General features: G+C 40.7%; 10 protein-coding genes across 17 annotated transcripts in view; 4 read left to right on the forward strand and 6 right to left on the reverse strand.

Annotated features, from left to right (window-relative positions):
* Positions 1-1,096: 1,096 nt before the first annotated feature.
* On the reverse strand, positions 1,097-30,237 carry mapk4 (mitogen-activated protein kinase 4). Of its 2 annotated transcripts, none has more exons than XM_088295385.1 (10): positions 29,801-30,237; positions 26,699-26,976; positions 25,210-25,591; positions 24,053-24,228; positions 14,741-14,885; positions 11,787-11,869; positions 11,601-11,679; positions 10,171-10,390; positions 9,927-10,080; positions 1,097-4,974 (listed from the first exon to the last, which is right to left on the reverse strand). In XM_088295385.1, the coding sequence occupies exons 3-10, from the start codon at positions 25,574-25,576 to the stop codon at positions 4,114-4,116; spliced, it is 2,085 nt and encodes a 694-aa protein (XP_088151511.1). In that variant the 5' UTR covers positions 25,577-25,591; positions 26,699-26,976; positions 29,801-30,237; the 3' UTR covers positions 1,097-4,113. The 2 variants fall into 2 exon arrangements, with proteins under 2 accessions (XP_088151511.1, XP_088151503.1); XM_088295377.1 differs by having other exon boundaries at positions 26,669-26,976.
* Positions 30,238-33,947: 3,710 nt separating this feature from the next.
* On the reverse strand, positions 33,948-46,187 carry tspan36 (tetraspanin 36). The gene is made up of 7 exons (XM_088295396.1): positions 45,989-46,187; positions 36,575-36,766; positions 36,414-36,488; positions 35,578-35,673; positions 35,240-35,389; positions 35,070-35,153; positions 33,948-34,498 (listed from the first exon to the last, which is right to left on the reverse strand). The coding sequence occupies exons 1-7, from the start codon at positions 46,046-46,048 to the stop codon at positions 34,418-34,420; spliced, it is 738 nt and encodes a 245-aa protein (XP_088151522.1). The 5' UTR covers positions 46,049-46,187; the 3' UTR covers positions 33,948-34,417.
* Positions 46,188-48,695: 2,508 nt separating this feature from the next.
* On the forward strand, positions 48,696-49,643 carry LOC148344254 (uncharacterized). Its single transcript, XM_088305043.1, has one exon. It carries the CDS (start codon positions 48,924-48,926, stop codon positions 49,641-49,643), a length of 720 nt encoding a protein of 239 aa, XP_088161169.1. The 5' UTR covers positions 48,696-48,923.
* Positions 49,644-52,492: 2,849 nt separating this feature from the next.
* Positions 52,493-57,050, forward strand: LOC148344255 (uncharacterized). Its single transcript, XM_088305166.1, has 4 exons — positions 52,493-53,088; positions 53,131-53,200; positions 53,395-53,517; positions 56,979-57,050. The coding sequence occupies exons 1-4, from the start codon at positions 52,493-52,495 to the stop codon at positions 57,048-57,050; spliced, it is 861 nt and encodes a 286-aa protein (XP_088161292.1).
* Positions 57,051-62,233: 5,183 nt separating this feature from the next.
* mpeg1.1 (macrophage expressed 1, tandem duplicate 1) lies at positions 62,234-66,094 on the forward strand. Its single transcript, XM_088295408.1, has 2 exons — positions 62,234-62,736; positions 63,794-66,094. Exons 1-2 carry the CDS (start codon positions 62,287-62,289, stop codon positions 65,483-65,485), a joined length of 2,142 nt encoding a protein of 713 aa, XP_088151534.1. The 5' UTR covers positions 62,234-62,286; the 3' UTR covers positions 65,486-66,094.
* Positions 66,095-66,245: 151 nt separating this feature from the next.
* prf1.5 (perforin 1.5) lies at positions 66,246-70,142 on the forward strand. Of its 2 annotated transcripts, XM_088295415.1 has the most exons (6): positions 66,246-66,731; positions 66,818-66,996; positions 67,171-67,440; positions 67,518-67,789; positions 68,216-68,357; positions 68,443-70,142. In XM_088295415.1, the coding sequence occupies exons 3-6, from the start codon at positions 67,177-67,179 to the stop codon at positions 69,328-69,330; spliced, it is 1,566 nt and encodes a 521-aa protein (XP_088151541.1). In that variant the 5' UTR covers positions 66,246-66,731; positions 66,818-66,996; positions 67,171-67,176; the 3' UTR covers positions 69,331-70,142. The 2 variants fall into 2 exon arrangements, with proteins under 2 accessions (XP_088151541.1, XP_088151552.1); XM_088295426.1 differs by lacking the exon at positions 66,246-66,731 and having other exon boundaries at positions 66,740-66,996.
* Positions 70,143-70,293: 151 nt separating this feature from the next.
* smarcad1a (SNF2 related chromatin remodeling ATPase with DExD box 1a) lies at positions 70,294-97,119 on the reverse strand. Its single transcript, XM_088295440.1, has 25 exons — positions 96,727-97,119; positions 94,592-94,706; positions 94,379-94,499; positions 92,726-92,792; positions 91,568-91,662; positions 91,337-91,403; positions 90,599-90,693; positions 89,284-89,409; positions 86,693-86,771; positions 85,966-86,597; positions 84,370-84,566; positions 84,201-84,291; positions 83,273-83,372; positions 82,969-83,028; positions 81,803-81,878; positions 81,590-81,725; positions 80,884-81,015; positions 80,335-80,430; positions 75,419-75,536; positions 75,165-75,280; positions 73,807-73,995; positions 73,093-73,211; positions 72,814-72,996; positions 72,054-72,163; positions 70,294-71,367 (listed from the first exon to the last, which is right to left on the reverse strand). The coding sequence occupies exons 1-25, from the start codon at positions 96,812-96,814 to the stop codon at positions 71,306-71,308; spliced, it is 3,270 nt and encodes a 1,089-aa protein (XP_088151566.1). The 5' UTR covers positions 96,815-97,119; the 3' UTR covers positions 70,294-71,305.
* Positions 97,120-104,150: 7,031 nt separating this feature from the next.
* LOC148344259 (uncharacterized) lies at positions 104,151-118,671 on the reverse strand. The gene is made up of 4 exons (XM_088305384.1): positions 118,602-118,671; positions 118,444-118,548; positions 104,586-104,800; positions 104,151-104,498 (listed from the first exon to the last, which is right to left on the reverse strand). The coding sequence occupies exons 1-4, from the start codon at positions 118,669-118,671 to the stop codon at positions 104,151-104,153; spliced, it is 738 nt and encodes a 245-aa protein (XP_088161510.1).
* A 9,166-nt stretch (positions 118,672-127,837) lies between these two features.
* atoh1a (atonal bHLH transcription factor 1a) lies at positions 127,838-136,975 on the reverse strand. The gene is made up of 3 exons (XM_088305499.1): positions 136,811-136,975; positions 134,370-134,436; positions 127,838-129,034 (listed from the first exon to the last, which is right to left on the reverse strand). Exons 1-3 carry the CDS (start codon positions 136,973-136,975, stop codon positions 128,340-128,342), a joined length of 927 nt encoding a protein of 308 aa, XP_088161625.1. The 3' UTR covers positions 127,838-128,339.
* grid2 (glutamate receptor, ionotropic, delta 2) overlaps positions 134,778-144,179 on the reverse strand; it is a 444,752-nt gene continuing 435,350 nt past the window's right edge. Inside the window, exons 16-17 of one of the 6 annotated variants that reach the window (XM_088295459.1) lie at positions 140,754-141,025; positions 137,642-137,892 (exon numbers count right to left, since the gene is read on the reverse strand). In XM_088295459.1, coding sequence (XP_088151585.1) covers positions 137,787-137,892; positions 140,754-141,025 — 378 coding nt within the window. In that variant the 3' untranslated portion in view covers positions 137,642-137,786. Of the gene's footprint in view, positions 137,893-140,042; positions 141,026-141,364; positions 141,454-144,179 lie in introns of those variants that run through there. The other 5 variants (XR_015843122.1, XR_015843125.1, XR_015843126.1 and 2 more) reach the window with 5 other exon arrangements.

Consider the following 144,179-nt stretch of genomic DNA (forward strand, 5'->3'; position numbering starts at 1 on the left):
TGGTTGCCAGCCAATCGCACGGCACACAGAGATGAACAACCAACTGCGCTCACACTCATACCTAGGGGCAATTTTGAGTGTCCAATCAACCTGCCATGCATGTTTTTGGAATGTGGGAGGAAATTGGAGTACCCGGAGGAAACCCATGCAGGCACGGGGAGAACATGCAAACTCCACACAGGATGGCCGGAGCCGGGATCGAACCCACGACCGATGCTGTCTCTCACTGTGAGGCCATCGTGCTAACCAGTCGTCCACCGCGCCGCCGGATTGGATTTATTGAATATTTAAAAATTGTAATGAACAAATGTAAGCATTAGACATGACAAGCATTTTCATTAAATAATTGGTATTACCACTCCAAATTATAATTAAATTAATAATTATATATACTATACATTTTATACACACTATATATATTTATATATATACACACATATACAGAGAGAGAGAGAGAGAGTGCTGTCAAGCAGTTAAATTTTTAACTAATTAATTGCAAAGAAAATCTATAATTAATTGTGATTAATCAAGTTTTTCACCTACTATTTTTGTGAAGCTTGTAACAGATGTTTACCTGAATAATATATTGGAATTAATGCAAAATCACCAAATATGAAGGATATTTTAATTCAAAGGCCATTCTAATAGTTTTATTTTATCCTTGAATACGATCTAAGCGCAATCTTTACAGGCATTTTTATTTTTTCGTTCTCAAAACTTATACAGTACAGTTAGTTCTGCCCACAAACACCACTCCAGCAGTATTAGTTTGCAAGGCTCAGTGGTAACCTGAGCAAGGTGTTTCGTTCTGAGATGATGCGCTAAAGATCTACAGCTAATATGGTACAGTATTTGAATTTAGATTTACATTTGTAAAGTATGATTCATAAATAATACAATTAGAAATGTGAATTGATTATTTTAAGGTCATTAAAAAATAAACTATATATATATAAATGGCACTTGGACAGGAAGGGGAAAAAAAGGCTATTCTTCCAGAGTGCGGAAGGCGTTCTGCATGTCTTCCAGCAGCGCATTCATTTGGTGTAAAACCAAATTCACCCTCACCTCAACACAGCTCAAATATTAGCGGAGCAACCATTTTGTATTTGTTTTATTATGTTGAACCTCTCATCTTTACCAAAATAAAGTAGAAAAGGCCAACAGGAAATACATGTGAAATTGAACATATTTGCATTACCCTGAAAGCATGCAGATTGCGAGTTGGAGGATGTGTTTACATTCAGTAAGCTGGGAAGCATTGAGGTGTACAGAGGCACGTACGTCCATTCAATAGAAAATTACTTCAGTAACTATATTCAATTTGCGTGAGAAACGGTATTGCTGGTTTCGTGGAAAATGTACTTTAAAAAAATGTGCTCATTGGACTGGAATCATCACTGAAATTAGTTGATGTCACGGTACCTGATTGTATAATAAACTACTACAGATAGAAAAAAAAACATTTGGTGAAAATTAAATGCTTTTAAAACTCACCAAAATGAAGAAAAAATACAATTTAGGTACAGCCCCCAGGTTGAGTTCTCACTCGTGGGATATATTGTACCGGTAATTCAAAATGTGGGCTGTTGCCATTAAAAACATACACACGCAAAAATATTTCTGAGTTGTTTTCCAAACCCAGTACCCAAGGCCTTCTCTGCTGGCCTAACATAATCAAGAAAAAATGATCATATTCTCCACATTGCTGTCATATTATATCCAAGCCTTGTATTTTTAGGTGACTTTTTATCCAATCAGAATTCCGCTAGCTCGTGTTGCCAGCCAGGTTTCACAATACCAGTAGCAGGCACTATTCTTTCCGAGGCCTTCAGATACAATTGCCCGGGCATCTCTTCTGTCAATGAGATTTCAGATTTGACAGGCAGTTGCGATAGCCAATCAGATCACGAGTTGGTCACAGTGAGCCTTATCGCTGGCCTTCCCCTGAAGGTGATGAATGCATTTTGTGATTGGACACTCACTCGAGAGGGGGCAGCGCTATGCAGAATCAACACACCCGAAAGTCGTAACTGGCGACCGTTTGAAAATCTAAACTATATGCTTGCTTTTTTAAACCACAATGGCCAAAGGAGGGAAAAGTGTGGATTAATCGAAGGCCATTTTCAAGACGGACCTTTCAAGAGAAGCGAGGTCGTCCAACACTTACTTAGTACTACTGGGTAAGTGAGTTTCTGTATATTATTTGTCCAGCCGTCAGGTACATTTATGAAACGTGTCATAAATGATGGTATTATGAGGTGGATTTATTCAAGTTGGACTTCACTGAAGGCTCAGATGTGAAATGCATGGCCCGCCACTGTCCAAACCCAATTGCTGAGTAGCAATTTTGTGAATTTTAAGGCAATTGGGTTAATTATTTAGACCCAGTACAATGGGTTGAAGACTGGATTTGGGTGGGCTGAAGAGACGAAGCTGGTCACCAGTATACTAAAGTTAAAGTCAATTGAATATGGTATTCTCAAAAACTGGAAAAACTGTGCCAAGCATATCGAGTGAGTGACTTCCTGTGGTAAAACACTAGCAGTAAAATTTGTATTATTTCTAACCAAATCTATACTGATAACCTGGTGCCCCATTTTTTGGCATTTTTAACTCATCAGGACGGGTACTTTCTACATCTCGTTGGAACAAAATCTTGTAAAAATATGATGGGACAAATCTTTAACCCACTGAGCTGGGTATAAAATAACTCAGTAAGGGCTCATTCCCAGTGCTGGGTTTGAGCTATTTCACCCAATTTGGGTTACTTTTAACCAGCAGTTTTAGACATATTTTTCTTATGACTTGTTGTTGTCTGAGAAAAAAAGCATTGTACAAAGCAGCAAGATTGTTTAGGAGAAGCTAGAACCAGTTGTAGCCTCTCAATACAGTGACCGCCCCGAGTATCACGGGGATATATTCCAGAACCACTCGCAATAGGTGAAAATCTGAAAAAAAAAAAATACAATTTCATCCCTCTCACATGTTTTAGTCGCATTAAAACATATCCAAACACAGTTAAAACTCCAAACTAATTCATAAAAAGATTGTAAATAGATTTGAGAACACACAAAACTAGCGCAAGCACAAAATCATAGAAAAAAGTTTAGGTACTGTAGTAGGTAGGTGGGGTGCTGTGTATTGTCAGTGAGTCAGTGTCTTGTTATTGTATAAAAACATAATAAAAATGAACGCAAAGAATTAAACTGGTTTTATAAAGTTTGATTAAAGTACATAATGCAGAATTCAATTGTTGACGCGTTCCTTTTAGGGTCGTGGCCTATAGTAAGCAATGTCAGGACCTCAAGTCGGGTTGGTTAAGCAGAAGCTCTTTGTGTGTGTTCTCACTTTAATTGTATGCATATGTGCTTGTCTCGTTCAATGATTGACTGAAAGTGCGTTGGTCAGTGTGGCTCTCCTGTATTTGCCACTTCACTTGAGAATCAGCATATTTAAAGCTTATTTGTAACTTGAATTTTGGTTTAAGATACAGTGCAAAAATGTTTTTTAAAATTAACCTACCAAGCAACTGCTCTCAACTCGAAAAGCTCGGAAATTGGGGTACTTGGTAATGAAGGTACCTCTGTAAATTTCTACCTTCCTCTCTATTCTACAGTACAGATGACTTGGAGCACAAATAGTAAAAATCCACGAAAAAGTAATGGCCATTATGAATGCAAAATATTTTTTATCCCCCTAAAATCCTGATTAAATTTGGTAATACCACTAATGAGTGTTTCTCATGAAAAACAGGGGTTGCCTCCCACCCCCAAAACAAGTAATAATTAAAAAAAAAAATGTAAACAAAATCTACAAATAAGTGAGTCCGCAAATAAGTGAGTGCGAGGCCCACTGTATTTCTATTTTCCTTGGTTCTAAAAATGGGGGGGCGAGAAAATAAAAACGATATTTCACGTCATATCAATTGGGACAGTGGGTTTGATATACAGCTTGATCGCAGAGCAAACTGGTAAGTCAAAGTACCACTATGTCGATTGCATAAAAAATACAGAATACATAAATGATTAAACCCAGGGGAACACTGTAGTACTAGGAAAGAGAATTAAAGTAAGTATGAAACCTTTTGTTGAGTAAAATCCTTCAGTGGTTTTAAGTCTGTGGGGGAGGCGGTGTCCTGTGCTCAGGAAGTCTGGGCAACCTGCAGTTTATATTGACTTGTTTGCTATCCTCCCGCCGCCCTTTCCCGTCACCTTTCTCCTTATTCTGTCGGCAGAGCTTCAACGCCCGGGAGATGAACACGTCCAAGTCGAAGAGTCGTTCTTTTTGTTTGACAGGAAGTGACTCGTCAGGATGGATGTCAGAGGATTTTGAGGTGGTGGTAGTGGAGAGAGCTGGGGGAGGAAGAAGAGGAGAGGTAGGAGTGGATGGAAGGAGGGAGCAAAGAGATGGAGGGGTGACGGGCGGAAAGGGGCTGAGTCTCTCCTCGTCAGTGAAGTGATGAGGCTCCATGTCCGGGTAGTGGAAGACGGGAGTCCGGAGGTCCGTAGGGGACGTCGGGAGAGGCGGGGAGGAGGTGTAGCAGGGGTACCGCTCCAGAGATGGACTCGGATTGGGCGAATGCAGACGGGACTGTGTGCTCTCCACCCAACGGGAGATCTCCTGGAATAAATCTCCCGTCCCAGTTCCCGTTTCAGCAACCATGACATCCATGTTTATCTCCCTCACGTCCTCCACGCTTCCAGCAAGTGGCTGGATGGGTACCAGAGGGGTGTTTGTGTTGCGCTTCCAGTGAGACAGATCCAGAATGAGGCGAGGTTCTGAGTAGTGCTGAGGTTTGCCATCCCGCCATGCAATCCGGTCCAGATAGGACGGCGAGCCCACCTTGTAGTCGCACGAGCGGCCGCAATCCAGGTCACCGAACCCGAAACCGCAAGCTCGGTCCAGAGAGGAGTGGGACTGCTCCAGGTAGCGTTCGGCGGAGCTGCTGTGGGAATACTTACGCGGGTCCACCTTGAGGGAATGAAAAGATGCCAAAGTGAGTGAGTCCTTTTTGTCTGACTTGCATTTCATTGTGTCATTTTGAAGATTCATTTTGGGAGCCAAATATGGTAGCTTTTATTAATAAAGTTATGGTTAAAAACAATACTAATGTTATTAACGTTTTCTAAGAAGAAGTAACTTTCTATGGCACACTCACATATGCTGGGAACAGTTTGTTTTTTAATATCAGACGGCCTCCCAGATCAACCCATCCATTTTCCCCAATCCCTGTGGCCAAAATCTGCTGTGTTACCCAAAAACCACCAATGTGTTCTCAGAATATTACCTTAAATTTACTTCACCTACAGCACACAACTACAAAATGTCGCTCATGGTAAATGGTATCACACTGTGGAGATGCGGTAACTGACGTAATGAGGAGATAAAAGCTAGTCATGTCACTTTACTACGGAGCCCCTTAGGGGACATGGAAGAGAAAAAAAAAATTGCGTTCCCTCGCAAAGGGAACCCAAAGTTGTTTTTTTTTCGAGTGAATGTTTATTTATTTATTTTTTTTAATGCGCGTTTATGTACTTCCGGGTCAGTTTGACTACCCTTGCCTCGAATGCGCTGCTGTTCAAGAGACGACAGTTGGACGTTGGAGGCGGCACTAATCATGGAGGAGGGCTTGGAACTGTCTTTCACTGCTTTGAAAACCGTGTTTAATATCCAGAACTGATTTTATTTCTTTGTATTTCAAGACAATTTCAAAGTAAAATTCAATTAAACTCGCCCACGGGTAAACACACTCCATCTTTGCTGCGTTTGTTTACACAGAAGATGACCCGGAAGTACATAAACGCGCATTAAAAAAAATAAACATTCACTCGAAAAAAAAAAAACAACAACTTTGCATTCCCTCGCAAAGTTTGCGAGGGAATGCAATCTTTGCAAGGGAACGCAAAGATTTTGCAAGGGAACGCAAAGTTTTTTTTTTCTCTTCCGTGTCCCCTAAGGGGCTCCGTAATATTGCTATTATTAAGGAATTATGTTAGAGTGAATTGTATGTACCTTGTCGCTTTTCATGCGCATAATGTCACCGTGAGGGACATCTCTTGACCGCAAGAAACGTTCCAAGCCCTCCTCCATTATTAGTGGCGCCTCCAACGTACTGTCCTCTCTTGAACAGCCGCGCATTCGAGGCAAGGGTAGTCAAACTGACCCGGAAGTACATAAACGCGCATTAAAAAAAAAAAACATTCACTCGAAGAAAAAACTAAACAACTTTGCGTTCCCTGGCAAAGTTTGCGTTCCCTCGCTAAGATTGCGAGGGAACGCAAAGATTTTGCGAGGGAACGCGAAGTTTTTTTTTTTCTCTTCCGTGTCCCCTAAGGGGCTCCGTAATAATGAACAGGAAGTGAGTCCTGAATTTTTGAAAGTCCAACTTTCGCCCTTTTTTGCATGTTTACAGGGGTCATTCTTTTGCACCCTAAATTTACAGGGTTCAGCCGATTGCCTTAAAATCCCGGCTGTACCATCTTAAGACCTGGGACAAACACTGGGACAAAACTTTTTAGTTTCCGAAATACTATATGACGGGGGCGGGGCTTCAAAGTTTCCGTTGAATATTTCCTTTGCCGCAATGGACAAAATGCTTAATAACTCCCGTGCAGAGGCTGCTAAAAATCCAAAACATCACATGTACATAAAGAGTCGGTAGCCGAAGACACCTGTATGTTAATATTCAGTTATACACCTTGCGCCACCTAGTGGCGACTAAAAATATAATTTTTCACATTTTAACGTAAGAGTCACTGATGGTGTAGTGGTACACTCTCCCGAGTTGTGTGCGGGCAGCGTGGGTTCAGTTCCCACTCAGTGACGGTGTCTATGTCTGCCCTGTGACTAGCTGGCAACCAGTTCTGGGTCTAGTGCACCTTTCGCCCGTAGTCAGCTGGGATAGGTTCCAGCACCCTCCCGCGACCCTGTACAGGATAAGCGGTGTGGATAATGACATGACATGACACATTTTAACGTACTGCAGGGAGCCCTTTAAACGAATCCGACTGAAAATTGGTCAGAAATGACTCAAGACATTAATCTTACTCCATACCGAATTTTGTGACTTTTCGTCAAAGGGCGTGGCTTTTACGGTGCCGCAAAGTTCGTAAGCAGGTTAACAAGGTCACCCTCATATTTGCTCGGATGAGTGTTTAGGCCTTCAGGATGTCATAATATGAATATCGTCGTTTTTTGTGATAAGCTGTGGGCGTGGCTTGGCACAGTTCACCAATAAAACAACGCTGATTTTGAGGTTCGAAATATGAACGAAAACTCGTGAAACTTTACACACACAACAGGCCTGACAAAATTATCAATTTTTTATTAGTTTCTCGTTCAGTTTTTTTTTTTAAATGGCACTCTATCGCCCTCTAGAAATTTTCAAAAAACCAGCCACGGTTGTGTGTTTCACCTAGCTTTTTGAAATTTCTATGGAGTATGTAAAAGGCCAAGACCTACAAAAAGGTCTCTTGCAGCCATGATCTAAATTGCACAAGAAGTCGGCCATTTTGAATTAACTTCAAAGGGGGTGTGTCACCACAATGGCCAAATGCTTAATAACTCCCTTGCTTATGCTCCAAAAATTCCAAAACTTCACCTATATGTAAAACGTCCCGACCTGAAGACATCTATATGTTATTATTCTGTTATACAAACTGCGCCAACTAGTGTAAAAAAAAACAAAAAAAACCCAAACATTTTTTTTTAGATTTTAACGCACTGCACGTTAACGAATCAGACTCAAAATTTGTTACATAAGCATCAAAACATTGATCTTACTCTCTGACGAATTTTGTGACTTTCCGGCAAAAGGCGTGGCTATTACGTTGCTGACAAATTTGATTGTACTCTGTGGCAACAAAAGCTCCGGCAACATGACTCAAATGATCCTATCTTCTCGAAGTTTTTCACATTTGAGGATACTCCAGCCCTGAACACATCTACTAACTTATTTTTCATCGTAGTGGTAGAGCCACCAACTGGTTAAAGCTAATACAAGTTATTTTCTTTGATGTTTTTCTCCGAGCAGGTCAACAAGGTTAACCTCATATATGCTCGGATGAGTGTTTAGGCCTTGAGGATGTCACAAGACGAAATTCGTAATTTTTCGTGAAAAGTTGTGGGCGTGGCATCGCACAGTTCGGCAATAAAACAATGCTGATTTTGAGTTTCTATATATGAACCAAAACTCGTAAAACTTTGCACACACATCAGGCCTGGCAACATCATCAATATTTTATGAGTTAGTTGTGCAGTTTTTTAAAAATAGCTCGCCATTGCCCTCTAGAAATGTTCTAAAAAGCAGCCTGGTTGAGTGTTTCATCTTGTGTTTTGAAAATTCTATGGAGTATGTATAAGGCCAAGACCTACAAAAAAGTCTCTTGGAGCAATGAGCTAAATTTGACAGGAAGTCGGCCATTTTGAATTTACTTAAAAGGGGGTGGGTCGCCACAATGGAATAAATGCTTAATAACTCCCCTGCACATGCTCTAAAAAATCCAAAACTTCACCTGTACATAAAACGTCCCGACCTGAAGACATCTATATTTTATTATATTGTTATACGCACAATGCCATCTCATGGTATCAAAAATACATGTTTTTTTTACTGTTTAATATCTGCACGAGGCCTTTTAACGAAGCCGACTGAAAAGTTGTCAGAATAGCCTCAAGACGTTGATCTTAGTCAAAGCCGAATTTTGTGCCTTTTCGGGAAAGGGCGTAGCCATTACGGTGCCGCAAAAATGTATTAATCTCAGTGGCAATAATAGCTACCGTAACATGAAGACGATGATCATAACTTCTAGAAATTTTGCAAATTTGAGGCTAGTCCAACCCTGAAGACATCTACCAACTTATATGTCATCGTAGTGGTAGCGCCACTTACTGGTTAAAGCAAATACTAGTTATTTTCGTTGATATTTTTCTCAGAGTAGGTTAACAATTTCGCTTATTTTGAGGTACTAAATTTGAATGAAAACGCATGAAGCTTTGCATCCAAATCAGGCCTGGCAAATGAATCAATATTTTATTAGTTTGTCGTTTAATTTTTTTAAAATGGCTCGCTATTGCCACCTCGAACATTTGAAAAAAACGGATCTGTGTTTCATCAAACTTTAGGAAAATTTGATGAAGCATGTCAAGGCCATGACATAATAGGAAGTGTCTGGGAGCCACATTCTAAATTGACATTGACACTTTGAATTTACTTCAAACATTGACGAAGCTTTGGCAACAAAAACTGCTCTAACTTTAACTCCACAAAAATTCCTCTTGAAGATTTCTCACGTTATTTCTCGTAAATATTTCACATTTCCAACGTGCCAGTACCCCAACGTTGCCAGGGTTGCGAGGGCCCTATATAGCTGCTCGCAGCTCTAGTTCATTTTGTTATTCAACTGTTTCTAGTATTGGTAATATTGTTATTGTTCATTCAATCGATAGTTCATACACCCATTTTCTATACCACTTATCCCCATTTGCGGTTGCGGGTGAGGTGGAGCCTTTCCCAGCTGACTTTGGGCTAGAGTTGGGGTATACCCTCAACTGGTTCCCAGCCAATCTCAGTGTGTGTGCATGAAAAACGAACATTTATATCAAAGCGCAATTTAAGAGTCTTGCATATTTTTAACATGTGGAGGGAAGATGGATTAGGTGGATTAAAGCCATGCAAGCACAGATTTCAACCCTTTATCTCAGAACTGTGAGTTGGTCGTCCCGACCATGTCCTGACCGTACTTGGTATTTCCAATGGTTCAATAGAATGTTAATGGGGTTTTTGTTTATTATTCATTTTGGGGTTAAATGAATAACCCAAATAAATTGCATTGGTCCTTTTTTGACCAAATTTAGTTTCTTTTTGATCCAACTGTTTCTAAAGTGTATATAAAACAAATAGAACTTTTTTAGGCGTATTCTACCTGGGCCTCCTCTAGAAGTGAGGTACAGCTAGCTCGCGGGTCCCTCTGTACCTCCTCTTCTTCTGTCGTGTCTTCAATATCTGAGGTCATGTGACCAGAAGGCATGCATCCACAGCTCCCGCCAAACTGTGGCCAGCACACATCTGTCGATACGCTGTACAGAACGGAATACGAAAACTTTTTTTTGTTTGTTTGTTTGTATTCAAGTTATGGGGTTATTATTTGGCAAATTAATTGGGTTAACCTGTCCCAGTGGTTGCTGGAGGCCTGGCTCAGACTGTTGCCGAGACTGTGTCCCGTGATGAGGTTGTCTTCCAGTTCATCCTCAATGCGGAAGGGGTGCGACGAGGTGGGCTCATCTTCAGGACACGAGTATTGGCGCAGGAAGGAGTGCGACAGCGCCGCCTCGGCCGTCAGACGGTCCATGGGATTGAATGTCAGGATTTGCTCCAGGAAGTCCACAGCTGAGAGGACAGTATAACAAATATCAAATCAGTTTTATGCCACGTCATGACATAAATTATTTTAAGACACTTTAATGCTTTAAAAATATATATTGAGGACAGAAGGCAGAGAGAGAGAGAAAATTACAGTGGGGTTGAACGACTGGGAGAACAATGGGCACAACAACAGCCATATAAACAACACTAATTGTCCCATGATAAATCAATGCTAGTAATATTCAACCTTTTCTCCGCACTATTTTGCTCTTAAATGACTCCAGTAAAACTCCATGGTTCAGTTTTCACATAACTGGTAGTTGACATTTTTTAAATTTAAGAAAAAAATATTATATCTTTATATTTACCATGTTAATATCGTGGAACGTAACTGTAGTGATCCAAGGGGATTACTGTACTCTAATCTTGCAACATAACATTTCTTTTATGATTTTATGAGTGTTTCTTTCCTCATGAATTTGGCCTGAATTTTCCCAATCAAAGCATCCAACATGTTTACTATTTCAGCTGCATGTCAGAATATTTTCACCTTTCGTTTTTTTTTTTTTTTTTTTTTGCATTTTACTTATTTCATATACAGTATTATACCATTAGATTGGTCAATACATTTTAAATTTTTAAAAAAATCAGAGATGGAAGAAACCTTTGTTTGGGCTGATTCTGAATCTTTTTTTCCCAGCACATCAGGTTTTGATGATAATAATAATGATAATGATTATTATTATTAGTAGTAGTAGTATAAGTAGTAGTAGTATAAGTAGTAGTAGTGGTGGTAGTAGTAGCAGTATTAGTATTATTATAGGGTGGCACGGTGGATGACTGGTTAGCACGATGGCCTCACAGTACAGAGGTTGCCTCGTGCCTGCATGTTTTTTTTCCGGTTACTCCAGTTTCCTCCCACATTCCCAAAACATGCATGGTAGGTTGATTGGACGATCTAAATTGTCCCTAGGTGTGATTATGAGTAGTTATTAGTCTTTGTGTGCCCTGCAATTGCCTGACAACCAATTCAGAATGTACCCCGCCTGGCTTGTAGACTGCTCCAGCTCGCCCGCGACCCTTGTGAGGAGAAGCGGCTTGGATAATGGATGGATGGATAATAATCATTATAATAATACCTGATTAAGAAACTAAAGAAAAAAAATGACCCCAGCTATGCTCACCTCCGCGACATTTACGTAAACGGTTCACTTCAATCAATGTGTCCACTCACCTTCTGCATTCACCTCAGGCATCAGCACAGAAAACGGCTTCTTGACTATCCAGCCACGATGAATACATGAAGGCATCACCTGGGAAGGCAAACGGGTCACACATTTACAGTTAGCTCATCATTGTATGATGCTTACACTAGTTATGTATGTACCGTATACTTATTTCTATTTATAAGAGCAAGCACCTGTAGCAGGTCCCGTCTGTCCTCGTCTCTGATTACGGGCACGGTGTCAAGAATCAGCTGCATCTGTTCCAACTCGTGAGCTCCTGCGAATGAAAGAGCCCTCAACAACCAGTGACAGTAGCATAGCAATGGACAGGCCAGTTAGGAGCACTTCTCTAAATAAACTGAACGACAGCCAATTAGTGTAATAAGAATGAGAATTGTATGACGAGTGATACATTTATTTGACGAGAAAAAATAATGAGGATGTTATATTGTCCGTAATATATATGTGTAATATATGACTGCTTATTTTCTAACTGCTCCACTTTATTCTTGCAAAATAAGTTTTTTTTTGTCAGTACACTCATGATATTATTGCGGAGCCTCTAAAGTAGCAAAAAACAAAAGAAAAATTGAAACATTTTTTTCATTAGGATGAGAAATTTTCTTATCTGCTGTATTTTTCTCCCACATATCTATCTGTAAATGTTACTGTAACTAACCATGTTCATATTTTTGTGAGCAGCAATAGTGATTTTATTTGTTGTATTTTATTTTCACTTGAAATTTGCATTGAAAGGTTTTACTTCTGGTTTAAGATATGTGCCTTTATTTTGAACGCAAACTTCCTGTTTACTACGGTTCACACTTAAGGTAAATTAACGAAGAGTACGCCAAAAGTTTCATATTGAGCCTCAGAAAAACGGACATTTATTTTTCTAGCACCTCCTCCGAAGAGGCAAAAGGTGTGTAAATGATGGATATAAGTATTTTGTGTTTGTAAATATTAAGTGTTGAATGTGAAATATGTCAGCTCATTGTTTGCGTGTGATTTGAAATGTGTTTCAGCTCTTACGGTGGTTTGAAGGTTACACGTTATGGATAAATCTTGCTAAAAAATAAACCACAAAATCATTGGTTCGGAGGGCATGCTACAGTTACAGTTAAAAAAAAATCATGATTTTTTTTTTGCAAGATCTCTTTTTCGCATTTTCTCAAGCGTAATACTTCATTTATGCAACATTCAAATGATTCAACATCACATTATATTAAGTTATTCTTATACCACTGCAAACGTCTAGGGTCAAAGCTTTCTTTTTCTTGTGGTATTCCATCTTTTGTTCTTGTCACAGTCAGCTTTTTTCTTGACATTCATTTTGTTTCAACTTTCTTTTAACAACATTCTTTTTGTTATTACTCTAATAATCCCGATTTTCGCACCACCACTCCGCTCCCCTCCTGCTAAATTAGATGTAGTTTTTAGACTGTGCCAGATAAAGTGTCTTCTTCGGTATTATTTGCAGCATGGCGCAATTAATGTATGACTTTCCAAAGTAATTTTATTGTAGTGACGTCACCAGGCCACCAGAGAGTGCTACACCAAAATATAAACCGCCAGGTTCTGTTTACTTTAATAAATCCCACAGTTGCTTCCAGCATTTGTGGATTCAATATTTTTGGGCTTTTGTTCCCACAAGCAGTATTGCCACCACTTTTGTAGGTAAACACCTTCAGTGTATTTGGAAGAACTTGCACTGGGTTCCCCGTGGTAAGTATGAGTGCCATAAAAGCAATAAAAGGTGATTGCTCAGCTGCTTTGTGGATTGCGGTGTTAGGTGAAAATGAAAGCTGGATGTGTGACAGTAGCAGCCTCCTGTCGTATGCACTCCCCCATGGTGTCGAGCAGGCCGGTAGAGGTCAAATAAGATGCTAGAGGAGGAGCAACATGCAGACTTACTCTGGAATCGTTGGTATTCTGCTCACACAATCCCCAAGACTATACACAAATACTATCGACCCTCTTCTGTTGAGGACGGACAATCACTCAACAGACGCCACCTTGTGCAATGTAGTGTTGAATTATGGAAGTGTGATTCATCATATAGGGGAAACAGCTTTTTAATATTCCACTTCCAATGTTTCTAATTGGAAAAGAACATTAGGGGCAGACTGAGAAGAAACAAAGTAGACAAAAATTGAAAGAAGTTGTCGTGGTAAGCACAGCTGCCTCATAATGTTAACATTATAACAAAAGGGGTCATAATTTCAACTTTTTTCCTCAGGGGAATGTGGCAATCTTACTACTTTATTCTCATAAAAGCCGAAATGTATCTTCACATTTAAAATGTGTTGTCTTGTTGTTACAACTTTCTTCTTGTGATATGACAACTTAATTCGTGAAGCAATATGAACTGTCCTCAGAATATTCAGTTCTTTTATTCGATGAAATCTGTATTATGGTTATATTACCGCACTCTCTCAATGAAATTTCATTGTACATTATAATAACCACTTAATTGATTCATTTTTAATCGAATTCTGTCTTTCTCTTGTAACATTTATTTTTTGTGAATAATAATGTGACCCAAAATCATATAATTTAAATTCTGCGACACGAGAATTGTTTTCTTGCTCAAATATTACATTATTCTTGAAAAATGGTGATGTTTTCCCACAAAATAATTGGCAATTCCACCCTTAATCTCAAAACACTGAGATGGGTTTTTTTTTTCCGTTTAATATTGCAAGTATATTTTTTAAACATTCCTACTTTTTTTCATCGGGCTACCCATAACATACTAGCAGCACTCTATGTAACATAATAACTTAAATCTTAAATATCATAACTTTTTTCTCTGACAATATCAAGGAGGGATTTCCACCATTCTGTTACAAGATTAGCTTCTTTTTTAGTGCGGCGCTACTACTCCTTCGTACTTCAAGAGCACTACATGAAACACACTGCAATTCACCATTGTACATGTCGAAAAATAAAGCTGTAGTAACAAAGTTTCTCGGATTTATAGGTACAGTTCAATTTAATTACAATTAAAAATAACTGACAACATGTCACCCATATCCCAAATACAATTGTCATTTACAGTATTAATTTGCAGAAAAAAAATATTCAAAATATCTAAACAGGTCTGTCCCTTTTTTTTCCACTGCTGTATTTGTTCAGTATATGTTACCTGCAAAGAGCATGCGTCCCGTGAGCATCTCAGCCAGAATGCAGCCTGCGGCCCACATGTCTATAGCCTTTGTGTAGTTGTTAGGGGACAGCAGCAGACGAGGAGAACAATACCACTTGGTGACCAGACCCTCGGACAGATAGCCCTGTGGAAAAAAGATAAGTAAGGTCTTACAATACCGCATATTGTAAAAAAATAAAATAAATACTACAACAAAGAAGCTTCAGTGGGGTCTTTTCTGACAATTTTATTTTTAACTTTAAAAAAAAAAGAACAACGCCACAACATTAGGGACACCTGTAAAGTGTTTCTGTCGTAGAGAAATGTGGTTTTATGAGGATAAGTATGATCAGCTTTGATGAAGTATTCAGTGAACATTTATTTTTGTGGATGTGAATTCCCTTTGTGCAGTGACTCTGATTTTCACTAACAGATACCTCGGGTTACACTACTAACTAGTCTAACTCCAATCCTCACAGGCAATATAATACTGCAACTTTATTTTTTAAACATTACAATAGTTCAGTTATAGGTTTGATTGTATTATTTTCATTTTATCGGCACAAAATTACAACTTGTTGCCCAAAAACATTACAGAGACAATTAAGCCAAAACTTTAAGGCCTCTATACTTGCATTCAGCACACGTCTGGCGCCAAGAACGGCCTAACAGTGCACAGCTTTGGGCTACACCAAGTGTTGGTATTTTCACTAATGCAAGAAACTTGGCATCGTGACAAACTGGTGGTTTGCATTGTTGTGGGTGTGAACACAGTTGACTTGATTCACAGCATATCAAAGCAACTCATTCCCTTTGAAATTACCAAGTGAAAGGCGCTCAGTCTTTGACATGGTGGAAGCAGTAACAGATTTTCTGAAGTCCGTGCAGGAGGTTAAAGTGCATAAACTACGTTTAGAAGGAACTGCCATCAGCAAATGATTGTATATGTAAAGTTGGCCAGGGAGATCACCTCCCCTCAGTGAAGTGGGCACTTCGAGACTGCCTGACAACCCCGCCTTTACCTGTTCACGGTGTGACCTCCAACCTCCCAACCCCATGTACTCCCCTAATATGTGCCCTGGACAAGGGGGTGGTTTCAAATATATAATACAGATTATAATAACGATGATAATCTGAGGGTTAGTGAAATGAGCCAACATTCAAATTTTACTAGCATATTGAACATCGCAGACTACACCTTTAATTGTAACTTCAGAAAAACTTTAAACGTGACAATCTAAGGATATTCGGAAACAAGAAATCTGTCTTTAAAACCATGAATCTTGCTTAGTTTTGATTATATCACAGTATGTTTATTATTGCGATTGAAGTGCGAGGAAACATGTAGTTTGCCTTTAAGTTAATTTGATTTTACAGAAGTGAATTTCTTTTCCACTATCCTATCTCAGTATCACAACTTCTTATTTTTCATTCATAGCCAGCTCTCTGATTTTGGTGTTGGTTACACTCTAGTATAGTGTACGACACAATCCTCTTTAAAGGCCAAAACCGAAGCTGAAATGAAGTATGGCGGTTCAGTAATAATTACTACAATTAAAGAATTATGTTTGTCAAATATTCAAAAAGTAACAAAAAAAACCCCAATGAACTTGAATATCATTTTCTGGAGCTACCTTGCATTTCGGTTGAAGAGTTAAAGTTGGTTGTTATACTTTGTAGCAACTTGATATACGGTATGTAAATGTTAAATTACTTGCCTCTTCTTCTTTATGCATGTTTTTTATGCGCATCTCTTAAATATTAAGAAGTTAAACAATGTACACAAATCATTTAATAATGCTTTCATGCACTAAATCAATACTGTCTGCACCAGTTATAGTAATAATTCAGTTTAAATTGGTAGGGCATGTGCATGGTTTTAAATGTGGGCTCTTGCTCTTATCCGCTGTTTCCTTCTAACTAATTATTGCTTTATCTTGTACTTGTCATGGCGTAATTGCTCAGTTTTGTCAGCCATATGAGACAGCGAGGGGCTTAAAGATGAGCTCAGGTAAAATGTCTTAATCCCATCGTGAGAAATTGCTTTTCACACCATGTAAAGGACTCGACCTCAGTCAGGTACATGGCAACGGCAAGCGTGGCATGAAAATAATGACGGAAGGCCACAATATTATACTATACACTTTGTTTAAAGGGGCAAAATATCAGAAACAGCTCTGTGTGCTGTAGACAGTTTTACACCACAGCAGATCACAAGCCACAATAATAACCACGTGTGAGGTACTTTGCCGGATATATTTGCATATTGTACTTATAAACACATTAATATCAGGATATAATTGTCATAACATTTTGGAAAAGTTACATAAGTTTAAAAAAAAGTTCCATAAAAATGTAACAACCGCAATTACTAACATATTGATTATTTACGATTGTTGTAAATAAAATGAGAAATTAAAAACATCATATTGATAGACACTAACATTATTATAAAACATAGTAATTAAAATAAACAAGCAAATTCTAGTGATTCAACTTTCTTAAATTGTCATCATTATATATCATTATTATTGATATAGTGAGAATTGTTTACATTTTTTAAAAAAGTTAAACAAGTACACTGTATGTGTAAATAATGTTGCGTAATTAACATTACAATCATTACATTATACTTTGTGTGGCATCACTATACCCAAAATAGGGTCATTCAAAATGAAAAGGAAAATGTTACAAAAAGTCCATCAAGACATGACGTGATTTTATAATGACCACTGCAGCTAATGTTACTCATGTTACTCTCCTAACAAATAAAATAACATGGTAAAAAAGTCATAAAATATACCAAAATATTAAAAAATATCAAATATTTTAAAATTGATTAAAATCTAAATTGAAAAGGTTCAGAAAAAATATTTTCTAACCAAGAACAAACTAAAATTAAATGAGATGAATAAAATAGCATAATAAATATATTAGTTGGGATTCATTCCAGTATAAATTCGTCTGACCAGCTTTATGATTAAAGAAAGCAAGAGACAGCCCTTCATCAAGTGTACCTGATAAAGTGAGCAATGACCGACTCTTTAAATATTCTCATTGCTCAGCCTTTCTTCCTTCCTCTTGAATAATTTGTGGCCTAGCTAATGCTGCAGACACACACAAATGTCTTTGAAAGTGTAAACATTAGGACACATTGCTGCTTCACATTCTCTCACCCTCCACTTCACTTCCTGCCTAAACATTTTTTGGCCCCTTACCCCTGTTTGTCCTCTGCCCCCCTTTATGCAAACACACCCGCTTATGTGGCACCCAGCTAATCCGCTGCCCCATGATCGGAGCTTGACGGAGATCTCCTTTCATCTCTCACACAGGCACACACACGCGCGGACACGCGCCCACACACACACACAAGCCTTGACTAATGTTACAGTATTCCTGTTGACACTGAGGGTAACATTAGTACTAAACCTAACACTGGACAGGTTGATGCTGGTACGCTGTAGTATATTGTGAACCACAGGACACTTCATTAAGTACCCCTGCCGAGTCTTATGAGGCCGAACCAGGGTCATTATAGTTTGGGAATTTTAATTATAGTTAGTTATTTTGTTTTGAGTTTTGTTATTTCAATTTAGTTTGAATTAGTTTTTAGGGCGGCTTTATTAGTTTTTATTAGTTTTATCAAAAACGCTTATATTTAGTAGTTTACGTTTTTTTTTAACTCGGTGATTAAGGGCAACACAAATAAATTTGACATGACTTGTGTGCAAGACTAGAAAAAGACCATGGTAAGTATTCTATAGTAAGTATGGACATACAACTTGCGGTGGTTTTACTGCTGTTGGGGGCTGTTTTTTGCGCAATCGTGTCCGGAGACGAAACTCGGAGCTACGGATCGATCGTGTACTCAAGAGATCAGCTGTTAGCACTCCGTGCTAACCCCGCGTCGGCTCCCGCAGCGAGACCCGATATCCCCCGCGAGCTGAGGAGGAAGAGACGGGGATGTCGTGCGGGGGCTAAACGCCAGGGAAGGAGGAGACGATACCACCCCGTCCTTCCGTCCGTTATTATGGGGAATGTTAGATCCCTCCACGATAAAATGGACGAGCTAACAGCGCTAACCCGACACGAGAGGATTGTCCGGGAGGCTAGCTTGCTGGTGTTCACGGAGTCGTGGCTAACAGAGCTAACGCCGGACGCCGTCGTGGAATTGGACGGCTTCCAAATACTACGCGCGGACAGTGCACTGGAGAGCGGTAAGAGGAGAGGGGGAGGGCTGGCTGTGTTTGTTAATGATAGATGGTGTAACCCTGGGCACATAACTGTTAAGGATCAACTTTGCAGTCGGGACATTGAGATGATAGCTGTTAGCATGCGTCCGGTCTATTTACCGCGAGAGTTCAGTCATGTGATCGCGGTGGCGGCGTACGTGCCACCCTCTGCAAATAGTGAGACAGCCTGTGACGTACTGACTGCAGCTGTGAGCAGGCTACAAACACAGCACCCAAATGCCCTGCTCCTTATCTCTGGTGACTTCAATCATGCTTCTCCTTCCTCCTCTCTGCCTTCATTCAACACAATATGTAACCTGCCACACAAGAGACAATAAAATATTGGACCTTTTCTATGCCAACACCAAGGAGGCGTACACATCACTGCCCCTCCCCCCGCTGGGCAAAGCTGACCACAACTTGGTTGCTCTCCTGCCTGTGTACAAACCTCTGGTCCACAGGCAGCCAGCTGTGACACGCACAGTTCAGCGATGGTCCGGACAAGCCGAGGAGGCCTTAAAGGACTGTTTCAACACAACTGTGTGGGAGGTATTCAGCAAAGCTCACGGTGAGGACATTAATGGTCTAACAGACACAATTACAGACTATATTAACTTCTGCATGGAGAACACCATTCCCACCAGGACTGTAAGATGTTTCTCCAACAACAAACCCTGGATCACACCGGACATTAAAGCTCTCCTGAAGGAGAAAAAGAGGGCTTTTGTGTCGGGCGACAAGGACGAGCTGAAGAGAGTACAGCGTCAGCTGAGAAGGAGGATCCAAGAGGGGAAAATGTCCTACAGGATGCGGATGGAGGAACAACTGCAGCGGAACAATGCCAGGGATGTCTGGAGGGGCCTGAAGACCATCTCAGGCCACGGACAACCAGGTAAGACCCAGGAGGGGGGGGGGCTTCAGTGGGCAAATGAGTTGAACCTATTTTTCAATAGGTTTGATCAAATGCCTGACCCCGCTCAGGCTCCCCTGCTGCAGCCCCCACCAACCCCTCCTGCCACTGCGAACGAGACCCTCTCTCCCCCTCTCTCTCTCCTCTCTCTCTCCACAGGCTCCAGTTCCCAGCCTCATCAGACAACCACCACTTCCTCCTGCTCAGCCTTGTTCCTCACAACATCTCAGGTGAAGAACCAGTTGAGGAAGATCATCATCATCATATCTTATCGCTCCATACTGATAGCCATTGACGAGCGGTGTTATTTGCTAGCTTAAGGTCATTGTCTGTGCACGGGCTGCTCAGGCGACAATCCTGGAGAATGTGGGCCATCGTTTGGTTGGGGTTTCCGCACGGGCAGTCAGCGCTGTTCTTGAGGCCCCACTTGACTAGGTTATCCCCAGTCTTGCCAACCTTGGCTCGTGCGCGGTTGAGCGTGGCCCAGTGACGTCTTGGGAGGTCTTTTCCCGCAGACAGGCTCTCGCAGATGTCGGGTAGAGCCTCGTTTGGGTTGTCGCTATCGGTACGTCTCCAGGTTCTGAGTCGGAAGCTTGGGGCTGTCGTCGCGCCGAGTCCGTCGATAGTTGAGGAAGATGAAGGCGAGGAAGGCAGCAGGCCCAGATGGGATTAGCTCCCAGCTCCTCAAATCCTGCGCAGACCAGCTGTGTGGAATCGTCCAGCACATGTTCAACCTGAGCCTGAAGCTGGGCAGAGTCCCCCAGCTGTGGAAAACATCCTGCCTGGTTCCGGTTCCAAAGACACCCCATCCGAAGGAGCTCAACAACTTCAGACCAGTGGCGCTGACGTCTCATCTGATGAAGACCCTGGAGATACTGGTCCTCGTCCATCTGCGCCCCCTGGTCAGCTCCTCAATGGACCCACTCCAGTTCGCATACCAGCCTGGCATCAGTGTGGATGATGCCATCATCTACCTGCTCCACACTTCACTCTCCCACCTGGAGAAGGCGGTTGCCAGCCCACCTTATTGGGAGACAAGCTGGAGCAGGCAGGAGTGGCCCACCACCTCATCACATGGATCCACGACTACCTCACAAACCGGCCACAGTACGTGAGGACACAGGACTGTGTGTCTGACGTGCTCCTCTGCAGCACGGGAGCGCCGCAGGGAACTGTTCTGGCTCCCTTCCTGTTCACCCTCTACACCTCGGACTACAAATACAATTCCACAACCTGTCACCTGCAGAAGTTCTCTGATGACTCTGCGATTGTCGGCCTCATCACTGACGGAGACGATCGGGAGTACAGAGGGGTTACTCAGGGTTTTGTGGACTGGTGTCAGCAGAACCGTCTCCAAATCAACGCTGGGAAATCCAAAGAGCTGGTGGTGGATTTCCGCAAGCGTCAGCACTCTCCACCTGCACCAGTGAATAATCAGGGAACAGACGTTGAGAGGGTCTCAACTTACAAGTACCTGGGTGTTCATCTGAACAATAAACTGGACTGGAGCGACAACACAGATGCTCTCTATAGGAAGGGTCAGAGCAGACTCTTCCTACTCAGGAGGCTGAGGTCCTTTGGCGTTCGGGGAACACTCCTCAGGAACTTCTATGACTCGGTGGTTTCATCAGTCATCTTCTATGGAGTGGTCTCCTGGGCAGGAGGCATCTCGGGCCAGGACAAAAAGAGACTGGAAAAACTAGTGAGGAGGGCCAGCTCTGTCCTGGGCTGCTCCCTGGACTCTGTGGACTCAGTGGGGGGCAGGAGGATGACGGCAAAACTGTCATCAATGCTGGACAACCCAGCCCACCCACTCAATGACACTCTTAGAACACTCCACAGCTCCTTCAGTGATAGACTGTTACACCCTCACTGTACCAAAGAGAGATTTCGCCGCTCCTTCCTGCCGACTGCTGTCAGACTTTTTAACAAGAACATTGGGTCAGGCCTACAAACGGGAGGGCATTAGTGCAATTGTGCAGTCCTAGGATGCAATATACACTACTACTGTACTTTCAGCCAATGGTGTACTTAAATATTGACCAATGATGTATTTTGTTTACCATTACAGTATTCTTATTACAGTACATCTATCGCTGCGGTATTTCTACCATTGCAGGACGTTCACTATTACAGTACTTTTATCATTACAGTACTTTTGTCATTGCAGTATTTCCTATCATTGCAGTACTTTTACTATTACAGTACTTTTATCGTTGCAGTATATTTTATCATTGCAGTACTTTTTACCATTACAGTACTTTTATCATTGCAATATTTTTATCATTGCAGTATTTTCAATCATTCAGTAGTTTTTATCATTACAGCGTTTCCCCCTCTGTATAATGGACAGGCATTAGGAGTGTTTCCTTACACTTATATACGTTTATACTGTGTATATTTGCATGCTTTTTATGAATGTCTGCTGCTAATGTTATACATTAACGGCTACATTACGCCGCCGACTCTGTGTGATCTATATCTTTGCTGCTGTAACACCTCAAATTTCCCCATTGTGGGACTAATAAAGGACATCTTTATCTTTAAATTTAACAGAAATATTATTTTAAAACATTTTGCTAATACAGGGTACAGTTTGACAGTCCACAGACTTTGAATTAAATATAAGTGCCATGCATGATACCGCTTCTATTGTGCATACATGCACTCTAATTAAATAAAGATAGGATAGGATGGGACCACAGTGTCAAACCCCCAACCTTAAAACTGTGAGGCACTTTCCTAAAATGCTGACCAGTATCAAATCCATTTGTCAGTAAAGGACGTTAAAGCCCACAAATGATCCATTTATGCCAGATGCTTCATTTGAAATACTATCCCTTATCACTGAGTCATTCTTGCACTGGAACAATGCTTCTTGTCCTGAAGAGCCCTTATCTCTTCCCTCATAGCGCACCGACAGTACCTCAGCATAAGGGGACAGAATAATACTTTTTACAATTTCATTACAACGTGAATATTCACCAATCTTCAGTGTGAGCGGCTCACACATCAGACTAAAAATAAGGAGAGAGAAACATTCTAGTCATCCAAGAGATGGAATTTGTATTAAAAATCAATGTTAATATAAGAATGTGGATTTATTAAAAAAAAACATGCTGTAAAAGACTACAGCTCTATGGCCTCAAAAGGGAATAAAAAGTGTTAAATTCACAACAGAAACTCATATAAAGCTGGCATGTTTAAACAAGTGCAGCTGATGTTGATTCATCTGAGTCTATGTGCAAAAGATTAATGAGCAAAAATGTGTCCTTGAAATAACAGCTTCAAAAGAACACTGGCTTGTTAAAAGCAGAATAGCATTATTGTTGCCATGGAAACCTCAGAGAGCTTCAATGTTGATGGACCAACTAGTACAAGTCTCAAGTTGAGTTTGCACTAGCAGCAGTTCCCAAGTTTTGAAAGTGTGCAGTGTTTTTACGACAAGCATTTGAATTTTATATGACATATCACATATTAGTCTAATTAGCAATTGGCATATTTGTTGTCACGGCTAACAAATTTACATTTACAACAGTGAAATTTAAATTATAGGGGAGCCGTGAAGCAAAACTAAAACAAAACAGCAACAAAATCTCAATTGTTTCCAACTATGGCAATAATTGTGATCTTCAAGTAACAGCTGTTTATGTTATACTTGCTTTTAATAGGGAGAATAGTGTCACAATTGTTGTATCGCCTACTTTAGAGCTCCACAATATAGTCTGACAAGACAGGACACCTCCCAAGTTGGCACTAGCATCAGCTACAAAATTAGCTTTGGGTGTCAAAAGCTATTTTTTATTCAAGAGATGCGAAGGTTTGCGTTAGTCATATTATTAAAAAAAAGACATAATGGTAAAAAACACAAGGTGTCTGTAATAGATACATCTATAATGAAAATATTCATTTTTCTTATATAGCCAAGTTAGCTGAGCAATTTAACACATCTAGCACGTATTGAGCAAAAATTCGAACGTCAATATTTTATATTTGCAACCGTGCCACTCTCATTATAGTCCTAATAAGATTCAATTCAAAAGTAACTTTTTTTTTCCATTAAATTGTAAATTACTTATTCAACAATATATATTTTTTAATATATGATACTTTTCGGTGCTTTGCAGTACAAACAAAGAACTACAATTGTCCCTGACTGTTTAAGCTTACCTTATGAGAATAGTGGGGGTCAACTATCCGGGCCAGACCAAAGTCTCCGATCTTGAGCAGCAGTTGGTCAGTGTTGATGAATATGTTGGCAGGCTTCAGGTCTCTGTGCAGCACGTTGGATGAATGGATGAATTTGAGGCCCCGCAACAGCTGGTAGAACAGCAGTGTGGCGTGACCTGTGGAGATTTCAACTTAAGACATTTTCACACCAAGAAGCACAGCGTGCTGCAGGATGTGAATGCTTGGTTGTTTCCATTGTCAAAATTTGGAAAGCATACTACGTTTGGCAGTTGGTACTCTGCTACTAGTGTACTCGCGGAGGTGGACAGGTCCATAAAGGGTGGCGCAGGAAACCATGCAGTTTGGAAATGTACCAGAATTTGTTTGGGCAAGTATCCAGTCAGATTGGTCTCGGTCCACTTGTTTAGTGCGCACCATGATTCGGATGAAAAAGTTTGAGCTTCATAAAACGAATTGGGAGGTAGCACACCATACATAAGGATGTGGATTCCGATTTGGATTACAGGATTCGCACTTGAACAAAGCAATCAAGAGTTTACGACATGAGAATTCTTTTTAACTGAAAGAAAAATGTTACCTAGTAACAAGAAAAAAAATTAAACTAATTTACCACATATATGGTCTATTCGTGACAGATTGCGCTATCAAATGTAAAACCAAACAAATCAAAAACAAAGACTATCAAGTGTAAATGCACACAAAACCTTCGCTTTTAATCACACTAAGTTTCTTTGTAATAGGTCAAATTTGGACTAATTCTCATCATTGCAGTGATAGGACCGTTTGTGAAATATTGTGCAACGCAATATCAAACCAAACAAATGGAGAGTTGTTGAACTGGTATTTTTCTTACGGGACCAAATCTGTCAAGAGTAAACACAATCAAAATCTCTGATTTGGATTGGCAAACACACTCAAAATCTGTGGTTTGGATTCTATAAACACATCCAAAATCTGTGTGGTTTTTTTGTTGTAAATATGCGCTTTTAACTGTACCAAAAGTGGCCTAGTAACAGACCAAATCTGGACTTTGTTGCTATCTGCTTAGACACAAACATAAAAGCAAACTAATAGAGTCATTGCACCACTCTGTTTTTTAACCAAGCCAAAGCTCTCAAGTGTGAACCAATCTGTACCTGTCGACAGCGCTCCTTGCTCCAGCAGCCGAGCCAGATCCGTCTCCATGCACTCCTGGATAACGTACAGGGCACCAAGCTGGGCTGGGTCCCTGGCAGGTGGTTGTCCGTGGGGCGCCAGTACCTCGTGTACCCGGACCACATTCTCATGATGCAACCGGCGGGTGATCTTCACCTCCCTAAGCGCATGCTTCACCGTGATGGGGTCACGCATGGCCAACTTCTTGATGGCCACGCGACGTCCCATGCGCTGGTCCACGGCCGACAAAACCAGCCCGGTACCGCCGGCGCCGAGGGGCCTGATGTCGACAAAGTGGGCGCTGAGGTCGAAGCCGTGGAGGAAGTGCGAGGTGTCTTGTCTGGCCATGATTGATGGCTGGCCCTGATTGGAGAGTTGGTGTTTTTATGCAATAAAATGTTTGTTTTTTGTTGTTGTTGTTGTTCATTAAATGTTTCGGGAGTTTATCTCTTCTCATTCCATTCTACAGTTCAGATTTCAGAGGTGAGGAATTTGAGCCACATGGCTTGATTCAAGTCAGACTTAGTCTACTCACAAAATGTTAGGGAATTAACTTTTACCTTTACATGTCCTTGACCTTCTCTAAACTTTCCAATGCATATGTTGACCTATTCCCGTTATAGTGATATCTCTTTGATCCAGGAAAAGTATTAGCCTCAAAATTTGGCATGAAAACTCTGCCAAACAAATCTTGGGAGTGACTCGCTGCAATGAAGTAAATATGTGTGGGCAAACTACGGCCTGGGGGCCACATGCGGCCCGTTAAACGTTTTAATCCGGCCCGCCGAACTTGAAAAAAATTAAATGAATAAACCTTGTTTGTGTCAAAGATATTTTGTTGTAATGCTTTTCTCCATTTTTATTTCACTCATTCACGACCAGCCCAGTAAAAAAAAATGGATTTTGACGTATTTATCCGTCAATGGTATTGAATGAGTTAAAATGAAATGTATTTTTTTTCTCCGATAAGGTGAGGTTGCCAAAACACTCCATCCATCTGCTCCTGGTCCGGCCCGTCTGTAAAATTTTAGAACCCATTGTGGCCCGCCAATCAAAATGTTTGCCCACCCCTGAAGTAAAATATCACATATACCTGTTGTGAATTTTGCAGTTCAAAAGTTCCAAGAAGGTCAGATCAAGTTCTCTTGTAAAGTTCAAAGTGCATTTCACGTTCATCTGAAATTTTATCCAAAAGCCCATACCCCAACTTTTTGTGAGACGTGTGAATCACCAATTTTAGTACTTGCTTGGCTAAAAAATATAACTCAACTTGTCTTGGAATTTATGAGAGTCAAAACTTGAATTAATTTTAGAAATCAATTTTTTTTAAGAGTGCCATTTATGTCTATGACTTGGAAGGGACTCAGCTTGACTTACTTGATTTTTGCCACTGTAACTTGGGATTAGTTTGAAACATGAAGGTTAAGTCTTGACACTTACTGATGTATGACTCGGACATATGTGACTTACTCCAACCTCTGCGGGACACTCATCAACTCAGCTCAGTTATCCATAGAAACAGCTGCATTTTGGACAGCTACAAGATTGTCTTGCTGGTCTTCCATGATGCCGTCAGTGGTTCAGTCACACGTTTGTCCCATGTAAGCACCAGAAGACAATCAGTGGTGGTCTCCCAGTTTTTGAATCACTTGCCAATCTGCTTCCTGTTGCCAATACTCTGGAGTGGTGGGAGGGGATTTCAGCACCCCACAATGAGGATCAGTCGGGCAGCGCATCTGTCACCGTGGCTGCGGGAGGGAGGAGATAAAGGAAGTTGTGGGAGTCACACAACAACAGTCTTCAGTTACAGCAATTATCTATCTATCCATCCATCCATCATATTCTTTGTCCAATTTTTTCATTTATATATTTACTTGTTTAAATTATGTGTTTTATTTATATAATAAACAAGTATATGTAAATATTTTTTTTAAAAGTTGGACAAAGAATATAATACAACAGTTAAAGTAAAACAAATGATTAAAAGTTGAAATTACAAAACATATGTTATTAGATATAATTAAATCTTTAAATAAAATAAAAATAATACGTTTGAAAAAGTTTGCAGTGGGGTAGAACTTGTACTGCCTATAGTTGTCTTATTTTGCTCCAGTGTATACTGACCAGGAAAATAAGGCAACCAAAATATTAGGAATTCCGCAGCTTGATGCAGCACAATTGGACAATACAGCAAACTACAAAAAACAACAGTAACACTGGAGTATTTTTTTACAACTCTCGGATTGAATCACATTCTATTGTGCAGATGCACGCTGTTCGAAAGCACGTACTTTGAAACAGTCAACAATCACTGCAAGGGGCCAAACAATCAAATGACCAAAGCTTGTTGACACATTTCTCTCGGGTCGCTCAACAAAAGGATCACCGAAGAAACGAGCAGGCCACCATGAAATAACGGCTTCATCACACTTCACATTTGTGCTCACCTCAAAATCTGCAAAGTGTGTGCGTGTGTTGATGGCAAGAGAGAAAGAGAGAAGGCTACATATATGGTGCTGGATGGGAGGTGCAGCTTCAGACTAACTTCATAAATAATAAATCACCACTGGAGATGACGCTTTATCTGTCTTTGTGTGTGTGTGTGGGTGTGTGCGTGTATGTGTGTGTATATGCATGTGCTAGCGTGTGACTTTTGCAGCTTATGCAACAACATTCTTCCTCATACAAATGAAATTATTTCCACCAAATTCCTTATAGAAGTGCATTTTGTCACTTTAAAAGTGAAAAGACAGGGTAGGGGTGGCAAGAATATGATAAGAAAGCGGGACACGCATCTTCTCCTGCCTGCTCACTATGGTGACCATCAATTAGCACGTACAGCGCAGTCATCTGTGGTTAGTGCAAATGTGAAGAGACTCGCTCGGCATTTACGTTTGGGACCACCACACCGGTCGTCAGAGTTTATGAGCATAAATAAAACCTTTGGTGATGTTTTTTTTTTTTTTTTATGTCACATTCACCTGAACATTGCATGGCAATGTTGCATGCATGCACATTTGAAATCTAATGTATTTATTCTCTTACCAAATGCAAAACAAAAAACATGCAAAGTAGTTCAATAGAAAATTTTATTTAACTTATTTATGCCGATTTGCGCACCAGTAAATGTACAAGACAAATTTTACCCAACAGCAAAAGGAAAAACCTTCTTTGCTGTCTGCATGGGCAATAGAGCTCCCTGCCACAAATTGGTTGGCATTACGGTTTTTTTTTAAATCTGTTTTTTTTAGCACAAGTACACCACTACCTCAGAAAATAGAGGCCTACCCCATAATTAGCATTACAATTTTAATTATAAATTTTTCAATCTGCCTTTTTGGTGCATAAGGAAAGAGAAGATTAATGCACAAATTCTATCTAGCAACAAGAGGCTCTGCAAACACGTGACAGTCTCTTAACTGTGACGTGGATGTGCTAATCTTTTTTTGTTGTTTTTGATTAATTGCAATAAGCAACCTGTATCTCACAAATACATGGCGGAAGAGGCTTTGCAAACATTTTGCTTGTCACGGAAGAATAATTACAAATACTGAATCTCAGTTTCCATAAACTGCTGAATTCAGGTTCTCGTTCTTGGTGATAGGAAATGTTGAGCAAGACGGTGTGGGTCTATTTTAGCTTTACAGGTTGTTGTTTTTTTTTTAAGGCACGGTAAAGCAGCTTTATATATATATATTTCATACGCAAGGCACCTCACTTCACACAAGCTAAGACAGTACCTAAAAGCATTTAAGAGCACAACAGGTAACAGCATTCAGAAGCCAAATCAGAGAAAACAGAAGAGTATCTGACCAAGATTACTAAAACAACATCAATTGGCCACATTTAAACAATTTAACAGAATAATTTGGGAATTTGAAAACATTTAAAAGTAAAGTGAAGGGGAAAAAAAGTACATTTGTAGCTGACTAATATTACTAATAATACTGATATAAAAACGTATAAGCAACCTTAATCAAATGTTTGGGGGAAAAGCAAAGTTTGTAACCTGGATTCTATTTGTGTGCAGCACAACTGCTAAATGACGCTTCCCCGTGTTTGTTTTGGACTGTGAGCTTCACTAATTCTCCCAAATCTGCAAACCACAGAGCCCTTATATAAATTGCAATTTACTTCTTTTAGACACTTGTGTGACAGCTAAACATGTTAAAATACCACTTAAAAATTGCCTTAGCGGTTAATACATTTTTAAGATGCCCCCGAAAGGACTGTTTATAATTCCCTAACTATGGGACATGTTTGCTCCATTCCACTGTATTTGCAGGTGTCAGCATTAAAGCTTCACTGCATCTTTTTCTTGTGTATGCAGCTGGCTTCATGCAGCAGCTGCGTGCGTGCGTGCGTGCGTGCGTGCAATGTACCGCCCTTTTGGCATTACATCAACTAAAACACCGTTTGAATTAGAGGTGAGTAAAGTACACCAATATCACTAAAGCCAATTATTTAAACCTTTTCTCAAACAATCAAGTGTTCTCCTCGCTTGATTGGCTGTATAATACAATCACAAAGGGACTGGGGGGAAAAGAGGAAAAACAACAACATCATACTCACTGGAGCATCATGCAGCTCGCCCGCCGTCTGCAGACAAAAGATCCGGAGAAGATAAGCAAAATTGATGTGAGTCCTCATTGGGGAGAAAAGTGAATTAAGTAAACGCATCTCTTTATCTCCATAGCTTTTTGTTACAAGGAAGTGATACCATGGGAGCAGGGGGCGCAAGCTGGTGGCAGCATGTCGGCGGCACCGGAGTGGGGATCCGCCGATAAGATAAGGCAGCGGCGGATCCGCAGCCGAGAGCCCCGCTGTGTGGCCGCCCAGAAGACCGCGGAGAATGGAGAGAAGAGAGCCGGGTGGGGAGCCAGAGAGCGAGGGCGAGAGGAGGGATCTATATCAAGACACGCACAAAAGCACACGTAAGCGCGCACTCACTGCAGTTGATGAAGTGCCCGTCTCTCGTTTCATCTTTTCCCACAATTCCATCTACTCAGTCTGGGAGTCCCAGCGGCAGCATCTTGTAGGCAAGATGACCTCACTTAAACCTTCTTCTTCTTTCCTGCACTCCGGTCTACGAAACCTACTAAGGTTCATTGAGTACACACACAATTATGTAAACGTCTCAATTTTAAATATGTGGTTTATCAAATAAGTGGTGGAATGACCCATCACATCCATTAGATGCATTTGTGGTTAAAAAAGATTGTTACTGCAGAATTAGCATGCATGTGCAAATAAACATCCTTTTAGTGTGCTTTTTAAGAGTGTGGGTGTGGTCAACCAGATGTAGGAGACGCCATAAGTGTTTTTTATTTTGTAAGATGGGTTTTATTTATAGAGTTCTAATGGCATAATTGTAAATTAAAGAATTTTAACTGTGCCCTTTGTTCCTTAACAGAGTCAATTTAGACAAGTACGTGTTACTCTGAAGACTAATGAGAATTTTACACTCTGAAATTTTACTCTGTTTACTGGGAACAAATATAGTCTTTTTAGAGTGAAATGTACACTACAATATTTAATGTGTATGTATATTGTATTTAATACAGCGCAGTGGTTAAAATACAAAGATGACATGTTAAATCACTTGACAAAGACTTTTTTTTGTTTTTTTAAAGTGAGTGGGAGTGCTCAACCAGATACAGAATTATTTGTTTTGTTTGTTATTGTCTATCCATGAGCGGTCACCTTATCATGATGGAGGAGCTTGTGTGTCCCAGTCCAGATGATTAACATTTGGACAATATATTCCCTTGCCCAGATGTGGGTCACCAGGGCCCCCCTCTGGATCCAGGCATGGAAGTGGGGCTCATTGGCTGGCCCGGCTGGACTCCTCCCAAAAGGACAACGTGGGTCTTCCTTCACATGGGCTCACCACCTGTAGGAGGGGTTGAGGTGTTGAGGTCACAGAGGTTGGGTTAAAAGCTCCTTGGTGGCAGGACCCCGGAGGTGGATGAGATCTGTCCTAAATTCCAAAAGGCTCTGTATGTTGTGGTTCTGTCTGGCTTGACACCCTCTGCAACATTACATGGACATCAGTGAAAGGGCGGTGCCAAGCGGCCCCTAAGTCTACCCTAATGGAAGCTCCGGAGGAGGAGGCATGGGCCTCTAGAGAGGCAGAGTCAGGTATGTTCCTCCCTGAGGAGGTCCCTTCAGGGGTGCTAGTCTAATCTCAGATTTAAGTGGAGCTGTATGTTTTTTGTCCTGGTACTGGAATACTGACCCCCCTCTACAAATTCAACGGTGTCCGTGACTGTCCATGGGAGTTTACCCAACAAAATCTACATGTATTTGGTGGCCTTGTAGATGGCCTTCAACTGTCTCCCTCAGGGTCTTGTGTGGGTCTTGCTTCGGGGGTTGGGACCGTTAGTCCCTGATACTGGCTGTTCAGTCCCAGTTCGACCGATGTCAAGAGTTTGTTCCACATTGTGGCATTGAACATCAAGCAAAGATGTTTGACATGCAGCATGTAATGGAAACTAATATGGATTTGACGAGAATAGCTCTGCTGATATTTCAATCTTTGTTTTGATCCTGTGTCATATTTGTGCCCAAAGAACATGAATGGCCTCTGACGAATGGTGCATCAGTGTGTCTTTACAGAAACACACACATGCATCTCGTCACCAGCACCTGCTCCATGTGGTCATTATTTATGTCTCTGGCTTAAAAAGAGGAGAGAAACAGAGATTTTTTTAAAATGTCACACAAATATAAACATGACTGCACACCAGAACAAGGTTAAACTACTTACCCGTTTGTTGACACCCGACGTAATTTTTCCAAGTTGCAAACATTTAGTCTACAATTGGCAGTAACGATTTACTTTGTACTTGAGTCCATTTTTATAGGTCTGAAAGTCCTTCAGGTGCCATTACTCCGTCTTTAACTGAGGATTCATCAGTCTGACCCCTTGGCCATCAAGGTCTAAGTGGTGGATTTATGCCAAGATGGTTTTCCTTTGAGAAGGTTCTTCTTTTTCCATAAGGCCATGCTGGTGGACCGACAAAGTAACCATTGGATTCTTGGTCACTTGCCTCACTAAGAACACCCCCAAAACCACCATCAACCGAATACCCCCACCCACACTCAATCCCGTGCAAGTGTTATGTTAATTTTCTGGCAATGTTTGCACGCGTAGTTGAGTTTGGGAAATTTTCCTTTCAAGTGTGTCTTCCCAAATGTCAATATTTGCATATGACACAAGTATGTCCTGTTTTGTTGATACTGGTGTCTCTACCAAGGTCTGCTGATTACAGTTTGAGTGACAACGACGCTCACTTGCGTCATTGTAACTTTTTAAGATTGCCTCTTTCTTTTGAAAAACTGTTGGGGAGCAATTTAAATTCACTCGCTACATTGGATTGTTCAACACTTGCCATGATTTGTTTTGTTAAAGAATATCAAATTTACCGAGCCAAGCTGTTACATAAAGCCAAAAACTAATGAAATAAATGAATAAAAAATAAAATAGACAATCTCCAGATTTGTGTCTCAAATCAAGATAATCCAGTCTGGGAGGTCTACATACAATCCTTTGACATCCAGAACTTTGAGATGCACTCTCTACTGTGGTCCTTTATATAGTACAGGCACAGCAAACATGAACCTTTCTAAACCATTTTCATCGAATTTACATGTGGACTCAAATAAACCTCTCTCTATAGATATATCTATCTGTATAGATAGATGAGACAGACAGAGAAACAGACAGATAGGAACGTTAAATGTGTGTGGGGCAAAGTATATCACCGGATTTTCCAGATGCAGTTACAAAAAAACAGGCAGATTAAATAAGAACAGAGACAGCAGCTGGGTGGACTATGTGAGCGAGACATACAAAGCACAACTCGGGTGGAAAACAGACAGGTGAATAAAAAAAGAAATCTGCCAGACAATGCACCAAAATAGACATGGGAGGTGGAATATGGGGTGGGGGAAGTCAGATGTGAAAACAGCCAGGAGGCAAACTAAGAAGTGTAGCAGAAATGTCAATTACATTTGAATCAAGACAAACCCAATGACAAAAAGGCATCACTTACATGGCAGAATTAAGACTTTGGTTAAATATTTATGACATTTTGTGGATGTATGTCACATAAAGGATAAGGTTAATCAAAATTAAACATTTCCATTATTATATTTATATTTTTAAAATGGGCCCTCAATCAACCCTAATTTCAACAGCTGTGATTGCACTCCCTCCACAGAGATTTACTTTACTGCAGATTAATGGAATTTTAATACAAACACAATTTGTCATTTATTTTCCATGGATTTTAGGACCCTTGCCCCTTTTTGGGCATTAGTCCCTTAAAAGAAAAAAAAATCATAACATTCCTATCATTCATAATCTGTAATTTAAAATTTATTACATTTCATTGCTGACAGAATTGTACCACTTGCAGAGATCTTTTGGTTTTTGCGGGCAATTTTCAACAAATTTAAAGTGATTACAAAACGCTGACTTCAATTGTATCCTAATGTTATTTAAACTTACAAACTCAAGTTAATGTTTGATAAACTCAGCATTTGTGTGCAAATTCAACATAATACAATAACGTGGAAATGTTATCGTATTGTGTTTGATTCAGCCCACCATCCAATTTTCAAAAATAATTAAATTCCTCAAGCAACTGTTATAAAAGAGCACCACTATACTAACCATGCTCCCATAATGCATTAAGAGTGTGATACAAACAACTTTGTCAATTACTCACTTTATTATTTTTAGAAAGACATAACCATGTAGAGCTGTGACTACATTTAATACAGATAACGAGCCTAAAAGAAAATGGCACTCTCATTAAAACAAAGCTAATGTGGATTAGTTGAATCAAGTTAGCTAGAACTACCGTAACCCGACATAAAGCATGAAATATAGTGCAGTGGTTTCCAGTGAATTTAGTCAACTAAAAAAATAAAAATAAAAAAATAAACAAATCGGAGTAACAGAAGAAAAAACAACTTCTATCCATGTGTAGCTATTTGAAAAATAATATGAGTGAGTTCAAAAAGTGGCACAGATGAAAAAGGAGGAAATATTCGTGGAAAATGCTATAAAAATGACATTCTGGATCTTCTCACTTTTGATCTATATGACAATAGTTTATGATATGCATTGCAAAACTGTAAAAATTAACAGATCCAAGGTGTTGAAATGAAAGTTTTTGGTCAGGCGTAAAGAGGCTGGTAGCCACTCCTCCGGCTGTTGCTTTTACAGGCAATCACGCACACGCTCAGCATCCCAAAGAACTGTAGACATGGGGAGGGAGGATAATTAAATCAAGTGCTCAGAACCTTTTTCAAATAATAAAAAAAAGAAAAAATACTTTGTGGCTTAGAGGTTATTGGTGAAGAGTTTATTGTAATGGCACTAAAATAAACAAAGCGGCTGACAAAATTCCTACTTTTTTGCTCTCAAGTGGCACAAATGAGATGCGTCATGACAGTGTGAAAAGAAAAAAATCTCTATCAGGGATTTTTCAGGGATGGGATTTTTGCCATTTCAAGTCTATCCTAAAAGAGCAGATTGGATACGGCCCATCAGTGCGATTCTGACTTGATGTTATTGAATAAACCGATTGGTGACAAAAACGTGTCTGCCCAAACAACAAAGAACATACACAATAAAAAAACTGCTGCATGATCAATAATTTCAGAAGGTGGCAAGCAGAATGTGAAAGTTACTCTCATAGTTTTACTTAACAGTTTAAAAATTTGGATTTAAGCATCAAATCGGAATTGGCCAATTGGACCTGTAGCATAAATCCAGCTCGACTATATTTTACTGTCCATGTCATTCTCAGTGTTGCATTTTGGTTACCTTGATGACAGCGAAACCCAGAATGACCAGCATGGCGTATTTCAGCACATCCTGCAGCAGGTGCTCCAGCTTGGCCTCACAACCCTTAAGGCACACAAGCCCCACACACCATGTCATGCTACATCTCAACATTTGACTGCACTTAGTGCGATCCAGCAATCTTTGCTCACCTCCAAGTTGAGCAGGTTTAACTGGTCCAACCTGCCAGTGCACTGTGTGCTGACATTTTTACAGCATGACACGGGCACTGTGCTGTTGTGGCTCTGGTACCAAGTCGTGTTGAACCAGCTGGTGTAGTTCCTCACGCCACAACACTGCAACTACACAAAGAATATTACAATTTAAAAACGGATTCACCACACAAACTGCAATTTAAAAATGCACATGGAGTCATGTACTGTTTAACACATTAAAACACATGACCTATAAGACACAAATCAAATGAAAGAGGAATTGAAAATGTAAAGCAGGTTGTGCAAAATGGAACTGCAAATCATCCACTATTAACCCCAGTCTGCAGGTAGTCCACAGTTTTGGTCTCAGGAGCCTCGCCGTCATACTTTGCAAAGACGTCGCTCATGGAGGGCTCCAAATCTCCGTTTATCTGCACACACAGGTGAAAAATACTCAACACTTCAAAGGATAAGTAGCAATTTTGCAGTACAAGTGAGTCACCAGCAGATGTCACTGTGGTCAAAAAACTCAAGTGCTGTAATTCAATTATAAAATTATAAACAGAGGTTTTAGATTTCAAGGGAATAGAAAAATCTGAGCATTATTATTTTTCCATGCAAAAAGTGCAATCACGTGACTTTCTTGGCTTATTCTGTGGATTTCAATGATTGCCTGACACTATATAGATTTTATTTCAATTGCAAACTTATAGAGGATTCACAATATAATGTGTTTGTTGCTTTTAATTTAGGACAAACGCCTAAATGTTCGTAAGCCAACTGTTGGCATGCAAGAATTGATTAAAATGATCATTAGTCATTTTATTTGTCACAGCATTTATTTTCTCTCTCCACTCTTTTTGAGATTTCTGTAATCAGGACACAGTATTTCTTTGTTAGCACACTACTTGCATTCTCACTGGAATTGGGCACAGGGCATTATGTAGAATCTTTACCCATATTCATTTTTGCTGTTAGAATACAATCTGAATTTTATTCACTCACTTGAAATGCTCCCCAATTACAAGGCAAGATGAAAAATCCCGATCATTCTGCCTTAGCGCTATTGTATCGAAGCATATTTTTTACTCATGATGCTAAATGGATGCATGGTTGAATATATCATTCATTCATCTTGGGATTGGGATAATAACTGTTGGAGATGACTCACTTTGCCTTGGTAGATGAAGCTCAGCACCAAAACGGCAACCTCAGCTGCAAACATCACCATAATAATCAGAAAGAACTACATGAAACAAGACAAATGACCATTCCGATCAGAATTAGAGTGAAGAAAACTGGAATGATGTGTTTTCTGGGTTGGCCACTCACAAAGCTCAAGCCCACTTTGGACTCTCGCATGGTGGCGCAGCATCCCAGCAGGCCAAAGATGAACATGACCACACTGATGCCGATGATGACCACGGCTGGGATGAGCGTGTACTTGTTTTGGATGAAGTTCTCAAAGGTGCCATAGCTGCTTAACACCTGGGAGCCAACGTAGGCTAAGCCAGCACCTGCAGCCTGGAGAAAACAGCAGCACATTCATAAGTCAAACCTTTTATTCTTTTTTTTTCTTATTTGAGAATCTTGAGACGCCCTCTAGGCTTTAGTCACAGGAGATATTCAAACCCTTCTTGCTAGACACAGCAGGGTGGGAAACTTCTCAAGATGATGAAAAGAAAAAGAAAGGTCCGGCTTACTATTGGCAGTCTCTTAGGTTTACAGCTAATGAGCTGTTAATGGGCAGCTTCTGCGAAACAAACGCGCAGCAGCCACCAACCAGCAGGCCGAGGACTTATTTTGCACAGAAAAACACTTTAATGACGTCTGAAAGAATTAAATGTGGAAATCAGGCCTGTGCCGCAGTCCACACAGCAAACGGCTCGTCTCAGTCACATGACACAGTAAGTATTGTTGACAAGCTGGCAAAAATGAAAGGGGAGCTACATTTAAGAGACACTGTGGGCAGTCCTACGAAAAATAGTACAGGTGTGCCATTACACGTTTGTCACCCACCAAACCCGCTCAATATAGTATGAATGATACCTTTCTAATCTGCAAGCACTTGGAAGATTGAAAATTGAAGGACAAGCCAGGATTTATGTCAAGGCAGAGTATGCAGAGATTACAAACAACAACACTGAATTATTTACTTCCTTTTCCATCACGAGCAGGGGTTCCACACAGCCACAAAATGGGCCGCCGCCTTTTGCCAATAAAATTTGAGACGGTGCAAGTAAATTTCACCTACTTGCCTTGTGACCAGTAAAATGTATAGATTTTTATTTCCTATTCTTATTACTGAATATTTCTTTGGTGGTTGTCAAACTTCTGCTCCACACTTGGGCCCAATTGTTGGAGAGAAGGCAAAATGAGCTGGTGTGCCACCCAACATTAAATCCTAATCAAGGAGAGGAATGCAAAAGGAAAGTGAATGACCACTCTGATTGGCTAACGTGTGAAAAGAGACGGTTCTTGGGTTTATTGCACTGATGGCATAGAGGACAATCAGTGCTTATTTTCGACCGAAAAAAAAAAATATCGAGCCAAGAGAGACAAATCCTGATTATGGATATGACTTGTTTTTCAAAGAAACAGTGATGAAAAATAATTACAAATCTGAAATTCTTATCAGAATCAGTGGTCGCACCAGTTCACCAGGCTAAAGTACTTCAGGCGGACAAATTCAATGAACTGGAAATTGTACCCTTGAAATCTACAACATATAGGTTACGTTTGCTCATCAAACTTTTACACTAATTTCATATCACACACTGTCTCCGCGCTTACTGTTCAAGTTTGTATAAGTAATAAAGTGAAAATAAGGGGAAAATGTAAATATATGCTTTGAGTCAATTTACACTGTGCGCCCCTAAAGTTTTAGGTAAGCAGCCAGTGTTTTCTTGTAAGAAAAGCAAAAAAAAGGTTCGTCTGGAGCCCCAATGCATCTTTGCGAAGCATTTTTTCTGTCATGATTAAAAACTAAATTAAGGAGTAAACTGATCTCTCAGTGACTCCCATCCCGCCTAAGATACACGTGCAAGGCTGTCACTAATAAACAACAACTATATTCAGTAATGGGGATTTCTATCTTTAATCACTTGTTAATCTTTGTTTTCTATTAGGGTCAGTCAAAATATTGCTTGATGGTGAAACTGATCTGGGATGCAAAAACAGTTGGGGTCACTTACATACAGAATCAATTATTTTATTGATTATTCCCTCAATTAACTCATTCAATCCATTACACATATATTTACATTTTCAAAATGGTAATCCCTGCCTCCCAAAGACGTATTTATACGTCATAGCCTTTTTTTTTTTTGGCGTCATAGCTCCATGTTTTTATCTTTAGAACACAATATTCTGCAAGCCTTACAGTCAAAAAACAGAAAAATTGATTGAGGTGTTTCCTCTCGTCAAAACGGCTGGGAATAAATGAGTTAATCAAATAATCTGATCAAATACAAAGCTCAAGTCAATACTGTGTGGCATTATGGGAAGAAAAATGTTTTTGAGCATTTTGAGTACATTTTATCAATATGTACTTTGCATATACTGTACGTTTGAACGAGTTTTCCAGTCAAAAGGGTTTACTCCGCATTGACACTTGCATGCAACGTACGTATGCCTGTAGTGTGTTGTAGTGGAGACTTAAGGGAAAAAAAAAAAAAAAAAAACAGAGGCAGATATAAAGAATTTAGTTCGCCAACCCTTGAGAAACATGCCAGCTTGGCTAAACAGATGGTCCAAACAATTTTTTGGTGCCTATCTATTAGCAGGAGAAGTCAGTCCCCATCGCCTCCTAATAAGGAAAGTTTCACTGTATTTATATACAAGCACCTAAAAAGTCAATGTGACCTAAGTTTAAGTATGCAACGTCAAGTGTGGCCATCGACTTGTTTGCAACACAATGTCGACAAATCAGCTGGTCCGAGCAGCACAAAGAAGTTTGTTCTCGATTATATCTCCTGTGGCCTCATGTGACCGTATCCAGAAATGAGCCCTTTAGGTGCACATCATCATCGTGACTCGCTTTTCTGGTTATATTTGCAAACATGTGACTGACTTCTCAAAATATGACTGTCACATTGCGATTGTTTTCAGACTATCTGTTATTCCATGAGAAAGGCACGCCACTGTGACCTACTAATTCATTATCAGCACACGTCAATTGCCTTTTCAACTTTGGCCAGCCGTTATCAGGGAAAGGCGGGACACTGAAACATAATTTTCCTGCGTTTCAAGGGTGTTTTGTGGAAGCAAGGATCACCTGTCTTTCCGTTGGTCCACATGACTCATGTCTCTTAATCACTCCACAGTCACGGGACGGCTGTTGGCTTGCCCGCTCTCCCCCAGGCTCCCCCGTAATCTCCCCAAGAAAGTCTGATCTTATGTGAAACGAGGCAGCAAAGAGGCTTTTTGGTGTGTGTGTGTGAGTATGTGTATGAGTGTTCAATAAAGAGGCACCCACTACAACTCTGTGGAATGCGGCTAAATCAACCAGAATCTTTTAAGGGAGGAGCAGAGAAATGATTCATGTGGTGGTTTGCAACTTACTGTAGATCGTGAATCAAGTTGCTTTTATTTGGGGGGTGGGGGGGTTTCTGGTGTCTATGTTAATGCTTATGGTAAATCTACATTAGCTTTATTGCTAATATTCTGATTTTATATGTAATGGACATCAATTCAACTATGAATTTTAAAAAATGTTTCAAGAGGCGTGAGAATCTCCAATGGGCTGGTGAGTGGTCAAACAGCACACCACACCTCTCGCCCAAAGTTAGCCGACATAGGCTCCAGCTAATCTGCAACCCTCGTGTTGCGCTAGAAATGATGAATGGATAGCAGAATATGTTGAACTTCTGTTTTTTGTAATTTAACTGAGTAATTACCAATGCTATTTTAGTTAATAACTGACCAAAAAAAAAAAAATTGAAAAACATTTTCGTAAACAAAATAAAAGCAAAAATACTTTTTAAAAAAGGGCACAACATTTTCTGGACTATAAGACGCACGTGTATATAGCCCGCAGCAACTTTTTGGGGTGAGGGGGGCGACGATATATAAAGCTGCACCAGGCTATAAGCCGCTGTTTTCTATGGTGAAAAAAAATTAGTTGTTAACTGCATGTACTGAACAATTTTGTACTGTGAATTCACATAAAAGGTACATAAACAGATTCTCAAAACAGTGCATTTTCACACGGCAACAACTTTGCTAATTAAAACAGAACAGACCAAAGAGAAAAAAAATATCAAGATTTATTTATCCTATTTTCTGAACTAAAGAGCGCCCATACCGGTGAAAGAAAAATCCTCAGAAAAGCCGCGCCGTATGCAATGTATGGACTTGGAAAAAAATAAGATTCAGGGTCCGGGGGCTCAGGAAATTGATTCTACAAGGCTTGGCGCCCCTTCCTGACTTTCTTCAAGAAACCTACCAAGGCTGTTTATGAGTAGAAAACCTGTCATTATTTTTCCATTTATTTTTTTCCTCTTTTCTTTTTTCTTTTGTTTTTCATTATGAGTGGATAGTATATTAATTAGGGATCATCTTGGGATTGTGTTGTTTTGTTGCATTTCACCTTTACCTTATATGAGTATAATATGTACAATTTATCGTGTGTGGGGGTGTGTGTGTGTGTGTGTGTGTGTGTGTGTGTGTGTGTTCGCTGTCCGGGGATTTGTTTTGTTAAAAGAGCAAAAACGGATAATTATACGTGGGATTTTTGTCCTTATGGTTTTGAAAATTAATTTTAAAAAAAAGACATTTGAAAGAAGACAAGCAGCACCGTTGTATTAGCCGCGTGTTTCAAAATCTAGGAAAAAAGTAGCGGTTTATAATCCGGATATTTTCCAGTAAACTGATTGTAGGGCTGTACAATATATCGAAAAAATATCGACAGTAATAATGGCCCAAGTAATATGCATACTGAAAAGACATGCAATAAGTTTCTTATGGCATTGCAGGCTTTTATTTGAATTTGACAAGTCAGATGCAAACTTAAATGCGCATCGCTACCAAATAGATAATAATCTAGGCGATTCCAATTAATTAGCAAGGAACACATTGAGTTTGCAAATTTTTCCGCGTTAAAAAACTGTACTTCTTCCATAAGATAATTAAAATGTCTTTTCTTAAGGTGCATGCTAAATATCGCAAGAATATTAATACTGCTATAGTCAATATCCATATTGCATGTTTTTCCAAGTATTGTGCGGCTGTTAAATGAAAGAATGTCTAACATTTGCAAAAATAACTAAAAACTAGAGCAAAAATGTCTTTTGTTTTCATTTAATTAATGGAATTAAATGAGCTTTCAGAGTTCATTTTAAATGTATGTATTTTGGTATTGCTATATCACTTTACAGAAGAAGGTTGGTCAAACAGTCATTTGAGAATTGTACCAGATTTGATTGGACCATGGCAACATCAATGAACGGGTCTGCTTTCATTCATTTTATCATCATTATAAAATGCATTTTCTATGGGAAGCATTTTATGTCAAATAATTTATTCTCATAGTCTGTTATGTTTACGTGATAGATTTAGCACTGTTATCCTAGGTTTACACAGGGTCTGGCATTTGCTCACCATGCAACCACACTGGGTTTCTTCAAACGTAGAAGAGAAAGGGTCCTCTGACAGTAAAAAAATGAATATATAAAGCTTCAACGTCGCTTGTCAATCGAGTGACCGTGGTTGTGTAATTACGATATGCTCACCAGATATGCGCCAACTTCCTCACTTGCCATTATCCAAGCCTGCTCCTTCTTTTATTCTGTCCCGGCAGCTATTTGAGGCACGTTTACCTCTCAGTCCCGCAGACTGCAATTATACTGTCTCACATTCTAAAACTGGAAACATGCTGTCAGAAAATGTTCAGAACACATTCGGTCTGACCACATTAGGCTAGTATCGGTACATCGCCAATGTTTCTTAAACATGGAAACAGGAAGGAGCTCTAGTTCCGGTACATGCTAGCGATTATATGCATGAATGTAAAGACAAATTTGAAGTAAAGACAACGAACTGAAAAGCCGATCTGCATACTTATGGCCTGACTCCAAGATACTGTCTGTCGATTTTGGGGGAAATTATTGAGTGCAACTAATCACTAGTGCTGTCAAATGATTTTTTTAACTAAACACACACAAAAAAATTCCATGATTAATCACGATTAACATTTTTCAACAACAATTTTTTGCGAAGCTTGTAACAGATATTTTGCTTGAATAATATCTTAAAATTTATGCAAAATCACCAAACATGAAGTAGATTTAATTCAAAGAGTTCTAATCGCTTTCTTTGATTCTTGAATACGATCTAAATGGAGACATCTTTACAGGCATTTTTCTTTGAAACATTTCTCAAAACCGCCCAAAAGCGCCACACTCCAGCAGTGTTGGTTTGCAAGGCCCAGTGGGAACTTGAACAGTGTTTTGTTCTGAGACGGCCTAAAGATGTTACAGCTAATATGGCACAAAATTGGCAAAGTATGCAAATTATTGTTTAAGAAATCAAACAAGAGTTAACTGAGTTATATATTTAACTGAGTTAAAACATTTTGGATTAATCACCTGAGTTAATGCTTTAATTTTGACAGCCCTACTAATCACTAATTTCTTCTCCAAATATGAGTGTTTTTTTTCCAAATCTGTTATTTACAATTACTATTAGTGAAAGGAATGGGTGAACTCCTGCTTCCTTTATTTCAAATATGCATATCAAATCAAGGCGGCACGGTGGCCGACTGGTTAGCACGATGGCCTCACAGTTTAGGGGTGCAGGGTTTAATACCGGCCTTTCTTGTGTGAAGTTTGCATGTTATCACCGAGCCCGCGTGGGTTTTTCAAGGCAATCCGGTTTCCTCCCACATTCCCAAGACATGCATGGTAGGTTGAATGAACACTCAAAAATTGTCCTGAGCTATGATTGTGAGCGTGGATGGTTGTTGTCTTTGTGTTCTCTGTGATTGGCTGGCAACCAGTTCAGGGTGTACCCTGCCTACTGCCCGGAGACGGCTAAGATAGGCTCCAGCACCCCCGCAACCCTTGTGAGGAGAAGCGGAACAGATAATAGATGGATAGATGGATGGATGTAGATGGATAGATGGATGGATGGATATAAAGTCAGGTCCATAAATATTCGGACGCTGACAATTTTCAGCATTTCAGCCCTGTAAAACACCAAAATGGATTTAAAATGAAATTATCAAGATGTGCTTTAAGCGCCGACTCTAAGCTTTAATTTGAGGCTATTCACATCCAAATCAGGTGAACAATGTAGGAATGACAACATATTTTATACTTGCTTTCACCTTTTTAAGGGACCAAAAGTAATAGGACAATTGGCTGCTCAGTTGTTCCACGGTCAGGTATGTGTCATTTCCTCATTATTTCGCTTACAAGGTAAAAGCCCTGGGGTTCATTTCAAGTTTGGTATATTCATTTGGAATTTGGTGGGATCATCTCGCAATATGAGGTCCAAATATCTGTCACTAACAGTGAAAGCAAGCCACCATTGGGCTGAAGAATCAAAACAAATCAGCAAAAAGATAGCAATGGTCCACTTTTAAAATGAGGAAAAGAACCAATGAAATCAGCTACACAAAAAGACACAGAAGAACACGGAAAATAAGTGTGAATTACAGATGAAACCTTTACTTCACCAAGAAAAACATTTTCACAACAGTTGGCCAGATCAAGAACACTCTCCAAGAGGTGGGTGTACCTGTATCCAAGTCAATTGGGAGACAACTTCACCAAAGGAAATTCAGTGGTCTCACTATATGGTTTTTAAACCATTCGTGAGCCTCAAAAACAGTGAGGTCATTTTAGAGTTTGCCAAGAAACAAACAAAAAAAATGAAAAATTCTGGAGCAATATCTTATGGACAGACGAGACAAAGACCAACTTGTACCAGAATGATGGAAAGAGAAAAGTATGTTGAAGGAAAGGAACTGCTCAAGATGTAAAGCATACCACCTCATCAGTGATGCATGGTGTGGCCATGTATTGCTGCCAGCGCGATTGAATCGCTTCTATTTATTGGTGATATGACTCCTGACAAAAACATCAGAATGTATTCTGACCTTTTTGGGCTCATCTTCAGCCAACTCCTCCAAAACTCATTGGACATTGTTTCACAACGAGAGTAAGTGAGTATGACCCAAAGCATATTACAAACGCAACTAAAGAGTTGTTAAAGGCAAAGAAGTGGAATGTTCTGCATTGGCTAAGTCTATCACCTGACCTGAATCCGATTGAACATGCATTTCATTTTCTGAGGACAAAATTGAAAGAAAAATGCCCAAAGGACAAGGAGAAGCTGTAGATGACTAGAATAACGGTCTGGCAGAACATCACCAGAAAGGAAACCCAGGGACTGGTGATGTCCATGGGTTTGAGACGTTAGATTGTCCTTGATTGCAAAGGTTTTGCAACATATTACTCAAAAGTGACAATCTGATTTATAATTGTTAGTTCGTCCAATAACTTTTGGTCCCTAAAAGTGGAGCTATATTTAAAATATGTTAGAATATCTACATAGTTCACCGGATCTGGGTGTAAATGCTCTCAAATTAAAGATCAGAAATACACTTAAAGCTCATCTGGATTGTTTTGTTTCAAATTTCATTGGGGTGTTGTACAGAGCAGGAATTCTGAAAATTGTGTCAAAGTCCAGTTCAAATATTTATGGTTTTGAGTTAAAAGACACGAGTGCCTTGAATCGAAAGGGAATATTTAATTTTAAAATACATCAAATTGAATGGTCTTATTTGAGAGCGCGTTGAAGAAAATGCCACATTAACAGCAGCCTACCGAAAGCTCATTCAGATTGCAAAATTACAACAAAGAAACGCATTATATCGTACCCTCTCAAACTCCGCTGTACCAGAACAAACCGAATCGTAATCCCACTGAATTAAACTTTAAAATAAACCTTCCTTGAATCTCGTGTCGCGCATTCATGTATGGAGATCGCACGCACACACAAGATGATAAGGAGAAAATCTCTCCAAATTCTATGAACTCCTTTTTCAGTTGGCTATTAATTATCAACCATCATTATTTTAAAAGTGTTTATCCTTAGATAACAGCAATTGACACTCAGAACTTTCCACTTATTGAAAACTTAAGTGACTATTAAGCAGAAAACTAATTCGACAGTTGATCTTTGACGCAAATGCGAGGCAATGAAGGAAAAAAAACAAGGGTGAGTAAAGTAAACCGAGCGTGATTGCATGAAACCGCAGACAAGGGTCGGCTGAAATCTTGCTGCTTATCAGATCAAATAGAAGCGAGTACTTGTCGAGTGCAAAAACAGCACAGGGGTGAGTTTGTTTTCGTTGTAATTGGGATGTTTTTATTGTACAGCACTTCGCGCTGTATTTTATGCATGAAAAGTGCTATATAAATAAAATTTTATTTGAATGACGACACACAAACTAAACATAAACATCAAAATGACCAAATTGAAACGACGTCAGAATTCAGTTAGTGTGGTCGTCATATTTATAAGTTTTTCAACACGTTTTTTTAAATAAATAAAAAGAGGAACATTTTAGCTTTATGTACTTCCGTAAAGTCTGCCAAACGATAAAAATCACGTTTAACGCTAAAATAGCTTAAACAGGCCTTCTGTGATTTTGCGTAACTACCGTGTGGTTGTGAATAAATACGGTAGATGCCATTTGATATTATAAAAAACGTACTTTAGAAATACCAAGGCGCTTACCCAGAAGACGAGACTGAGGAAGAGGAGGACCGTCTTGGAAGTGATGATGCCACAATCCATGTCGTCTACGCGGTGGTCAGGACACTGAAGTGAAATCAGCCCCGCAGTAGGTCTTGGCGTCGTCTGCTTTCGTCTTCGGTCACGAGGGTTCCAGGCAGTGTGACGTCACGTGCCGTCAAGTGGTCACATGGTGCTGACGTTAAAGGCGGGGGAGGGTTGGGGAGTTGGGGTTGAGAAATGCTGCAACGCTTCCTGATTTTTTGGGGGCAGAAAACAGAATGTTTATTTTATGTTGTTTTTGAGTCACACTAAGTCACCGAAGAAGTAATGTAACATTCGCTTGACTCCCATGTAGGCAGAGTAGGTTCAATTCCCACTCAGTGAGTGTGAATTAGGGTTGCATAATATTGGAAAAATGTGTCATGTGCGTGTTGCACATTATTGCGATATTTAACACATACACATAAAGAAATTACATTTTTAATATTTCATTAAATACTATTTTTCATTTGTCAAAATAAGCAACCATAAAAAAACTTTTGCAAATCCCTAGATATTGTTCTCTTATTGGATGGCAATGCATTTAAGGTTGCATCTGATTGGCCAAAGTGCATATCGCTCGTGTCAAGCCAAAACCTGTCACAATTTGGTCAACTTCATATTTTCCGCACAAATCTATGTAGTCCATACGGGTGGGTGTTTACAAGGGTGTTTATAAATTGAATTAGTCAAGTGTTGAAAATGGTGAGCCATGGTAATGTTAATGGTTGGACAGTTTTATGGACTCCTGAATAGTGAGGATTTTGGGACTAAGAGGATTTCGCCCAACACCAGCGATGTAAAAAATGAATTTATCGCACATCTTTGCATCATGCCATTTTCGCAATGATGATATTTTATTTTATATCGTGCAAGCCCTGGTGTGAATGGTGTGATTGACTGGCTACCAATCCAGGGTGAACCTTTTGCCTTCTATCAGCTGGGGTAGTCTCCAGCTCTCACAAACCTAAACAGAATAAGTGGTATAAAAAAATTATTGGATGGGAGGATGAAGGACACTTTCACCAATTTTGTCTAATAGCACAAAGATCAAGAGAGCACTGGTTCAAACCCAGGGGTGAGCTGCCAGGAACAGCAGGCCTCCCTCTGCTTGCTTCAACACAATTAGAAAAACACTGACCTACAAAAAACCTGTGTGTGAGTGTAGACAAACACCCCTGGTAGCCAACCACTGCTCACCTGTTTTCTGGGTTTGAGTCATGATTCGTCGAACCTGAGCACTGAGGCACTTGTGATGTCATTTTCAGGCAACAGCAAGTGCATGGCAAAATGGCCACCCACTGAGATGGATTAAAAACGGCTGGATTTTGTTGCTTAATTCATAGTCCACAAATGCAATATTAATCAGAACACTGTGATTAGACTACTGGGAGTGTATAGAACATATAAATATAAAAAATATTTGACTTGATTTCCCCTTTATGGGCTATAGATAAATTTGGCCTGAGGTTTTCTATAACTGCTACGTTATCGTGGCTTATAAGTCACTGCTTCGCAGTGCATAAAAATATCATTACAGGTTAAGTCAACACAAACATTTTCTTAAGAATTTGTTCTACGCAGGCCCACTAGTTGAAGCATGGCATTCTGATATATATTACGTTTATGGCATATGTGTTAAGCAGTAAAAGCCACACGTTTTTTTTTTGTTTTTTTTTATCGCAGGGGGCTGCTTTTTGCCAATTGCTGTCAAGTGAAAATTACGTCACAATTGCGCAGGGCTCAGCTAATGACTAATCATGGGTCACCTTCAGAAATCAGGTGATCCGTGATTGGTTGTTACCTGAGCAAATGTTCTGTAATTTTCAGTCGACAAAAGTGGAAAAAATGGCACGCGTATTAATCAGAATACCACGTTAGGCACAAATAGCTCCTCCTCCTCCTTCTCGCATGGAAGGTACATAGAATATTTTATTAAAAATATTTTTGGGGGGTTGACTTCCCCCTTCACTTTTTTATTGGTCATTCAGACAGCATGAATTATAACTCCCCTCATGTAACGAACACTTGAACACAAAGTCCCTGAATTGTATATACCAATGGCAATAACTGTGCGTATACCGAAGCATGTGGTGCATGGACAAACATCAAACAAAACATAACCTCGTGCGCCACATCCACAATTTCACCAACCAATTGCCGCTTATGAGAACCGAAGCATTCTCAAATATTCCCTCCCATCGGCACCAAGACTGCAAATGGATGGTGCAGATGCGAAGACAAAAACATAAACTTGCCCCACTCTAAATTTGAACACTAATGACTTGACAGCTAGGCTGGACGATAAGCCACAATTTCCAAGCGGTAGACAGACCTCACCTAAGCATGACAATGTATGTTAAAGCCAAAAGTTAAGAGCTGCGGTGTTGGTGCAAATTTGAATTGGCAAAAAGAATAAATGTATGATAAACAGTACATACTTGAATGTTAAGCAGTCAATGGACAAGGTAACCACGAGGTCACCACAAAAATAAAGCACTGTACAGCGCAGGTGAAATCCCACAATAAAGTCTTTAAAACAATCCATGGTTCGCTTTACAGAAGAGTCCTAGCACATTGCTTGCTCTAGTTAAAAGATAACTCCCACCTTGCCACAAATATAGGAGTCTTAATACCGCAGCTGCCGTTTGTATTAAGGAGCGCTTGAGTCTGGATGACGAAATCGTCACGTCATCGCGCGCATATTTGCGCATCACCACTTTGGCTGAAAGTCTCTCATCTCTCTAAAGCGCGCACATTACTGAGAGCCGAAAACCGATAAATATCAGGAGTAATTTCTCGTCTGGCATAATCGGCACTTGAACCACTCCAATTACAACCGGGCCACCTGAAGGATCCGCAGACAATCGTTCAATACGGCTCCGGCCCACCGGAAATGACCCCGCGAACGCGATCCAGGAAGAGGGGAGGCGCTGTTTCCAACCTCGTCCTGAATGCCATCTCCTATGGCGGCCCGTCTGGCGTCACCCTGGCTGGCCTCAGGAGAGTCCTGAAAGCCAATGGCTACGACGTAGTGCGCAACAGAGCCCGGCTCCGACTCGCCGTCCGCAGATTGGTGGTCAGGAAGTACATCGTGCGCACCAGGGGAAGACGCCTGAGGATAAACCCCTACGGCCCCCGCAGGCGCAGAGGCGTTCGGATGTTGAGGCGGCGAAGGAGGAGGCGGCGGAGAAGGCGGAGGACAAGAGGCAGGAGAGTTCGGAGGAGACGCTCCAGGAGAAGGCGCAGGAGGGCCACCCCTCGCCGCAGAAGAAGGAGAAGGAGGAGGAGGAGAACGAGGTCGAGGAGAAGGAGGAGGAGGAGGAGGAGGTCCCTGAGGAGGAGGTCCGTCAGGAGGAGGAGGAGGCGGCGGAGGTCCCGAAGGAGGAGGTCCTTGAGGAGAAGGAGGAGATCCCGTAGGAGGAGGTCCGTGAGGAGAAGGAGGAGGAGAGTGAGGAGGAGGCGAAGGTACCCAAGAAGGAGGAGGAGGAGGAGGAGAATAAGGAGGGTCCGCAGGCTAAGGAGGGTCAGAAGAGTCAGGAGGTACAGACGCAGGAGGAGACCTCGGATGCGCAGGAGGAGGAGGAGGAGGAGGAGACTCAGCAGGCTGTACTAGGCCTAACGTGGAGACTGTACACTTCCATTTTCTCCATGTATTCATATAGACTTCTATTTATCACATAATGGACCTTTCCACTTCTCATGCCATTCTAGATAATATTTCTGTGTGAAAATAAAACATTCATAGACATCTGATTGGACCTCATTGAAGCTGTATCACCACAAATTTATTTCTGGCGCAAACAACGCCAAAGGATCAAAAACAGCCCCAAAAGCTGGCAAATTGGAGTTCAATCAAAATTAAAACAAAGACTTAAGCTCAGCGAGTTGCTAGAATAGGGTAAAAACATGGAGTTTGTCTTACTGAAAATCATATAAATGTAATCTTTACATTTTATGTATACACAACTGCATCTCATTTTTATGGCTGTTTTAAACTGAGAAATGAAATGATGACTATCAAATATTTAAGTATTTTAATAGATGTAATACGGTGTAAAATGTGAAAAAAATGACTGAGGTACAGAATGAGTGCCAATATGAAAAGAACAAACCCTAGAAACATTTTGGTTTGGTGGGCCACAAAAAAAAGAAAGTTGTGGGATAGATCTGGCCCTGGGTTTGAGTTTGACACCTGTCATCTATGCCACCAGTTAGCTTTTCTTTGGCTTTCGGCTGTTCTTGTGCATATAATGCATGGCAAGTTGGAAAAAAAATGCATACAAGATTGAGCGTTAATTTAAATTAATTACCATCCTTAAAAAACTTTGGGGTTAAAATAAAATATTGATTTTATAAACTATACAATCAATTGTATCATATTATGGTAAACAATTATTTAACGAGTCTTCAGCTCCTTGAGCATAGAAAAGCAGTTTTTGTTGAATGGCCAAATAAAAAAATGTTAAATGCACCCATGAGCTAAAGTACAGTAAATGTAATTCCAGCACAATCTAGAAACACTTGCTGTCGACCAATACATGCAGGCATCCTGAAAGGCTGGGTAGTTTGACTTTATTTTAGTCTAAATGCATACATGACAGTTGATAGAAGTGACGCAAAGAAGTCAACCAATATCGCAGAACAGAGTTTGACTTTTTGGAGTGTAACATCCTCTTGGATTCCAGTTCACCATTCATTGATCACTTCATCCTGATGTGTAAGCAGAAAAAAAGTCGAATCAATAGGTTGGTGTAAATCACAATTACAATTTGCCATAAATTCGCAGCAAGATACATTTCACTCTAAGAGTTAAAACAATATTCAGGCAGGCCCCGCACAAGTTTTCATTGAACATGTAAACACGATGGGTTAGATTACAAAATGGATTCCGGTATATATTCACAAGTGAAAATAAAGCTGTTTGAATGGGTACCGCTTGGGATTGGGACCATGTCACCCCCCCAAAAGAAAAAAAGATCAATAAATACTGTGCCTCATGGACCACTTGCCTCAAATTGAAACTATATAAAGAAAAATCAGCAAGACTTTTCTCCCTACACTGCCTGTAATCCAGGGTTGTGGAATTAAGGACCCACGATAGTCACGATCCTTCCGTGTGATTCTAAATAAACTGATGACTGGATGGATGGATAACTTTTAGAAGATTACTCAGCACATTTTAAAACCCACATATGTCATAAAAAGCCCCAAACCATTCACCTCACAAAGGCTATGATATACATAAAAAACAGGATCTTGTATTATTTCAAATTTTCGATTGTTGGTTATTTATTGTGTGAATTTATTGTCTATTTTTTACATTACATTGTTCCTAATTTATTATTTTGCCAATTGTATTTTATTGCATTGTAATTTATTATGTACTCTTTTTTTATTATGTATTCTATTTCAGTGGTATTGTTGCAAATTTATTATTTTCATCGACTGATTTATTCTAATGTATTATTCATTATGTCTATTTTATTTGTATTTGGTTATTTCTATTGTTGGTTATTTCTATTCCTATTTTATTGTCTATTCTATAGTGTATTGTCTATTATATTTTTCGATTGTATTATTTTATGTATATTGGAAGTGTTGTTTCTAATTTATTATAGGAAAATAAAATTTTTATTGCATTATTATTTCCCATTATATTTTTATCGTATTGTTATTGTCCACACTTTGTTGTATTGTTTATAATTTATTATTTAGATTGTCTGTTGTCAGTTCCATTTAGATTTTAATATTTTCAGCGTCTATTGTATCGTTATATATAATTTATACTGTAATATGTAAATTTGCTGCATATTTCATTGTTTATTCGATTTGTATTGTACCCAATCTATATCTCCTGTCGAGAAAATAAACATGCTGTTTACTAATTTTTATTGTTGCATACAAAAGTGAACACGTGCTAAAAACTTTGCACAATATACAGGTACAGTCAACCCTTTAAAACACGCATTTTATTTGTAATCACTTTGCTTCGTAGGAGCTCATTTTACGTATTTCTTTGGACAAGAGCAAGCCGTCTCCGTCGGAAAAGGCGGGGATGAGCTAAAGCGGCATTGACTACTGGTATATATCAGACACATTACAGTACTATGTCGTAACTATGATGACGTGATCGCAAATAACACGTCACTGGTGCCTGTGCGTAATTACGTACCACACTTTGCTCCCAACCCTTGAATGTCTCTAAAACCCCGACGTACAGAGGCGTTAAATCCCCGCTAAAAAACTATGTATCGTCTCTTTTTCAAATCCATTCGGCGGTTTATGTGTTCAAATTAAAGGAGGGCTTACCTGTACAAATTTGAGAGGTGAGGTATGGTCTCGGGTCTCAACCGATGAGGTACCCAATGAGGACTTAATGAAGACTCAACACAGCTGCAAAAGTGTAGAGCCATCATCAGTCAGACTCACTGCTTCAATCCAAAACCCGAGTGCTAACGGGGCATGTCTCTTGCACGCAAATCCCCGAGGAGGAGATCCAGGAAGAGGGGCGGACCGATGGTGTCCAACCTCATCCTGAACGCCATCTCCTCCTACGGGGGTCCGGGCGGCATGACCCTAGTCGGCCTCAAGAGAGTCCTTAAAGCCAATGGCTACGACGTGATGCGCAACAGAGGCCGGATCCGCCTCGCGCTACGCAGGCTGGTGGCTAGAAAGTACATCGTGCGCGGCAGAGGCGCGGGGGGACGCGGAGTCTTCCGGATCAATCGCTACAGGATGAGGAGACGCAGGAGGAGCAGGAGGAGGAGGCGGAGGAGGAGGAGGAGGAGAGTGGGAAGAAGGAGGAGACGAAGGCGGCGATACAGAGGGAGGAGAAGGAGGAGAAGGAGAAGGAGGAGGAGGAGGGGCCGAATCAGGAGGAGACGCAGGAGGGCCACCTCCGGGAGGAGGAGGAGGAGGAGAAGGCTGTCAATCAGGAGAAGGAGGAGGAGAAGGATGTCAGTCAGGAGAAGGAGGAGGAGAAGGATGTCTTTCAGGAGAAGAAGGAGGCGCAGGAGGAGGATGTCTGTGAGGAGGAGGAGGAGGAGGAGAAGGAGAAGGTATTCTCTGAGAGGAAGGAGAAGAAGGAGGATGTCTGTGAGGAGGAGGAGAAGGAGGAGGAGAAGAAGAAGGTTGTCCGTGAGGAGGAGGAGGAGGAGAAGGAGGTTGCCCGTGAGGAGGAGGAGAAGAAGGAGGTTGTCCGTGAGGAGGAGGAGGAGGAGAAGAAGGAGGCTGTCCGTGAGGAGGAGGAGAAGAAGGCGTATGTCCGTGAGGAGGAGGAGAAGACGGAGGATGTCCGTGAGGAGAAGGAGGAGGAGAAGGAGGCTGACCGTGAGAAGGAGGAGGAGGACCTCAGTGAGGAGTAGGAGGAGAAGGAGAAGGAGAAGGGGCCCGAGGAGAATCAGAAGGAGAAGGAGATACAGACGCAGGAGGAGGGCCAGGTCCATCAGGAGATACCGCAGGAGGAGAAGGAGGAGGAGGAGGAGTGTGTACTAAAAAGCTCTCAGATGGATTATTTGAAATTTACTCGATTACTCTTCTTTCTATATCAATCTAACATCAACCATTATATCTGTTTATTTTATAGCAACCTGTCACCATCTCTCTTATATTCTATTATGTAGCGTGTGAACAATAAAACTATGGAGAAAGCCAATATTTGCATTTTTTTCAATTTTTTTTTTTTAAACAACGTATCCCTGGCATACTTCCACAGTGAAGCACTGGAACATTGGCAATGGTTTTATTTTTTATTTTTAAATGGCAAGATAACTAACAGTCAATATCAGTGGTTCTCAAATGGCGGTACTGGTACCCCTCGGGGTACTTGAAGCAACTCCAGGGGGTACGCAAGATTTTAAATAAAACAAACAAATATGTAAAAATCCTTAAAAAAGAATTATTGAAGGTGACAAAACAAATTTTATGTTCAATAGGTTATTCAATATTATTTTAAAAACCCAGATTCCCCCCCCATCCTAGAATGGTTCGACCCACTTGTCACTTGCCACCTGTTATATGTCAATCACTGGAGAGCGTTAAGGGGTACTTGGCTGAAAATTTTTTTTTACAGGGGATACGTCACTGAAAAAAGTTTGAGAATCACTGGTCTATCAAATGATCAGCTCACCAGCAAGCTTTGAAGGAGCCTGAGAACGATCCTGATCATCTGAACCTAACTTCAATCTTTGTCAACTGTGGGCCTGTGAAGCTTTTGGAGACAAAGGGTTATAGAAATCAAATAAAAGATTTGAATTTCTATTTAGTTTTGGTACCAGACACAAACTCGGAGAAGTAATTCCTCATACGGTATCTTCTACTCCATAGATAATCTCAGGAGCATAATTTGAAAACAAAATAGGCGTCCTCCCTTTCACTCCTAGCAAAGAAACACTTTGAGGAAACATCTCATGAATTTTGGTGAGGATAAGCGGCTTGGGTAGACAGTGTGCTGTAATAGCAGCAATGTTTGAGGAAATAAAAGAATTTAAAGTTACTTCATTTTCAAAATTAACCACCAATTTCATCACTGAACTTTGAAAATTGAAAACATTCTACACACTGTCCCTTTAACATCTTTAGATGAACTACCCAAAGTCTGTTATTGCTCTAAGACACTTTTTTGTAGATCTTGGGCTGTTTCTGTGCATCACAATTACCGTAGCTCAAGATAAAATGCACAACCAGGGCTGCTTTGTTAAATTTTATTAAAAAGTGCGACTGAGCCATTTATTGGAAACTGCGCACTAACCCTCTGAAATGCAGATTTTTATTTTATTTTTTTGCCAAGCCTGACGTGTGGGGCAGTTCTCAAGAGTTTTCGAGCATATGTATTTTGCAAAAACTAACAAAGTGCTTTAGTATGATTTAAGTCTTAACTTAGTTTACCTCTGGTCAACTTACTAAGGGGAGAAAACATCAGAGAATAAAACGTTTATTTCCTTTCAATCATTGGTGACAGTACCACAAGAATGAAAAATACATTTGTCGATGTCTTGAGGCCTGTACCCTGAATCTGGGTCAAAATGCAGCAGTTTTTGGTCATTGCAGAGTGTTACTGCATCTAAATTTGCGGCGCCGTTTTGGCCACATCATTTGCCTAAAAGTCATGATGCAAGTTGTAGGCAGACAGAATAATCAACGTCTTGATGCTTTCCTGACAAAATTCCAGTTGGATTCGATCAGCGTTCTCACTCCAGTATATTAACATTTAAAAGATGAAATTTATTGTCCCCACTAGGTGGTGTTGTATAACAAAATATTCTCATATAGCTGTCTTAAAGCTGGCGCTGCTAAAATACATGGGACGTTGGGGAGTTTTTTTGAGCATCTACAAGGGCATTATTAATTCGTTTTATAGAGAGAAAATATGAAACGCAAATTTTGATTCTACACCCCCGTCATATAGTATTTCTAAAACTCGATATTTCCAACCTATTATTGTCCCAGGTCTTAAGATGCCACAGACGAAGTTTTAAGTCACTCGGATGAAACCTCTAGGACAAGAGGGCAAAAGTACAACCCGTGTAAATGTCCAAAAATGCTCACCCCCTACAAAATAAAAATATACTTCACTTCATGTACATTTTATTAGCAAGTATAGCTGCTCAGTTCACCTATGCTTATTTATGGTGGTTCTCACGAGCACAAGAACCATATATGGCAGGTGTGGGCAAACTACGGCCCGGGGGCCACATGTGGCCGGCCGAACTTGAAAAAAAATTAAATGTATTAACCTTGTTAATGTTTTATTTTCAAAATACTGTGGTTTTTCAAAGACATATATATTATTGTAATGCATTTGTTCACTCTCATTTAAAATTAAATTTATTTTTATTCTCCGATGAGGTGAGATTACCAAAACACTCCATCCATCTGCTCCTGGTCCCGGCCCCTCTGTAAAATTTTAGAACCCATTGTGGCCCACCAATCAAAAGGTTTGCCCACCCCTGATCTATGGTATGCAAGCCCCCTCTCGTTGTACATAAAAGAAACTGCACAATGTAGCTTAAACTTTTTTTAATGCAGTGCATATTTATTAAATACAGTCCAATTGAGCTTCAATAAAAAAATAAATGCATATGTATTGAACTTCACATATTATATATTGAAGTATCATACATCTGGATTTATTTTTAAGAACTCATTTTTTCATTACTATGTAATTTATATGCATTATATTTTTATTCACTGTAAGCATTTGTATGTTCCTATATTTTAGCGCAGCGTAAATGTTCTGAGTATGTTACAGTGGATTAAGCTTTTTCAATGAGCCTTAATTAAAAACGTGATAGAGGTGAGACTCATTGAAAGACTATTTTAACTATATCCAACTGTATTTTAATGTTGGTCAGTCACGATGGTGGTACTTGAGTGAAGTATTTTGTTTTTAGGTAGTGATTGACGTAAAGGTTTAAAAACTACTGATTTAAGGTATACTTGAGCCTACACTGAAAAAAATCACAGTTCTTAATTCGATAACGTAGTCTATATATCAGTTGCACAATACCGTAAACTGATGTAACCCCCCCCGCGTCGCCCCGAAAAGAATATAAGCCAGTTTATCCACATATCAATAATGTGCAATCGATGCATGATTGGCACCGTCAATTCAAAGGGACGTTTACAGAAATTGCACATATGAGTACGTTGTACTGTTTAATAATCAGGTTGTCACATCTCGACGTGACACATCTGTTAGAGGTTTTATTTCAGCAAAGAAGTGCTCAGGGGCCACCAACCTTTTTGAAACTGACCGGCCAGAAAAAAAAGCTCAACCTACTTTTAATTAGATGGTGTTATCAATAGCTACGGTATTTACATTCATCTATGAGAAGACGGGTTACGTTACAATTTCTCATAATTACCAGCAATGATTCAACAAGAAAGAAGACAGATGAACAACAATACAACCAACAGTTTTTAATTGTTTATTCTTATTGTTTTTTAGAACGCGCCCACTCTCAGTAGTCTGATCCACATGATTGGTTGCCGATGTTTGAACACGAGAAAATTTATCTAACAGGTGCAGGAACAGTGTGATTACACCCACTGCACTGCTTTTGGGTTCCACTTAATTTAATGTGCACGGTTTTAGTCTCTAGTCAATTAAAATGTTCATAAGATGCCCTTTGGTCTGCGTGAAAATGATCATAAAGAAGTCTCGCTGTTTCATTAATCAAAAAGAGCAACACGCGTGGATCGAATGCGTTTTATTTGAAATACGCTTCGCATTGTTGTAAAAGCGTACGTTGCCAGTGCATTACATTAATTCGAGCTTCCACTATCATTTGAATCGCCTCTAATGACAATTGATTAATTAGCTGTGTAATGATGTCGTAATGGTTGATGACACTTGTTGAACATTACGACTTGTCAATTCATACGTCACGGGTGCAGTTGCGTAATTCCGCATCAGACTTTGTACTAAAGGGTCAAATCTCTCTCAAACTCTCACGTACAGAGAGAAAAGAACCCCACCAAACCTTATGAAATGCCTTTTGCAAATGCATTCAACAGCTCATGAGGACATTCTAAAGGAGAGTTTGGCTGGAGAAAACACATAGGTTGGCGCTCACACGACACAATTCTCATCAGGACTTCAAACAAAACAAAAAAACAAAAACAAACAAAAAAAGCAGTTTTAGTTGAGACATCACTCTCAGGACTCGTGTTTGTATCTGAACATACTTGTTTAGAACGCAGGCGCATCCCACAATGTCGGTGTCACTTGCACCCATATCTCCACGGAGACCGAGGAAGAGGACCGGCCCTACGGTGTCCATCCTCATCCTGAACGCCATCTCCTCCTACGGGGGTTCACGCGGCGTGTCCCTGGTAGCCCTCAAGAAGGTGCTCAAGGCCAGCGGCTACGACGTGACCCGGAACCGAGCCAGGATCCGCCTCGCCCTGCGCAGGATGGTGGCGAAAAATGTCATTGTGCGCACCCGGGGGAAAGGGGCATCCGGTTCCTTCAAACTCAACCCCAAACCGCCTGGGGGTCGCAGAAGGAGGGCCGCGAGGAGGGAGAGGAGGAGCAAGAAGAGGAGGAGAGGAAGGGGGAAGAAGAAGAGAAAGGCTCAGGGGAGGAGGGCCAGGAGGGGGCGCACCAGGAGAAAACGCAGGAGGGCCACCCCTGCGAGAAAAAGGTCGACTAGGAGGAGGAGGAGAAGAGCCCCAAGAAGGAAGACCCCAAAAAGAATCAACAGGGTCCGACGTAAGCGACCCAAGCCTGCCAAGGTCCGCAGGAGGAGGAGGAGGAGGAGGAGCGGAAGGGTGTAGAAATGATCCACAGCGTTCCTGGCAACCTAAGAACTACATGGACCATGTATTTATGAAGCTATAGCGTCTATGCTATCTTTCCTTCTGTAATAGGAATTAATTATCCTGCTGTCTCAGCACTTCCTTTCTTAACTGTCCATGTTATGAACAATAATAAAACTTATTTAACTCTGAAATTAAATCTTCCCTATGTTTATTTAAATGAGGAGTGGCCTAGATGTATTTTCCCCACTCTGATAATTGCCCTCTGAGTGAAATATCATGTCAAAAAAGCTGGATAACCTTGAGTTTAGTCATATCAGTGAAACATCCACCATTTTCATTGGTTATAACATCCATCCATTATCTAAGCCGCTTATCCTCACCAGGGTTGGGAGCATGTTGGAGCCTATCCCAGCCATCTTTGGGCTATATATATATATATATATATATATATATATATATATATACAGTAAACCCTCGGTTATCGGTTAATGGGGACCGAGACCACCCGCGAAAATGAAAATCCGCGAAGGAGCGGCGCACCTTCAAAAATGCTTAAAAAAAAAAGTGCGAAGTAGCGGCGCACCTTCAAAAATGCTTAAAAAAAAAATAAATATATATATATATATATATATATATACGGGTAGAGAGAGAGAGTGAAATTCATGTTATAACAAAAAAAAAAATTATTAAAACTTTTTATTTTTTTATTCCCCAGCCATTATTTTTGTATTTATTCAATTACTTCTTTTTGTATTTATTTAATTACTTCGACTTTTACCTGCTGGTACGCCGTCCGGTGTGCCCTGTGAAATGAAAGGTGGCATTCTTCATTTATTTATTTATTCATTCATAACTGACAGCCTCGCGCTCCGCTCATGCCTGGGCGGAAGGTGTTCCTCTTCGGCTTAACTACCACGCACGCCGGCTGGTCTCCTCCGGAGCTCTCGCACGGTCCCGAATGGAGCGAAATGTCGCCCCGCTAGTGCCCGGGCGGAAGTTGTTCCTCTTCGGCTTAACTGCCATGCACGCTGGCCGGAGCTCTGGTACGGTCCGAACCGCGCGAAACGTCGCCCCAAATCGTGCCCGGGGGAACGTGCTCTTCTTCGTCCACTCTCCTCTTCGGCGCACGCCGGCCGCCTAACCGCTCCAGCGCCCCGTCATGCCGCTCGGCGAAACTACAATGCCCCCGAATATTTTTTAGACCCGCGAAGCACTGAACCCGCGAAAGGTGAACCGCGAAGTAGCGAGGGTTCACTATATCTATATCTATATCTATATCTATATATATATATATATAAATATATATATATAAATATAAATATATATATAAATATATATATATAAAAGTTGCTACATTTACACAATTGGGTTAAAAAAATAAAAAAATAAATGAGACTATATAATGAAAATGATCTACCAATAGAGGAGAAAAACTTGACTTGGCAAGACTTCCCATGAAATATGCGGCAGTTAACGTTTGAGTCCATTTTCAAGAATGAAGAGTGGCCAACGAACTGAATTTTGAGGGGACAACCCTTGGGATAGATGAACTGATGGTGTTAGTGAGATGGAGAGTACAAGAGAGTATTATTGGCATTAGAAGAGAGAAGATCATTGATAATATTCAGGAGTTCTGTTTCTGCGCGGTTTGGATGGGAATCCAGATTGTAACTAATCACACGTTTCAGGAAAAGAACCATCGGGATCGGTTCGGGTGAAACAATAATGGTGACTTTCTTTGGCCAGACAGTGGAAGTGTTTTGGATTTGCTCATTCAGGCCTGGACTAGTTTGTGCAGTGACTCATTGGGGAATTGTCTGCAGTATAAGATCACGTGACGCGTTGCAAACGTTAAGAAGCTTCCCCTTTTTCAGGCTTTACTTTCACTTCCGTTTACAGTGGTTTTTAATAAGATAAAGCCTGAATGTGCATTATAAAAAAACGTCATCTGACATCACTGACCTGATCTTTATCAGCACTGATACGGCAGCTTCTTCTGCATTTTACCTGATTCTGAGCCACACCTGTAAATCACTTGAAACCTTCAGGAATGTTTTGCATCAAACCCCGATTTACAAAGTAGGCTTATGACATGAGCTTTTATATTGCACTACATTTAAGGTTGGACTAATTAAGTTTTATCAGCAGGGCGCTGTTGAGCCACGGACGAAGATGGCAGCTTAATGTGGTTGCTCCCCAGACTCTACTAGAAATTAGTCTAAAGTTCTGGTCATTTAGACATTTACATAGTTTTACACGACATCTATTTGTTTCAGTCACACCCACTACCACTGTCAAAATCACCTTTTAGAGAAATTAATCGTGTGTTTAGCAGGTTAATTTGGAATAATAAAAAAAATTTAGACTCAGATTTAGGCTAATGTAAATGCCATATGACAGGGGTGGATTACAGCTGCCCAATTTATAGTGGTATTATTGGGCCGACCAACTACGTAGAGATATGTTTTATTTTCTTGCACTGTCTCCTCCAGCATGGTTTAGAATTGAACAAGTATCAGTACTAGAGCTACCGCTAAGTATGTATTTGTATTCAGCCAACTTTAAATCTTTAAAGAGAAATACATCCAATCTGTTTCTTAGAAACAGTATTGGTGTCTGGTTCAAAGCTGACAAACATATGTGATACACCCACTATTTCTCAATTTTCCCCAATTTTATTCCTGGCCGGGCACATCGCGGTTTTAAAACGTAAGCTGATAGGGGACTAAAAAAAAAAAAAAAAAGGATATCTATATGATTAGGGTACTACCTTAAGAACGTTGATTATCTTTGCTTGTAATACGCAATTCCCAAGAAACATTTTAAATATTTACAATTAAAACACTTTGTTTCTTCAAATCTTGGCCAGGGTTTGCATGTAGCGCCCTTATCAGGCCTTGAGGATGTAGTACTGAAACATATACAGGGGAAATGGCAAATTTCACTTCTGTACACAGCACTCATCACACATGACAAGGAATGTAGTCATGCGTATGAAACTGCTACAACATAAATGGCTAATGAGGACCTACAAAACCCCTGAGAAACTCAATAAATCAGATACATGTGTAAAATGTTTGACGGCAAAGGGCACTTTAATCCATTATGTAAGGGAAGGTCCCAAGTTAGGGTCTTTTTGGAAAACTGTTGTTTATATTTGCAGCAAAATCACGAGAATTCGGGTACCCTGTAGAGCAAAATTGTGTTTTAGGTATATGTCCGGAAGACTTTTCTGCTCACACCCAATGCAGGACTTTGATTAACTTTGGGCTCTTACAGGCCAGGAGGATGTTACATCAAGGGAGATCGAAGTGTCCTCCATACAGTCCTGCCTTAAAGAAATGATGATGACTAAATTAACCTAAGTGATTAAGGGTAAAGCATAAGAATTTGGACGCCGTTTATGGATGAGCTCAAACAACGATTTATAATTGAAGCAGTGAAGTGTGACTTTTATTTTCTGTCTGTTGTCCCGGCATGAAAGTCCATTGTTTCAGAGGTGTCTCCGTCACACCTCCTTTGTTGCAGCCTTGATCCAATCTTTCTGCATTCATCTCCTGAGGATCTTGTCATTACAATGGTCCAAACTTTGGTTACACTGTGGAACAATTCTTTTGCAATACTAATCGATTAAAATATGGGATAAGTTATATACATTCACCCTAACATTTTCTTTCTATAATTTTTTTCATTTATTTTGGTACATATTTTTCTCTTTCTCTCTTTTTTTTTTTTAAATTTCTGCTCTTTCTGTGTTGTCATTTGGTATTCCACTCAGTAGGGTGAAGTTTGTTCTGGGTTCAAATCACAATCAATCAGTCACACACACAGTTAATACTCTGGAGGAACAGACTACCTAATCAAAAGCGAAACTCAACACAGGCACCGTTTCCTGAATAAATAGTTCCTCAACGAGGTCATATGATAAGAGAGGGAGGAACTTGTGAACCTTGAGTTCAGCAGTCTTTGCCTACATTTTGGACACATTCAAGATGAGGGCACCTGCGACTCTCCTGGCGCTCTCTCTTCTTCATGTTTCCTTGTCAATTCCTGTCAGCCGTCCGACCAACTGGCTACGACAATGTCGAGCTTCCACTAACCTCTCCATCACAGCTCTGGAAGCTCTACCTGGCGGAGGCTGGGATAACCTCCGGAACATAGATATGGGTCGGGTCATGAACCTCAGCTATTGCCATTGCCAGACCACCGAAGACGGGCTCTATTTCATCCCAGATGAAGTGTTTGTCATAGCCCACAAGGAGACGGGAGTGGAGACCAACTCTGAGATAATCAGCACCTGGCAGGAGCAGCAAAGCTCAACGTCTCGCAGCATAAATGCTGATGGATCATTTTTTTCTCTGTTGAATGGTAAATTCTCCTCTGAGAACCAGAGGATGAAATTCCATCAGGTCCAAGACTCTTCAAAGACAACCAGAGTGCAGGTGAGGTTTCATGGATATGTTGAAAGTATAACATTTTGTGCTAAAACACAAATTGTTAATGATTAGGTTTTGTTATTACTAAATGCAGATTAAACACCAAGTATAATGCATAAAACTAAACTAACTTTTTTTTTTGTCAATAAGGTACTCATATTTTCTTTTTATCCACCGTCAGTGTGTTGAAATGCTTTTTGCCAAGAGATTTCGGAGAAAAGTTACTGATTCCGGAAAGCCCGATTTACGTGATGTCACAGTTACCATAGATGAAAATATTTACTTGGACTGACTGAGGTACGTTTATTAGGTGCTCTGGTCACCCACACTGCAGAGGTGTGAGTTTCGATTCCGGCTCCGGCCTTCCTGTTTGGAGTTTGCATGTTCTCCCCGTGCCTGTGTGGGTTTTCTCCAGATACTCCAGTTTTCTCCCACATTCCAAAAACATACATGGCAGGTTGATTTGGCACTCTAAATTGTCGAGGTACGAGTCTGAGTGCGGATGGTTCTTGGTCTTTGTGTGCCCTGTGATTGGCAGGCAACCAGTTCAGGGTTTACCCCGCCTCCTGCCCGAAGATAGCTGGGATAGGTTCCAGCACCCCCCGCGACTCTTGTGAGGAGAAGCGGTTCAGATAATGGATGGATGGATAGTGCCATTATTTCGTCAACCACCAAGCTGTGGCAAGTGGACCTCCAGGAGTCCCGGTTTTTACTTCCTCGTATTAAAACTGAAGATAAATAATATATACTGTCAACAAGCTATGAATAAACCCCAAGTAAGGACAATACAGTACAGCACCTACAATAAGTTAGGGCTGTTATTCCAAGTATTCACTGTTACAGTGTTTTTTGCACAAATTGCTGTTCTCTAACAAGGAGCTGAAGAGAAAAATTCACAACAGATGTATGATCCAGTTCCGAGTTTGATTATAAGTGGTATTTAATCAGTCCTCGCAAGAATTATGTTCATATTTTGATAGGAGAAAAAGACAATTCATCAACATTACCCTCTACTGAAAGGTTTCAACACCTAACACTTAAATTTGCTTCATTTCATTCTCAGGTTCGTAACCTCCTCTACACTGTTAAGGCTAATCCGGACTTCAGTCTAGATTCACGTTTTGCGCAGCAAGCCAAGGAGATAGCGGATGCCATTGAAAACAACCAAACAAGGAATGCAAACTACCTCTCAGAGAAGATGGTGCTGGATTATGGTACCCACGTAATCACCAGTATTGATGCTGGAGCTACATTGGTGGGGGAGGACTATTTGCGTTCCTCTTACGTGACGGACGCTGCATCAGAAAGTTCTGCCATTAAAGCCTCGGCTGGCCTCAACTTTTTTGACAAAGTCAAGTTTGACATAAGCAGCCAAAATACCCAACAGAGCTCGTCACTCCAGAAATATCAATCAAACATTCAGTATTCTCTCATTCAAAGTCACGGCAGTATACCTTTCTACCCAGGCATCACCCTGCAAAAGTGGCAGGAAAATACCCGAAACAATCTGGTTGCAGTTGATCGCTTCGGATTAGCCTTGCCCTATTTTATAAATGCCAACACCATACCGGATCTGCCCCAGCCTACTGTTAACAAAGTCGCCAAATCCGTAAGCAAGGCCATCGAGCGCTATTACAAGGTCAACACTCGCCCTGGATGCGTTGACGTCAACTCCCAGAACTTCAACTTCCAAGCAAACATTGACGACGCTTCGTGTGAAGGCCCCACGACAAATCTCAGCTTCGGCGGTGTCTACCAAGAGTGCATTCCCATCTCGCAAAATGCAGGCCCGCTGTGTGACACGCTGGCCCAGAAAAATCCAGATACAGGTGCCTTTTCCTGTCAGCCACCTTACTCGCCTACGTTACTGAGATCAGAGGTGAGACAGCAAGCATACACCGTATACGAATGTCACGACGAGACATATAGATGCGGACCCTTTCACTGGTTCCACTGCCATCATCAAGTGTGTCGGGACAACTCGTACGTCCGCTCCGCTCACATAAACACCTACTGGTGTTCTGTCAGTGGCAAGGCTCCAGAAAACTCTGGCTATCTCTTTGGAGGTATTTACAGCCCCTCCATGCTGAACCCCATCACCAACTCGAAAACTTGCCCCGAAAGTTTTTTGCCTGTAAAGTTCCTCTCTGACGGTCAAGTGATCTGTTTGAATAAGGACTATGAAATTGGCACCAAATACGCTGTACCGTTTGGAGGCTTCTTCAGCTGTCAGTCAAACAACCCCTTGGCGGGGCAACAACATCGCTGCCCCCCCAAGTTCAGTCAACACCTTGCTGCCGTAAGCGATGGCTGTGAAATCCTTTACTGTGTCCAGTCGGGATTATTCACAGGTGGGCAGCTGCTTCCAATCCATCTCCCTCCTTTCACTAGGGCACCACTCCTTAATACAAAAGCCACCGACACGGTAATAGTGATGACAGAGGGTGAGAAAAGCTGGGTAAGAGTCCAAAACACCAAGGCATGGAAACTGGCAGATGCCAAGGATGTGGAGGGGATTTTAAGAGACTTCAACCAGAACCAGAGTCAGATGTCCAGTGGAGATAAGGCAGGGGTCGCATTTGCTGTGATGGGCGTGATGGCTCTCGTGCTCGTGGGAGTCGTGGTCTTGATGAAACGAAGAAAAAAACTGCCTGGGATGCCCTTCAGGAGAGGTTATGCGGAAATACGGCAGGAAGAGGCCGTAGGTGATGAAGAGGATAGAGCGATCCTGCAAGAGAATGCTGGCAATATCTAGAAAAGTAACAAATGTGGCTGGAATGATTTCTTTTTGTCGATGACTATTGTATTAGCATTATTCATGTTTAATCATAGAGCATATGGTTGAAATGTTACGCATGGAAATTCGAGTGAGCAAAAATTGCATTTGCGAGCATGCCAGCAACTCAAATCACTTATATTGCAAATCAAATGTCTTCATGGAAAGGAATGGAAAAAACGTCAGAAATCTCATCACCCCTATATTTTTTTTTATTAATGTGTATTTTTTTAAATAAGAAAAATGGCACTGTCCAATATTATATCTGAATTTTTTTTTTTCACTTCACATTCACTGAACTAAATATACAGCTTTTTTTTGTCAGAATGTTTATTTTTCTGTCACAAAACCTGCAGAAAAAAAAACTTTCATTGTGAGGGTACCATAAACTGTGGACGGCATTGCTGGAACAAATGTGTACATTTTCAACCTGTGACAAGCTTAAATTTTATCATGATAATTGAAAACTACTCTCCATCCAGATACATTTTCTTTTTTAAACTATTCAACTGAAATGAAAATACATACACCGTAAATGGCATTTATAATGACTTAATGCAATAAAAGTAATCTGGCGATTGGTTTGCATTCATGTTTCATGCGTCCAATTTCCCCACAGTAAATAATGACGGGTATCAGAAAAAAAAGACAGACAAAAGTTAACCAGTACTACAAGATGCATTTACGCTCTTTTAATTACTATAAATGTTAAGTGTCACAGCACGTTTGAAGTTTGATCAAGCATAATTCACTCCTTGGGAGGAATTCACACTGTGCAAGTATGCAGGAAGCAAATTGTCCAGTCTATTTTAATGCCTGCATACTAGGAATAACAAGCTGAAAATCACAAGTTCCACTGCTGCAGGAAACGCCTTGCGCAGATTTTGGACAGCCACATTTACTTTCAGTGGGTTTGCTGACCCAAAAAAAAAACCCACTTGCATTCAATCCACATGCAATAAATAGACATTGGCAGATGTGACCTCATGGTTGGGGAGGTTATCAGCACACAGACAGGCAGGCTCAGACACTGTATGCACAAAAGAGCACATACAAAACCCTCCCTCTTGCACACATTCATTTCCAATAAACGTGCGGTTGTGCATCTAGCTCCAGTGAGAATAAAAGAATCACCCTCCCCCACCAAGCTGCGGGGGAATAGAATGCGAACTTGAACATGAAAACAAACCGGCTCAAGCTGAGGAAATTGGAACAGCCTTAAGCGGTGAGTGAGCGAGAGTGAGAGAGCAAAAAGAGACAGACATGAAAAGCCCTGAGCCATGAACTCCCTCCTTGGTGTTTTTCAAACAGTGAATCACAGACAAAGGTGAGCAGCCAAACGGAATCGCGGCCAGTCTGCAGCTTAATGTGCAGCAGGGCAAGAGTTTGCACCGTCCCTTCGGAGGGAGAAGCGACAAAGCAAAAACTCTGAAGGGGAATTTTAAGAGCTGTTTTGACCAGAGGAAAAAAGCCTGAAGACCCAATCCAAGGTAAGTGTTTACTTTTCCTTTTAGTATAAAGACTTTAAAATATTCAGAGCATGTTTTCAACAACATCTATGGTAGGATTAAATGCTCCACTTCTGCAATCTGGAGAGCCGAGAAGCTAATATGTTGTATGTTTACAGAGAGACTTCACTGAATATCAATTTACTTCACAACTAGGTAACCATGCCAGGGTTCCAAAGAAGTAGCTTTGTCTCATTGGTGTTGGCATTGCCAGTCATCCTGGAGGTGGGCAGGCTGCAGGCGTGTCGGCTCGGCTCGGCAACACAGTGCGAGAAAGCGCCCTTTGTGCCCGGCTATAACTTGGCTGGGGAGGGTTTCGACGTGGTCCGGCTGCGTCGGACAGGGGCGTATGTCATTAACGTCAAGGGTCATCTGGCTGACAACCAGACATGCACACTGTGTCCAAACCGCTTCCAGAAAGGACAGGTGACGACTGATGATTCGCCGCTCAACATTAAGTGGTTTGTTTCATACTGTCCTTTCTCCCCCGCCTCCATCCTCAGATTCAGAGGCTCCCAGCTGCTGTGCTTGACTGGCGCCCCTTCAGCCGTTGCAGCAAGCAGCTTTCAAGTGCCCTCCACCACTCCGTGGACTCTCTGCTGCGCAGCTCCAACTCACTGGTGAACAACAACTGGAGTGTGGGCTTGAGCCTCGATAAATTCGGCAAGGTAGTGCTGGGAGGGAGCCGCTCAGACTTGGCCAAGTTTGCCCGTTCGCAGCACAGCGTGGACAAGGCCACTTTCGCCATACATGAAATCAGCTGCACCTACTACAGGTAAAAGAATGGACACCGACTGTGCACACAAACTTTGCACACAAGGTCAAAGTTGTGTATAACTGCAAATCTTAGGATAAACGATTCAGTGCTCATGAAATCTGAGCTTCCTGTTTGGATGCTCTCCTCCCACGTTTACGTGGGGGTTCTCTGGATAATCAAGCCTTTCCCCCAATTCCAAAACCATGCATGCTGGCTCATTTAAGATAAACATATGCAGGGTGGCACAGTCAGCTGGGATAGGTGCAAGCTCACCCATGGCCCTAACAAGAACAACCACGATAGCAAATAGATTAGATGGACAATGTTTTTCTGAGCAACAATGAAAAATAAAGGAATCAAGAATCAAAGTATTCACTGTGTCCACCACTATCAACGGGGCGCAATCTCAGTAATGTTAACTTCCTATTCCTCTTATTGTTTCAGCTACAGACTCGCTGACCACCCCCAGCTGAGTACAGAGTTCACAAAGCATCTGAACAGACTCCCACTGAACCTAATCACAAGCCACAGCAGAGCCCTGTACAGACGGCTGATTGACACGTATGGAACACACTACATTCACCAGGTCAGACGCACATAAGTGCATACAGTCAGTGTCTATGCAATGGGAATCGTATAGCAGCTAAATTTGATTTGATTCCATTTCCGAGGTTCAACTCGGTGGAAAGGTGAGGCGAATCACAGCCTTCCGGACCTGTCTTGCCACGCTGAAGGGCTTTACGGAGGCGGAGATCAAAAACTGCCTGAATGCCGAACTCCGCATGGCCTTGGGATTCCTCCCCGCCAATGCTTCATACTCCAACAAGTGTGACGGCCTCATGAAAGGAAACATGAGCATGGGTTTCTATCAAGGTTTCATGACTCACAAGATCGAGGTCATTGGCGGGGAGAAATATTTTCCGGACATCCTCTACCAGCAGGCCCCCTCCGACGCCTACCACAGCTGGATGAACAGCCTCCACGACAACCCAGATGTGGTTTCCTACGGGATTTTCCCCCTGCACCATCTGGTGGAGGACACTCAGATCAGCGCTAATCTAAGGGAAATCATCTCAGAGTATATCCAAGAGAACAAGCTTCAAGAGGACCAACAGGGTTTCAAGAACTGCTCCCCGACACCCAACCTGGACCACAACTGCTGTCCACTGCGAGCTGGACGTGGATCTCTCGAACTGGAGATCCACAGAGCCGCTGGTCTCAAGGCCGACACCTTCACCAAAACAGACGCCTACGTGAAGATCTTCTACAACGGCATGTACGAGGAGACAGAAACTGTGATGGACGACAACAATCCAGTATGGAATGCCACCTATTACTTCAGCTCGGTGGAGGTGGGGCAGGAGTTGAGGTTTGAAGTCTGGGACAGAGATGTTCTTTACAACGACCAAGCAGGTGTTTGTCTCGTCTTTCCTGAGCGAGGAACTCGTTCGCTGAGCTGCCAGCTGAGAAAAGGAGTCCTCTACTTTTCTTATAGCATCAAGTGCGATGCTCACTTGTCAGGCTTCAGGTGTGGACGGTACTCCCCCACTGCCGCGTAGTTCAAACCTTCTAAATTCTTGTTTACTTGCTGATAGTATCTTCGTTAACAATTAGACTGAGATTCCCCTTGGACGTCAGCATGCGAACTGCACCAAACTTACCTAAGCAAGATTCTAATGCAGCAAAGGGAAATTCACGTTTGTTTTGACTAATATTACCATGCTCAATTTTAGAAGCAACCACATCGATGCCCTTTCATACTGCATACTTTAGATTTACCTCATCTTTACAATCCATTAGAGCTTTGATATCATGATCTCGATGACCATGACTTGATGATGAGCTCATTTTGGTCTCCAAATTACCGTATTTTCCAAACTATAAGCCGCTACTTTTCCTAGATTTTGAATCATGCGGCGAATAAAACATTGCGGCTTTCCTGTGGATTTTTCTTTCACCAGTAGGGGCGCTCTATAGTTCAGATAATACACTAAATAAAACTTGATTTTTTTTTCTCTTGGGTCTGTTCTGTTTTAGTTAGCAAAGTTGTTTCCATGTTAAAAGGCACTGTTTCAACAATCTGTTTATGTACCTTTATGTGCATTCACAGTACAAAATCGTTCTGTACATGCAGTAAACAACTCATTTTTTTCAACATAGAAAACTGCAGCTTATAGCTTGGTGCGGCTTGTATATAGTTTTTTTCCCAGCGGGATTTGTTACGGCTTATATACAAGTGCGTCTTATAGCGTATATGTGTGTACTGTGCAATAACTTTTTCAATGGCAGGTTTATCTTTCAAGACGTGACAGAAATGGCCAGCAATGCTTAAATTTTCAATAAAAGTCCAAATAAAGTTACTATGAATTGGCTTGTCATGGTCGTTCTTAATAAATGCCACCATAACGTCACCCATTTCACAAACTTAACCACAAAGAGCAAGTATGCGCCTGGTTTGTACAAAAAAAAAATCCAGATTTGCAGTTCCTTTGTTTGCACAGCTAAACAAATAGTCATGCTAGTTACATGAACATTGCTTTATTTATTAAAAGGTAAAACTTTCAAACTAACAAAAAGAAAATACAAATATGCTTTTGCACAACATACACATTTTCAAACGATTTAAATGTAACACTAGAATAAGATATTCGGTAGTCATACAGTGCATGTTGATATGGTTTAGCAGCAGCTTCCAAGATTCTTCAACACCTCCAAAACAGGGCCAAATACAAAGAAATGTTCCCAACTATTCACAACAAACAACATATTGAGGTTACGTGTGCACTTTTCAGTAAAGCCATGGCACTGGAAGCGGGCAAGCCCGTTTTTCTTTTTGCAAATATTTGAGTAAATACCAATATAAATAGAGTGGTAATGTAAACGAGTGAAATTCCAATGTTTTTGTTTACAACAGCCCAAACTAGCTGGCCTTGGAAATGGCCTGGAAACCGCAGCAAACAGGCAACAAAACAGAAAACAATGGGACTGCTATGAGCGCGAGTGGAAATCTTATGGGATCAGAAAAGTTATGGTTTGCTGAAATTTGTGTTCATCGCTGACAAAATACACAGATCAAATGAGGCCTGGCAAACATCTTGCTTGGATGATGATCATATTAATTGGCAAATGGACCCAACAGTCAAGATATAATGCTGTTACAAAAGGTTTTGGTCAGAAGAATTTAGAAATTTTGGTGCCTTCCAACAAAGGCTGCATTACTATTAATTTGGTGTGACTGCATGAGACCTTCGAATTATACGATATAAAAAAGGCACCGTACTTCCTTAGCCTTCAATGCTTATGTTCATCATAGTATTCATAAAACGTTTTAGGCACGGCTATCGCTCCGCAGACAAAATCAAAATCAGCAATTAACCCCCCCCGCCCCACCCATTTTTTTTGTTAAGATGGTCAGCAGATCGCTTTCGAATGTGTTCCAGTTTGTGTTTCGTCAAAACTCAAGCTTGCCCAGGATCAATAAAACCAACTTAATACATTTTTTGCCTCAAGTTTCAAGTTTTATATGACTGAATATCACAGTCCCAGTGATGCTTTGAGCAAGGATGCCATATCTTCAGGTATGGTCCCCTCATCACCTAAAATAAACAAGATAGTTTTCATACATTATATTCATGTCTGAATGACAAAATGGAACAACTTGCCATGAAAGAAATCAAAGATGGTTTGTCCTTGTTAAAATAGAAATTGTGGCATTAATTAAAAAAATAAAATTTTCATTGGCGAGAGCTAAATGGGAATCAGATTACAGCACTTAATTTATCATTTCAACCATCTGTTATGATGAGCACATTTGTTCAAATAGTGTCAGCAGTTAGGAGCAAGGCATTTATAGCGAGGTCTTTATTGATACAAGTGCATAACATCTATCCTAGCTGCCTTACTGTGAGAGGCACTGAGTGACATGTTTTTCCCAATTACAAGGGTTTGGTAAATTTTGTATAAAACTGGCAGGGTTGAGTCCCTTCAATAAGGTTAAAACCCACTGCTGAGAGGGTTTATTCACAAAGTCTATAGGAGGCCACTATTTGAGGAAAAAATGTCTTTCAATCATATTGTTTGGCTTTTAATTTGTGTGCTAATTTTCTGCTAATTTTTACATGACACCATATGGAAAGCGCTTTATTACAGCTCCAGCTGTTGTGAAATGCGCTATATAAATAAAGTTGTATTGTATCCTTGTAATGATAGTGGCACCATAAAAATTCATCCTTGTGTGTGCGTGTGTGTGTGTGTGTAAACACATGTGTACACGTTTCCTTACTCTGCTCAGCAGTTGTCATGTCCTGCTCCAGTTTGAGTTTCTTCTGGCTCATCTGCAGAATGCCATCCTCAATGCTATCTTTACTTATCAGCTTTATGACCTGCACAGTCCTAACAAACAAACCAGGTAGGTTAGGAGGCATTCAGTGTTTTTTTTCATCATATGAAGTGTATCAGTAGAGCACCTGGTCCTGTTTACTTCATTGTGGAGCAAGTTTAAAAGGGTAGCACAATGCACTAAACTCGAGCATTCCAAATCCCTTTTCCCAAAATCAGAACTCGCCTGATTTTGCAGATGTCACTGAAAGATTATACTGACTGATTATATAATAAACAAAAAAAGAAACAGTTCAGACTGAACCTGGCCAAAAAAAAAAAATCCTATCCCGTCCCATAGTAAAAAAAGTAAAAGAAAAATCTCATCCCATTAAGCTCCCATTCAGAATGACTCCCACTCCACTCCAATTTTGGAGGTCAGCTACCTAGGAAAAAAAAAAAAAAGAAGTTTGTCACCCCTTCTTCCGTATGGACTCCCCTGCTCCCATTTGCTCCCTGTGAACCTTTTATCGTGTACCGCCTCAATCCCGTGATTTAAGGTAAAATTAACTCTCATCCCGCGGGTATCCTGTGACCAGCGAAATTACCGAAAAAATGTCAGCCTCTAGAACAGACCCAATTTTTTTTCAGTCCTAGTCACGTTAACTTAAAACCCGTGTTAAATGTTTTGAACTGTTCCACTCTACGTGCGTGATCAATCGTACCTGGTCTGACCCAATCGGTGACAGCGGTCCTCGGCCTGCTTGTCATTGTAGGGGTTCCAGTCGATGTCGTGCAGGATGACGACGTTGGCGGACGTGAGGTTGATGCCGAGGCCACCGGCGCGGGTCGAAAGCAGGAAAATAAATACATCGGTGTCATTGTTGAACTCGTCAATCAGCAAAATTCTGCAGGGGACGAGAAGGCACACACAACACTAAACACATTAGATCGCATATTATTTCAACCTACAGTAATCAGCTCCAGAGATCGCGTGAGCTGACCTGTCTGCTATTGCCGTGGAGCCGTCCATTCTAATGTAACGATGCTTGAGGTGTTTCATCAGAACCTCAACGATGTCCAGCACCATGACGAACTGACTGAATAAAACAACTCTGTCTCCCTGTACAATTGGACAAATAACATGAGGCAAATTTAAATCACCAAACGTGTGATCATATCACGCACGCACATACGCACTACACACATAGGCATGAATGCAAAAACAGTGGAACAACAGAACGGAACATCACAACCTATAGGAAAAACAAGCCTCAAAATTAAAACAAAACAATAGGCAAACATCAGCATCTAAATGATTACTTTTTCGCAATTAGTTTGCATTTATTCACGTAGACAGAAAATTAATGGTAAATAAAAGTGGTTATTAATTCCGGCAATGCCAATAAGCAATATTATCACTGTGAAAATATGTCTCTGCCATGTATCTTCAAAGGTTGAGTAGTTTTACTTTTTTTTTTAAAATTATTATTCACTGGCTAAACCACTGTTGACCTTGTAAGACAGTTAAGAATGAATAAAATATCCCTAAAAGATCGTCTTAAAGTTTAAAGTTAGTACTGTATGACGTCAAAAGTGTGAGCCTGGAAATAATTCACTATATGTCGTTTGTTTTTAAATAAAAATAGCGTAAACCAGCTTCGCGAAACAGATTGTGCTGGACTGAAAGTCCCGCTGTATACGTGTTGGCATCGCACCTTGTCTTTGAGTGACGCCAGCTTTTCCGTCAGCCAATGGAACTTCCCAGAGTCGAGGAGCAGACTGTCGTCTAGCTGATATGAGCTGATGGACGTATATTGCTGACACAAACGATGCAGCTCAAAGTCAGACATCACCTCCATATCCTCCTGGATCAAAGCAGCGCTTGCGTCGTGGTGAGTCGGCTCCTGACAAAAAAGGACATTGTTTAATTGTTTTTAGATTACATGAATTACAACTTCAAAACAAAATAGGGCTGGATAAAGTGAAAAATATAATCTTAACCCCCCCCCCCCCCAGCATTAACTTCTATGAAATGACGTTTATGTATTTTCTTGGCAAATAATGTGAAATTAAGTGATTCCTCTTTGAAAATGTCCTTTTTCAACAAAAATTTTACTGTAGATATCGGAATGATTTAAAGATAAGAGCAACATTGTGATATCTGCGTTAGTAAAATTGCCACAATATTGTCTTTGTCACATGTCACGATATCAATAGCAACAAATCTGTGAAAAAGCCCAAGCTGATTTCCATTTGTGCAGTTCCAGTACCCTGTGGTGGTTGATTTATTAGTGCAATTTCATTTGAAGTCGGCATGTCTTTGGCAGCTTATGTTTAAGACCCACGCTGATAATCTCCAGATGACGGGCAAGGTAACATGTCTAAGTTCCCCCAAAAATTGACACGATAGACAATATGTGCGAGCATATTAAAAAATACTTACGTTGCCCTGTTCGACGTTCTGTTGCCAGCCTGCTTCCCACCAACGTCCCACTCATTCTTTGGCAACCTTACTTCACATTATATTCCCCTCATTGCAGCTGCATCCCTCTGACCTTCTATGAACAGGAGCCCTTCCCTTCAACCATAACAATACCCACAAGACACGAAATATCTCCAAATAATAATGTCCGCCCCTGGATTCTTCCCTAGTCACTCTGCAAAATATTTGTGACCTGGTGGCATGAACCTTGGGTCAAACGTTTCCTATACAAGGCTTGAAATATTTTTCCCCCCCTTGGGGAGTGGTTTTGGTAAATTATTGACTTCATTTGAGGAGCCATTCAGATTTTTTTCTTTGGTGAATCCCAGGGCCTAACGTAAAAATGTGATGCAAACGAACAAATTGGTTTTCTTTTTCATATCATGTCATGTCAACAAACTCATGTTGGCTGCTTAGTGCAAATGAAACTCAATGCTGATTTTTTTGGAAAATATCAGTGGGGTCGTGAAAGTCGTTAAGATGGCAACAGTTGGGTGCATGCTTTGACCTGTAGCAGCTGATTAATAAAATAATTTAAAAAAGACTTGACTCAGGGTTAATTTATTGATATATAATATACAGTAAATTTACCTTCAGCATGAGCTTGCTCATGGCGTTCAACTTCTCAGGAGTGTAGTACTGCCGATGCAGCAGAGGGTGGTTGGCCATCTTTCTTAACTGCATCATGACGTTAAACAACTCTCGCTCTGCGAGGACAAAAAAAAGAAAAAAAAGTCAGAGACTAGAGTGATCCAGAGAACCTCATTGAAATTTCAATCTTCTGTCCTTTTTGAACACCCAATTTAAAAAAGAAAATAAATCATGAAAAAAAAAATTCCGCTTACTTTCGCTGGTGTTGGAATTCTTGAGTTTTTTGAAGAGGGTCTGGTAAAGATCATGCTGCTTTTCACTCATAGAGCAGAACTCGACCTTCTCCTCTTTATCAGGTAGTTCCTTGAGGACCTGGAAATGAGATGAGCGGAAAATAATACCAACTAGGGCTGGGCAATATGGCTGAAAACTATATCGGTTGACATGTATGTCATATCGGCCGATATCGATATATATCGAATTATTAATATATATATCGAATTATTAATATATATATATATATATATATATATATATATATATTATTATTTCCATTTATTTATTTATTCTTTTTACGATTGTTGCGAGAGCTGGGACTGGATGTGAATTTAGGGGGGTTCACCGGAGCACCTCATTCAAAAAGTCACTCGAATCAGAGAGCGTGACCGTACACGGGGATAGAGAACAACGTAGCTTTAATAGCACTCCAATCAATTCAACAGAGCTCAATAACTCACTTTCATTCTGGCACATTTGTGACAACGAAAAGTGTAGCAATCGCGCATCCGCAGATAACGGCTAACGGACTCGATACATCTCTCTTAGAACCGCTTAGCTGTCCAACAATATGCCCGACAAATTAACATCAATACAAGGACCCATTAGCTGCCCGAAAACATGCCTGTTGTTAAATACGCAAATTAAACAGCAAGCCAATACCTGTATAAACAGAGTAGTAATGAGGAATTTACAAGAACTATTGAAAATAAAACAGGGAAAAGGGCTGAATTCCGATTTGTTTTATTTTAAAATGTACAACGCACGCCGGTCTCCATTGAGACGGAACAATTCTGGTCCTACGGGCTGTTTTGTCCAGTGCGTGTCCGCGGAGGGTGCTTGTTAGCGGCTTCACTGCTACGTACGCCAGCCTCCCATGTGACGGAGGTCTCGTGTACTAGAGCTACGGGCCATTTCGTCCCATGCGTGTCCGGGAGGGGCGCTTGTTATCGGCTTAACTATTAAGCAAGCGTTTCCTCAAGTCGCTGGTAAGTCCACCTTAGCCGCCAGTTTTTTTTTGTTGTTTTAAGTCACGCTAACTCAGCGGCGCATGCGTAATCCTCGGGTTGTATTTCTTCAATGGGAGGGAGTTTGTGATGAGTGGGGCAGTGATAGGTCGAATTTGCTCCGTTGTTTTTTTTTGGGGGGGGGATCGATAATTTATCTATACCAATTTCTATTGATATCACTCACGCAACTATCGCGATACATATCGATATCGAATTATTGTCACAGCCCTAATAGCAACGTCAAATTACCCCCCGCCCATCATAATACTTAATACTTTAAAAGGGTGACAAAAAGTACAGTAATTTCAAGTATAATACTCAGATTTTTCTGAAAATGTTATTAAAAATCCACGGGACGTACTATAGATAGTGTGTACAAGGAAAATGGGGAAAAAAAAGGTACATTGTGTAGATATCGGTACCTAGGGGGCGTGAAAAAGGTGTACGTTAATTCTAATATAATATTTCATGCATAATGTTATGAATTTATATCTAAAAAAGGGTCTGGCTTCCAGGTCACGGACTAAAGTGTCATGCTCTTTCCGATAAACGCTCTTTTCCGCCTACTTTCTATCACAACACAGCCTCCAGTTGGCTACCTTTAAACATTTTGCTTGGGAAACTTTGCTCTGAAAATTAGCTACGACTCCTAGCTTGTGCCTGTGCCACGATCTCTCCCAGCTGCCAGTCTTTCCCGGCGCACAGTATGACACCTGAGGGCGAAATGCCTCCTGGACTATGCACCAACGACACGACTCATGCCAGTGCTGCGTCCTCCGAGGGTAGCCTTCGCAAGCAAGTACCCGACTGGACTTGCAATTTGAGAAAATGTTTAGTATGTTCCAGCAGAATTTGGAAAGCGACCTCGTACAGAAATTATACCACAAGAACATTTGTGTGTTGTCCTCAGATGATCGACACTGATCATCCCACACACATCGCTTCAGGGGTGATCACACGCAATGTCACAAGCCGAGCAGACACTTCCGGCAATGTTCTGATGTTTGCCGAAGACGACCGAGAAGGGAGTACTGTAAGATGCTGATGTCAGCAAGAAAAGGCACGGTTTGGAAAATACTTGCCGCCAACTGAGAAACCCACTTAAAGTGAGATATTTTGTGGCCCATATGGAAAGCGCTTTGCTGCAGAGACAGCTGTTGTGAAATGCGCGTATATAAATATAGTTGTATTGTATTGTTTTCAATTACTGCTGCTTTCTTGTTCATTAGTAAGGGTGCTTCTTCTACTGGCTATATTCCGTCTATGTCATAGTACACAGAGTCAAATGGCTGAAGACAGAGTAGTCAGCTTTCCCATACACAAAGATTCTATGTCGCAAATGTTGACATTAAACGTTAAATATTTAAGACTGTCGGTCGTGGCCCTTTTGGACCCTACAAGCAGGACAAATTCACTATTAACACACCTCAGACCAAAGGTATTCTGCAAGTTACTCAGGCATTTGATGGCCTTGGTTTGAAAAAGGCATAATCGGGACAAAAACAGCCCAATTGTCTTAATCTGTGCACTCGGCCTAAAAACATTGAGGTCCTTGGTTTACGACAGATTTAAGTTCAAAAAGCTGGGAAGTAATCTAAACGTAAACTAAAGATGACTGCTGACTAAATGAAAACATTAGTATTTTGATAGATTTCAAAAACTACTGTATTATCGCACTTTTATGTCCCAAATTTTCCCCAAAACTAACAATGCGCCTTGTAATGCAACGCGCCCATTGTATAGACTTTGTAACACTCACGGCCATTGGCTCTGATCCCTTTGGGGCATTGCAGAGTGCATGTTAGCACACCCTGCTGGCCAAAGGTAGAGACATCTATGCTTCAAATTGACTGTGACAAATATGTGAATGTTTTTTTTTGTGATGGTGCAGGAGAAAGCTGGACAAAAGGATAGCTGTCCACAATGTCGTAGTCTGTCTTATCATTCATGTTATTGCAAGCAAGAAACATTACAGGTTTAGACAACAGACAGCAAAAAATAAATACATTAAAATAAAAAAAAAACACTGCCCAAAGGACACCACTCACATTAGGGCTGGGCGATAAACCGAAAATTTACCGTTACCGAAATGTATTAGAATGACCGACATCATTTTGCCAATGTCGGTAAATTCGGTGTCTAAAAAAAGAAAAGAAAAAGAAAAGTATTTTCTGTCTGCGGCGATGTTCATACCTCTTTAAGACGGCTTCAGCGCATGCAGTCACGTGACTCATGCGCTGTAGAAGAATGTAAACAGAAGACGCGTTCGTAGCTGGCGATTCAAATCCTGAAGCGGCTGACACGGCTGCAGACGAAGTAACGTTAGTTGAAATTGTTCCTGTTGCGCTTGTCCCGAAAAGAAATTGGACATCTGTCGTCTGGAAATGTTTTGGGTTCCATAAAGACGATGTTTGAGCAAAAGAACATGAACTACAAAGTGTGTCGTAAGCACCCAAAACAGCGCGTCCAACCATTTCTTTTTCACCACCCACAACACAACCATGCTGTTGACTTGGAGCTTGTGCTAAAAGTTCAAAGTGAGACGCAAGGTTGGACAAGTGACAACAGCCCACTAACGGAGGCGACACCATACGAGAGAACGTCTCAGTGGTGGAGGCGATAGCCGAGCACATAGCTAAAGATAGAGCTCCTCTAGTTACAGTGGCCCGCACAGGATCTAAACGCCTCATGAACGTAGCCGACAAGAGGTACGAAAATATTTGCCGCAAACAGCACTTCCCGATATGGACAACATCGGGACGGGAGCGGAGACATGTCAAGCATTTTGCATCCACATCCGACTTGTGGTCGAGTTGCAACAAGGATCCCTGTTTGAGCCTGAATGTGCGTTACATAGACGACAAGTGGCGACCGCGCACCAGCGTACTCGAGACGGCATTTTCCTGATGAAGCACACGCGTTTATTTGGCACTGGCATTCCATTGACATTTTTTTCCATTCTATTTAGCATTTTGTTTACAGGTGACTAGCTCCTTTGCACATGGCATTATTTATATTTTTTACAAGAGACCACACAAATCTAGGCCTTTGCAAATGGCATTACAGCATCTCGGCACAATATATTTACATAAAAAGATTTTGTGAGAGGGACCCTTTTTCTCCTGTTCTTTGTGACATTGTTCAAGTCATGCAAAGCAAGCTATTTGAAATGTTTATACAAATGTTTTTTGTACTTTTATTTTTCACTGAAAGTAATGTGTACCAGTTGGTCAATAAAAAAAAAAGCAGTTAATATGCATTTCCTGCATTTATTTTGATTTTGGTCCTCAGGGGGAATTTATCGTGCATTTATCTTTATCGAGGTAAAATTGCCCAAATTATCGCGACATTGATTTAAGGTCATATCGCCCAGCCCTAACTCACATCTCTCTAAACAGCCATGTGATTGGCTGAGACTGACTGGCTCCCAAGAAGCCATTGCTGTAATCTTTGTGTGTTATTTTTAGTGCTGTCAAGTGATTATTTTTTTAACTAATTAATCATAAAAAAAATCCATGATTAATCACATTTATCAACCACTATTTTTTGCGAAGCTTCTAACAGATAATTACATGAATAATATCTTGGAATTGACGCAAAATCACCAAATATGAAGTATATTTATAGATTATTTGCATGGGCGCTGGCATGGGTGAGCTGGCGTGCGTGAGCTAGCGCACGCCTCGTAGTGCGGCGCGCCCAGTCTAAGTATTAAAATATAAATAGCACCCTCAACTGGTGCTGCGCCCCTTGATACAGCGCATCTTTTGGCCGTAAAAATACGGTAATACGTTGTTGCACAACCCTAAGTGAGATACATTTTGGTTGGTTGTCATGGGAAGAATATACGGTAAACGTCATAGATGCAGAAGAATGTGACTCACTTCATTCTTAACTCTTCGAAGGATGAAAGGTTTCATAATGCGTTTGGCCTGAGAGATGCGGTCCTTTTCGAATTGACTCTGCTCCTCCTGGGACTTCTACAGAAAACAAAATGTTTGGAAGAGGCACATGAGATACTATATCGCCGTAGTAACTGATGTCATTTTCAACCATTACATCAACAATATCATTGTTTTCAGAATTTCCTGCTGAATTTGTCAATATATACAATATATTATTACAACACAATATATTTCTCTTGCATTGGATCTGACTAAAGCCTAAAGGTGTAACCAACTGTCCTTTCTAAGGACGATTGAAGTGACAATTTCAGTGGGCAGTGTAACATTTTTTACAGTCGATAAGGTTTTAAATGACAACATTTCCACTTAAAATTGTAATTGTTTTCATGTAAAAATAGAAACTCAACAACTGGAGGTGTTAAGCTTAATCATTTTAATTGGAATTTTATTGCATGTACTATATATATTTTTACCATGTGTTTCAATCGTGTATTTTGATCATAGAATAACAAAAAGCCATAGAAATACCATAGAAAACATCTTGGATAACTGTGTGGTGGAGCTAGAGAACATGGACGGCATGATGAAGTTGAGGAGAGACATCAGCTCTAAGAGGTTGTTTTGTAATGGTGTGCCAGTGAGTAGCAAACGATGCTCCGCCTGAGAAAAGAAGAGACTGGTATCAATAACTCTTGTTGTTGGCGGATTTCCCCAAAAAAGTGGTACAATAAACGCAAATCCACTGTGTATTTTTATGTACCTTGATATGGTCATTATCGTTGCGCAACAGACACTCATGAACAACTATAACCAGTATTAACGAACTCCACAAAAAACGGGGTATTTTGTAAATACTACGATAAACGACACATTTGTATCTAACTATATTAGCAGCCTCCACCTTAAAGGAGCCAAAATGAGGTACCACAAAACAAATATGTGAACATATATAACTCACCATAACGCTTTATCAAGAGCCGCTCGTCGCATATTGTGCAGAGCAAGCTTTGTACGCAACTGTTTTTTACTCATTTTGCTTGTTTGAGGGGTTAATATTAGCGTAATGCGACTGGGACAATAATCATCTTGACATGTGTCAAGTGTCCATAAGAGATGGATGTAACCGAAAGAATCCGATCACTTTCCAAAATAAACATTTTTTTTCCAGCCTTGAATAACAACGATAAATAGACCCCATTTTGAGAAGCGCTGCCACAGAACACAGTGAACTCACATTGATAGACATGAGGTGGCGGTAGCGCAACGCATTCATGTTCTTCAGCATGTGACCCTCGTCAAAGATGGCATATACAAGACGGATCTTGCGGAATAGACTGCGGTCACTGTTGTTCCCAATGGCAGAGTTGTACCTGCAGAATAGGGAAATGGAGTTTAGGACTGACGCGTGTATAAAAGTGGCGCTTTGGCTGTGAATTGTGACACTAACGTGGTAACAAGGACGTTAAACTCAACGGCATCGTTGAGGATGTCATGCTTGAGGTAGTGGCGGTCCTCCGCAGAACCTGTACATAAACCAAAAGAAGCACACACGGTCTCAGGCTGCGTCCAAAAGTCCACCCTTATCCCCTAACCTCTCATTCACAATAACTATCCCATAACTATAAGCAGTTCCCTCATTCTGTTTGTTAATTGGACAGCCAGCAAACTAATTGCTCCTCGTCACATATCACATGACCACTGTACCTGTCATGACGCTGGCGCATTAAGATCTCAAACTATCCAGCCAACATCCAAGCCGCTTCTCCTCACAAGGATTGCGAGCATGTTGGAGCCTATCCCAGCTGCCTAGGCGGGGTAAACCATGAACTGGTACCCAGCCAATCGCAGGTCACACAAAGAAGAACAACCATCCACGCTCACGCGCATACCTATGGACAATTTAGAGTGTTCAATCAACCTAGCATGCATGTTTTTGGAATGTGGGAAGAAACCGCAGAACCCGGACGAAACCCACCCTGAACATGCAAACTCCACACAGGAAGGCCGGAGCCCAGAATCGAACTCTGCACGACTGAACCGTGATGCAGACGCACTAACCAGTCGGCAACCGTGCCGCAGATCTCCAACTATTTATTGTTAATAAAAAAATAAATAAATATTTTGTAGATATTGTCAATTAAAAAAAAAAATTTCTGTGGTGTATAGTTACTGTATCACTTTGATACATGTTGCATGACCATCGATGCTCACGGCTTTTCTATGTGCATTGTGGGTCATTTGGAGTGCATTACATTTTTCCGTTTGGCCATTCAGACACCCTTACAAAATGGTGTAACCCGTTATTATACACTAAATGGAGAAAAGTGTGCATATCTGGACACAGCCTCAAAGATTGTTAAAATACTTTGAGTGTTTTTCATGAACCAACAAATGTTCTCTGAAGGGAAAGTCAAGACAAACATTTTCTTTACAATAATAACATCGGGGATTTCGCTGCATAATTAATATTGATCAGAATGCCGTCTTCAGACTAGGGCTGAAAAGAACTTTTTGACTTGACTTTCTCTTGAAGCACAAAGACAAATCAGTGTGCTACAACAGAAACTGTCTATGAGTATGAAAACGATCACATGTAAATGTAAACCATCTTACCATAATACACTAAAACTTTCAGACTGGGACACCACATTTGTAGTTCTCTGACCCAGTTATCTGTAAAACAAAAAAAATGTATTATGGACAATCTCTGAACTTTGTGGAAATTCTAAAAGAGAATCTCCAGGTTGAGTTGTAGAACTCACATCAGGCAAATTAAAGGTAATCTAGCTGTTTTTCATGACTTCATATTGGACTAACAGCTTTGACTAAAAACAGCATCCAATCACTCCAGATCTTTCCAATTGTAAGAAGTTTGGCTAAGTAAAAAATGGCTAAATATTGAGGGTGTTTATGTTACCGAGTGTAGAGGAGGGCACAGTGATGAGGTGAGGACCATCTATTCCATTCTCCAATAAATGGGCCAAGAAGGCAATAGCCTGGATGGTTTTCCCCAAACCCTGAAAAGAGAAAGAGGCAGATTAGGATCATTATATCACCCAGCAAGATTTACAGCAACTTCAAGGGGGATGAAGCGATTTTTAAAACAGACTGCCTTTACTGTAGATATATTTCTTCTCCAATAAGATGGAATGATTGGGGTGGTCCCTGCTGAAAAATGGCACTCTGTGGACACTGCCTACACATACACATAACACACATTTATCATTTGAGTCATTTCTGTGACTAAAACACCAAATACCATTGTATGGAATTGACAAGGGAATGTCATTTAATTTACTTTACAAAGGTTTATCTCCAGAATGCTGTATACAATACTATAATACCAAAAGCTTATTTTCTTCTGTTTCTAATACATTCCAATCAGGATTTAAGCCCCCACCACAAAGCTCAACAACTGTGATCAAGTGACAAATGATACATCTTAACACAGATGCAGGCACAGTCGCGGTCTTCGTTCCACTCAGATTAAAACACGGTACGGGAATATCTGGTAGAGCTCTATACTGACTCAAATTTTATGTCCAGGACAGGACATAATTTGTTGAAATTGGGAACTGTATTACAGACCAAATAGTTATGAGGTTGTTGCGATTTGAATCGAATCGAGAGCTAGGTTTATTTCGCCCACCAACCAATTTGGGGTCTGAACCGTAGTCCTTGATCTGATCAAAAATGATCCGTTACATCACTAGTAATAAATCATTCGTCTCCCCTCTCATATGAGTTATGGACCTCTCCCTTTTTTTTTTTTTTTATAATCGACATGGTCGTCACCACAAGAATAGTGGTTAGACTATTTGCCTCTTGTATGGCGCGCATCTCACCATCTCATCGGCGAGGATACCGCTCAGGTTGTGCTCGTGCAGCAGCAGCAGCCATTTCAGACCGATGACCTGATACGGTTTCAGCTTGAGCCTGGAAGACAAATGTGGTCCACATGAGGAACAACAAACCAAAGAGACATTTAGTATTTTTAAAATACAAGCCACTCACTGGCTATTGAGCAAGCTAGGCTGGAGCATTGCCCCCGTGCCAGCCCGCATCACTTCTGTGACTTGCTTAACCATCTTGGAGGAAATGGTCTCACATTTGGACATGAGTCCCTGAACAATGTTGCGCTCCTTTAGAACAGTTTTGCAGCCCAGCAGAAAGTCCTCTGACAGCCCGTTGCTCTTTTGCATTTGGCTGGTCTTAAGAGTGAAAAAAAGGAATGATGGTAGTAAGAGAAGAAAAACAAGGTTCACAACATTCATACACATCAAGTGTATGCCTTTCACTAGATAAATCGAACTACAGTCCTGAAAATACAAACTTGTCTATGATCTTCCAATTTGTTGTATAAGTTGTGATCAAAAGCCAAATTTTTTACCTGTGAGGATTAAACAAAAATCAACCGATCTTGGGAATACTCCCATTTTGTCACGATTTTTCATGTCAAACTTATTATATTGAACGTTCATCAGCGGTTTCTAGAGATTTATTGTGAGTTTAAAAACTTTTTTTTCCTTCTTCCATTACATTTCAATGGTTTTAAATTGTAGGAGGATCTAGCAATTCACGGGCCACCCCCAGCAAAAAGTGGCGTTCGGCTGTACGGTTTATATCACCGTTGCTGTAATACGTTACCAACTCTGCACTGGCTGTATGTATACTAGGGCTGGGATGATACACTTTTGCCACGATTTGATAGGGATCCCGATACTAGGGTGGCGATCCAATACAGATTGTGATATTTTATTATTTATGAGTTTTAACCTTAAAATATGTTCTAATGTAGTTTCCCTCAAAACGTGACCTATTCTTAGAAGACTAGCTTTGTTTAGGGACAGAGAGGTTCTTGTTCAAAAATAATCTGATCTTCATGCACTGACTTTTTGACTGATGTGCGGCTATAGACCGTATATTTTTTGAGCTGTCTAAAGGCTGCGGTGATGCAGTGCTGCCATCTATCAGCCTAGCTGAGTAACAGATGATTGGCAGCCATGTAAAAGAGCACAGCAAGATGATATCTAACGTATCAATACTCCCTTGATGTATTGATACTTGGCATCGGCACAAAAACAATATTTTTTTTCCCCAGCCCTAATGGTTACTGCTACTACAAAATTGGACTGTTTGTACTTTTATTATCTAGTACTTGCCAAGGACCAACAGGCAACATCTTAAATCCATCAGTTAATGTTCAGAAATAGGACGCATGAGGCGCATCTACAATAATTGTATATAGCTAATAACATTTAACACCGTGCACATTATACATTAATTTTAAGGGATTAAAGAGTATTTACTAGTTAACATTCCCATTAATTAAAAAAAAGAGTAAAATGAGTTTTAGAAGGCCAATTTCCATGTAATTAGTAATTACAAATTATTTTGATTGTTTCTAGTGTAATCTGAGATGAATTTGGGGGTTTCATTAGATGAAAGCTATAATCATCAAAATAACAAAAGAAAAAAAAATATTTCTGTATGACCGGAAATACAAGTTGCACTTTTTGAATGTAACCGCTTGAACTTTTCCAGTTTGTAGTATCACTTGTATAATTAGGCACGCTGCATGCTTAGCAAGACAACCGCAACGTTTCTTACCAGGCTCAGCCAGTTTTTAAAGGGTCGAAGCTCTATGATCTTATTGGCTTTTTTAACAGAGCATCCAGAAATGAGTGCCAGCTCATCGATGGTGGCCTCCTGAAAAAATTTCAGGATCTCTCCCTTCACGCCTCCCATGCTTGTAAACGCATGATCATAATTGTCCAAGTCGCTGCTTTCAGAATCCTCTTCGTCGTCATCGTCGTCGTCGTCGGAGGTCGGGTGCTTTTCAGCGGCGCGGGCTTTACGCTTTCTCTCTGCTGCTTGCTTCTTGGCCAGACTAGTCCCGCTGGTAAATGTGGACAGCCTCTGTGAGGCGGAGGACGAGGAGGGGAAGGAGCAGGATGGCTTCTGGCAAGAAGTAGTTTTCTTGACAGAGGAGACCGATACTTTTGTAATCCATGTGGAGAGGGTGGAATTGGAATGTTTGGTATCTTCTTCAGCTGAATAGTCGTCGCTGTCCACTGTAGCGTCTGAACTGTTATCAGTTTCACTCACGTGAAAAGGATCCCATTTGTTGTCACAAGATCCAATTTTGTGCACCTTGCTTTGTTCCTTGACTGACTTTTCTTTGCTCTTTGCATTGTGGGATTTCTTGGGTGTGCATTCAGAGGAGCTGGAGCTGATGTCATCTATGAAATAAGCAAAAAATAAAATAAAAATAGAGACCACATCAGATAAGCAGAACTTGACTCAGGTGACAGATGCGAAGGAGGTGTGTTGCGACCTGGGTCGGCGAACATTAGTAGAGCATGCAGAGCCTCGACAAAATCCCAGTTGTGTTCCTGAAGCACCGACCGCAGCTCCTACAGAAAGCCAGACATAAGTAAGATTTACATCAAAACACAATCCAACATCCATCAATTTGAAATATATGCCTCCATATTTCCTGGTTGGCATTGTGAGGTTAAACGGTGATCACCTCATAAATTGTTTTTAATCAACAGAAAACAACTGTCAAAGCCTTTTAACTATGGTGAAAAAAAATACGACAGAGGATACCTTTTTTAAAAGCCAACTGGAGCCAGTGGTTAATATGTCAAAGACCAAGTTCCATGCTAGTTTTTACTCTAACTCATGTTCTGTAATATTTTGTTCTATTCAAAAAAACATTTATGGCAGTAGTAAAATCATGTTTAAATTATACTACTGAACTAGTTTTGATTTGCTTTAAAAACAATTGAGACAGTTATGTACTGTAAATAATGGAAGACTGTGTATCAGTGTTTTTCTGTTTAACAGAAAGTGCAAAATAAAAAAAGAGATGCATGATGGTCAGCAAAACACTGAGTATGGACTAGCAGAGACCACCGGCAGGCCAGGTTAAATCAGGCTGAACGACGCTGCGTCACCAGTTGACGCGAGTCAAAGACATCACAACTATTTTGGCTGGTTTTTAACCTATTTGAGCACTTTCGACTGTCTTTTTTTTTTGTTTTTTTCATTTACGGAGCAAGTGTTAGCGGGTACAGCTCTCGCAATGGTAATAAACAAGCCACAACTCGGCAATAGTTATGTAATTAACAGGGCAAGTCCATCGTAGAGGTAAAGTTTTGGCATCTGTAAGGTACATCAACATTAGTATCACAGCAAAGAAGCTGCGTATAGGACCCGAAACTACGTCAAATTACTCAAGTGGCGGCTTCTAGCAAGGTCTGTGTGACAATGATTACATGACACATTGTGCATTTCAGCCTGAAGTTTTCTTTCCACTACATCAACATAATGTTCCAAATCAATTTTTCAATTTCTTTGTCTGAGATGAACATGAAAAAGATTTTTTTTTTTTTTAAGATGTGCTGTATATAATTGCAAGGTATTAAGAGCACGAGAAAAATGTGCAAGAGGGAACATTGGCGTGATTACCAATTTAATTTTTTTTGTTGAATCCGATCTTTTTATGTACCGTATTCTCGCGACCATAAGGCACACTTTAAATTTCCCCCAAAACAAACTAGGCGGCTTATCATGCGACGCGCCTATTCTATAGACTGAACAACTCACTCGACTAGTGAGCCTGTCCCCTTGGGGCATTGCAGAGTGCATGTTAGCACACCCTGCTGGCCAAATTCTGAGAAATCTATGCGACAAATTGAGTGTGACAAATATGTGAATATGTCTTTTCGGTGATTGTGCAAAAGAAAGCTGGACAAAAGGGCAACTGTCCACGATGTCATAGTCTGTCTTATCATTCATGTTATTGGAAGCAAGAAACATCATAGGTTAAGACAACAGACTGCAAAAAAAAAAAAAAACACTGCAAAGCACACATCTCACATCTTTCTAACCTGATAAAGCTGATAATCTCCCAGAATGCCTCAGTACTGTTTTTGTGTTATTTTTAATTCTTTCGGTGATAGGAATGGCATGAGAGATGCATGTTTTGTGTTAATTGTATTTCTTTGTTTCATCATTTGCTTATATGCTGTTCAGAGATATTTATGGTTTTGATTTAAGGAGTATGGTGACCAGGGACATCCCTCCCCCTGATGTAGTCAATTAGATGAGTTGCCATGACATCTCTTATTGGTCTGAGCTGAAGTGCTGCTACTAACAGCCATTCGCATGCGCAAGCTAGCATGCGTGAGCTAGCATGCGCGAGCTAGCATGCCAACACGCGCCTTGTAGTGCGGCGCGCCCAGTCTAAGCATTAAATACAGAAATAGCACCCTCAACTAGTGCTACGCCCTTTGTTACAGCGCGTCTTTTGGCCGTAAAAATACCGTACTCATTTACATTACAAAACCAAATGCCACTTGTAATGTGACACGCATGCGAGCAGAGCATGACATCGAGTGACCTGCACCAAAATGTATCAATAAAATACATTTTAAATAAAATCACTATAATTATAGTTAGTTTTAGTCAGTTTAATGAATGCATTTTTTTTAAAGAACTTTCATTTGTATTTTATATCATAAATGAAAATGTTTTTTTTCAATTGTAGTTTTCGTTATTTCATTAGTTTCCGTGAACAAAAATAACCTTGGTCTGAACAGCAAACAGTCCAGTCAGTGTACACACTACCCCTGCCCCATGTCAGATAGACTGGAGGGGGTTTTACTGTGAAAACGTTTTCAAAAGTCTAAGGCGATATTTACAACAACAAAAATGTCTCTAGCGTTAATTAACGTATAAGGTTGTTGATAGTTAAACCGTGGATTCATTACTTCTATTTTCATAGGAAAAGGTTGGTTCAAAATCCAAACAAATTGCAGGTTGACTAGTATTCTGATGGATGGATATTCAACCTTAGAGATTTCACCGCGTAGTGTAATAAAGCATTTGACCATTTTTGGCCTCTCATTTTTTTTTTACCTCCTTGTCCTGATTGGGCAACTTCTTCTGTAGCCTTTTGACCATCACCTCCTGCTTCTCCCAACTTGGTTCGTCTGCACCATCTTGATTATCACTGTCTATGCATAGAACTTCATCTTCAGGCACCTTTTGGTTTCAGTACCAGAGAGGCAAAGAAGACAATTGTCAGTGCGGAAGATAGTTAGTAAGGGATAAACCAGATGTGTGCATCTCTCCACAGATTCTTGATACATGGGATACAATACGATTCAAGGTTGTAGAATACGGTATTTAAAATCTAACGATTTGATTCGGCTCGATTTAGTGGGATGATGATTAAAATGCATCAAATGTTAAAGCGCTCCAAAGCCCAAACAATGTGAGGTAATTAAATTCAAAGAAAAAAAGAAATCATCAGAAACCTGGCGTCCAACTGTCACAAACGTCAATTTGATACCTTGATGCATGGGGTGTGATACGATGCAAAAAAAACCAAACAAAAAAAAAAACCCAACAACACGATTTTAAAATTATATTTGGTTTGTCAAACCGAAATCAGTATTCCGATTCAAATCGAATTCAAATTTCGTTACCCAGAAGGGGTTTAACAAAAACTATTAATTTGAAAAGTCAATTTTAATTAATCAAACCAAATTGTTCTATTTTAAAATGTACTGTCCTTGGCTGGTATCACATCCCATGCACTCTGGAACCAGTACGAGTATTCACTCTTTGAGCACATTTGAGATACAAAACGTTAATTTAACACAATGAGAGAAAATTGGGAATGAAAACCTTTCATTTTGATGCAGATGATTTGCCAGAGTTTCAAACTGCCACAGTGTAGCACCAACTTCGGCTGAGGACTTACTCTGGGTCATATAGATCTATCTTAGGTATTGGTGGCAGGTATCGGCCACCTCCGTGAGTACTCCATATCTCTGAATAAGGCTGGAAAACACGATATCGATACCCAGTATCGGTTCTCGCCCAGCCCTAATCAAGACACGTATGGAATCTTCTTTTACGATCCATCAGTTTGACATTGTTAATTTATTGTTTCTTTGAATTTAGTTAACTTGAATAGTTTGCGTATATTGTTGCATATTAACATAATTTAATGTAACATGACAAATAATACAGCCGTACCATACGGAATAAAAATCCTGACTTAATCATACAAATCTATTCGTTTCACTTGAAAATGTGTTCTTGAATCGCATCGTACCCCATGTATCGAGATACGCATTGAATTGTCTTTTATTGGAGCTATGCACAACCTTACCAACCAATAACTGACAATTTCTTTCAACAAAAAATCTCAGTAATAATTCACCTCTGATTGTTTCCTCTTTTTGTAGGGTTGAATCTCACCACGGTCCAGTGAGTGTCCAGATTTATCTTGCTTTCTCTTATGGACATAATCTGTGTCTAAGAAACATAAATTATTTTTTTAATTTAAAAGAAAAAAAAAAACTGAAAACATTGACCAATCACACTATTTTATCTGTTGGCTTTGTTTAGAATAATATTGAATATTACTGAAAATGATCTATATATATATATATATATATATATATATATATAGTTGGTAATACATTCATAGTTAATATTTGCACTTCGTCACCTTGAGGAGGGCATCAATTATTTGTGGACATTAGCAATTTGCGGTCGGCATCTGTCCCCATCGTTGAAAACAGCAGGAGAATAAGAATATTGTATAATAATACTCCTTGTATGGTCTGTGAGGACTGAATCCTGAGAATCCTTGAGAGGAATAGCCTGGAGGACATTGGTGAATATCCTCCTCAGAATCTTGTCGGAGATTCCCCACTCTGGCCAATCAGTAAATTTACAAAATAAAGGACTCTCACAGAGGGGTTTTTGTGTTTCTGTTCGCCATGATTTATAAAAGCCATACTCTCGGATGAGGATCAAACGAGAAAATACCTTGATCCTTAGGATATTTTGATATTTTTAACATACATGTCTCCTTTAAGTATATTAATGGGGCTGTGTAAAAATATGATTGGTTTGTTGTATAAATTGGGCTGGACTACTACTCTATTCATACCATCATCATCAGAAATCACCAGATAACCATCAACAGTTCCACGCGGAGTGCTTGTACTTCCAACAACCTGTGAACACAGTACAGAATCCCATTACACAGGCCCGCTAAATATTTTTTGTACTCATCGGGGCACACAATAACATGACTCTACAAGATCTACTACCAATCATTGTTCTTTGAACAACAACAAAATAAGATGCCAGTAATCATATGTAGGCTCTGTTTACTTGCCCATGATTGTTTCCTCCTTCGGTAGGTTTGAGTCTCCTCGCTCTCCAACGAGCTGTCAGATACATCCTGCTTTCTCTTTCCGACATAATCTGTGTCTGGGGCAGGGCGAGAAAAAAAAAAAAAGATGAGTCAGTGTTGACCAATGATGCTGCTTTACTGAAGGTTAGAACTCAGACAGTTGAGGAGAAACAAAAGCTTGTCCCCCAGGTTATTTACACAGAATGATAGTAAAAAAGATTTTTTACATACGGTAGGTTAATTTGAGGGTGCTGAAAGCGCAAGTGTCAATTGAAGTTCAAGTGAACATTGTACCTTTGTGATTCAGTGTTAACAGAAATACCTGCGCTGACAGGAAGACACAAACCAGGTGTACATTCCAGACTGATAAAAAGTAGCAGAAGTGTCTGCGCTGCAAAGTCACAAGTGAAGATGTAATCCCTTGCGGTTCAGAATTAGCAGAAGTGTGAGCCAAAAAGATGTCTTGTAAATAGAAACTGTTAGAATAAGCAGGAAGAGCATGGGCGAGTGTGCTAAAGTCAAGGTTGAAGTTTTCCATTCTGTATGAGTTGCATATTCAAATTGCTTTGCTGTGATGCAATAAAAATCACACGGAAGCAGGAAGCAACAGCTTTTTCCTCAGAGAAGACAAGACGAAGACAATCTTGGCTGGTTGATTCATTCGTACAGCTTGTTTTGACAGAAACATCTCTGACAGCAAGTATCGGGGGTTTTCACAGTAATTGGAAACAACATATTGCTCCTGTTCACTCCAAACTTTTGAAAGCTCTCAGTATCATAGTAAACCCTTAAATATTCTTACATATATCCTTAACAATAGTTAACTAGACTTACAATTCTATTTAAAAAAAAAAAAAAAAATATGTGAAAGAACATAGGTTTGCATATTATTATTATTATTTTTTTGCATTTTACACATTGTACCGTGGAGGACTTATTTACATACACATTACTACTGCTCTTTCATTTTTAACTTAGATGTACCGATTTTTTTATTTATTTTCGTCATTATTTAATCTCCTTTATTTAATGGGTTGACCTACTTTTTACTACATTTTATTTGATGTACAAATTCAAAATATGTATTTTATACACTAAGATACAGGAAAAATCGGGTTTGATATCAAGCTCAAATCATACCTTCATCATCAGAAATCAGCAGACACGTGGCAATAGCCCCATCCAGAGTGCTCGTACTCCCAACCACCTGTGAATACAATAAAATGCACCCTACTGTTTTTATTCAGTTGAAAGATAAATTGTATAAATGCTGAAGACAATGCTCAGAGCCAGACAACTTTAGGCATACAGAATCTGTAAATGTTTGGGTAAATAAAAACTTTTTTTTTCATTGAATGTAACATTTTATTTTTAAATTAAATATAGGATATGTGGTACATTAGTATATATATATATATATATATATATATATATATATATATATATATATATATTAAGGGTGCAACGATACACAAAATTTTCGGTTCGGTTCGATACATTAGTCATTAGTGTCACGGTTCAATATTTTTTCGATACAATTTTTTTAATTTATAGTTTATTGAAGCTACTTGCATTTGTTTAAACTCAAAAGCACACATTTTTTCATTTGATTAAATCTATTTTAGCAACACCTGACTCGTTTTCTGCTGCGCGTACTTAGCAACGTATAAAAAAAAACAGCACCATGAAAAAAAAAACAAGAATATTGTACGAATACAAAATAAATTACCTGAGAAATGTGATGCATTCTAAGCAACAGATTACAGTATATTTGGCAAATAAACTGCTCCTTAACAAATACAATTTAGACTATACTTATCTTGTGAAGTATATATTCAGCACCATTAACTTATTAAACAAAAACAGGACCTTGAACTTAAACTCTTGGGTTAAAGATATAGGCTATATATGGTATGTAAAAAAATACTAAAATATTTATTAGAACATTTCTTTATTTGGTATATTAAATAAAAAATATTTTTCTGCAATTCATATTTATCAGTCGAGTATACATAAAAAAAAACAATTATCTTCCTTAATATCATATAATTTGAAACATCATTGTTTTTAAACAAATTCATCCAAATGCAATATCATCGTGGGTGCTTGGCTCTATTTTCAGAAGAGGCAAAAAATGAACACTTTATCCCTTAAATTATTTTTTTTAAACCACTGTACTTTGTATTTAAATAAAGATGTATTGGAGTGCATTGTACAACTACAAAATATTTTAAATTAAATGAATTAAATAAAACGGGTATAGTTGGGTTTGGGCGCAATAATTTCCATCCTCCGCAACTTCTTTCAGACTTTTCTGGTTAAATCATCAGTCGTGTGACTTTCGAGCAGTCGCGTCTGAATAACGTTGCATTTGATGTCCCACTCCGCAGTGACGTTAAGTGCCGTAACGGTCAGCTGGCGCAGCGGGGGCTGCTGACAAAGCCGCTGCTCGTCTTGTTGTACAAATCAGGAATTGCAGTATTGGTGAAATAGGTCCGCGCAGGAACCTTAGAATGTTCCACTCATTTTCACAATGAAGTGATGTCGGCGTAAATGTGACCATGTTTGTTGTACTTCCACCGACGTAGTTAGCATTGTGTGACACTTGCGACCTACTGTTGAAGTTGTAGTCCACAACACGCTTTCCGTCTGGTGCATACTTGAAAACCAAATTACTTCCAAACGCTAGACGTGGTGGAGCTTCTTCCGCTTCAGGTAGACTTTTTTTAAAACCACACTATACATTGAAACGGTCACTGGCCCAAGCCTACTTATGATATGAGAATCACTCACCTCTGAGAGCTTTTTCCTCGAAAACTGAGGGAACATCTCGTAGAGTTTCGACTCTTTTTTAGTTTTTTCCTCTTCTTTTTCATCAATGGTGCCATTTGTAGACTTTTTGATGACAGGATCCCTGGAGGGGAAGACAGCACACGTAAATTAACAGCAGAAATTAAGAAAAAAACAAACAAACAAAAATAAAATCAATAGGTATATTTTGCCAACCTGAATTTCCTCGAAAACGAGACTTTCCTCAGTGGCTCGTCATCATCAACGTCTTCAAAAACCACTCCTCGGGTGTGTGACTTTGACGAATGGGATTTGGTGGATTTCATTTGAGCTGGTGGGCAACATTAGATGAAATCCCAACAATAAGTCAAACGACACCTTTTACATGGAGAAAAGCTGTCACAGCCTGACATGACGCCTCTGAATGTATTACTGTGTTTTATTACACCTGAATGAGATATTAAAACTAGGCTCAACATATGTGGCCAACATTTTAGTGTTTGCTGGTAAAAATTTCATCCGGTCACACGAGTGCATGTTTTCATGTTTCCACTGAAAGAGACACTATACAAAAAAAAGCACACCTTTTGGTGCTGTTGGTTAAAGTAGATTGACCTAAAAAATATTTTACAAAAGAATTGTGCCAGCAGGTACTAGTTGGCCTCAGTGACAACATAAGTAGCCCAGGGTCTGTTCTAAAAGGATCAAGTGATGGGACACTGTGACTTACTGAGAAATGAAACAGGAGAATGTTCATATTTTTTTTAACTAAAATGGTACATTTCTTTTTTACCAAATTAGTTTAGTTTCTAAACAAAACAGATAGGATACAATAGAAATTGTTTTTCATTTTTATTTTACCCAAATATTTCAATAAAGGTAATTTTATAGCTGAAATGTTAATACTGTGATAAGGGGTTACACAATTACCAAAGAATCACTACGCGTGTGCCTCCATCGTCCTAACATTCGGGATGTAACGATTCATTGAAAGTGCTAATTGTGATAAAGATTAACATCGTTTAATGACAGAAAACGGCTACCAATTATCAAAATTCACATGCACTCCTCTACCCATGTCTAGTTCAACCTCTGAAAGTATGAAAACAATTGCCGTCCGGTTTTGGATTTTATAGGCAACAATTGCAAATGTTTTCCAAAGGAAGCAAATGTGGCGTCCATGTCAGAATTCATCAGGCTTCGTTCAGTGTCGCAAAAATTCATAACACATTTCTAAGACGTTCACCAACAGGTTTAGTCATTTTTCTTGTCGCAAGGAATATTTGAACATGGTAAAAATTCCCTTGCGGCAAGAAAAGTAAAGGTGAACGTCTACCGAAGGTGAGGCGATCTTTTGATGACCTTTTGCTACCTTGAACGAACCATGACGAACTCTGACATGAAAACATTCCTCTGCCTTTGCCAACAGTCTGGAATGTTTGCTCCTTTGTGGAATAGGGGCTTGAGCTCGTAAGACAAAGCTTGTCGCTTAATGTTATAAAACTATAATAGATGGTCACCAAAACTCATGTGCACATATGCCTACCTTAATCTAAAGAAATATCAAAACAATCTCTCCAATATTTGCATTGTAAGTGTTTTCCTCTCCATAGGAAAAGGCTGAACACCCCAAATGATCAATCTTCACGAATATTTATGTGGGCATCTCTACATCATTAAACATATTGTAATGTTGCAAAGAGGCTGAGACACTCCCAGCATGCTTTGCGGCACTTGGGATGGAAATGTTGTGAGAAACGTTTTTTTGTGTGGAGTGAATTTCATTGATCTTTGTTTTGGATGTTTTGTTGTTTGCCAGGTTGATTTTCAGTTGATGCTGGGTGATCGTTTTGACGTGGCACAGTGACCATGGTGAGGTGAATGTTGACTTGCCAGCATCGGTCTTACCTGAAACGACGACTTTAAGCCTGTACATTTGCTTACGTGAAATAAAGTTGCCAGATTCTCTACCTGCCTCGTGAGCGCCACAATATCAAAACGATCGATCGCATCAATCTTTTTATCGTATGATGATTAACTACTTCTTCTCCACAGCACATCGTGTAGCATGAGGAAAACACAAAATGTCCATTAAATCAAAACAATTCATCAATCAACCGTTTTGATATTTTCAGAGATTAATGTAATGTGGGCATAGGTACAGATGTGCACATGGATTTCGGCGACGATTTGTCGTAGGTTTCTAACATCAAGGGACGTTAAGCTTTTGCACACGTCCAAAAGCACTTCAGACTGTGCCAAGGGAACCTGTTTTGACTTCCTCCGTGGCATTATTCCACATCTGGCCAAGAGCTCATGTTGTGCTAACCCCGATTATCAGCTTTACTCACCTGGCTTGTTCTCCTTCTCAGACTCTGGACTCACTTTGCACGTTGACGACTTTTGAAAACGGAAACGTTCCAAGTTGAATTGGCTCATGTTGACCGGGCTACCTCATGCCAGACAATGGGAAACCTTTTGTCCGACCGACGCCGGTTCGATGAGTCGTTTTCTTTCTATTTCTTTTTTTTTGTATTTGGTAGCGGGAGGTGTAACTTTTTTTTCTTGACTACCCTACCAGACACCAAAAAAAGCGCCGGCTCAAAATAGTCTGGGGTAGTCGAGAAAGACAACGCCGTCAGGTAGTTTTTTTTTAAATATAGCTGTACATACGGCAGTGGTTTAGTTGCATGGTGGCTATGTTACGAAACGAAATCGCTGGTAGTTGCCGAAGACTACCGGTTTCCCGCTAAAGCGGCCGTGCAGTACCATAGTTGAGCCCTGTTATTGGCCAATGGAGCGGATGGGTGGGAACTAACGACTGAGTCCGGTGTGGTTTCCCTAGGGAAATACCGACATTGTTTAACAACACGTGAAATATTACATATATACATGCATATAATATTATTGTTTTGTAGATATTATTTTAATAACTTCTAATATGTCACATTAGCTATGCTCCAATGCAACAAAGGGATGAGCGAACCCTCTCATTGGCCAAAAGACCGGATGTGTGTGATCTGACGCTTCAGTCCCGCGGAAGAGCGTGCGTAGCCCCCCGTGGAATAATAAAAAAATACTTTCAATTTAATTATTAGGTTGTGTAAATATTGTTTGTGCAAACGAGTGGTTGTGCCGTCGTATACAAACGAAGGCTGGTTGATTCCTTGCACTAATCAAAGGGGACATAGCCGGGCGTGGAGGAAATTACGAAGCAGTCATGCTGCGTCTTACTTCCGCTTTGGCTCCAGTGTTTTAAGCAAAAATAAAACGGGAACTATTGTGTACGTTTTCTTTCCCCAAAACTAATACAACTTTTATGTGCACGTAAACTATAAGTATAGTGTATGGATATTGGTTCATTGTGACATACTCTGTGTATAAACACGCAGCTGGATCGATTTAAATTTGCAAATACACATAGAAAACGACTATTTCCAAATAACCCACCTTTCAACGATCATATTATTTAGAACAATTTTATTTCATTTTAATGTTTTAATTACCTTTGAGGGTTATAGTGCTAATTTATCGTGTAAATCTACGAATTGTATCCGTCTTCTATTGTGGAGCTCTAGAAGGCCTTAAAACCGGTTGCGTCACCTGTGTTGTCCACTAGATGTCGTACTCTGATGACAAAGGCCCTATGTGAGTAATAACCAGTTTTACTTTAATCTAATGACGCCAGAGCAGCAACAAGAGTACGTGTGCGTGCGCGCGCATGCGCATGCGAGGGGCGCCAGGGACAGAATTCACTTAAGGATTAACTCAGATACAGTACTGACAGGCTCTTATACATACTGAAATCGATCGATGCACCCATTATCTGTACCGCTGCTCCTCACAAGGGTCACAGGGGGTCCTGGAACCTATCGCAGCTATCTTCGGACAGTCGGCGGGGTACACCCTGAACTGGTTGCCAGCCCATCGCACGGCACACATAGACAAACAACCTGTTCAACCAACCTGCCATGCATGTTTTTGGAATGTGGGACGAAACCGGAGTACCCGGAGGAAACCCACGCAGCCACGGGAAGAACATGCAAACTTCACACAGAAAGGGCGGAGCCGTAATTGAACCCATGACCTCTGCACTGTGAAGCCATCGTGCTAACCAGTCGCGCCAGCGTGCTGCCCAAACTGAAGTCCATCTATCCATTGTCTGGACCGCTTCTCCTCACTAGGGTCGCGGGGGTGCTTGGAGCCGATCCCAGCTATCTTCGGGCAGTCGGCGGAGGACACCCTGAACTGGTTGCCAGCCAATTGCAGGGCACACAGAGACAAACAACCATCAACGCTCACACTCGCGCAAATTAAATAAAATGTCAGCTTGTTTAAGTTCCTAGGCACCGGTTCGTTCAAGTTGTATTATACAATATAAATTTATTACACCCTCACGTCAACATAATACTACCTGATAATACATTCAATTGCTAATTTAACGCTGGTATTGATTAAGAAGTAGGCGGTAGCCGAGTACTTAGGCAATCATGTGAAGCCCCCACCGTGCAAAATTTTCACTGTTTTAAATCGGCTAAAATTGTGTAAAGATTACAGATGAAGTGGGGATGGACCATTAATATTGATTTGTAAAATTCAATTTGACCATATGTGGACAAAAAAAACAGTCCTCAATGAAATTTAACATGCTTGTTTTAGGAATGTAGCAGGAAGCAGGACTGCCAGGAGGAAACTCATTTTGTTTTCATGTTTGACCTATAAAACCTTACGCAATACGGATTTTACTAAAGGTTGCCTTAAACATGTAGAAAAACATAAAAAAAATTGTGAATATTTTTAAGGCAAAAAGCCATACTTTCAAGAATCAAATCCCTCCATTTTATATTCGTTAGCAGAATTCGATATACTTTTGAGAAAACTGGAATCATTTGGGAACAAATTATTTGCTTTTTATCAGGAAAAGGCCGCTTCTTCAAGAATGAATTTGGATATTTTGGCGAAAAAGGTTGTGACTTTCCAAATGTCAGTTGACAAATGAAGAGTTAACAAAGACACGTTCAGTCTTCATTACCAACCAGACAAATGTGATAAATAATCCTGATTTAACGGTGTTGCGACACACACACATTCCTGTTTGCCTCTACAAGTGAGGTCCGGGTAACTCCAGATAAGAAGTGAGGACCACCCTTTCTGCTATGTTTAGATAAGAACTAATATTATATTTGGACACTAGGTGCCACCCTAAATGCATTTTCCACTTCAATTTCTTTAAAAAACAAAGCTAAAACATATCTCATTTTACCAAAATCACAGCAGGAATGAGGACTCTGAATGGGGGCATTGAAAGTCCTCACTCCTAATGAGACTTTGGTTAAAATAAACACTTTTTTTTTTTTAATAAGTTGAGTGGAAAAATATTCTTTCAATATAGATTTAAATTTTTTTCCTGTTTATTAACATGCAAGTTTAACATAACATAGCAGCCATTTTGTATTTTAATAAATACATACTGAAATAGCGCATACATATATATACATATATATATATATATACATATATATATATATACATATATATATATATACATACATACATACATACATACATATATACACACATACATACATATACATACATACACACATACATACATACATAAATACATATACATACATACATAAATATATATATATATATACATATATATATATACATATATATATATATATATTAAATATATACATATATACATAAATATATACATATATATATACATAAATATATATATATATATATATAAATAAATATATATATATATACATAAATATATATATATATATATATACACATAAATATATATATATATATATATATACATATATATATATATATATACACATAAATATATATATATATACATAAATATATATATATATATATATATATATATATATAAATGATATTACAGCAATCCAGATTATCAATTTTAAATCCAGGGGAGCCTATTAATTGAGGAATCACATGAGTAAATTATGAGTGTGGGAAATTTGTGTATTCCTTTAAGACCAGTGCCTGTGGTGCTGCCTCCATAAGTTTCATAGCATAAACAGAACACAGTCACTGACACTATGTCAGGTCATATCATGGAGCTCATGAATTAACAGCCAATAATCAAATACTGCTCCCTTCCTTACTCACAACTGAATTGTCTACTTAAAAATATTCGAGCTATTTTAGTCATGTCAGAGGAATCCGAAATGTTCGGATTTGAACGAACTCATCGCCACTTGTAAACATGCGCAGAAGGTAAGAAAACCTCCGGCTGTCAATTTTCGGCCGAAATATCGTTGGTTTTTGTTGTGTTTTTCAAACTTCAAATGAGGATGCAACTACAGCGAGTTCCAATACTGCGGGATTTATTGACGTTCACTTTAACTCGACTTTCACTGAACTAACGGATCCCCGTAGCGCCCGCCCATTGCCCCCAATAAGGCCAATGGACCATACCACAACATAAGGGGGTGTCTGGGTTAAACCATCACCATACAGTGCACACAAACAGATCACGCCACAGTTTTCGTCGAAATTAAAGATATTTGGCTGCTTTAAAAAAAATGCTTGCCCGGTCGGGTAAGTTGCCCGTGGCCAAATTTCACTGGCCCCGGGCAATCGGGAAGCGGTTAACCGCGAACCCTGCAGTCTGTCTGTAGAAGTCTCTGTGTACTCTGATGTCATGGCCCATGAACCTTGCAACTTGTTCACCAAGATCCAAGAGCTGGCACAGTGTAGCCACCTGCTTTCTCAATTTGGTTGATCTCAGGAGTTGAGGGTTTTCTGCTTTGCTTTCTTCTGCATATTTTCGCAGACAGTCACATCCGCGGATATTTGTCATAGCACCAGGTCTTGCAAAAAGATAGGGATTCTCAGCTGGTATGGCGGCCTCTTCTCTTCTTTTTAATCAAGAAATCAATGGACTCCTTCATCCTCTCTGTAAAAAATACTGGGACCTTCCTGCCTCTTTTGCCCCTGACTTCTATGCAAGTCAAACGTTTGCTCAACTCTTTCTCTAATGGTGACAGGGTTTCAAAAATGTCCTGATTTATTGGAGTTGTGTTGGCATTCTGGTATGTCTCGAGAGTCAAACGAGATGCTTCCCCTTCACCCCGCTTGTTGAAGACAATCATTTGTGCCAGAACGGATTCGTTCAACTTCCTGTATGCACTTCGGCTCATCTGTTGGGTCAATTCCGCCTTTGCCTCTTCCTCAACCATTCTGAGGTGGTCCCTGAGAGTGATTACATCTTTGGTGAGGGGAATATCATCAAGTTTATTCCATCTCTTTTCTTCTCTAGTTTGATGAGCACTGACTGAGACATGATTTTTACAGCTTCTTCTTAAGAGTTCCAGAAACTTTTTTGCCTCTCTCTCTGCCAAGTCATCATCCGTCATGAGGGTCGGTCCAATCAGAACTTCCACAGCTCCTTTCAGACAAAATCCCCATTTCAGAGCTGTGGCGGGTTTCCCGTACTCATTTTTGCCTGGACTAAACGCTGTCAGCTTCTTCGCCACATCTATGACAATCTTAAATTTAGAAGGGACACACAAATCTTCCAGACCTTTGACAGTCTTGTCCACATCTATGTCAATTAGCATGAATCGTCCGAGTTCCTTCATTCGTTGCACAATGTACTGGTGCTTTGACTTGACACGGCCATGTTTTGCAGAGAGTGATTCACCATATTTGCAAATTAAGGAATCATTGCGCATGTGAAAGGATACAGCATCCTGTCTCATGTTATTGCCGATGATGCAGCAGCAGGAAGGAGACGAGCAGCGACATTTTGGACCGTCTTTCCTTTCTTTTTCTTGTCATCCTCACATAGGTCCCTGCTTCTGCAAACCGATTGGTGTTTCCACAGACCTGTTTTTAAAAACAACCCATAACAGGAGGGGCAAATATTCATGAGTCGAGGCGTGATCCACGCAACGAGTTCCCCTTTGCCTTTGCTGTTGTGCTCGACGTCTCCCTTGTTCCGTAGCTGGTCCAAAAGGACCTTTCTTTGTTTGGAACCTGGAGGAAAGCTAAACGCTACGCAAAACATCTTTAAATTTCCTTTCCAAATGCCTTGCCATCTTCAAATTTGATTGGCCACAGTAGAAGCAATAATGCCTTTTGTCCCAAACTTTTAGAACATTTTTATTGTTAAAGAAGAATGTTCTTCGCTTATCTTTTGTTTTTGGTTTTTTCTTTTGACGTAAGTTAAAGAGTTACTTTCCTTTCGAATTGCAGACTTGTGTCTATGCTGCTCTGCTCCATCTGTCTGATGATTTGTGGAGTCTTGACTGGTTGTATCGTAGGACATCGGTTATTCTACCTTTGAAAAGAATGTCTCTTCCTCATCACTCGATTCCGTGGATGTCTTAGTTGGTATGTATTATTCATCTGATCCAAGAAGACTGTTTATGTCAGAGGAATCACCATCTTCAGTGGTACTGTCCATCTATAAGAAGAAGAAGAAAAAAAACATCAGAAAAGGACATTGCCGTTAATGATGTTGTATGAGTAGTACCGATGATTCAGGGTGATATGAGATAATTGATCATGATGCCCGATTGTGAGATAAAATATTAATTTAATAGTTGACATTTATTTATATGCATTTACATTATACATGAACACCAGAAAACATGACTCACATTTTGTTTAACATAAGAAACCGAAGCGCACTAACTGGCACTGAAATTGAGAACTTGCAAATGACCAGATCTTCAATTAAAATATAACTTATTCTTCTGTAATTTTGTAAAATGTCTTTGTCACTCATATTGTCAGTGTTTTGCAGAGGTAGGCAAATGCTGATACCAAATTACGGGAGCGGGCTGATACCGGCCTGCTTTTAAGGTATCAGATTATCGCGGAGAAAATTAAAAAAAAAAAAAAAAAAAAAGAAAGACATTGAGTAAGTCTACCATGGCAGTAGTTGACACTATGCATTTGAAATATTTTCAAATATTCTGTGTCAGAAAGAAAGCCACATCTTCAAGTACGCTATGTGATGGTTCGGTGAACCGTGTGGAGGGAAAACAGGACCCAAGAGCAACCGGGGAGAGGTGAAGAGGTTTTATTGGTACGGGAAGAGGGGAAGCAGCGAGATCTGGAACCGGGGAAGGGGAGCTGGAGGTGGAGCGGCGCGGCGGGTCAGACGAGACTGCGGAAGCGAGCATCGGCGGGCAGGTGGCGAGGCAGCGGGAGCGGCGAGCGGGAGGCAGGCAGGTGGCGAGGCAGCGGGAGCGGCGAGCGGGAGGCAGGCAGGCGCCGTAGCGGAAGGAGCGCAGGCGAGGTGATCGGCGTAGCGGGGAAGACGCAGACGAGGTGGCGGGAGCGGGAAGCGGCAGGCAGGCAGGATCGGGGCGGCCAAGGTGCAGTCGGCGATCAGGAACTCGAAGGTGGGCAGAAAGGGCACGGACTCGGACGGGCGCTGGGCGGCTGGAGGGAGAACACGGAAACACAGGGGTCAAACACGATCGAGCGTCAAGGCAACCAGGCGAGAGCGAGGTGAGCGAGGACATGAGCCAAATACCACGGTTGGTCACGGGATAATCCGGCATCTGGCTCCTGGCAGCACTGAGTTTTAATCCCGCGGTGATTGCTGCTGATGTGCTGCAGGTGCGCAGGAGCCAACGCCTGCGAAAGCCGGGGGCGTGCCTGGATGTAGCTGACGGAAGCCGCCGGACTCCTGAAACACAAAATCCCTCAACTCCACCAGGCCCCCCAAACCCGAACCACCACAGTACCCCCCCCCCCCCCCCCCCCCTCAACGGACACCTCCTGGTGTCCTACCCGGCTTGTCCGGGTGTGCTGCGTAGAAGTCTTTGATTGGGGAATCGTCAAGGAAGAGTTTACGAGAAATCCAGGAGCGCTCCTCTGGGCCACAACCCTCCCAGTCTACCAGGTACTGGAAGCCTCTTCCCCGGGGCCTCACGTCCAACACCTTGGACACCATGAAGGCAGGGTGATCGTCAATCATCCGGGGGGGTGGAGGGGAGACGGTCGGAGGGCTCAGAGGGCTGGAAGAAACGGGCTTGAGGAGAGAGACGTGAAACGTGGGATGAATCTTTAGGGAGTCCGGAAGCTTGAGCCTGATGGAGCACGGGTTAATTATCTTTGTGATGGGGAAGGGACCAATGAATCGAGGAGCCAGATTACGTGAGTCCGTTTGAAGGGGAAGGTCGCGAGACGAGAACCAGACCATCTGGCCGGGCTTGTAGTCTGGAGCCGGGTTTCGATGGCGGTCGGCCAGGCGCTTGTTCCGCTGCGCCGAACGGGTGAGGGAAGCCTCCACCTCGGCCCAGACTCCCTTGACCCGACGGAGGTGCTCCTCGACGGAGGGAACCGCCACGGCATGCTCCTGCTCTCCAAATAAGGGGGGTTGGTAGCCGAGACAGGCCATGAAGGGAGACATGCCTGTGGCGGCGCAGGAGAGGGTGTTGTGGGAGTACTCGATCCAGGGCAGAGCCTCACTCCATGACACAGGGTTACGGGCCACCACGCACCGCAGCGCCGCTTCCAGGTCCTGGTTGACCCGCTCGGTCTGCCCGTTGGTCTGGGGATGGTACCCGGAGGAGAGACTGGCCTTAGCGCCCACCGCCCTGCAAAATTCTCTCCAATAAGCCCTGTTCTCTAGATTCAGTTGGATTGGTACAAAAATCTTTGAGGATCCAATAGGTGACAGTAGTGAGTAAAAAGTGTGTGTATTCAAGTGAAATGAAAATGCACGCAAAAAATTAATTTTGGTATATTTGTGAGGACCTCTCTGAAACTTTGAAAGACACATATGTCGAGGCTATAGGGGCCTTTAGAATGCAAAAATAGTGAGGACCGGCCTAAATGTCCTAACTTCTCCAAAATGTCCTCACTTCTCCAAAATGTCCTCACAACATATGGTATAAAATCAAAGTGGTCCTCACAAAAATTGTAGGACAAACACACACGCAATACACATTAACACACACTGTCCACTTCTACCTGTCATACAGTGCACATATTAGGACTATTATGCTGGATGCTCACATGAATGCAGCGCCACCCTGTCGCCTTACTGTCGCCCCCATCATTGTCATGGAGACCCTATAAGTTATAACTGTGTGTGTGCGTGTGTATACTCGAGGGGCACAATAGGCTGACTGACAATGAATCTGATGGAGGTTGTGAACCCTCACAGCAGGATGCTCAAGCTGTGGCTCTTTGGCTTGGTCAAGGTTTACTTATGATTCCCAGGCACATCTACGAGTCTTAGTTTAATAGGAATGATGGTCAAAGGGCAGCGTAGTGACACTATATTCCAGAATAATTTTATTCATACATTATTTCCATGTCTGAGTATGTAAGTGTGTTCTGCTCCCGGGCAAACTTGTCACAAAGTCTGCCACCATCCAGTCACGGTGGCGCCCAACTTGGCCGAGACCCGATGGCGGCAGGGAAGCACCTTGTTACCAAGGCGACCAGTCTGGGATGCAAACTCCACAGTGAGAAATATATTTGTATATACACTCACCCTCTCACACAGCAAAATTAGCATTTTATAGCGCACTCATTGATTTATTTGGAAATGTCACATTGCAACCCTGGATACTTTACAGTTACTAGGCTACCTCAATATAAATTTTGAGATTTTTATCCAGCCATCCATTTTGTATATCGATTTTCCTAACTAGGGTCATGGGCAATCTGGGATGGATGGATTATGACATACAGTTGTGCCATACGAGTGACCCTACTCACCTGATTTTTGTTTTTGCTTTGACCTGAAAAAAAAAATTGAGCGCTGTGTGGTACCATGAACGCAACTCACTTCACAATTTGCAGATTGAGCACAATTCACCAAGCTTCAAGCTGTTAAGTACCACTCCTTGTGAATACTGGCATATATATATATATATATATATATATATATATATATATATATATATTTATATATATAAATATATATTGCAGTAGTCCCGTCAAAAACGTGCATTTCCAAGTGCAATTTCATAATTTAACCAGATTACTTTTCTCCGTTATATTCAAATGATAATATTCCGATTGTCATTACTTTCATTTGTTGATTGGACTGGAATGGATAACACGATTGAACAAATATGGTCACCTCGGACAGTGATCGCCACCATATCACATTGGTGTGCTGTGAGAGATCATGAGGTGTGCCAAAGAAAATTATCCAATTTCATATAATTGGGCAAGAAAAAAATATTATACTACATTTAATGCATCAATGTTCATCCATTTATGCCAGTGACATATTGTCTGGAAGAACAATTAAATAGCCTCACGTCACAGAGCAGGAAGTACATAATTAACTTTCAAATTCACTTTTGTGACATTTGTGTTTGATGGTGTGCCTTGAGATCTTTTCCAATAAGAAATATGTGCCTCATTTTAACAAAAGTGAGAAAACATGTTTTGAGTAGCATAAATTGGGTCAACGACAGCATATGCATTACTTTTTAGATGTGTCCATGTTTCCACTCGATGTCGTCTTTTACATTTGGTACGTATTGATATCATTTGTAAACGTATCAAACATTAAAGGGCCTTTTGTGCTGCTTTGTTTCGGCCATCCCTAATGTAACCTCTTGTAAGAGCAGGCCAAGGGTGGGAAGAATCCCATGTTGCGGGAGGTGAAGCCACCAATCACCGAGACACAATGACGGATCCCCACGTGGTCGACTTACAGAACATTCGTCAAACATGGCTTTGTTTGCCGCGCATTCCTCGTTGCCTTTGTCTTCCCTCTAGCAAGCCTGCCAGTTCATCAGATTATACTCCAACATTAAATTATGCAAACTTGTATGCTTTGTGATAATGCCAGAATTGGCAAAAGTGCTTACAGATAAAAAGAGTCTGGTACAAGTAGGAGTACCAATTCAACTTCTGTACTTAAGTAAAACGAAAGAAGTACAGATTGTGAAATATAGTTAAGTACAAAAGTTAAAAAAAAGTGTCAATTATTTACAACACCCATTTTACGAAACTGGCACAAGACAATGCGTACATTACGAATAATTGTTGGAGCCAACAATCATCAAGCAATTCTCTGGAATAAGTTCATGGATAAATTCTGAAAATTTTATGTAACAAAGCTATTTTGACAAATCACAGAGTAAAAAATTGATTTATAATATAAGAACTATACGTAAAAAGACATCTCAAAAAACATAAACACTCAAAGTAAAGACATATGAAATGATTTGAATTCATTTGGACTTCATCACTTCCCCAGTTCCAACTTTGGCTAACGATCTGACACATTATGATTTTTTTTTTTTTTTTGTATCAGTTAGCCGCTGCCTTTTGTTCTCCCTTCCTCGCAGGGGTTACGGCCAACACTTGGTCTGTCACATCATCCGTGTTTTAATTAGTTTGAAGGAGACGTGAAGACAGACAGCAAGGACAATGGCCCAACCCCAGGCCACCAAATGGAACGTTTCACTCCCCAGTTGCTTTTCCTTCTGCACTTGTTTGTGTTGTGTTGTCATGATATCTAGCCAGAAATCATACAAAAGCACTCCACAAACATGGATTTGGTGAAAATCAAATAGTTTTTCAAATGTCGTTATCAGGCTTGCTGATGAGCTGATCATTTGAATCAAGTGTGACGGAGGAGGGAAACGTAAAACAGGTTGGACAGGGGATCTCGAGGACCAGACTTGGGCAGCCCTGTTCTACCTAAACCCCTACCCGCTCTCGATTTCAGGCTACTGTAGAACGAAGACACACCTGCAACTTCCTTTGAACAACTGCTGAACTTACGTTCAATGAACTCACTCAGGCACAACACTGCCGATCAAGGCCTTCAGAATCAGATTTCTCACTCCCAACAAGTAAAGGGTAAGCGTTAAATAGGCAGACAGAAAAAAGATCTTAAAAGGAGCCTTAAAATGTAACATCGTTTTCAACAGTTAGGAGGTATTAGCAATAGAAAGACCTCTCTGTCAGAGAAGGAATTGCCACGATGCAATGATTTGCAAGAGACACACCCACAATGCCCAAAATGTTACAGAAACCTTCACGCTCAAATTGGACTTTTCAGTCATTTAAGAACACATTGATAATTCTATTACACTTGACCTCAAACACGAGGAATATCCAAGAAAAAGATGTGCCCTGTTATCGACTGGCAAACAATTTCGGGGTGTGCTGCAGCTCACCAAGAACCTTAATGAGGATAAGCGCAACAGAAACTGGATGGATGTAACTTTTAAAATGCTTCCTGCACACATTTGTTTGTTTTTGCCCGCACTGACATTTGACATGTAATGAAGAGGAGTGGTTTGATTGTTCAACAATATGCTAAATGGGCCAATTGTGAATTCCTGGGAATAATAGAAGTGACAGAAACACAATGAAAAACTCGTTAAGCGATCCTCTTTGCTGGCACGCTGTGGATTTCGTGTGTGTCCGCTCACTGGGGAGCCCACTACAATGTCAGTAGAGGAGTGGACACCACCCGGGGAGTCTGTCTCCTGTGTTTATCGTCTACTATGTGCCACGAACTGTGCACCAAATGTGAGAGAGTGTTTTAGGGGGGCCGGCTTCTGGGCCCTTGTGGAGGTTAGCGCACTGACAGCCTGGCCTGTGTTAAATTGTGGGAGAAAAAGAGCTGACGCGACGGGAGCTGATGTCTGACATGACCTTTATCGGTGGGGAACACCTCGGGGAGCTGCTGCTGCTGACTGCGTGCGTGCGTGTGTGTAACAAAGCCATTAAGTTACAAAGTGCGACACATATCGAGTCCTCCAGGTTTGAACGGGCCCCTTTACTTTTCCATTCGCACCACTTGTTGTTGCTCTAATGGGCATCACAAAAATGTCACAAAAAAGTCAAGAAAAACTTGACATCAGAGGTTAATGTTGTTGCGACCCCCACTTTTTTTGCCGTGCCATTGCCCTGGGCATTTTAGGTTGTTGAATTAATTTATGAATTAATATTTATTTATCACTTTGGGGCTACCAAACGTTGGCTCATGACAGGTGCATTGCAAGCTGCAAGTGACAGTGTCTTTTTCCAAAACTTGCCCTGAAGGGAGAGTTTGGCAACGAGTAAGTGAATTTGAAGAGAAATAAGAGATATCATTTTATTTATTTATTTATTTAATTACTGTTGAGCACAGGGCCACCGGAGTCCCCCATATGTCTTGAACGCGGAGAGAAAGCTGCGGTGCTGAAGAAATTACATGTCATTATTCAACTAGACATACTGATAAGGAAGCAAAGTACCTGGGAAATATGAACAAAGACTGTGTCACCAATCTTGTTCACGTTCTGATGAACCGTTAATGTTTTGAACTGTTATTGATAATGATTGAGAAGCTTGGAAAGGTTGTAGATTTTTTTAATACTTGAGTCCCTTTTTTGGGGGGAATTGGCCACTTGATACGACCCAATCTCCAGCGGCCGACACAAAAGTTGAGTTTGAGTTCCCGGCTCTGAACTGAGGTCCAGCAGTTTAGCAAATATTCTGTATATGTTGTGTGCAAACAGAGCCCAGAGCGAAAAGCAAAAAAACGCAAGTCAATTATTGGCTGCCCTCTCCCCTCACTGTCGGACATCTACACCGCCCGGTGCCTCAGAAGGGCTCTCAACATCGTCAATGACAATACCCACCCAAACTCACACCTGTTCGACCTGTTGCCCTCTGGCAGGCGCTACAGATGCATCAAATCAAGGACCAATAGACTGAGAAACAGTTTCTTTCCGAGAGCCATCTCCATTCTGAACTCTCACACACACACGAGAACACCCTTACCTTGCAGAACAGCATTGTGATGTGTTTTTATATACCCTATTCAGTACTAAATTCCATTGCACTCTCTTATTTATTTATCTAATTTATATATTTGTCTGTATTATTGTTGTATTGCACTGGAGAGGGGAGCCCTCTAATCTCGTTGCACACTTGAGTACAATGACAATAAAGGGATTTCTAATTCTAATTCTAAGTTTAGCCTGGATTGTTAGCGGAAGTTACGGAGAGTCTTTGCCGCTTGCACACATGCTTTTCCAAATTATTTAATTTGAAATTAAATGTGTTAGTTGGTGTTGTATTTCCTAAGGATCATGCTGTTAATTATAAACATTTTTAGTCGGTGTGCATCATCAGTTACTCACGTTTTATCTCAATTTGCTGCAAGGCTCGTTACATACATCTCTCATAATTAGCTGAGGTCAACTGTGTCCCCAAATGTTGCCATGTGAAGTTTGCATGTGTGAAAAAGCAACTTGATGGACATGACACTGGACTTCTCCCGCAATGTAACCAAACCTAAGTCCTGCACCTCTCCCCCCTATTTGCCCCCCTCCCTCCATATCGAATGGCTCTCCTTGACCTTCTCGCTCTTTGTCGTCGTCGCTCACCCTCTTACTCCCTCTCTTCTTTCTTCCACTGGCTCCTCAAGGTGCATTCACGGCTTAGTAAAGTGATCTATGAGCCCCCCCCCCCTCAATTTGGGCTTCTTCCACCATCTTCTTACCCCCTCGCCATGTCGCGCCGCTTGTATGATCCTTCCATTCTTTCATGTCTTCACCTCAGTGCCGTGTCTATTCTCTCCTCTCTGCTGCTGCTTTGCCACCAGCCTCTGAGAAATATCCACAAAGGCCCCCACTGTCTGCTGTGACCCCCTCAGTCCTGTCCAAAAGCAGCCAAGCGTGGGGCCAATGGAGGGGGGACCGTTTATTTTGCGCGCACACCCCGAAACCCATCCCCATTCTTTTTTTTTACCTTTACCTCCATTTTACTCACTTGCTCACCCCCTGTCTCATACTGGGATTTTGTTAAATTCCCAGTTGCTGCGTCCTTTTCTGTTCCCAGTTGAGTTTCCAGTGGGACTGCAGCCAAACAAAACTGTAAAACTACTCACAGATTGGAGATGTCTGATTGACATGTAATCAAGACGCAACACTTTGTTGGCAAGCTTCATGTCATTTTGCTTTCAGTTATGTTGTTTGCATCTGCCAAATTCAATTTGTGTTGTGTAACGGACTGCATTGCTTGAGTTGTAGCCTTACGATGTACTAGTGTTTGGCACGTCTGCCTCAAAGTCATGGGGTTCAGCGTTCAAATCCAGCCTTGGAGAACATCATATATTACGTTAATCCTTTCATATATATATATATATATATATAACAGCAAATTACTCAACCTGTCTTCAATATAATGACACTTTGGGTTGAACTCCAAACTTTCCCACTTCTGAGGTATGGCTGGTTGCTTTTTTTGACAAGTCTCTCTGGTCCTTCATAGCCGTGCTTGTCCAATGAATCCCCCCCTGGCTGTCAATCAACAAGCCAGTCAGTGTGCAAATGCGAACGGCCTAATGGGTCTTGTTGTCCACTTAAGTGCTGCCACTGCTCCCCTTCTGTCCGTCTGTCTGTCATGAATAGAATAAGTCTAATGGCGCTTGTTTGCCACTCCACTGCTCTCCCTTATCCTTGTGTTATCATGGCGGATCAGTGTAGCTGCAGATAAGTGTTAGTGTGTGTGAAGGTGTGTTTGTGCGCGCTAGTGGAAGTGCACACTATCCTCTTCCCATTTTTATTTAATCAGTTCTGATCAGCACACTCTGCCTGAGAAGGTCATGTTTTCATTTGCCCCAATCGGCCTGCAGCCCGATAAGAAAATTTGTCAGGTGGAAATCAGAGAGGACCCTCTTGGAGGAGAGGGAGGAGGTGAGGAGGGGGTAGAAGAAACATGATCACAAGGAGAAACATTCTGGAAAATAGAAAAACATACACGGGTGCATTCTTCTAGGAAGTCTTTCTATAAGATGTTAGTTGGTGGGAATTTCGGCTATTCCAGTTTGTTCCAAAGGTTTTTGGTGGACTTGCTTCTCCTCCACACCCTACTCATTAAAGCATGTCATTGTTCACTTGGCCACTGCCGTGCCTCCCCAAAAACCAAGTTGGAAACACACAATTGTCTGGATAAGTCACATACATAGAGCTCCAGCGACCAATGGCCATATGAATAAACAATAAGGCCTCAAATCAAAATGGTCTTCAGTGTCCCATAGGAATCCACATCAAGGAATGTACAATAAAGTGCCTGCCCCCATCTGCTCCAAGCATCCATTTAAAGATAAATTAAGTCAGAGTGGACCTGCCATGAAAATGAAAACGTCGTCACCCTGTTTTTGAAGATAGGAAAAAAAGAGAGGGCTATTGCGTTAGCTGCTTGCACAATCGCATCTGCGCCTGTTCGCCTCGGCGCAATAAACGCGCTTGGGGAGCAATAAGGTGTCAATTTGAGGGTCCATGACGAGATTAGCGGGGCCTGGAGTGGGAAGCTTTGTGAAGCAGGGGAGATACTGATGGGAGGTAAGCACAGAAAAACACATTTTGCCACATGTAATATTTAGTTCGGTTTCATTGTTGACATCATTGGATTCAGCTTTTACCTCAATGTTAAAACATCAAGCCAACCGACTTAGATGACTTTTTATTATTTTTCTCCTCATTTCATTTTACTCAATTTTTCACAGTACCCTGTGGGACTGCAAAATCCACATGGCATTGAAGCATCAGTTGGAACGAGCCGCGACAACAGTGGAGGACAACAGAAGTAACAAGTACGGTAATCGTACTCAAGAGGAGACTGTGGGCCACTGGAGCAAATGCGACACTGCGGAGTACAATACTGTGGTAACAAAAGCTAAAGCACAGCAATAGGAGAGCAAAAACTGCATTTTGTGTTTATTTTTGTCAATTTGGGACACGTGACCAACGTTACAATAACGCCAATGAGAACCAGCAGAGAGAGAGAGAGCGAGAACAAAATCAGTCTTAATATTATTTCTTATAGATTTTGGAAAGAGATTGCTGACATCAACTAATTTAAGTGATTCGTCAGGTGGCCAATGGACAATTTCTGTGTGTGTGCGTGTGAGCCAACCCCAGACCTCAGGTCAGAGTTCCTGACACACACTCACACCCAGCAGGGCGACAAAATAATTAACCCAGACTATGATTGACAGACAGTTTCGAGACACACATACACATATGCATACAGAGGGCATTACTTTCCCATAATCAGCAGTGTTGACAAAACAGATAAAAACAGCTGTTTTGTATTAGATGAACAACGGTCTCATATTTCACAAAAACTCAATACAGCAAAAGAAATGACTCACAACTTTGTAAGTCCTGTTTTAATTTGGGCGTTTGTGTCATTTGACTAAGGTTTAGCTTAAACAAAAGCGTGGGTAAAAAAAAAACAAACAAAAAAAATACAGCATTTGTCTGACCATATTCTGCAATCGGCAGTCAATGTTCAGGTGAGAATGAGGTAGCAGAGGCCAATGAGTGACTTGAATAGAAAATAATGCATCAACATCTCTGTGACAAACGAGCAATATGTAACACAAGAGAATTGATCCACTGCTTATAATTCAAAGTCTGGGGAAACATTCTTTTACAGTGCTTCATAAATTTAGTAGAGATGACAAAAATCTGGTTTAAAATGTATGCAGAGGTTTGAATTATATTTTAATGCTTGCTAAAAAAATATTACCTTACACCAGTGTCACTGATCAATTTCTATTGGGGTGAATGAATATGTCCTAACAGGACATATTTAGAAGTCTCAACGACTGATGTACAAAATCTAACTAGAAGTGAGCCAATTTGGTTTGGACTAAGGACTTCCATTAATTGCAATTTTGAACAGAAAAATCAGTTATAGTGGGTGAACTTGAGGAATAATTATTCTCTGACAGCTCCATTTTGGTATCAAATGTTTGAAATTTCTCTTTCCTGTTCAAAATGGCAACACGTCAAGAGCTCATACAAATAGGAGTTCACATTACAGTGGTTCTTAAAAAAGGGTGGTTTCTTTGAAACTGGTGGTCGGCTAAAAGTTACCTCCTGATTCATGGAGAATGATGCAAGATGTTAGGATTAGACCAGGACTGTCGAAATGTTTTCTTCCGAGGGCTGCATAAAGAAAAATCAAACCATGCAAGGGCCACTTTAAAATTCTCGGATGGGCCACAAACGGCCCCCGAGCTGCAGGTTGGAAACTCCTGGATTAGACGGATGATTCCATCGTGACCTAAAAGCTCAACCTGCGTTTTCATCACTGAAAACAAAATCCATGTAAAAGTGAGTCCTAAACTTGGAATTAGCAACACCCCCACTTCTTAACTTGAGCACTGTGACTGCGGCTCGGTCTTGAGGTCCTGCTGTGTTAATCTACTTAAACACTTAGAGACCGAAATGACTGGAGGCACGTGGGATGTTGGTGGAGGGCAAAACAAGAGACACAACCAGAGGGGGTGAAAAGTCCGGTGGGATGAGAGCGGAGGCAGTTGAAGATTCTGAAAGTGGTGCCCCCCCTCCCCCCAAAAAAACTTTGCACACAGCCGCCACCCGCCCAATGGACTCCCCCGCAGATGATTCCTGGGAGGTGTTGGGTGTCCACAGTGTCACAACTAAACAAAACCATTTGAAAACAAAGTGGGTGGGTGAATGCGCCGCCGCAATCCGAGCTCGCCGCCTTTGTGGCCGTAAAGAAAAACGGCCTCTCAGAATCAAGAGGATGGAGTGGCAAGCACGGGGTGGGGAGGCGCTGATCTTGGGAGGCCAGGGAGGAGGGACGAGGTCGGGGGCACCATTTCAAGCCACAAGTTATCCCCCCGTGCACCCACCTGCTGCTCCACATACACACACACGCAGGTACTTTTTAAGCGCACTCTTCAAAGGTGAGCAGGTTTCATAACACAGACTCTTTCACACAGAGATCCTGTAAAATATCCACATCAGAACTATAATATATATATATATATATATATATATATATATATATATATATATATATATATATATATATATATATATATCATTCAACAAGAGTGTTATCTTTTTTTATAATCACTGTGATAGGACACACCTCTTCAACAAAACACTCCTGTCAGCCAAGCGTGCCAATACTTGTGCTACCATGAAAAATGAAAGGGTTCAAACTAAAGCTACTGTTGTCCAAGATGTTTACTATATCCTGTTGTAAATATCAGAAAATAAAAGCTGAACGTATACGTGCTTGCCTTATAGTTATCTTTTGAAGTCAAATCACTACCTCCACATGGCACTACTCAACATTGATGCGTTTGTATTTGCAAAAGGCACAATTTCCACTGCCAGTGTGCTGATCAATGTAAACTACTGATACACACTCATCATTGAAACATTTGAGGATACATCGCGAGAAATGTCCAAAATAAACACTGCACGGGGTCTCCTCTAGGTTGAAATTGGTCACATGCTAATTACAAAATTAATGTACAGGTAAGTCTACATAAGCATTGTAGCAGCCCATTTACGGTCCGGTTTCTATTTCTGCATAGTGATTTCACAATGGAATGGAATAATTATGTTGATACGTAGCACAGGGGCAGCATTCGTCCAGAAGCGCCTTGACATGCTTGACAAGACCGCTATACCTGAGATCACAGAGGGCAAGGAGTCAATTGCTACACATAGAACATGTGCTTCAGGCTTTAGGATGCTCTACGTATGCAAGCACGCACACACACTCAAGACGGCTTCCATGTTGGCATTAAAAGGGAAAAAGGGAAAGTTTGTGATTTAGAGAGAAAAGAGTAACGAAAGTACACAAGAAACATGAAAGACAATCTGCTGCATTAAGTTTGGCCTGCAGAGTGCTGGCATAGAGTCTTTTCTGCACTTCTCTTTCAGCACAGCGCACCCAGGGGACGGTAACGCTAAGCCCACCTCCATTCTTCCCGCACAAACTTTGATTTCCTATTAGGTTCCTCCTGACGGGGCGAGGGAGAAGAGAAGGATGAAGAGGAGGAGGAGGAGATGGTGGTGAATGTTGAGATGGTGGAGGACATGCGGGGAGACAGTAAAGTAAGAAGGAAGCAAAAGGTGAGCAAATGGTAGCTGAACTGTTTATCTGGCTTAATACTTTATTCTTAATTGCAAGAGGAAACAGTAAGTTTCCCTGGTAAAATGGGTGCGGTTTGTGTCACAGATGCATTTAATTCATTCATTCATTTTTTACAATCTAAACTGCCATAAAAGAGTAAAAAAAAAAGCATAAATGCATAAGCTATGTATTTTTGGTTTGCATTATATTTTTCATTTCACTCTAATATGGCTTGCAAGTGTAAAGAAGAGGTTAACCACTGTCGATAGAATGGGGGAAAATAAACTATTTAAAAAAGGTCGACATTTGTTTTTCACATAACAGGAGATACTTATTTATTATCATTTTTTACATTTTCAGTTTTTATTCGAAACTGTTTACAAAGGAAAAAAAATATCTCTGTTGATAGAACAAAAACATGGCTTTATCTTTTTTAATATTATATAACATTTATTGTGATTATTATGACATTACACGTTTTTAATATGTCCTAAATTCTCCAGGTTAACTTTTGAAATCTAACTTTTCATTTCCAACAGCACTCGTCTTCATTAGGGTTGCAGGTGGGCTCGAACATCACTCGAGAAGACTGAGTGAAAGGAGGGTCACACTCAGGACTGGTCGTCAATCACAAGTCACAACCATTCACACTCAAGAGAGATTTGAAGCCCAAATCTCAGAAGTGTCCGGCAGACATGCTAACCACTTCATTAACCTAAAAAGTATCCCCCTCCCTTCGTCATCCCACTAGAGAGAGATATGTGGTAAATTGTGCAAAAATGCAAACAACTTGTGTCTGCGCAGCAGTAAAATGTGTGTCTAGTGAAATATTGATAAATCCGGATCTGATCTCAGGTTATCCACTTTAGGCAAGTGTCAGTAAAAAGTATAGGATTGCACATATTGTTGTCACAATTGACTGAATATTGTGCGTGCATGGCCTGAATTTGTGTAATCGGGTCCCATGAGGGCAATGCGCAAACAAAACCTCTTGACTATAAAGGGAGTGGACGCTTATTCATTGCTCTCTATTGTTGCTGCAAGTTTTGTTGGAGTTGACCTGATTTGGGGAGGAAAAAAAGCAAAGATGCTTTTTGCTGACGCATGGCACGTGGAGACACTTTCACTACAGGGTGGTGAAAATAAAAAGCAAAACTTCCTGATGAATTTTAGTCCAAAACTATCTTCTGGGACAAAGACAACTTTTGGGTGTCCCGTGTGGGAAAGGGGGACAGATATTAAAGTTGGGGAGGCGAGACGGAGATTTGGAGACAGAAACATACCGAGAGAGACAAAAGAGAGCGGTGCAGAAGTAGTCAGAGGGAGAATGAGTGATTGATGTGGTCAGTGAGGCGTCACTGATCTCCACAGGAGCCCCCACCCCTTGCCCCCACAACCCCACCCTCGATGAAGAGCATGTAGATTGGCCTTCATGGTGAGGAAAGACGAGATAAGGATGGTCCAATTAACTACAAGCATTGCTTTGGTCACTCAAACCAAATGTAAGAAATATGATGCTATATAATTTAGTATATTGAGCATTTCATCCTAAATTCCCTCACGGGTTGAATAAAGTATCCATCTGTGTGTATGTCTATCTAGCTATACAGCAAATCTTCTTGTCTTAATTCAAAACTTATTGTGTTATTTTAACACCAGCAAACCAGCAAAGTGTTTCCATATCGACACTACCTGGTGTTAAAGTAACATTTATGAAAGTGTTAAATGTTCATTATTCAATGGAGTGTTGGAGCAAGAAAATGTAATATTGACAAAAAAAAGACAATGCCAAAGAATTAAATGTTCAAATTAAGGGCGTAAAATGCAATGATTACATTTAATAGTCGGTTGTGTTACGTTTTACTGTTGAGAATCATTAACCTCTATGAGACAGGGTGTAATCCACTGAGAAACGTAATTCATCATTTGTCGTGATGACTGTCAAATAGATGTATTATCACAGCAGTATTTAAAGGGGTTTACAGAAATGTGGATAGCTTTGGGGGAGCGCATGGGACAAAATGTCAGACAATAACAATAAGGAGTCACAGAAGAAAAAGTCATGTTGAGCCAAGCTGATCAATTCTTACGGCTGGTTATGACCAGTGGAAGTGTGTGTGGGGGTGTGTATGTGTGTGGAAGTGATACCCTTGTGTGCTCCCTACTTGCCTCACTCCGAGGCGCTCCACCCAAGTCTGGGTTGAGAGCGAGAGTGGGGCTCCCCTGGGAAGTGGACAAGAAGGGAGGAGGGCAGTGCGAATTGAGCACCTCTGAAGGGGAACCAAATCCAAGCGAAAGGCTTCAATGTACTGTATCCCCTCACCTGAAAGCAGATACGTAGGGAGGGGGTGGTACAATTCCAGCAGAAAGAGAGAAAGGAAGCTCGGTGACATTTTTACCAACTAAGACTTTTTACTCATCTCATCCTCCCGCAGAGAGGCTTGTAAACTCTCTGTGTTGAACATTTTCCACCTGGTTAACTTTTATCAGTAACCACAGTGGCTGCTAAAACGGACCCAAATATAGCACGTTAAAAAGTACAAATGCAGCATAAAATAAAAGTAAATGATTCAATGATGAAGTTGAACTAAGAAAACATATTTTCAATAGTCTTCAATAAAAGCAACACCTCAACTAGATTGGGTGCAAATTGCCTCTTGCATCATTAACTTCCATCCCTGATCTAAACGCCAATGCCCCTTTTTCTTAAAAGATGTTATTAGAACATGATTGTCCTCTTGGATCAATACATTACTTCAAACAGATGCCATGTCAATGGAAAGTAAAATTTTACTTATATCGTAGATCAAACTTAGAGGACACGAAAGTGTCTCACAATCAAGAACATTTGACATTTCACTGTGCATTTTATGATTGTGTTGTGCACTTAAATAAGTAAGTACTACACCTCAAATAGCTGTAATGCCCCAATTAATTACCTGTCCAATCTTCCATTTGAATAATGGAACAGCACATCTAAAACAGATGCTACACCCCGATTCTCAGTCCGTTTTCCCCTTGAGTTGCCTGTTTGAATGAACATAAGAACATCTTACCATAAATAGACACTATACCACAAAAAAAGCGTGTTTATTTCTTTAGATGGATAAATAAACATATCACCTCAAATATACGACATGCTCCAATTAATAATGTCATGTCTTCGACTGAGCTAAATTAACATATCACCTGAGATAGATGCCTATTTTTCTCAAAAATTGGCCTCTCTTGCCATCCACTTGAATAAATTAATGGCACATGTCATGTGACCTGTTGAACCGTATTGTCTGCCTAAATAAATGTTGCACTTGAAACAGACACCTTTTCCCCAATTAATCGCTTCTTGGGTGGTCCACTTGAATAAATGAACATCACACCTCAAATAGCCATGTCCTCATCAATTACCATTTTAATAAATGAACAATGCATCTCAAATAATTAATCACTTGTCTTATAGTCCACCTAAATAAATATTAAATAGACATTTTTGCTCCAATTAATCAATCGCCTGTTATGTCAACCACTTGAACAAATGAACGCCACACCTCAAATAGACATGCTCCAATTAATCGCCTTTTGCATGGTCCTGTTCAATAACTAAACACCTCACCTTAAATAGACATCACAGCCCAATTAATTGCTCGCTCATTTCTTTACTTGGATAAATAAACAGCTCCTTAAATCAAAGTCCATAACTCAATTAATCACCGTTGGCAAAACTAAATACTATTGAATTCCGCAGAGAACGAGGTACCAAAGTAATTGAAAGTTTCACTGTGAATATGTTCAACAGAGTGGTGAAAATGACCCCTCCCATGTTTTATGTGTGTGCGTGTGTGTGCTTGTCTGCATACGTGTGTGCGTGTGTATGCGCGTGTGTACAGGCACACGCATGCTCGTGTGGAACAAGCACCGACTCTCCTGCACCCTCTTACATTGCTCTCAAGTTCCATGGGGTAAAAAAAGATGGAAAAGCACCTGCAGCCAAATCACTTCCGAATGATCCGAGCTTTTCTTTTCAAGTCTGCAGAATGGTGAAATGTCTTCAGCCGGGTGAGGAAGACGGAAGAAGAGGATGAGGAGGGCCCGACGCACACGCTGGAAATTGGACCGTCCTGGAAGACATACTGTGTCAAAATGGGGGACTATCCCAAGAAAATCTCACAGAAAGACATGAATGAAAAAGAAATGGAAAAGTTCCACAAACAATAGCTTTCATAGTTTAATTGCCAGTCCCGTGAACTATTTGAATAAATTAATGCCACACACCAAAAGATGCGTGCCTAAAATATTCACCTGTCTAATCTTATATATGAAAACATAAACAGTACAACAACTGCTGTATCTTATCATTGAATAAATGAATGGCGTACCTCCAGTTGGCAGATAAGCAGCACTCCTCATGGAGACACAGTGCCCCAATTATCTCTCATGTTGTCTATACATGGATTAAAAAAAAAATAATAATAAAATAAAAAACAAATACCCAGCATCAAAAACAGCTCTAATCTAATATTCAACTAAATGAATGACACACATCAAACAGACGCTACATCCCAAATACTTTTTGAGGTTGTCTACTAAGAATGGACCACCTCAAATGGACACCATGCCTCATTGGTCCACCTGCCCCAACTTTCACTTGAATTAATCAATGCCACACTTCCAGCGGACGCCATGCCGAAAATAATTACCCGTGCCATGTTATACTTGAATTAAAAGAAGGAGGTCACCTCTAGTAGATAAATCTCTGGTTTCTTCTACTTAAGTGACCAAATGCAGCACCTCAAACAGACATCTTGCTCTTTTTAATCGCATATCCTAGCTGTGATTAAATGAATGCAACGCCTTCAATAGACGCTGGACCCAAATAAATTACCGACTTGTTAATACAAATGCAACGCCTTACATAGATGCCATTCCTCAATTATTCACTAGTCACTTTGTAGGCTTTGCAAAATGCTGCACCTCAAATAGATGCCCAATTTGATCACCTGGCCCTTCTTCAGATGTGATGTGACGTATCTCAAATAGACAGCTGTGCCCCAATAAATCATCTGTCATGTTGCCGCCTTAGTAAATAAACGCAGCAACTCAAATAAACATCACGTTGTTGTTTTTGGAGATACAGTACGTGTTTCAATGAAAAGCAACACTATTATGCATACAATGATTAGTGCACACCCATTATATACACCGCTTCCTCAAACAATCCAACACACACACGCACACATAAACATGCAAAGCCATGTAACGTATTCCAGAGGAGCACCTCGCATTGTGGATAATTGCTGGGCCCATTGTGCTGCGCTTGAATGGGGCGGTTACCCAAGAAGCCTCATGTCCGAGTCCATGTACGTTTGCTTTGAAGGTGGCCCGCACAAAGAGCTAAAGCCCTGCCCGAACAAAGAGCTGGGCGACCTTGCTTCGCCCACAGACGTCTTTCATGGAGAAAAGCAACAGATAAAATGATCCTCTTCATTCCATGGGTGCCTTGTTATAGTAGAAACCACAGGATGTACAATGTCAAAATAGTTTAACACCTACACTTTAGAAGATGGAAAGCCTTTAGCCCGAGGACACTCTTACTGCAATACGGAACTTCCTTTTTGTTTTGAATACTGTAACAAACTTAACACTTACTTTCTGGAAGATATTTTTGTGAACACATTTTTGGGGGGTTGCAATGATCAGATGCTTGGCCATCTATTGTGTCGATTAGAGGAAATGAAAATCTGGATGTCACTTAATTTCAACGAAACGAAGACGGAAGTTATGGTGTTCAGTCCCAGTGGCCCTTCTACTTTCAACTCTGTTGACCTCGACCCCATGACATCTTATCTAAAGCCAACAGTCTCAAACTTGGGTTTTAAACTGGACAGTGATTTTAAATTGTTCGTCTTTCACCTTAGGCAGCGAGCTAAAGTGAAGCCCTTTCTTTCTCAGCAGCACTTAGAAACAGTTATCCAAGCCTTCGTTACATCTTGGCTAGATAGATAACTGTAATGCACTTTACTTTGGATTCAGCCAGTCCTCGCTCAAGTGCCTCCAACTGATGCAAAATGCTGATGCTCGTCTTTTTACTGGAGCTCAGACGACGGATTGCATAACCCCAATGTTGGCCTCTCTTCACTGGCTCACAGTGCACTTTAGAGTTCGCTTCAAGATACTTCTGTTCGTCTTAAAATCTTTATATGGCCTCGCCTCAGCGTACCTTTCCGATCTCCACCCCTAACGCACCTGCCCGCTGTCTCAGGTCTGTGGACCAAATGCTGCTGGAGGTGCCAAGGACAAAGCGCAGCCTCAGGTGCTTTTGTTTGTCGGTCCTTCCATATAGAATGATCTAACATTAAATGTTAGGCAAGCCTCCCCTCTGGCCACTTTTAAAACCCGTTTGAAGACACATTTTTATTCTTTAGCTTTCAACTCAACATGAGACTGTCGCTGTTCTGCTGTTCTTCTGGTATCTACTGTATATGGGTCTTAGTTTGTGTTCTAATTTCACGCTAATTTATATTACGCCATATGGAAATTGCTTTGTTACAGCTTCAGCTCTTGTTTAATGCGCTATATAAATAAAGTTAAAGGTGGATGTCTAGGTGGACTTGGTTTCTTGGGTTCGTTAGATTGAATTGTTTGCGTTTGTTTCGGTTTGGTTGTGTTGCTCGGGGGTTGGCTTCGTTAGGATGTGTTATGGTAAATTGGGTGGCATTGATTTGGGTTGGCTGGGTTAAATGGGATTGGGATGCGCCCGTGTAATTTGGCTACAATAAATTAGGTAATGTTGGTTTGTGATGATTTGATTGGGTTGTTTGTTGGTTGAGGAGTGTCTGATTGGGCCTCCTATTCCATTCATCCCGCTATGGATGAATACTACATGATATACAAGAACTGAAGGAGACAGGGGAACAAGTCCATTCCAGAATACAAAATGCACCATCTGTTTTCAAGTGGCGACTTACTTCATCTTGAGTGAACCAGGAAGTAGCCTGATAACTGAGGGGCCATTTACACCACGTCACAGCAGCTTCACTGCACTGCCAGAGCACATCATTAACAATTAATCGCCTCACTGACTTGCCGCTTGTTGTGATCCGACAGGTGCTCGGTGGCTCACAGCTGCACTGTGTGTAATCACCATGGGTGACGCCACACAACATACAGTAATACTGGGTTACTGTTGCTAATGGGAGGTGAGGCCTGCGAGGCTCTTTTGAAGCCCCGTGGACCACTGGCGGTCTTTACAGTTGCTTCGAATGAGATGAACTGAAAGCACAATGACAATATAAGGACAAGTTCTCCTTTGTTACAAAAAAAGAAGAAAAAAGATTTTCTGGCATTTTCAGATGGAATAAATCATTTTCACTCGACAGTTTTGGGATCAAACCGTCGAGCTCACAAAAACCTAAAAAAAAACTTTACAGGCATTTTGAAAGTGACAAATTCATATTTTTTTACTGCCATATATGTTCACCACTGTATGATGATCTCTAAATGAAACGAAAATTGCTCACCCCTTGATGAAAGGTGAGGAGGGGTTGAGTTGATGAAAAAAGTGTGGTGGAGTTTTTCCCCCTCGCTGTCATTATTCCGCCCGCATGTCGGCCTCCCTCTCTCACCCGCTCAACTGTTGGACAGCAGATGGAGACTGTGGCCCAGTTCTGTCTTTTGTCTCGGGTCCCCACGGAGAGACCTGGATGTGGCTTTCTTGGACAAGCACACGGCTCGCTCCACTCCTGTGAGGCCTCCTCTTTCTTTCTTTCTTTTCTCGTTAAGAGGCAAGCAGTGGAATGCAGATATTAGGAATATAAGGACTGAAATGAACACATGTTGAACCCAACCTCTCACTGGAAGCATCGAACGGTCACTTTGTAAAGCCTTTTTGTTTGTTAACAATGAAAATTTGCAGTATTTCTTTGCACGTTTGAAATATGTTTTAAAGCTACAGTAAGTTGAAACAATGGATTTTGTCTTTTGAAGAAGCGCGTCTCAGGTTTCCAGATTCGCGTGGCTGTTACTTTTCAAAATGTGAATAATGCATGCGTGTGTAACCTTCACCTGACCAGTGTTCCACCTGTTGTCTATTCTCCCCTCAACACCCCCCCCCCCTCTCCCAATTTGGGATAATGCATTAATACAATGCTTTAATGTTGACCCGAATTTAGCTTTTAGAGACACAAGTTCAGCACAGCATGCAATTCACTTTTGATTTAAGCGGGGGAAGTACGACAAAATTATAACAGTTTTGACTATTCCATTGGGGATATTCATTTTTACAATATACTGACAATTTAATTGTTCAAGGTAAAAGCAGGGAAAAAATTCAAAGTGAAGCTACAGTAAATGCTTTTCACCAGTGTCAAATAATGCATCTCCACTTTTTAAGGTTTTCTCATTTTCACTCAAGGAAAAACAAAAACAAATGTTGGGCAAGGTAATAGATTATATCCATTCACTGCATATTGTTCATCTCCTGTAAAATGCCCCAATAGAAAAGTTTTCTTTTCAATGTTATTTGCATAATACATAATTCCAAAACCGTCAAATTAAACACAAGCTTTAACTGATGGGATTCTTTTTAACCGAACTTTGACTTTTTTTTTTTTTTTTTTTAATCAAAAGAAAAAATGTGAAGCCCCATGCATTTTAGCTATCACTGTGTGTGTGTGTGTGTTTTTAAATTATATTTACTGTACTGGAAATACAATTTCTCAATAATAGAAAAATGCTCAGAAAATAAAAATACAGACTTTTCATCAATATTAATTATTAGTCCAATAAAAACAGGTGTCTCTAGTGATTGGGATTGGCTTTTTGAGGTATTTTTTTTTTTATCAGGAATTAAATAAAAAAAACATTCTCCTATCTCGTATGTAAGAGAGAATCAATAAAAACTTGGAAATGCAGTACATGCAGAAGGCGACAATTAGCAACAATCACAAATGTAACTACAAGAACGGCAGAACAAAGTAGTTGCATCTTTAAAGCGAAAAAAGGGATTTTGCAGCATAGCCGTGCAACTACCTCGTTTGCATTTAAAACAGACTTCAGTCATTTAATTATTAAATGAGTGAATGTTGATACTGACGTTTCTGTCCTGGGACTGAATGACATAGGCTACATTTGCACACTTTTCCAGCTAGTGCTCAATGTACATGCTAACACAGTATAATTGAATATTATACAACGCAACATCCACGCCACGCCTCTCATCGTCTGTTGTGTTTTGTGAAATGTGATAGGAGTCCGAAGCAAGCAGCATGTGATCATCCTAATACACTCCCTGCATATCATCAGTTAATAATTGAACAAGAGGAGGCCATGACAGGGGCGCTGTCTGTGGCATGATTGACTGTCGTTTCAGCCTGCATGAATAATTTCTGACTATTTTTGTTGTTGTTGTGGTTGTGTGTGTGTGTGTCACACACCGCAGAAACTTTGAGATGAGCTGTAGAGATGGAGTGGGGGGAAAAAGAAAGCGGGAGGGCTGGAGGAGGAGGCAGGGCAGGGCAGGGTTCGAGGCGCGTGCGTCCACGTGTTTGTTTGGTCTGAAAGAGCAAGACAACCCGCGTGTGAGTGCGCGCGTGCGTCCTCGGGGACGCCAGCGGTTACCAGCTGACAGCGTGCAAGCTCCCACTCCAGGGGCCACCCAACACCTCGGCGCATGCACAGACAAAAGCCGCCCGACGTGAATGCACGCTCCTCTGCGAGACTCATTTAACACGCGGGATGACCTGCACTACAACACCTCTGACAAAAAGAAAACAAATGAAGGAGAACAAACCAAAGTTCAACACGTTACTGCGTTAAAGCTTGGCGTTTTCCGACGCAGTTGTTAGAATTAAACACAATACGCGCACGTGAGCGCGTGCACATGCACAGCATATGGCGAGCGAGCGCGTGCAACGTTTGTTTACTATAAATGACCCGAGAGAGAAGATCAGATGTTGAATGTGCCGTTAAAACTAATGGAAATGAGAATGGAGATGCCCTTTGGCCTTTGGGACCGATGTAACAATCAACAGGGCCTCTGACAGAACAACTACTGTCACCGCAACACTCCTGACTCCACAATACAAGTGAATTCGATTAATGTATGAAACAATTAAGAAAACGCTGTAGTAAAACAACATCCTTGTTAAATAGATCGACTGTGGTGAACAACGGCATGTCAAACTTTTTTCGGCCTATAGACACATACACATTGTCTATGTTTATGATACAGCTGCAGCAAAGCTGAAAGGCAAAACTGGAGTAGAAAAAGCTTTGTTAAACATTTGTGACTGTACATAGACATTGTCATTTATTGTTATACACATGGCTATTGAAATAATTTATTATTATTATTATATTATTATTAAGTCAAAAAGGGAAAGTAAAACAATATAGCAAGGATTTCATGTAGGTAGTATATCAATCTTATTCTATATAATATGCTCATCAAACAGAGCATTGCTTTTGTAAGAAACACTGCAACTATAGGTTCATGGCGTTAAAAATCAGCAACACAATAAAACAAATGCAATATCTACATCTTAGTTTGGCTTGGGTTTAGTGCCAAAAAGATAATTCTTATAGGAATAAACTTAAATCCAAATCAGGTTAGTAAGTATATTACATGTTCATAATACAAAATAAAGAATGAAAAATATAACATGAATTTGGCATGCTATAAAATATTTTTCCATTGCCTGTGAAAGGCAAGTTGCAACTATATAGGTGATACATTTGGAGCCGTTACATTTTATTTTACAGACAACGATTATACCCTTTGTTTGATCCAATATGCAAAATGTTTTGTCACTGAAAGACACTTGGAGCAATGCCAGTAAAATTGTGTTTTTATCTTGAAAAAAAAGAAAAAAAAGGAAGACAAAATAAGCCAAGGCTGCATGTTAAAATTCGTTCATATCAAATACTCGTAAACTCTTATTGCATTGCCTTTCAAAGTCACATTGCAACTAAAGAATAGTTTGGACGTTTTTGTTAGTTTTTTAAAGTAAAAAAAAACTGCAACGATTAGATACATCAAGTCAAATAGACACTCATAAAACTCAAGACACATTTGCAACTTTGTGTTTGCAGCCAATTTGCTCTCCATTTATTTAATTTATTTGGGTCTTGCAAATGAAGACAAAATATAAAAAAGCCTAGATTTAAGAATAAATTTCAGGTTCTGAGTTTGAGATCTATGTTCATTGCAATTTACTGAAATTTTCAACACTGCAGAAAAAAACGCAACATGCAAATATAGGCACAAAACAAAGCGAAAATGCACCATTTGTAACAGCTATTTTCAGAGTTTGAATAAGGGCTACTGTAGTCCATCTGGTGTTAAAATATGCAGGTTGTTAACCTTGAATTATTTATACGTATACTACCTGCTAAAGTAATCATTGAATCGATCTGTAAATGACCATCAATTGTAAGATCATTGAAAACAAAGAATACATTTTTTTTTCGTTTACTCTTTATTTCCAAAATCAAATACAAACAGCGAATGGCAAAATGTTTAACTTTTCCCGAAAAGTTACCTACAAAACTATAACAAATCAAAACAATAAATATACATGTCAATTAATCTCATCCAGTGAAAACAAAAGACACACACACACACACACACATACAAAAAAAGAGCAAAGTATAAAAAAGAAGGCAGCAATGATGGCTACATTAAATAGGCTCTATGGGTAGAATTGGCAGTACTAAGCAAAATGTTTTTTTTTGTGGTGTGGAATAAAAATAATTTGTCAAGCCCCTGGCTCATATAGGCTACACATTATTACTATTTTAAAGTGCACATGGTGAACTTTTGAAGTTGCAAACAAAATACATTACACAAACATGATAACAATAAAAAAACTATTTAGTGAAAGACCGGACTGCTTATTTTTGGTTGAAGTGAAGTGGGGGATACGATGGCGATGAGACCTGGCAACTTCAAATTGGCATGAACCAAATTAATATGTCACAAAGAAATAATTGTTAAAAACGTTTGGGAACAATTTGGTTGACACTGCTGGGCTTGCGTGTTTTTCAAATATATTTTTGTGAGAGTATTTTAGAAAGAGACCGCGTGTAGCTCGTCCTCCTCCACCGCCATCTCATCCGAGTCACTAAAGTGGGAGCGTGGGGAGAACTCGCCGTCGCTGCGGGGCGAGTCCACGCGTCCACCCGGGCCCGCCGCCACGGGGGAGCCCGCCACTTCCTCCACCTGCAAGGCGGGAAACGAGACGTCGTCGAAAGCGGCGCGCAGCGACATGGCATCGATGTGCGCGGCCAGTTGGCCGTCGGAGGAGTTGGCTCTCGGCTGTGAGGGCGATGGCGGAGCCCCGCCATCAAAACCCACCGACAGGTCGCTTTTTGGCGGATTGGAACCGGACGAAGTCGACGCCGGGTCTTGTAGGAGCTCCGCCAAGGCGTTGATGTAAATCTGCGCCATCTGCAGCGTCTCGTACTTGGACAGTTTCTTGTCGTTGTCCAGCGCCGGAATGACGTTACGGAGCGCGTCGAAGGCGTGGTTCAGACCGTGCATGCGACGCCGTTCCCGGGCGTTGGCGGCGACTCGCCTCTGGCGCTGCACGCCGTTGGCGGGCTTGCTGGATGGGGCCCTCTGCCGGGCGGACGCGTCCTGCTCGACCCCGGCAACTACCAAGCCTTTCAGGCGGCACAGGTCTCGGACTTTGAGCGAGCTCTTGGACGCCTTTCGGTGGCTGGGAGGACTGGGGGGACTCGCGGAGCCCGGAGAGCCACTATCTGGAATAGCAGGAAGATATTTCTTATTCAATCGAGGGGTGTGACGTCAAATCAAGTATCTATGCGGCATTTGTGGATCGCTGGAAAGTATAGGAAATGTCACGCACAAGTAAATATAAAAAAGGCTGGCGACATCAATAAAAAGTACAATACTTTGTCTTTACACTTCTCCGAGTAACTTTCTAAACTTAGATGCGTTTTTCATTGTTGGTCATTAATCATACCTTAATTGAACTTTACCTTGTCTCTGCCCGTTTTATGGAACAAACTGAAGCACATTTATATTGCCACCGCAGTTTTTTGTGAGTGTACGAGCTTCAATTTACTTTTTCCTTTTCTAACTTCACAGTTGTTCTGGAAATTAACAGTAAGTTCACTTAAGCTCCACATTTTCAAATTTCCCAGTGTACACGAACGCACCATACAAACTTGGTCACCCTGGTCTAAACTAATTTTATGGAATGTACAAGTTTACTGGGTCTTGTTTTTCCCCCGTTCTCCCGAATGAAGACATTATTATTAATATGTATCTTGTTCTTACTATTCAGTTTTATAAATGTTAAGGAATGCACTGTTAGAATTTCAGTAAACTTGCCCAAGCTTTCCAAATTCCCCTAATTTCTGAATTGAATGTGTCCAAACTTTCTTATTGCATTTTTTGCCTGGAAGGCACTGTACAAAATTCATTTTCTGTCATCGCATTTTAATAACCAAGTTTAATGGAAAGCTTGTTCTAGATTTCAAACTCCCCAATTTTAGGGAATGTACCATAAGAAATTTTAACTCATTGCGTAACTTTTTTAGCTTCCCAATTTCAGCATTCAGGAACACACCAAAAGGATATCGTTTAAGGTTACAATATATATATATTTAAATTTCATTTCTTTACTTTACCGCCACATTTTATGACACATATCATAGAAACTATCTAAATGTAACTTTTCCAAGAATCCTAATTTCTAAGATATGAGGAAAACACTGAAATACATCTGTCTAGTTGACTGTTCCCCGAACCTTCACCTTACGAATTTCATTTAATCACAATTTGATGATTGCTCGTCGTATAAGTGTACCACTGACCTAAATTCTATACGTTTGCATGCGTATACAAGCAGAAGAATGTCTCACCGTGATAAGAACCCGTGCTGGAGCAGGGCGAATGTCCCAGGTAGTCCGCGGAAGAGTCGCGTGTGTCGCAGGTGCCGGAGGACTGCGCGGGAGCGAGCCAGTCGCGTGGGTCACTTTCATAGCTCGCCTCTTTGGCGCCTTGGCACCAGTCTGACACGCTTAAGACATCCATGTTTTCCCCCCCACGCCGCGCAAAAAACTCCAACAGGTAATGGTGGTGGGCTAAAACACTATACTGGGGACTGTTTGCCTTCCGCTCTGCGTGAGGAGGAGCGCGGGTCGCGTGTCTTTGGTGTTTGGAGAGGCGGCGTCCGTTTAAAAGGCGGCACGCGTCTCACAGCCCCCCCACCTCGCACAGGTCGCGTGTAGTCGACCAATGAGAAGACGCAAAAAAAAAGTAGTAGAAAAAGAAAGCCTCAAAAGAGAAGTTCAATAACCCCCCGCAAGTAAGACTGTTTATATAACATTACAGAAGTGGTACTTTTGCGAAGAAGGGGGGCCAACAGAACCTCCCACCGAGTAAACACGTGCAAGGTTTTAGGTGAGAAGCGAGCACCGTGCGTGTCACGTGCCTGGAAAAGGAGGCCGTCGGTCAACGACAAGCAGGAGTCAATTCCGACACCGTAGGCACACTCAGTTGCCGCCATACTCAACCGTTTGTAGTATATTTATGACCAAGTTTTTTAATGCAAATATTAATGCAATTATTAGCCCGTGTCCCCACTGGAGAACGATGACGCACGCAAATGTTCAGTGCGGTAAAACGTTTAGAGACACTATTCTTTTGCATGAAAAGGTGTCACCCAAACGTTTAGTTTAATACATTAATCAGTATCTGCTCATCACACTCATAATCAAAGTAAATGAACAGTTGTAACATATTGCGTTTTACCTGATCTTATTCATGCATGTATTATAAATGTGTTGGGCAAGATTAGTATAAGGTGTGCATTTTATTTCATGAAACCACGACTGTGGATGGATAAACAATGACTTCTCAGCCATGTTTTGTAGTTATGGTGAGAAAGTGAGGATTTGGACTCACAATGAACCGAACATTTACAAAATACTGATTCCTTTGCGTTAAGCAAAAAAAACAAAAACAAAAAAAAAACAACAACTGCATTTCATTTTGCATTAAGTTCAATTGTAAATTTCTCCTTTAAATGTGCAGTTAATATACTTCCAATTTACACACTAGGAACGTATCATAACCAGAGGGTTCCCTATGCTTGCAACTTAATATACTGATAAGCTTAAAAAAAATTAAAAACCTGAAAGGGATCGGAACTAAAAAGAGAGCATAACGAAGTACTGGAGGTCGACAATGATGTGTGAGTAAAATGATTACATTAAATATAAAAACAAAGCTGTGTGGGATGGGGTGAGGCAGGGGCCATACAATTGCTTCCTGGGGTTCTCCCTCTCTCTGTCCTCCCTTCCATCATCTCCAGTTTCACTTGGCTTTTGTCGCACTCCGTGACCCTTTTGATCCAAGCCTCGGAACGCCCCGTTGGGTGTATGAGTCTTCACGGGAGGCTTCAGAAACATGAGCTGGGCACCATAGAGACACACGTGAGTGCGTGTGTGTGTAAACCTGTAATATGCAAATCAATACGATCATCCCACTGAAGAAGTAAACTGTGTAAAAGAGCGATCAAAGCAGCAAACTTTAAAAGTACCGTGTGGCTAATGATACCGGGCACTAATAGTGGGCTATTTAGCCTAATTGCAGCACGCTCAATTAAGGATGTTGCATACAGGAGCTCACTGATTCCCAACCACTTTACCTTGACACAGTGCACTGTGAGAGATCATCAGTTATTTACTAAAAACAATGTAGCCATCTATGCTACCAATGCATAGTGACAGGTAGAACAATTAAATAGTCTTCCACTAGATGGAAGAAGCCACAATTAATCTGTGTATCCACCTGTTGCCATTTATACAACAAAATAATAGCTTTGTGTTCAATTAAACCATCACTAATTAAACTTGTGAACTCATTAATGATAAATTTCTGCTGTAGGTGCCCGATGTTTCATTGCCTATACTGTTTAGAAATATAGAAGAAATTATGATCCTAAAACACTTTGTTATACTAATTTTACAACACCTTAAAAATAAATGGCAACGACTCCTACCACGTCAACTAACAACCCAGGCTAAACTTAGCTCCCACACAAAATACAAATATCTTCGCTGAGCTGTATTCCTTCAAAATACTTCTTTGACACCAATTACTACTTTCATTCCAGATAGTGCTTTGGTGCCGTTTTGTGGCCTCAAAGGCATGAGAGAAATAGCACAGAAATACGTGAATGGATGAGCTTTTCCGCGCCTAAAAGCCAGGAGGTGAATTTGTGAAATCTAGAGGGATTCTTCCATATTTCAATTTACAGTGGAACCTCATTTTTGAACAGCTCTTGCTGATAGCTTCTTTACTTCAAAAAAGGCTACAACCTGACGCAGAAATTTCCCAGTGAACACAGCAGGCTGTTTTTTTCAAAATAAAGTATGCTTTCACTTATTTCTGTTGTTTTTTTGTGGTGTTTTTCTTGCGTAGAATATATCCCTTTGTTCAATAAAGGTAATTGGGAAACACTGCAGTAGCTGATAAATGTGTCTCAGTGAACTAAAAGGAAGGGGTACATTGCAGATATGTGTTGCAAAAATAATATGGGAATATCCTGCAAGTAGGCTTCCATCCATATATTTTTTATTCATGCATCCATCACAAGAGACGTCGGTCTGGCGCCGAGCGCTGGCCTCTCTCTCCAACTACAAGAGCCACCCCCCCTATCTAACGGGGGCGGGCCGGGCTCCTGAGGCTACCAACAGGTTGGATATTGTAGCCGGCTATTATTAAAGTGTCGCTGCCACAATGGAGACTCTATGTTCCATTGGTCATGCCCGTGGGGGGCGCCTCCTCTATAGGAGGGGATGAGAGAAGGGAATAAGGGGAGGGGTTGCTTCCATCATTCTAGTGCCGTGGAGAGGAGTCTGCGTGCTGCCGCTCCTCATGCTCGTCACCTGGGAGACCAGGACGTGACAGGCACGCGGCTGGAGTAAGGGGGGGGGGGGGAGGGGGGGGCGTTGGGGCACGAGAGGGACCTCAAGCCCGAACCGTGGTTCACCGTGGCCCGGCCAACAAGACACTGCATATGACTGCGACTGAACTAAGTCAGGGGAAATTTTGCCTTCCTTTAACGATATCCATACAAACAATACAATAATCAAGCATAATTAAGCAGCAAGCACTTTCCCCCTTTATAAATAATGCAAATTAATAATCAGTTCAATTTGCAAACTGTCACGAAAATAACACCTCTATTAACAGTCAATGCTATAATCAACACTTAAACATTCGTAAATGTGATACAAGTGAACAAACAAGTTGTTCATCATACTCCAAAACACAATAAATCTCAAATAACCACAAATCTCACCAGTGGTTGAAATACCATAAAATAGAATACATCATAAAAGTCTGATTTGAGTCGAGAAAACCAGCTCAACCACGGCCATCATAAAAACCATTTTTAAATGAATATGTAGCATTCTTTTTTGTCATACATGTGCAAGTATTTATAGTAAGAGCAAACAAATATGACTAAAATCAAGTAAAAACGACAGATCACATATTATGGAAGTATGCTTAATCAGCGAATAGTATCTGAGAGAAGCCATTCCAGGATTGAACGGTCACCATTGTTATACTTTATAAACTCTACAGCCGATGATTTTAACAACCTTTTAACATTCTCAAGTGTCATACATGTATATTAAAATAAGGTGACCTCCGTATGATCAAAGAAAATAATAAAAATGTAAAACTACTTACCATTTCAAGGGTTCAAATATTAACTTACCTTTCAGCAGCTATTAGTATGAACATGTCCCACTAGAATTTTAATGTTAAGTGACTATTCATTCCAGATTCCAATTCCAAATCTGTACAAGCAAACTAACCACCATACAATCAAATGATAACTACAGCACAAAGTAAAACTAGTCAACATTTGAAGGGTTGAAATACAATATGATAGATGAAGGCAAGTTTTGGTTAATATTAGTATGCATTTCCTCCATTGGATATGTAATGCAAAAATACTTTTCCCAGTCACTCCAGATTCAGAGTATTAACCAAATAAAACCTTGAACTACAGACAATAACCATCAAGCAGAATCAATAAAAAGTACTCACAATTCGAAGACTTGGAATGAAGCAGCAACGATGACCAGGTTGGTGTCCAATCTTCGCTATTTGCTCTCTGTCAGGTGTTTCCTATCACGTCCATTTATATACAACGCAATACAACTTTATTTATAGAGCGCATTTCACAACGGCTGGAGCGTAACAAAACGTATATATATATATATATTTTTTTTTTTTCCCCCCTGCAATCTTAAGAATCAGCTCGTCATGGGGAATTGCATGCCCTGAAAGCATGCTGTTGTAGTTTACTTTAGGATTTCATATACTTGACTTGGCTGACATCTGGTGGCGAATCCTCACCTAGCGCCAGCACTGAGCATGTTCAGGACATTGTGATATTGTATAGATAGATCCTCACTAGGGTCGATTTTGCAAAAAGAACATTAACCATCCCGCTGTAGAAAACCTGTTTATTAGACAAATTATACACAGAAAGCTTTGCCACCTGTAACAGAGGCCCCCGGTTTGTTCAGTTTTTGAATAATATGCAACACATACAACAAAATAGGCCTATCTTAAATACTGTACATCACATTTTCTTTTTTTTGTTGTAATTATTGTTTTTGGAAAATTATCAAGTAAAATGTGTAGTTCTATATGTAAGAGTAAAACCAAAAATGTCAACAGATAGCGGCAGGAGCAAGTTTGTGCATGCTTTCTTTTTAATGAATAACTTGCCAATTTTTATTTAGCCAGCAAAATAACAAAACAAAACAGAACAAAAAAAATAAAATCAAATGATCTGAGAATGACGTAAGCAAAATGGTTTGGATGTATGCGTTTATGCTGATCATGTAAGGCAGGGTTTCCCAAACTTAGCGTTGGGACCCAAAATGGGTCCCGGGTCAATAAACTGCTGAAAATCTATCAGTCAGGTTGAATTAAATTCATTCTGATGGCAATACATTTAAGTAAGTTCACGCAGAGAAATTTCCTTTGGGTCTTGAGTTGGAAATAGTTTGGGAAACGCTGTAGGAAGGGAAAAACAAACAAACAAACAACTCAACAAAATAGGTCATTATGTAGTTCCTTTTTTAACAAAAATAGCATTAACATGTAAAATATACATTTTCCATTAAGAATGTCTTTCATTTATACGAAATAATTTTTTTTATAAATGTCTGTGTCCTATTTTACCATTCAGGAGCCATACTGCAGCCTAACAATATAAGAAAGGAACACCTAAGAACGCTTGCATCTAAACACTGTGGCTTGGACCAAGTTCTCTATGCACAACATTTTAGTCCTTAAAGATAAACTGAAAAATTGCTCTAAACAACTATAACAATATCAATTATTACGTGTCAATGACACCCGGTTGGCTTCCAGTTGAACCAACACAATTGCAAATGCTCTTAATGAACTGCACCCCCCTTTCACCACTGAAATGCACCTTAATGGTTGTTGGAATTAATTGGCACTTTTAAAACAAGTTATAGAAACAGTACACTTAACGTGAAAAGAAAAGAAGATATTCAGAACTCATCTGCTCTTCAGTGTTATTATTTGCTAAGCTAGGACATTTGGGGTTTGGCTAGCAGTTGCAAGGGGGCGTACAGCGACTGAGTTGGCGTTTAAGGCCTGTTCTGAAAATCCTGTTGCAGTGGCCTCTCCTCAACACAAAACCCATTTTACAACTCAGTGCTGATAAGAAATGAATAATGGGCTCAAAACATGACTAGATCAGGGGTCTTCAATCCTGTTCCTGGAGGTCCACTGTCCTGCCTGTTTCCTATCTCTCCCTGCTGCAACAGATCAGATTCAAGTGATCCGATATCCAACAAGGTCTGCAGAAGCAGATCGGATCATTTGAATCAGATGTGTTGCAGCAGGGAGAGATGGAAAACAGGAACAGGATTGAAGACCCTTGCCCTCGAGGATGACACTTTAAGACAGCATTGAAAGTAAAGCCAAAAATGTAAACGTAAGATTTAAATGGAGCATTGAAGCAAAAAACAGAGACTACAGCACTCATTTAAGCAGTTCAAACAATTAGACAGCTTGGAACAATGTATTTTTTTTGTATTTCCTGACCAAAAACACATTCCACGTGTTAAAATATTTTTTTCTGAAAACAAATCTCATAAAAAGACATATAATAAGCATTGAAATCCTTTCTTTTATATATATTTTTTCTTTCCGCCCTATTACCTTTCCGAGGAGTCTGATTAAAAGGTGTCACTATGACTTGAAAAGCAGATAATACAGTACCATGTGAGGAAACATAAAATCAAACAAAAAGGTCAGCTCCACGTACAATCACTTACAGGTCTGTGGGCACTGGTGCAGCGCAGTGGGGTTCACGAAGCGTCTTCAATGTGCATCAAAGAATGGAGATGTTTGTTTTCGGGCCGACACACCAAAATGACGGACTTAGTTTTTGTACAGCGTCATTAAGATGCACTATTTGGGGGAGTTTAAAAGTTCACCAGCAAGCCATTTGCATTTGCTGGCCTGTTCGATCTTAGGCCCCGTTGATCCACTGTATTGTCGTCATCTGAAGAGATGACCGGGCATTTTAAACGCAAAAGGGAGAAACTTGAGCGTGGACTCTGGGATAAATCCTGTGTCCAAGTACTCTCGTAATACTCCATGGGATTGAGACATAGATCGTCAAGGTTCGTTGTTTTTCGGCTAGACCGCAACCAAGGTCTAGGCTAGCTGGAGTGCAGGAGAGCAATACAAGAGTTCTTAAGGGGCATTTTCAGACAGGCAGTCCTCATGTTTGGGAACAAAAATGATCACACACACACCCTCAAAAGAATTCCCCGAACAATCACAAGAATAACACCAATAAAGCAAAAATACCATTTCTTTGTTGACCCTGTCCCATTTGCACCGATAACGAATGTCCGAGCAGAACCCCACCTCCTCCCACCCCCTCATACAAAATGGAATCTTCCAAGCAGAAACTGAAAACATAAAAGTTACTATGTACAAAGATGTCTATGCGCCAGCTCCTTTTCTTAGCATTGTTTGCTTTATAAGCCCATCGGATCTTCCCACACCCCCTTTGCCTCTTCCGATCACCCCATCCCTAAACGAGCACTTAGATGGATGTACCTCTGTCTGGGTCGTTGCCATATCCAAAGTTAGGCCCTGGACCTGTGGGCTGGTAGGGGATGGAGGACATTGTTTTAATGGGGCTGCGGAAGAAGCCACCGTTGGGGGCCCTCTGCCTAAAAGGGCCGACCCCACCAGTCCGGTGGTCCTGGAGGACGCCGCCGGCGCCGGCGCTGCCGAAGCCAGCGGAGAAGCCAGCGGCGGCTTTGGCGGACAGGCTGCGGCTGAGGGTCTGGATCTGCTCGGGGATGAAGGTGGTGGTGGTGATGTGCGTGTTACGGAAGTCGCTTATCTGCTCGAGGGCTTGGCGGGCGGCGGGCAGCGCGTCCATGTCGAGGGGCGTCAGATCGACGGAAGAGGTGGAGAATTGCTTGTGGGGGCTTTCATCCTCTGTGCACAGGCTGTTAACCCGGCGGTGTAGGTGCTCCAGGTCGATCTCCTTATCGTCCTGCAGGTGGAGAGGGGGTGAAGGGAAGGAAGAGGATGGAAAACAGAAGGCCGTGACGGAACAAAGAAAGGTGTGAAGTATGTGAAATGTAAAGATTTTTTTAGATTTAAGGAACATTTCCAACAAATAGGAAACAAACAAAGGCAAGAGGGATTGAAAAAGGACAGTTTGATAAGGTGAAGTAAAGAAACAGTGAGAGGAAGTTAAAACAAGTTGGTTGTTGAAAAGGAGGAATCAGAAAAGAAGACAAGGGTGGGATGAGTTCCGGACGTCACCCATTTGGCAAATACAAATGGATAACAATCATTGCGACAGGAAAGCGGAGAAGAGGTGAGCAAATGAGCGCAAGTTGAGCCCAACATGATGAGGCATGATGAGTATCCAGATATGAAATTGCGATTTTTCGGTGTAGGAGAAACGTGATGCGATGAGGGTGTGAAGAAGAAGAGCAGGAAGGGAAAGATGGAGGGAGGGATAGCCGTGGTCAGGATACTGAGAGAGAGAGAGGAACATACAAACTCTTCTACAAAGTCTCTAAGGGAGTGCAGAATCTGGAATACTTAGTGAAAAACACATCGACGTTGTGCTGTGTGCTTTGTGATTTCAGCGTGAACACCAATGACATACAACTCTACATTTGCACTGGTTCAATTATTAAATGGAAAGAAATACTTAGAAATACTTAACGTTATACTTAACTACAAGGGCACTCAACACCAGAATCCGCACTGAGACCAACATCTCATTTTCATGGGAATTCCTTTCACTTTTACTTGTTATTATACTTCTATGACTTATTGATTGTTTTCTTCATATGACATACAGTGGAACCTCCAAAGTCAAACTCCCCAATTTGGGTACGACCTTGAAAGAATATGCCTCAAAATTATAATCACGCAAGGTCAGCAATTATTGCGAGATATGATTTTAGCGCATTTCAAGGATTAACTTGTTTGATCGTATCGTGTGTCATGATCACCGCAGCCTCAATATAGAACCTACTACCACATAGGAAAGTCGAATATTACTTTTAACAATCTAATGTAAATACACAATAGGAGGTTGAACCAAATAGTCCACAATTTGATTTCACTACTTTAAGTTTCATTCATGTAGTCGGCTTCCAGTCAGCCAATCTGCAGAGGACTTTTGACTCGCCGGTCTGCTGCTTGGGAGCAGCAAACTATTCGGCCATTAAGACAACACGGTCTTCATACATCTGTCGTACCAAATTAAGATGGTTGTGGATGAGAATAGTAGTTAGCCTTGCGAGGCTTTACAATTGAGATTGCCGATATCTTCAAATGTGCTTATTAGTGGGACCAGGGAACAGGTGGTGAAGACTGAGGGTAGTAAAACTTTACCATCCTCCACAAAATATTATGTCCAATAAAGTGTGGGGCAACAACTGTGCCATAACAAGCATTTTATTCATATAACAACACGTACCAATATCAGACACTTGTGTTGCTTTACGACATTTTTCGTAGCTACAGGTGCGTAAATATCTGACCATAAATTAAGCCGGTCTATCCTCAAACAACAATTAAAAAAAAAAATCATGTGACAGAAATAGTTAAACTGCGAAGTGCTTCTTTTTTTAATGGGAGACTGGCTAACTTTTTCAAACTTAGAAACCTGAACAACTTTAAAGTCAAGCAGCGCTAGGGAATTGTGTTCAACTTTGGGGGTTCCACTGTATCTTATTGCCTTTCGGTCAAATGTTGTATGTTATGACAATAATTAGCTTAATTACATTACACGCATAAAAACGAAAGCTTAAAAATGATTAAGTAAACCTATGTATCCAAGTTCACATGAAAAGAACTTAATCACAAGTCCTGAGAATGGTGACACTCAAGTGAGAGGTGTTTCATGCTGCTGCTGGACAGGCGCAGTTTGCAATGAATGAGGTGAGGCTGTTGTGAGGACGGGCTTGGGGGAACAAGGGCTGTAGAGGAACATTTTTATTTCTGTGAGCTAAGGCTCACAGAGGAAGGTGGCGGATCGTGTGGGGTGGGGTGTCACATTGTTTCAAGTGGTTATTACAGGCACCATGGAAATACTGCAAGGTAAAAGAAAAAAAAAACACAATGGAGGTTTTGAGGAAAGGACGACATATTACCGGGGGTTAAAACATATTTACTGACCGTGTCCTTCGGGTCAAAGGGTTTCTGGAAAGGGCTTGGGCCCTACCATTTGATGCTCGTGGACCAAGGGGACCACCAGTGGCACACCCCCTGTTGCCATCTAAGGAAGGAGCAGTTGGGGGAAGGGGAGGACGGGAGGGCACTAATGCTTTTCCTGCCACTATCATACACACACTGAACAATTCCAACAAGGGTTTGCAAAAGGAGTGTAAAGAGTTGGTACGATAACAAAATGAATGGACGTGAAAGAGAAAAGTCAATCACTATCTGCCGTCTGTGAAAGGGGACTTTGGGATAACAATGAGGGAAGACAGAAAGGGACTGCAGCAAGGACGAGTGAAAAGGTGTTGTGGAACGTTCTGAATGACCTGCTATAGTCATACTGCACCTACAGTACATAATCAACAGCTTTAAGTCACCTCTGACATCGATTCGAAAGCAAAGGCATAACTTTGGTGAATCAAGTATTATGTGCAAAAGTGTCGCAATGAACTTGAGTAAAAGCAACACTAGTTTTACTCTCGACAGAGAGACTGCCTCTTTTAAGGGCAAAAAAGGCCACATTACACACATGGAGGAAAATAATTGCACGTCTTAACAACATGGACTGATCATTTGCTTTGAACCAATTTTGCACCATTCAGCCATTCACGATGAGACTTTAAGCATTAGCAGCATGCTCTTACTTATATGTTTTACTGTATGTATAACCTTGGGGTGGGGGGTGCGGTGGTGAAGGTGGTCATTCGCATTTTGGGGGTGAGCTCGGAGGGGTTGTTGGGTTCGTAGGAGTGCTGCACGATAAGGGCGCAGGGAATGTCACAGCATGCTGGGGGCTGGTAACGGGTGGAGGCGGGGGCCGTGGCGTTGGAAGTGTTAGAGGTCTGGTTCTGGGTCAGAGCGCCCAGGGCCATGGGGTGCTCATTGGAGTTGTGAGGGCAGGGATCGGCAGCTTGCCTGGCAGATGGGCCATCTGCCTGCTTCTGGTGTGTCGTGGCATGCGTAGAGCAGGGCAAGTCATAGAGTAGAAGGATTTTGTAGAAATGCGTTTGTTTGCATGCAAGTTGGGTGAGGAGATTAAAGGCAAAATAACAAGTCAGACGACACGCAGCAGAGCGACGGGCAAAGACAAGGAGGGGATGAGCGACAGACGACATCAGGCAGATGGCAGGATGATAAGGTGGCAAAGAGAAGTCAATAGGAGAAAAACAGACAGGTGGGGGTGAGCGAGAAGAGAGACACGGCAGACAGTCAGCGCACGCAGCGAAGCAGCTCGACCTGTGTCGTGTCCTCAGAGAGACATTCACACAGTCGTTATATACCTGGAAAGGGGAGATGTTTAAATGGCATTTTGTATTGCTCTTTGTCTCTCTCCCCTCGCCCGCTACATCCCTCAACACAGAGTACTTATCTACAAAAACAAAACAAAAAAGAGAGAGCTTTGAGCCACATTGACACAGATCATTCCGAAGAGTTAGGATGAGCAGACAAGCAATTCCCAGGTCAAAATTAGTGACTTAAATAGGCCAAATGCGCATCAACGAGGAACACCCATTCTGCTCATGCTAAACCGACATGGATCGTATGAAATATCAGAAATGGTCATAACCATTGATGTTAAAATTATGCAGGAGCTCTGACAATGACATTTGACATTTAGATTTCAAAATAGAGTTACATATACAGAATATTTATTGACTCCAGTGCCAGAACTCCTTCATAATAATCTGTCAAACATTTAAAAGGCCCGAAAATTGAAAACAATTATTGCCTGGTCATGAATGAAATGGGTCCTACAAATAGAATCATGCCATTTCTGTCCACAAGTAATTTGGAGATAACACTGGGTTTCTGAATGTAATAATAATAATAATAATAAAAATCTAGAAAAATCAAAGAAAAAAAATCAGTACTATGCATAATTAATATGAGGGACTAAAGTGACCAAATCAAATAGTTCAGCCCTAAATGTTTGTCTTTTTAATAGGGATGGGCATAATTGATATTGTTGAAAATAACTAAATGATAATTGATTTAAAAAAATGACTGTATATATCAAGGTGTGGAATTGTTGATTAATCTCATCTTGAAACAACTGAGTCAACCAGTACCATGGCACATGTGCAACTACTAGATACTCTTCAGTCGCAACAAATTTGTCTAAAGAACTCCAATATGACATCAGCTATGGTAGGTTGAGCAACACCAACGCTAGTGAATGACGCTTTTGGGACGCCTTATTCTGCTTAATATGACACAAGTTCAAAACAATCGTTCATATTGACTTTATCAGCAATAGATTGCAATTCTAAGCGTAGAATGTCATTTTACCAGATGTTCACTGACTAAAACATCAGCGATATAATATGAAAAATAGAATTAGTGTTTATATGGCAGCAAAATTATTAAGTAGAACCCATGGTACAGCTATTGATTTGTGAGCATTGCTTTCAACATGTATAAAAAATGCCAGTCAGAACATAATCAGCAGAAATAGGTATTCTGCCTGAGGAACGTACGTCCATTTTGGGGACGGAGGATTTTCGTCTGTCTCTGTAATCGTCCTTAACCGGGTCAAGGACAGCGGGTATAGAATTAAAATATTTACACTCAAAGCAGAATGAAATCTTTTCATCTCGTGATGCTGATGCGTGTAGTGGGCCTTTTAATTGAAAGTTTCAAAGAAAGTGCGAGCGAGTCTCAAAGTGGGCAAAAACACGGAAGAGATACACGCGGCTATGTGAATAAGCCATTGAGAGCCAAAAATAAGCATCTTAAGTTGCAGTTCATTTGAGCAAAGGGATGAAGTGCAATAAAGCCATGTCTACGACTCCGGTTCAAGCTCATCTGGGAATTTGCCTCATGTGACAACAAGACTATGAGAAACGTTCCGGTACACTGTGTAACGATAATCGCGTTCGTAATCTATTAGGCCGAAGCGGCTAATGTATGTACAAATCCGTTTTTAGGGCTAAATTTAGCGATAGTGTTTTAGTCAGGTGTGTTTTGTAGTCCAGGAATTACGGTAAGTGAATGCGAATAGGAAAGTACACCTAGATGTGCGTTCGTAGATGACAATGTTGGCCATTCCACACAGAACCATATAGCACAGACAGGTAAAAACAGAACATTGTAGCAGACAGCAAGCATGTCAAGGTACAGTATGTGCAGGCATGTTATAGAGAGAATGTAGAAGAAACACAAAGACACAACCACAGATTAGTAGATGTCTTATCATGTGTGCAGAGTATCTATTGGGATGGGATTTGTTTGGGCGTACAGGGTTTGGTTGGGTATAATCATAAGCTCTTGTCAGTATGAAAGCATGTTTTATTGAGTATACAACAAATCTGATGGAACAAGTAAGGGTCAGAATCCTCCGCAGTGGACTCATGAATGTTTATGGCATACTTGGCACAGGTTTGAGCGCATTCATTTGATCAACACAAGCCAAAATGACTGAAGAGGTGAGGCAGCCAAGGTGTGTGTGCACATGTGGACCTCATCATTTCAGTTACTTTCATCGTGAAATATTTGAAGTGACTAACAAAACATTAAAACTTTTCACGTCGATTTTTACTATGTAATATTTAGTGTTCATTTTTCCTTGACACACTATCTACCTTTAGTCTGCTGTTTATCAACTTCCTCTGAAAACAAAATGTCAGCCTAGTACAGTCAAATTTGAAAAAAATGTAATTAAAAGAATAAGCTGATTAGCTCATCATGAGCTTACCTGGCTAAGCTTGTTAGCATGACAAATTGCAACTAGGTGTCACGTGAGAAACAAAACATTACCATTTTGGTTAATAAGCGGACAACAATTTGATGTTATTTTTGAGTTAAAAGTATTCTGAGCCTGTGGGGTGCTGTGATTGGACCATTTGGCTTTCCAAAGGTCTATTTCAGCTAAAGTTGAATTATACTGCAAAGCTGTGCACTTGGGGTTTCTCGGATCCCGTACCCTGAACTACACTGGTCCCCAAGGGTAATTTATATTTGAAAGTATATTTCCCCTAAATAACTTCAAATGCCTGCCACAATATTTAAACTAAGCTGCACTGTGTAGTAAATTCACCGCAGAGGCATTCTCATGCCGAGAGTGCCCTCTATGCACCAATATACTTTACGAATCCA

Source organism: Idiotropiscis lumnitzeri, chromosome 1 (genome assembly GCF_059441095.1).
Source record: "Idiotropiscis lumnitzeri isolate Australia: NSW breed Sydney's pygmy pipehorse chromosome 1, RoL_Ilum_1.0, whole genome shotgun sequence".
NCBI lineage: Eukaryota > Metazoa > Chordata > Actinopteri > Syngnathiformes > Syngnathidae > Idiotropiscis > Idiotropiscis lumnitzeri.

Coding starts and splice junctions, on each gene's coding strand:
- tspan36 (XM_088295396.1), bottom strand. CDS start 46,048: ATGGATTGTGGCATCATCACTTCCAAGACGGTCCTCCTCTTCCTCAGT. Junction 35,674..36,413: donor GCTTCATCTACCAAGGCAAA/GTGAGTCATCTC, acceptor CTGTGTGTGCAG/ATAAACGGAGATTTGGAGCC. Junction 35,390..35,577: donor TGGACTACCTGCAGACTGGG/GTTAATAGTGGA, acceptor TTCTTTGTGTAG/TTGCAGTGTTGTGGCGTGAG.
- mpeg1.1 (XM_088295408.1), top strand. CDS start 62,287: ATGAGGGCACCTGCGACTCTCCTGGCGCTCTCTCTTCTTCATGTTTCC. Junction 62,737..63,793: donor CAAAGACAACCAGAGTGCAG/GTGAGGTTTCAT, acceptor TTTCATTCTCAG/GTTCGTAACCTCCTCTACAC.
- LOC148344259 (XM_088305384.1), bottom strand. CDS start 118,671: ATGTCACCGAGCTTCCTTTCTCTCTTTCTGCTGGAATTGTACCACCCC. Junction 104,801..118,443: donor AGCGCCTCGGAGTGAGGCAA/GTAGGGAGCACA, acceptor GCGCCGCCACAG/GCATGTCTCCCTTCATGGCC. Junction 104,499..104,585: donor ACTACAAGCCCGGCCAGATG/GTCTGGTTCTCG, acceptor CCCATCACAAAG/ATAATTAACCCGTGCTCCAT.
- mapk4 (XM_088295385.1), bottom strand. CDS start 25,576: ATGGCCAGACAAGACACCTCGCACTTCCTCCACGGCTTCGACCTCAGC. Junction 11,680..11,786: donor ACAGACGGGACCTGCTACAG/GTGCTTGCTCTT, acceptor TTGCCTTCCCAG/GTGATGCCTTCATGTATTCA. Junction 10,391..11,600: donor GCCTGAGGTGAATGCAGAAG/GTGAGTGGACAC, acceptor CTGTCCTCTCAG/CTGTGGACTTCCTGGAGCAA.
- LOC148344255 (XM_088305166.1), top strand. CDS start 52,493: ATGTCTCTTGCACGCAAATCCCCGAGGAGGAGATCCAGGAAGAGGGGC. Junction 53,201..53,394: donor GGAGGAGAAGGAGGTTGCCC/GTGAGGAGGAGG, acceptor AGTGAGGAGTAG/GAGGAGAAGGAGAAGGAGAA. Junction 53,518..56,978: donor AGGAGGAGGAGGAGGAGTGT/GTACTAAAAAGC, acceptor ATTGTTTTTTAG/AACGCGCCCACTCTCAGTAG.
- atoh1a (XM_088305499.1), bottom strand. CDS start 136,975: ATGGAGTATTACGAGAGTACTTGGACACAGGATTTATCCCAGAGTCCA. Junction 134,437..136,810: donor CAAATGCAAATGGCTTGCTG/GTGAACTTTTAA, acceptor AACACCTGACAG/AGAGCAAATAGCGAAGATTG. Junction 129,035..134,369: donor TCATTCCAAGTCTTCGAATT/GTGAGTACTTTT, acceptor CTGCTATTCCAG/ATAGTGGCTCTCCGGGCTCC.
- prf1.5 (XM_088295415.1), top strand. CDS start 67,177: ATGCCAGGGTTCCAAAGAAGTAGCTTTGTCTCATTGGTGTTGGCATTG. Junction 67,790..68,215: donor ATCAGCTGCACCTACTACAG/GTAAAAGAATGG, acceptor TTATTGTTTCAG/CTACAGACTCGCTGACCACC. Junction 68,358..68,442: donor GAACACACTACATTCACCAG/GTCAGACGCACA, acceptor TCCATTTCCGAG/GTTCAACTCGGTGGAAAGGT.
- LOC148344254 (XM_088305043.1), top strand. CDS start 48,924: ATGACCCCGCGAACGCGATCCAGGAAGAGGGGAGGCGCTGTTTCCAAC.
- smarcad1a (XM_088295440.1), bottom strand. CDS start 96,814: ATGAGCCAATTCAACTTGGAACGTTTCCGTTTTCAAAAGTCGTCAACG. Junction 81,879..82,968: donor GAAAGTTTTAGTGTATTATG/GTAAGATGGTTT, acceptor GTTTATGTACAG/GTTCTGCGGAGGACCGCCAC. Junction 75,281..75,418: donor GAATTCCAACACCAGCGAAA/GTAAGCGGAATT, acceptor TTGTCCTCGCAG/AGCGAGAGTTGTTTAACGTC.